Here is a 144,179-nt window from a genome sequence, read left to right as displayed (position 1 = left end):
CTGGCCTCTTGTTCAGGTAAACCACAAAGCATAATGGAGTGGTGCTTCTGATTTTTGTTGAATTTAGTCTCTCTCTTTCTGAGTGGCAGGAGAAGCAACATTTCCCCCAAAGTCTCCGTCCTCTCATCCACCTTGCTTGTCTATTCCTCCTTTTCTTTCTCATTATATTAAAAATATTGAGGTCTACAAACAAGTTGACATGCTTGGTTAAGGAGTTCAGGCTTGTTTTGGAAGAGTTTTTGTGGATTAGAGTGCCCCCTTGCTCTGTATTCGCCTAATTCCTCCCTCATAATCTGATTTCGGTCCTTTCTCAAAACTCCATGCTCAAATCTTCATGACATGGTTTCCTGTGCCATGACTTCATAATCAAAAGCCTTTCTTTTCAGGAAGAAGCAGAGGATAGAGGTGAGGAAGGGACAACAAAGGAAGTCATTTTAAAAAATGTTGCCTTCCCTCTCATCAGGTCTTTCTTAAATAACCACAACACATTATTTGTGATCACAACTCGTATTTATAGAGATCTAGAATTGACAGAATGCTTTTTATATATTACGTGTTAAAAAAAAAAAAAACCATGGACACACACAGATGCACATACTGTGAGAGAGCTAGCACCATTTTATGGAGCAGAAACTGAAGCACTAATGCAAAAGCACGTTGTGGAGCCAGAGACTTGACCTATGTCTTTTTTAATCTCATTTTTCTTCTATGGACTCAGAGTTGTCTAAAAAAAGAATGTTAATTTGGTCTTGCAGATGTATACTCACAAGGAATGTGCTATTTCATTTATTTATTTTTTTTTTAAGATTTTATTTGTCAGAAAAAGAGAGAAAGAGCTAACAAGGAGGGGGAGAGGTAGGGAGAGGGAGAAGCAGGCTCCCTGCTCAGCAAGGAGATGTGGGATCTACCCCGGGCCCCTGGGATCATGACCTGAGCTGAAGGCAGACACTTAACTGACTGAGCCACCCAGGCACCCTGGAATGTGCTATTTTAAATCAGATACCAATGTATCTGTCCTGACAGAGATTAGAAGCATAGAGGAAAGGAGGGGTCTAGGAGATGGATCCATCTCCTAGGTTGCAATTCTGCCCCTTGCATCACTAGCTGTTTAGTAAGTGCCCATTTATTCAGCAAGTGTTATTGGTCACTTATCAAGTGATGGACATGGTGACAGAAATATGAGAAAGCTAGGAAAGAGAAGCAAATGACGTACATTACAACGTGAAGGCAAGAGAAGGAAATACTCTCAAATTCAAGTTTAACTCTACACATTATATCATACTGTGCTCCAATTGCTAACAAAGATACTGATTTTGTTTAAGGAATATGACTCTTGCGAAAACTATCTCTGTAGAACAGATTATTATTTCTTTAAAAGAAGATAAAATTCAAATGGATAAAATAGTTTATGAGGTGTTTGGATCAAGCTGTTGGATGTCTTAAAATCTGTAACAAGTATTCCTAAACAACCACTAGTAGAAATTAGAGCAATAAGTCAGGAAACAAATAATTCTACTTAGCTTATCCTTTAATTTGATGGTAATTAATAAATACTGGAAACCGCTATTTTACTGACTTAAGTAATTTTAAAGTTGCACATTTTGCTTAATAAAACTCCTTCTGATTATTTAGAAATAATAGTTTTTATACAAAATGTTTTAATGCAAGGACCTCTTCATTCATCTCTCTACCTACCTACCTACCTACCTACCTATCACCTGTCTCTACTTATTTATAAATTATGCCCAGGTTCTAAGATGTTATAGGAATAGATATGCATTTCAAAATGTCATCTCCTTACCTCAAAATATTCTCTCTGTCGACCACTTTTAATGGGCTTGAATCATAGGTGTTTCCATGGATAGGAGTAATGTGGATGACTCAGAATTATGGGTTTGGGAATACACACAGCTGGAAAAATACTCTTACAAAAATTCACTTGTAGGGCACCTGGATGGCTCATTCGGTTAAGCATCTGCCTTTGGCTCAGGTCTTGATCTCAGGGGCCTGGGATTGAGTCCTGCATTGGGCTCCCTGCTCAGTGGAGAGTCTACTTCTCCCTTCCCCTCTGTTACTCCCCTGCTTGCACTCACTCTCTATCTCTGTGTGTGTCAAGTAAGTGAATAAAATCTTTAAAAATAAATAAATAATTAAAAAAAAATTCACTGTGACATTACTCTGTCCCATCTCTCTCACTTTATCACAGCTTTCTCACAATTGGTCTGCAGAATCATTTTCTTCCACATGTTCTCCATATATTGATGGTTTATAGGATTTTTGACTCAGGGCTTCTTTCTATCAATTTCTGAGTGATGTGAGGCATTCACCATCAGTGACCACTTGTGTGTGTTAATGAGTTCTGAATCCTCTTGACTAGACCATGTTTTTCTGCAGGCTCTGAATTACTTTATACTGTTGTCTCCTTAGGGAGATGGGGATATCGGACAGGGAGAAAAACCATGAGAGACTGTGGACTCTGAGAAACAAACTGAGGGTTTTGTGGGGGGTAAGGTGGGGGGATGGGTGAGCCTGATGGTGGGTATTATGGAGGGCAAGTATTGCATGGAGCACTGGGTGTGGTGCATAAACAATGAATTTTGGAACACTGAAAAGAAACAAAATAAAATGGAAATAATAATAATAATAATAATAAAAAGAGCTATGCCAAGATCTTCCAAAGGGATATTCCAAAATGCCAGAATTAAGCTCACCAATGTCTTTCTTACCCAAATGCCTTTTCCTCCCTATTTTTATCTATTGTTAGCCTCATTGTTAGCATATAACTGTAAGGAGAAGTTATTAGTATACTTTGGTTCATTTCTAATTTCCTCTCCCTTTCATATTCTTCAGTCACTGAGTCTTATAGATTTTACTTCCCAAATGCTGTTTACATGTACTTCCTCCTTCCCATTCCTTTTATTATTGATGTACTTTAAATTTTTTTATTCATTTATAATCTGGTATAATAACCCCCTATTTGGTCTTTGTTGATTTTTTCCATACTGTTCTATTTTCCACTTTAAAATCCAGTATTCTTCCCAAAAACACACTTTCTTGGTGTTGCTTACATGTTACAATCTCTGAATATTCTACACACCTGTGGAAAATTACCTCTTTCATGTGGCATATAAGATCTTATAACAATTTTTTCTACTGTCCCTCCCTACCTCCTCTTCTCTCTCCTTTCACACTATGCTATAGTTACACCAAACTTCTTTCTTTTCCCCAGAACATATCTTTTTCTCATTAAAAAATAAACAAACAACTGGTATTCATTCTCTCTGAGCTTTCTTCCTTGTTTACATAGACCAGAATAATCCTAAACCTTTAATTCATGATATAAATTACAACCCCTTCATAAAAGCACAGCCATTGGTAAGGAATTCATTCCCTCTTCTTTGTTTGATAATATTCTATTCTAACATTTTTTGCAGTTCACATGCTGAATTTTATTTTTCTTAACTTACTGGTTTTCCAACCTAAGTTTCTTTTTATTCCCTGTATTTATCTGGAATATTAGCCTATAATTTTCTTTTCTTATGGTGTTCTTTTTTTTTTAAGATTTTATTTATTTATTTGGCAGAGAGAGACATAGTGAGAGAGGGAACACAAGCAGGGGAGTGGGAGAGGGAGAAGTAGGGTTCTTGCCCAGCAGGAATCCTGATGCAGGACTCGATCCCAGGACCCTGAGATCATGACCTGAGCTGAAGGCAGCAGCTTAACCAACTGAGCCAATCAGGTGTTCCTAGCTTCATTAAATGAATTTAGAAGTGCTCCCTCCTCTTTGATATTTTTGGAAAAATTTGGAAGGAATTGGTACTATTTCTTCTTTGAGTGTGTGTTAGAACTTACCAGTGAAGCCATCTAGTACTTGTCTTTTGTTTCTTGGTAGGTATTTGATTACTAATTCAATCTTCTTACTAATAATTGGTCTGTTATTGGTCTTGGTAGGTTGCATGTTTCTAGGAATTTATCTATTTCTTCTTAGGTTGTCCGATTTGTTGGCCTATAATTGTTCATAAGATTGTATTTCTTATGATCCTTTATATTAGTGTACTATCAGTTGGAACATCTCTTCCTTCATTTCTGATTTTATTCATTTCAGTTCTCTGCTTTTTTTGTGTCTGTCTAAAGATTCCTTTGTTTTGATTATTTTTTTAATAGATCTTAGTTTCACTGATCTTTTCTATTCTCTTTATGTCTCTATTTTTACATATTTTTATTCTGATCTTTATTTCTTTCCTTCTACTAACTTTGGGGTTACTTTGTTTTTTCTTATTCCTTGAGGGGTAAGATTAGGTTGTTCATTTGAGATCTTTCTTGTTTCTTAATGTAGGCATTTATCACTATGAACTTCCCTCTTAAAACTGCTTTTTCTGCATCCCATAAATTTTGGTATATTGTATTTCCATTTTCATTTGTCTCAAGATACTGTTAAATTTATTTTTTAATTTCTTCTTTGACTCATTAGTTGTTCAGTGGTTGTTCAGGGGTATTTAATCTCCATAATTTGTAAAATTTCCAGTTTTCTTGTAATTGATTTTTAGTTTCATATTGTTGTGACTAGAAAAGATGCTTGTTATGGTTTTAATCTTCTCAAGTTTTTAAGATTTGATTGTGACCTAACATATAGTCTATCTTGGAGACAGTTCCATGTGTGTTTGAAAATGATGTGTATTTTCCTGCTTTTGGATGACTTATCTATAAATGTCTGCCAAGTCCATCTGGTCTAACATGTCATTTAAGTTATGCTTAATTACTTAATTACTTAAATGCTTCCTTATTGATTTTCTGTCTGGACAATCCATTGATTGATTGTCCAATCAATCAATAGATTGGCAATCTATTGATATGCTTAATTACTTAATTACTTAAATGCTTCTATCTATTGTCCAATCAATCAATAGATTGGCTTCTATTGATATGCTTAATTACTTAATTACTTAAATGCTTCCTTATTGATTTTCTGTCTGGACAATCTATTGATGAAAGTGGAAGGTATTAAAATTCCCTATTATTATTGTATTGCTATCTATTTCTCCTTTTTAGGTCTGTTCATATTTGCTTTATATACACCTAATTTCAAGATGAATAGCATATAGTATTAATTGTATAGACTTCATAAAAAACTTTCTGTGAAATGTTTTGGTACATGTAGACAAACAGCAAACATTTCCAAGTTATTAAATGACTGAAGAATAGAGAATAATTACAGAATTTGTTTGGAATTGACATATATTCAACATTTTTTAAAAGATTTTATTTTTTTATTTGATAGACAAAGATTACAAGTAGGCAGAGAGGCAGGCAGAGAGAGAAGAAGAAGCAGATTCCCCACTGAGCAGAGAGCCCGATGCGGGGCTCGATCCCAGGATCCTAAAACCATGACCTGAGCCGAAGGCAGAGGCTTTAACCCACTGAGCCACTCAGTGCCCCATATATTCAACATTTATCTCAGAAAGCAACAACACACAACATAAAATATCTAGTGTGAATGTCATAAAAGCTGAAAAAAGGATACTCGCATTAACATAAAGTAATAATTCATTCACATAATAGCAAAAAGTACCACATTGTTATAAAATTCTTATTACTACACTGAAAAAGACTTGCAGATATTAATTTTTGCAATACAGATCTATAACAAAACTCACATTTCAAGGTCAAAAATGCTAATTGAATCTTGGGCAAATGTAAGATGTCTTATTGGAAAGAAGTTGGAATAATTAATCTTTCAGATAAAGCATCTGACATTTGATTAATAAAATCAGAGTATCAAGTTAGGGCAAAGGTTAGTGGAAAAAAAATGAAGGCTTTTCTTTTCTCCCGAACATTAATTTACAGACAATTTTGATACCAGTATTTTTGCCCAAACTGTTTTCTGCACATATTATTTGCAAAATTTGGAATTTTGTTTATCTTCTAAATTTCAATCAGTATTTTTCTAACTTCAGCATGCATATGAATCACCTATAGATATTACTAATAATATAGACTCAGATTAAGTAGGTCTGGGGTAAGGCCCATGGTTCTGCATTTCTAACAAGCTCTCAGGTGATTTTGGTTTACTGGTCTGAGAACTATACTTTGAGTAGGCAGTATATAGGACAGTGTCTCAAAATTTTGTTGCACATTTGTATTATCAGAGGACCACAGATCATCAGGAAAATGAAAATCAAAACTACAATGAGATCACCTCATATCTGTCAGAATGGCTCAACTCAACAACACAAGAAACAACAGGTAATGGTGAGGATGTGGAGAATGGAGAACTCTTTTGCACTGTTGGTGGGAATGCAAACTGGTACAGCCACTGTGGAAAACAGTATGGAGATTCCTCAAAAAGGTAAAACTAGAACTACCCTATGATCCAGCATTGCACTACAAAGTATCTACTAAAAGAATACAAAAACACGAATTTAACAGGATACATGCACTCTGATGTTTATAGCAACATTTGCTACCATAGACAAATTAGGAAATAGTACAATCTCTATTAATTGATAAGTAGATAAAGAAGATGTGGTATACTTATATAATGGAATACTATTCAGCCATAAAAAAGAATGAAATCTTGCCATCTGCAAGAATATGGATGGAGCTAGATAGTATTATGCTAAGTAAAATACATCAGGGGAAGACAAATACCGTAAGATTTCACTCATGTGGAATTTAAAAAACAAAACAAATGAGCAAAGAAAAAAAAGAGAGACAGGGAGGCAACCTGATAAACAGACTCTTACTATAGAGAACAAAGTGATGGTTACCAGAGGGGAGGTGGGTGGGAGGATGCATTAAATAGGTGATAGGGATTCATCACGAATATTGAATGATGTTTGGAATTTTTGAATCACTATATTGTACACATGAAGCTAATATTACGCTGTTAACAAACTGAAATTTAAATAAAAACCTAAAAAATTATTGATAGCTAAAACACAAAAGCAAAAATTAATAGGACTATATGAAAACTCAAAAACTGCACAGTACGAGAAAAGATTAATAAAATAATAATGGAATCCCTGGGTGGCTCAATAAGTTAAGCCTCTGCCTTTAGCTCAGGTCGTGATGGTCCTGGGATCTAGCCTTGCTTCGGGATCCCTGCTCAGCCAGGAGCCTGTTTCTCCCTCTCCCTCTCTTGTTTCTCCTGCTTATGCCCTCTTACTTGCTCTCTCTCTCTCAAATAAATAAATAAATTCTTAAATAATTAAATGAATAATAAGACAATCTATAGATTGGAAGAAAGACTTTGAAACAATGTGTCAGGTAAGGGGTTCATATTCAAAATAAAGTAAGAAATCTTATAACTTAAAAACAACAACAAAACAATCTGATTTAAAAGTGGTCAAAAGGACTAAATTGCCACTTTTTCCAAAGGGAACATGAACATGACCAATAGGCATATGGAGGGATACTCAATATCACTAATCATCAGGGAAATGCAAACAGTAACTTTAATGAGATATCACCTCATACCCATTAGAATGGTTATCGCCAAGAGGATAAGAGATGGTGGTAAATGGTGATGACATGGTGAAAAGGAAACATCGATATGTAGTTGGTGGACATGTGAATTGGTCCAAGCAGTATGGAAAATAATATGGAGTTTCCTTAGAAAATTAAAAATAGATCCACCATACAAACCAGCAATTCACCGCCAGCCACAAGCATACATTGTTTTATTGGGCTTCACTTTATTGTGCATTACAAATAATGTGGTTTTATAAATTGAAGGTTTGTGGCAACCCTGAATCAGGCACATCTACCATCACCATTTTCCCAAAAAGCATTTGCTCACTTTGTATCTTTGTGACACATTTTGGCAATTTTTGCAATATTTCAAACTTTCTCAGCATTATCATATGTTATGGTGATCTGTGATCAGTGATCTTTGAAGTTACTATTGTAATCATTTTGGGGTGCCACAAACCATACCCATATAAGATGGTAATCTTAATCCATAAATGTTATGTGTGTTCTGACTGCTCTACCAAAGGCTGTTCCCTCATCTCTCTCCACTTCCTTAGACCTCCCTATTATCTGAGAGAGATAATTAGTCCAATTAGTAATTCTACAGTGGCTTCTAAGTGTTCAAGTGAAAGGAAAAGTTGCACGTCTCACTTTAAATGGAAACCTAGAAATGATTAAGCTTTGTGAGGAAGACATATTAAAGCTCCAGTAGACTGAAAACTAGGCCTCTTGTGCCAAATAGATAGCTGAGTTGTGAATGGATCCAAAGGAAAAGTTCTTGAAGGAAATTAAAAGTGTTTCTCCAGTGAACACATAAATGATAAGAAAGCAAATAGTCTTATTGCTGATACAAAAAAAGTTTTTGTGGTCTGGCCAGAAGCTCAGACCAGCCACAACATTCTTTAAAACTAAAGCCTAATCCAGAGCAAGGTCCTAACTCTCTTCAGTTCTGTGAAGGCTGAGTGAGGAAGCTGCAGAAGTTTGAAGCTGGCAGAGGTTGGTCTGTGAGGTGTAAAGAAAGAAGCCATCTCCATCACATAAAAGCACAAGGTGAAGCAGCAAATGTTGATGTAGAAGCTACAGCAGGTTACCCAGAAGATCTAGCTAAGAGGATTATTGAAACTCTAGACTAAATAGCAGGTTTTCAATGTAGACAAAACATCCATTATTGGAAGGAGGTGCCATCTAGGACTTTCATAGCTAGAGAGGAGAAGTCAATGCCTGGCCTCAGCACTTCTAAGAATAGGCTGACTCTCTTGTTAGGAGCTAATGCAGCTGGTAAATTTAAATTGAAGCCAATGTTCATGTACCATTTCAAAATTCCTAGCCCCTTAAGAATTACGCTAAATCAATTTTGCTTGTGCTCTATAAACAAACAACAAAGCATGGATGACAATACATCTGTTTATGAAATGGTTTACTGCATATATTAAACCCACTGTTGAGACCTACTGCTAAAAAAACAAACAAACAAAAAATACTCCTTCAAAATATTACCCTTTATTGACAGTGCATGGTCTCCCAAGAGCTCTGTTGGAGATGGACAAAGTTAATATTCTCATGTCTGCTAATACAACATCCATTCTGCAGCCTTTGGATCAAGGAGTAATTTTGACTTCTGAGTCTTATTATATAAGAAATACATTTCCTTAGGCTATGACTGCCATAAATAGTATTCCTTTGGTGGATCTGGATAAAGTAAGTTGAAAAGCTCCTGGACAGTATTCACTGTTCTGGGTACCATTCAGAATATTGATGATTCATGGGAAGGAGTCAAAATATCAGCAATAACAAAAGTTAGAGGAAGTTGAATTCAACCCCCCATGGATAATGTTGAGAGGTTCAAGACTTCATGGAGGAAAGATGTGGTGGAAAGAGTGAGAAAACAAGAATTAGAAGTGGAGTCTAAAGATATGACTGAAATGCAATCTCATCATCAAACTTAAATGAATGAGGAGTTGCTTCTTATGGATGAGCACAGAAAGTGGTTTCTTGAGATGCAGTCTATGCCTGGTGAAGATGTTGGGAAGTTGTTGAAATGACAATGAAAGATTTGGAATATCACATAACTTAGTTGGGAAATCTGTGGCAGGGTTTGAGAGCTTTGACTTTATTTTTGAAAGAAGCTCTACTGTGGCTAAAGTGCTACCAAATGGCATTACATGCTTCAAATTGTTCATGAAAGATAGAATCAGTTTGCATAGCAAACCTCAGTGTTGTCTCATTTTAAGAAATTGCCACAGCTACCTCAGCCTTCAGCAGCCACCACCTTGAACAGCCAGCCATCATCAGCATCAAGGCAAGACCCTTCACTGGAAAGAAGATGACGCCTCACTAGAAACTCAGATGATATTTAGCATTTTTAGCAAATACAGCATTTTTAATTAAGATATGTACACTGTTCTTTTTAAGACTTAACATTTGGGTTTGAGTATACTGTTACTAAACACCCGGTCTTCTAGTTACCTACCTAGTAAGTTTATATTGTGTCAAGCATTTGTTTCACTGATTAAGATTGTTAGAACCTCAAGTAGTAGCTGATGTCTATCTGTGAAAAAAAATTGTTTTACTTGATGTAGATTGTCTAAAATATGCATCTTTGTCTGTAGTATCCAGAGCCTTGTTCACTGTTATGTGCACCACAAGTTGCAATTTGGAAAACTTGCTGTACTGAAATTCTATCAGTACATAGTTCTTTGTTGTTATTTTTATTTTATTTTATTTTATTTTATTTTATTTCTTTTCAGTGTTCCAGCATTCATTGTTTATATACCACACCCAGTACTCTATACAATATGTGCCCTCCATAATACCCACCACCAGGCTCTCCCAAACCCCCACCTCCCTCCCCTTCAAAACCCTCAGTTTGTTTCTCAGTGTTCACAGTCTCATGGTTTGTCTCCCCCTCCAATTTCCCCTAGGAAATTGTTGTTATTGTCTATTTTGTGTATTTACAAATATACATTTGTAATTTTGTATATTTTGTATATTTAATAAAGGACTAAAATAAATAATCCCCCCTCCAAAATCCCCTAGGAGCATTAGCTTCTAACAGGAGAGTCAGCCTATTCTTAGAAGTGCTGAGGCCAGGCATTGACTTCTCCTTTCTAGCTATGAAAGTCCTAGATGGCATCTCCTTCCAATAATGGATGTTTTGTCTATATTGAAAATCTGCTATTTAGTCTAGAGTTTCAATAATCCTCTTAGCTAGATCTTCTGGGTAACCTGCTGTAGCTTCTACATCAGCATTTGCTGCTTCACCTTGTGCTTTTATGTGATGGAGATGGCTTCCTTCTTTAAACCTCCAACTCACTTTTCCTCTTCATCTCCCAATGTCCTCCGTGTTATTCCTTATGCTCCACAATTAAGTTCTTTGAATACTGATGTTCTCTCCCAAACGCTGGTTACTGCAGCAGCATTTTTCCTGCATAAAAGAAGAAAGACCACTAAGGCCAAAGATGTTTAAAAATCACTGTACAGATTCTTATGTTAAATTAAGCTTTGTTGTAATACTCTTTTCTCTTCAATATATGATGGTACAGGAATGTTGCTAAATGAAGGGGGTAGTATTGCAGGCCAGTATTTTAAATTGCAGAAGTAAAAAAAGTTTTAATATTTATAGTTTTGATGAGTTTATTTTTATAGGGACAGTTTTTCTTCCCTATAACTATTTCTGGAATGGCAAATTGCTCCCATTATTAAAAGGCAAATTTAGTTAAAAAAAAATGTTCTTGCACACTTAGAAGACTATAGTATGTAGTGTAAACCGAAATTACATATGTACTAGAAAACTGAGAAATGTACTTGGCTTGCTTTATTGCAGTAAGTGCTATATTGCAATGGTCTGGAGCCAAATCAACAATATCTCTGAGGTATTCCTGTACCATACTCATTTAGAAAATGAGGGAAAATAATGACATCTGCATTGTGAGGTTATGAGAATTTAAAAAGTTTATAAAAGTGGACACTGTGCACTCAATATGTACAGTGTTAGTAATATATTATTTTATCATTATAGTTATATTATTGTTATTAATGTGGTTATTGAAACACAAATAAATGAATATAACTTATTTTATAGGTGCTGTAATGAAAACCAATAGAAATAACCTGTATATAATCCTGGTTAAGGTACATATGTTTCTAATTCTACCCTTCCACTCCTTGCTGTTATTCTTAACTCCTACATCAACACTTCTTACAATTTGATATAGATACTATGATTGGCAGTTTATAAGGCACACATAGTAAGTTCTTTTAACCCTTGCAATAATTTGTGTAGAGTTATTTTTCATCCAGAGATGAGGATTCTAAAGCTTTAAGTTGTTGAATGACTTCCTCAGTTTCAAACAACTAGTAAATAACAAAAATGAAGACAAAACCAGAATCTCTCTGTGAGGCTAGAGCTACTCTGATATCATAGCCAGACAAAAATATTGCAAGAAAGAAAATTACAGACCAACATCTATTATCAATAGAGATACAAGAATCCTCAAGAAAATGTTAACAAATTGAATTCAGCAATTTATTAAGAGTATAATATACCATGGACAAGTGAGGTTTATGCCAGGAACACAACACTGGTTAAGCTTCATCAACCAGTGCAGTACACCATAGTAATAACATAAGGAAAAACAAAACAAAACAAAACAAAAACACCATACAAGATTATACAAATACATATAGAAAAAAGTTGACAAAATCTAACACATTTTCATGACAAAAAATATTCAGTGATCTAGGAATAGAAGGGAACTTCCACAATTTGACAAAGAACATCTTTGAAAACCCACAGCTAACATCATACTTAATGGTGAAAGCTAAAAGCTTTCCCCCTAAGGTCAGGAAAAATACCAGGAGGTACACTGTCACTTATTCTATTCAGCATTGTACGGGGAATTTCTAGCCAATAAGGCAAAAGAAAAGGCATCTAGATTTGAAGGGAAGAGGCAAAACTATCTTTTTCAGATGAAATCTTACATATAGAAATCTTACATATAGAAAAATGCGAAGATTCCACACATGCAAAACTACCAGAGTTAATAATGAGTTCTCCAAAGTTTTAGGATATAAGTCAATATGCAAAAATCAGTTGTATTTCTATACACTAGCAATGAAATATCTAAAAATGTAATTAAGTGAATTGGGGGAAATTGGAGGGAGAGACAAAACATGAGAGACTGTGGACTCTGGGAAACAAACAGGGTTTTGGAGGGGAAGGAGGCGGGGTGAGAGGTGAGCCTGGTGGTGGTGGTGGGTGGAGGGCATGTATTGCATGGAGCACTGGGTGTGGTGCATAAACAATGAATCTTGGAACACTGAAAAAAATAAAAAAAATAAAAATGTAATTAACAATTCCAATTATAATAATATCAGAAGGAATAAAATGCTTAGGAATTAACCAACAATTGCAAATTTTGTATGCTCAAAATAAAATATTTTTAAAAGTAACTAAATCTAATTAAATTGAAAAACATCCCATGCTTATAGATTGGAAGACAGTATTGAAATAGCAATACTCTGTCAATTGATCTACAAATTCACTGCAGTCTCTATTAAAATTCCAAAACTGCCTTTTTCTCTTTTTTCTCCCCCAAATGGACAAGTTGGTCCCAAAATTAACATGGAACTTCAAGAGCTTCCAAATAGCCAAAATAATCTTAAAAAAGAAGAACAGAATTGATGGACTTAGCCTTCTCAATTTCAAAACATACATCAAACCTACAGTAATCAAAACACTGCTATAGTGGTCTAAGTATAGATATATAGATCAATGGAAGAGAATTCAGAGTCCAAAAATGAACCCACTAATCTAGTCTAATTGATTTTCAAGAGTACCTAGACCATTCAATGGGGGAAAAAGAGAGATTTTTCAACAAACGGTGCTGGGACAATTCAATATCCACATAAAAACAAATGATTTTGGACCTCTTTCTCACATTGCATATGAAAATTAACTCAAAATAGATCAGAGCCCTAAATGTAAATGCTAAAACAATAAAAATATTAAAAGGAAACAAGGGTGTAAATCTTTGTGACCTTGGATTAGACAAAAGCTTCTTAAATGTAATACCAAGCAAGAATAATGAAACATAGATAAATTGAACATTAAAATAAAAATCTTTTTTTGCATCAAAGGATATATTAAGCATAAAGAGTTATAAATCATGTCTGATAAGTCTCATAACCACAATATATCTTTAAAAATGCTTACAAGTCAACAAAAAAATACCAAGGAGTAATAGGTAAACGACTTGAATAGCTATTTCTCTAAAGAGAATGCACAGTGGCCAAGAAGAATATGAAAGAATGTTCAGCATCATTAGTGATAGGGGGATAGAAATTAAATGTACAATCTGAAACAAGCTGAAAATAAATAAAAAAAATTTTAAAAGAAATTAAATGTACAGTGAGATACCACTGAATATCCACGAGGACACCTACAATAATAAAAAATAGAAATAAAAAATATTTGTAAGAATGTGGAGAAGTTGGAAAATTTATACATTGCTAGTGGTAATGTACAAGAGTATAGTCACTGTAGAAAGAAGTTTAGCAATCCCTTAAAAAATAGAGTTACCATAATACTACTAGGTATTTAGTTACTAGAACTGAAGCCATAAGTTCACACCAAAACTTGTACCTGGGTTTTTAGAACAGCAATATTTATACTAGCCAAAAAGTGCAAACAACCCCCAAATCCATCAACTTCTAAATGGATAAATAAGAGTGATATATCCATACCATAGAATATTATTCAGCCATAAAAAAAAAATACTGGTATGTGCTATAACATGGATAAACCTTGAAAATATTATGCTAAATAAAAAAGCCAGAAACGAAAGCTCACATATCCTGTGATTCAATTTATAGGAAATTTCTAGAAGAATTAAACCCACATTCCAGCATATGGGAGGATAGATGAATGGAGGATATGGGTTTTCTTCAGGGTGATGGAAATAATCCAGAATTAGGTAATGGTGATGGTTGCCCCTTATAAATATATTTAAAACCACTGGTTTATATAATGTAAAATTATTAAAAAGGTGACCTTTATGTTACATGAATTTTATCTCTATTAGAAAATAATAACAACAAAAGGAGATTCTCAATGCGTTTTCACAGTGGCACTATGCCATACAGTGACTGCATTTTTAGCTGAGTAAAAGCTTGAAGAGTTGCTTTTATCATTAGAATTCAATACTTGGATATCTTTCACCATAATATAGATTATGTACCATGTATATTTGCTGAAATAGAATTTTCTAAAATCTCTTTCAGAGAATAAAAGCAGAAAGAATACTTCCTAACTCATTTTATGAGGCCAGCATTACCCAAATTACAAAACCAGACAAACACATTGCTAGAAAACTAAATGACAGACTAATATTTCTCATGAAAGTTAATAATATAATTATTAATTAACAATTAATTAATAATTAATAATAAATTAATAATTAATAATATAATTAATCACTAATGTAATTCATGAAGAATTATACTCTCCAAGTAAGTAGGATTTGTCCCAGGTATGCAAGGCCAGTTCAACATTCAAAATACATTGATCACATCAAAAGACTAAGAACAAATCACATGATCATATCAATAGATGCAGAAAAAGCATTTGACAAAATCCAACACCCATTCATGATAAAAACATTCAATAAACCAGCAATAAAGAGTACTTCAACTTAAAGGTTGTCTACCAAAAATCATAACAGCTAACATCATGCTTAATGGTAAGAAACTTGAAGCTTTTTCTTTACAGTCAGTTACAAGGCAAGAATGTCCCCTCTCACCACTTCTTTTCAGCATTGCATTACAGGTCCTCACTAATGTAAGTAAACAAGAAAAGGAAAGAGAATGTATACATATTGAGAAGAAATAAAACTGGTATTATTGACTAATGTTTATAGGTGACTTTGTCTATGGAAAATGCAAGAGAATCAACAAAAACTCCTGGAATTGATAAACAATTATAGCACAGCTGCAGTGTATGAGTTTAATGTACAAAAGTAATTGCTTTTTTTTTTTCATTCCAGCAATGAACAAACAGAATTTGAAGTTAAAGATATAAGAACATTTACTTATTCTTCAAAAAATGAAATACTTAGATATAAATATAAGCCTAACAAAATATATACAAGATGTATGTGTGTGTGTGTGTGTGTGTGTGTGTGTGTGTGTGTGTGTGTATGGAAAACTACTAAACTCTGATAAATGGCATCAAAGAACTAAATAAATAGACATTCCATGTTCATGAATAGGAAAACCCAATATTACCAGGATGTCAGTTCTGCCTGACTTGATCTATAGATTCACTGAAATTCCAGTTAAAATCATAGAAAATTATTTTGTGGATATCAAAATATTATTCTAAAGTTTATATGGAGAGGCATAGGGAAAGTATAGCCAACACAATATTAAATAAAGAACAAAGTTGGAGGGCAGACACTATCTGAGTTCAAGAATTACTCTAAAGCTATCATAATCAAGACTGTGATTATTGGGGTGCCTGGGTGGCTCAGTTGGTTAGGAGACTGCCTTTGGGTCAGGTCATGATCCTGGAGTCTCAAGATTGAGTCCCACATCTGGCTCCCTGCTCAGCAAGGAGTCTGCTTCTCCTGCTGACCTCCTTCCTCTCATGCTTTCTTTCTCTCTCTCTCTCATTCTCTCTCTCTCTGTCTCTCATTCTCTCTCTCTCTCTCAAATAATTTTTTAAAAAAGACTGATTATTACCGAAGTAATAAACAGATAGAGACATGGAAAAAAATAGCCCAGAAACACCCTTGTAAATATAGTCAACTGATCTTTGACAAAGGAGCAAAGGTGAAACAAGCAAAGACAGTCTCTTCAACAAATGATGCTGGAACAATTGGACATTCACACATAAAACAAAACAGAAAGATGTATCTAGACATAGGCCTTATACCCTTCACTAAAATTAACTCAGAAATCTATCACAAACTTAAATATAAAATTTAGAACCATAAAACTTCTAGAAGATAACATAGCAGAAAATCTAGATGACCCTGGACACGTCTATGATTTTTTGGATGCAGTACCAAAGGCATGAAAGAAATAATTGATAAACTGGATTTTGTTAAAATCAATTACTTCTACTCTGTGAAAGACAGTAACAAAAGAAAGAGAAGACAAGCCATATACTGGGAAAATATTTGCAAAGGACACATCTGATAAAGGACTGTTATCTAAAATATACAAAAAATTCCTAAAACTCAACAAGATATAATAACATTGTATGATGACAGATGGTGACTACATTTATTGTAGTGAGCATTGAGTAATGTATAGAATTGTCAAATTACTATGTTGTACACCTGAAACTAATATAACATTAGTCTGCCAACTATACTTCAGTAATACAATTTTTAAAAATGAATACCTAAACCTGGGGGATTTGCAAGAAAGAAAAACAAAACAAAATTTAACAAAACAATATACAACCTGATTAAAAAATAGGCCAAACACATTAGGAAACACCACACCAAAGAAAATATACAGGTGACAAAAAATTCATATGAAAGGATGGTCCACAGCAAATGTTATCAGTGATATGCATATTGAAATAATGAAATACCACTATATATCAATTAGAATGGCCAAATTCTAGGATACTGATAACATCTAATGCTGGTGAGGGTGTGGAACAACAGGAACTCTCATTCTTGTTGGTGTGAATACAAAATGGTACAGTCATTTTGGAACACAGTTTAGTGAGTTCTTATAAGACTAAATATAGCCCTACCATATGATCCATCAATTTTCTCCTTGGTTCTTTCCCAAAGAAGTTGAAAACTTATGTTCAGGTTTTGAGTGATTATGATGTATCAATGTAGGTTTCTCAATTGTAACTAATGTACCAATCTGTTGGGGGATGTTGATGATGGGACAGGATGTGCATGTGTGAGGGCAGGGAGTGTATGGGAAAATCTGTACTTTCCTTTGAATTTTGCTGTGAAGTTAAAACTACCCTCAGAAAAATGAAGTCTTTAAAAATATATAATCAGATTAACTTTTGTGACATAGAAAAATGAATGATGTATTTTATAATAAAAATCAGGTCATGTGCCTTAATGGTTACATGCCAAATCCACTGCTTACTTAAGAGTAAATTTCCACTACCTCAGCCAAGTATTATTATATTCAAGGCAGGGAAGCCCAGTCAAATGAGCCCAAGAAAAGAGTAATATTTGCTGAAAGAACATAGTGGTATCTCAGTGAACCCAAGCCCAAGAGCATAGCAGGATCTCATGCAGTCCAGGGACTGATGTTTGGAAAGGCAGGTCTTGCACTAGTACTCTCCTTCCTAGGAGGCCATCTTTCAGAGTGGCTGAGAGTAATGAGTAGTTCTTAGTGAAGGATACCTAGAACAGGTAAGCACCCCAAAAGTTATAGCCTGTACTTTACTATAGGATGCTTTGAAACTTATATCTTTCTCTACTCCCTATTTTTCTCCCATTTTAACCATTTGCCATTGTAAAAGGGAAAAAGGACCTTTACATTATGGAAAGAGGTGAATTAATAGAGTAGGACAATGGACAAAAAGATTAAGTCCTTTCTAAGCTAAATATTTCGTAGTAATAGACAATAATATATTTACATTTTCAGGAATTTCCATGGTTTCCTATGAACCAACATGACAGGTACATATAATTTTTCATAAAAATCACTTTTTGTAAATGAATCTCTTCCTCAATTCAGTTCAGTCCTGATCAACATGTAGTTATTAATGAGTAGCTACATTCAAAGTGTTGTGCTAGGTTCTGGGTGCAAAAAGATGAAATAGACAACATTTATGCCCTTAGGTGAATAGTATGAACAAAAGCATTTATACCTAAGAGCACATAGAAGGACATTGATCTTCTCTGGAGAGACCTCACCTTGAAGGGCATAATAATTTCCCCTGAAATCCTGTTCTTCAATGTTACCTAAAATATAACCAGAAATGTTAAAATATATGAAATGTATATAATTTTACAAATGTGTTCTTTAAGAATCAAAATTTTATAGTATTATTACTACTAATAACGGAAACAGCTCACCATACTGCAAAGTTTTTGGTTCTTTACTATGGGAACAGAACAGAGTAATGGCAAAAAAAATACACATTTCTGGAATTGGATCATGACCACTCTGGTCAAGGACCCTGCCATTTTCTAGCTATGTGACCTTGTGAAAGTTACTTCTCCATGTCTCAATTTCTTCGTCTATAAAATTGGTGTGATAACTAACAAGACCAAAAAAAAAAAAATAAATAACAAGACCTACCTCGTAGAGTTGTGAAGATCAATTTAGTTAATAAATACAATGTGCTTGGCACAGTGCTTAGCTCATGTAAGCACTCATCGGAATGCTGACTATTCATGGCGCCTCACAAAAGAGTTAGTGGCTTCCATTCTGTTACCAACTGTCTCTCCAATCCCTCCCACTGGAGGTTACCACTCTCCATTCTTCAGTTATGAGATTAGGTAACATCTCCAATAGTCATCTTGGCCCCACTCTGGCAGAGTAAATGTCTCTTCCTTCACTTTCAGATCTCCTTAGATGTACACATAAGGGCATTTGTTTTACTAAATTAAATTACCTGCTTACTCCTCTATGCTTTTCATGAGACAAAACCAGAATAAGAGCAGAACAGTGTGTATCTGTGCTCAACATAGGATAGGAATAGAGCATGACTTTCATAGATTGTTGAATCAAAGAATCATGAAGGGAACATGTCAGATCTGATCATGCAAGATAGGAGGCAAGAAGGAACAGAGAGAACCTAGTCTGAAATAAGACACAAGTAAATAAGGGAGGGAGAAAAAGAAGGATGAGAAGAAAAAGAGAAATGTTTTATAGTACTTTGCAACATGTAATTTTGATTATTAATGTCTCAGTCTTTTTTTTATGTTAGTCACCATACAATATATCATTAGTTTTTGATGTAGTGTTCCAGAATTCATTGTTTGTGTGTAACACCCAGTGTTTCATGCAATACATGCCCTCCTTAATACCCATCACCAGGCTAACCTGTCCCCCCAGTCCCCTCCCCTGTAAAACCCTGTTTGTTTCTTAGAGTCCATAGTCTCTCATGGTTCATCCCCGCCCTGGTTTCTCCCCCTTCATTTTTCCCTTCCTTCTCCTAATATCCTCCATGTTATTCCTAATGTTCCACAAATAAGTGAAACCATATAATAATAAACTTTCTCTGCTTGACTTATTTCACTCAGCATAAGCTCCTCCAGTTCCATCCATGTTGAAGCAAATGTTGGGTATTCATCCTTTCTGATGGCTGAGCAATATTCCATTGTATATATGGACTACATCATCTTTATCCATTCGTCTGTTGAAGGGCATCTCGTCTCCTTCTACAGGTTGGTTATTGTGGACATTGCTGCTATGAGCCTTGTCATAGCTAATACAATTTTAAGTTGTAAAAATAAAATAATATATATGTATAAAAATAAAAAATAATATCTTGTTTTAAATAAATTCATTTTACCTGAAAAATAAAAAAGTCTCAGTCTTCTAGGGCATGAAGTTGTTTCATCCTCAGTAACACACTCAAGAGTTTCTCCTAAGAGGAATAAGTTATCAGAGGTCCCTTTCCCTTATTTTTCTTGAAAAACAGATTGCTAGGCCCTCCCATGGACCAGGGACTTTTCCAGAAAGATTTAACAAGGCCATATTATAAGAAAATGTGGTGTTTGGAGTCTAGAGATGTCAGATAACTTCCTGCAAAACTAATGCATTTATTTGGGTTTTAATATGCAAGCTCAGTACAGTCATTATGGAGAGTGCTCAGACTTGATTTTATTTTCTTTCCAACAGAAAAGAAGGAAGGAAAAACAACTTCTTTTCAATCAGGGGACACTTCTCTGTTTCTTTCTTCAATTTATTCTTCAAAATACACAGCAAAACAGAGAAATAAACTTCAAACATCCTATTACCATGTAGTCAGCCTTCTTCAAGAAAGTAAAACAAGATTGCTGTATTCTGGATGGTATCTATTCAAACCATTGTTTGTTTTTTTTTTTTTTTTTTTTTTTTTTTATAACACCCATCTCTTCTCAATCTTTAGAACCACTATCTCCCTTGTGACAGGATTATTATATTACTCTCCTACCTAGTACCCTGTCTTCAGTCTTACTGTCTGTAATCCATTTTCTACATCATTGCCAGAGATGTTGAGAAAGCCTGACCTTGTTCACTTTACCTTGCTTTTGTCTATATGCTCCATGTTTTCTCCTGCTTCTCAGTCTTCAGGAAATCCTGCCCTCCCTGCCTGAACTTCCCATCCCTAACCAATTAGCAATCTCTTTCTCTTAAAGGAATCAGCTCAAGAGTGACTTTCCCTGTGGGGGAGCCATCCATTTTGGTTTTCTCCAGGCTGAATTAGGTGTTCTTTTATGTTCTCATGACACTTTCTGCATCCTTCTACCCTAGAAACTCCCAGAGTGATTCTGTAATCATAACATTTCTAATTCTCTGGTGCACTATAAGATCATTGAGGCTAGACTATGTCTTACTGATCTTTATGCCTCCAGCTCTTACTAAACTCCTGGGCACATAGGGAATACTCAGAAATATTTCATGAAATGGGTTTATAAAGTTATAGGCTGTGAAAAGTATAGTCTGGCATCAGGAGTAAGAATATAAAATCTGGGACAACCCTAGTAATCTGAGATCTCTGAACAACCTAACCACTACCACTGAGGGGAAAAAAATCTGGCTTTGAGTTTTATTTTCTTTCTCTTTCTCACTTTTAATATTTAATATATATATTTTAATATATAATATAATATTTAGTCAAAGAGCTAAAAGCAACAGAAAAAGATATAAGATGGGTAGTTAAACTCAGGCTATTGTGAGCTACATTTCTCTCTTTTTTTCTAAATACAAACAGAGAAATTGATATGTAAAGCAAATAATATTCACACCTTTCAATCACATAGTTTTAAATTTTATCCAACAAACATTTTCAGATTCCTTCTATATACCAGATACTGTTCTAAAAATAATCAATTCATTAAATTCTGATAACAACCTTAAGAAGTCATCATTAGACAAATTTGGAATTTTTTTTTCTTAATTGTCATGCCATATCACGCTGACTCCTTTTCCATACAACCAACAGAAAGATTTTGAAGTGAAGAAAACAATACCTATAGAACTAATAATTATTTTCAAATGCCCTAAAAGATACCAAGAGATCTAAAGAAGGACATCACATCAAAATGAGTACTATAATATTTATCATCTCTAACATGTTTACAAAACATAAAATAATAATTTGAAGATTTGGGTGAATTTTTGTATGGTAATAGAGTACCATGTATTTAAAATGCCCAATAAATTATGGACAGAAAGAAATGGAATCCTTCTCAAGATCAATCCAGGCTTGTCACAACAAAAAGCAGATATCAGAACAAAATCTTGAAACTATTCTCCTTTCTCCTTATTTATACTTTTAGTAAAGAGTGATGACTAATTGCAGGTAGAGGACTTAAAAAGAACAGACTTAATTATAAACAAGTTGAAGGACCACACACACGATAACCCTAAATGCACTGAGTACAGAAAACAGCATATTGGGTCCATATTTGTGGATTGTCTATGATAAGTAATTTGAAGATGTTAATGAATATAGATTGCAACTAGAGTAGCCACAACCTTTCCCATTTTTAAAAGAATTGTACATGGAAGAGGAAAAAAAGACATTAATAAATCAGAGGGATACATTATACCACAGGATAAAGTTAGCAGATTTGTATCAGTGAACCTGAATGAAGCCACAGAAGGCCTGCTTGATAAATTTACTGATGACAGGAGGTCTGGTGAAATGGCTAATGCTTTGGATAATAGCAGCAGTATTTAAGACCTCGTTAAACCCCAAATTAACAAAATTAATATATGCATACATCATTTGGGTATCCAACTTAGCTGTCACCTCTTCACACAGGCCTTTTTGACCGTCTGTTTCTAACATGGCCTTTGGGATGCTCCACTTACCATCACTTCACCCTATTTTGTTTTCATCATAACGTTTATCCCTTTCTATTATTTTCTTATGCATTCATTAGTTGATTTGTTCCCTTTCTAACTTCCCTAGAAAGTAAAGTACATGAAAGTGGTAACCTTGTTTAACTTGTTTCACTGAGAGTAGAATAGAAACACTATGTAAATATTTGTCAAGAAATCAAATGCCTATTTATTTTCCTCTCTTAAAAAATAACTAATGCTTGGGGTACCTGGGTGGCTCAGTGGTTAAGTGTCTGCCTTTGGCTCGGGTCATGATCTCAGGGTCCTGGGATGGAGCCCCTGCTCAGTGGGGAGCCTGCCTCTCCCCTTTCCTCTGCCCCTCCCCCCATTCATGTTCTGTTTTTCTTTCTCTCAAACAAATCTTTAACAAAAATGACTAGTGCAGATGGGAAAAATATAACAATAGTATTTCTTGTGAAATATGACATCTGTAGAATAATAGAAACCCCAAGCTAGGATCAGAAGAACCGAATGGATGGTCTTGCCACAGATTAGTCACTTGACCTTTGGTAAATCATTTAATTTCTCCTGAACGGTTTCCTCATCTGTAAAACAGTCTAGTCAGGTCAGCTCCTCAGCGGTTTTAAAATAATGTGTATGAAAAAATTTTTCAACTATAAAGTACAAAATAACTGTGAGGAATTATGATTAGCGTAGGGCTAGGAGGATTGACTTAACATTCAATATAAACCAGCAGTGTCTTGTGACATTTGAAAAAGATAATTAGATACAGATATTTGTGGCATCAGGGAAAAAGTGGAGGAAAAGGAAGGGGACTGTGATACTTATTTTAAATATGTGAAGGATTGTCACGTGGAAGACTTATTCCGCGTAGCACCAAGAAGCAAACTAGGTATTGAGGGTAGAAGACTAAGAAAATTAGATGTTGGTTTAAGACATTATTTTAATGGAAGGAGAAGTTTTCTCACCTTCAGAGCAGTCCCATAATGGTGGAAGTCATATAAATTGAGGTGGTCCATCCAAACTAGTTGGGAAAACATCAGCAATGTATTAGAAGGCTTCTAATATTAGCCAGAGTTCAGGCTTGGTGATGTTAGAGGCCCTCCCCATGTCTAGAATATAATCAAATGCTATATTCCTATTGTGGATATTGAGAATGAAAGGATCCTGGACTCACACTGTGATGAATCCCAAAATATTCTTCTTAGAAACTAAATCAATTACATTAGAGAGTGGCAGGTGACATCAGCCCTGAGTCAGTAAGAAGAAAGACCAGTGGGGTGTGCTATTCACCAGAGAGCATTTTTGCTTACACTACTACAGCATCCTAAGAATCTGTTAAACATGTGGATGTCTCCTTTGCTTGACAACATTAACTATTAGCACATTTATGACCCTTGTGTCCTTCAAGTTTTGCTGCCGTGTTTCTTACGACACTTGGTGTTGCAAGTACAAATTCCAGCTAAATATATCCTTCAATTCAAAAAATGGTCTCATTCCCCAGTTTGGAGAAGGGGGAGTGGAGGTGATATCTTTAAGATTCAGCAAGTGCTAAGTTGGCAAAGCCAAACAAATGTGAAAATGTTTGCCTGAAAAGACTTTTGCATAGTCCTGCTTGAGGGACACAGTGGCTCCTCTTCATTACTTTTATGTTGACATTAAAAAGGCAAATGCATCAACAAATCCTATATTAACCATAAGTGAACATGCTTGTTATGTCCATAGACCTACACATGTCTGTGTATGGGTTATGGAAATTGCACGTGAGAAATGGAAGAGAAAAGTAGAAAAGCGGGAGATTTAACCCACGGAGAAATAGGTTAAAACAATTTTTATGACTCTCGCACCGCCCCCCCCCCCCCAACCCCCTTCGGATTCAGCTCTCCCTCAGCGCGGGTGGAGGCTGTGAGCTGCGGACTCAGTGCTGGAATGAGCAGTAATTGAGCCTGAGCCGAGCCCGAGGTAGCTTTCTCCTCCCGGTGTCATTGCTGCAGCCTCCAGTGCCAGGTCCCTAGTTCCTCTGCCACCTCTCTTCGCGGTGCAAAATCGTCTGAAAGAGAAGCCGCCTCAGAAGTTGCCCGGCACAAGACTCCGGAGGCATTGGCTCAGTAACTTTTCACGTCATTTTCTGCTCTGGAGCCCCTTCTCGCGTCTCCGCGCCGCCTTTCGCACCGCAAATCACAGTGCTCATGGGGCAGGCGAAGAGCGGCTTGCGGCACTGAGCGGAACCGGACCCGAGCCCGTGATGTCCGGTACCAAATTGGAGGACTCCCCCCCTTGTCGCAACTGGTCATCTGCTTCGGAGCTGAATGAAACTCAAGAGCCCTTTTTGAACCCCACCGACTATGACGACGAGGAATTCCTGCGGTACCTGTGGAGGGAATACCTACACCCGAAAGAATATGAGTGGGTCCTGATTGCTGGGTACATCATCGTGTTCGTGGTGGCTCTTATTGGGAACGTCCTGGGTGAGTCTGGTCCCGGGCAGCCCTCCAGAGGGCTGTCATGTCCCCTCCGCCCCAGGCTGCAAAGGCTCTGAAGACCCCTCCCTCCCCCTGGGATGCAAACAAAGCAGTAGCTGCTCTCCGGGTGGGGTTTTCTATTTAAAAAAAAAAAAAAAAAAAAAAAAAAAAAAAAGTTTTCTGATTTTCGGAACCAGGACCAAGCCCTGGAATGGTAATTTCTTTTTCTTCAGGGAGAAGAGGGGAAGCGCGTTTCTTTTGCGATCATCTCGGTTATAGGTGGCGAGAGCGGGGTAAGGACAGGGTCTCCAGGTGGATTTTGTTGAGTATAGGGAAATTCGTCATCCTTTTGTGTAACGTACGTAGTAGGGGATTTCGGGGGCTTTCTGGAGAGGTAAAGCTGGCAGAGGGCAAAGCCGTGCTCCTAAGGAGCGAGCTCTCAGTGGCCATTGAAGTCACAAAGGATTTGTGAGCTAGGTAGAGTGCCCTTTGGCGAGGAGGTTAGGCTCTGTCTGGAGGTGGTAATGAAAAGGCAGGGAGCGGAGACAGAGGCGAAGCACCGAGGTGCACTCACGCACTGAAGCTAAATTAAACAGGAACCATGCCAGGAGCCGGCAAGAAGGAGGGGCATCTGAGAAAAGTACCAAAGAGATCTCAATCATTCATCCGCCTATCCATCCATTCATCATTCATCCACTCAACCACTCCCCCCCCACCCCGCATGCTTGTTGCCAGGCTTGGGGAAATTTCGTAATTTATTTATTTATTTATTTGGTCCAAAGACAAGACCAAGCTAAACGCTAGACTCCCTGTCTCTGAGTTCGTATGCAAACATAGATTTCCCCATGGGCTTCCCAGCTTGGCACAATTTGAGTGTTGGGGAGGGGGTACAGTGCGAATTGGGGCTGTGATGATGTAGTTTTATTAGGGCAGCTGGGGAATCCACTTAAAAGGAGCTTTGGAAGGGAGGGACGAGTTAACATGAATTGTGAATGGAAGGAGAGTGTACCTTGATGAATGGAGAGTGGGAGGCGTTTCAAATGCAGAGGGCAGTGTGGAGGCAATCTGTTAAAAATGACGGGAGGAGACAGGGTTGTGGGGGGGGGGGGCTAGGATAAGATGCTCTTGATTTTCAGTTACAAAAAGGGAAGATGAGTGAGGTGAGAGAGGCTGAGTGGCTTTGAAGTCCAAAGCAAAGAATCTGTAGCTGCAATGGTGGATGATAAGGAACTTACCGGTTTTCAGCACTAATCTGATTTTTACCTTCTCTCCCCAAATGTGTCAGTCTGGTAAGAAGCATTCAAAGTACTCTCTCACCAATTCAGCAGACAGAGTAGTTGGTAGTATGTGACTGAGAAGCATTCTGGAGAGTTGGTATAATATTATCTTTTTTAAGAGAGATACAAATCCTCTGAAAACTTTTTTTTTCCCTTTAAATAATACTGTATTATTTTCAGGCTACTTTTATTTTGTTGATGTTTTAAAGATAAACATAAAGGGAATCTTTGGGTGATGCAAACAAGGTGGAAGAAGGTGAAAATACACACACTTAGGGTGCTTTGTTATAAGGATAATTCTGTTAATAATAATGGTTTTCTTATTTCCCTTCCTGGAATCCATTCTTAGAGTTACAACTATTAAAATACATAGCCGCCAGCATAGAAACATATCACTGTGTTATGTCAACACTTAATGATAAGTAAGTAATCTAAATTGAACATTCATTGAGTACCTACCATGTGCCAGACTCCTTCACATATAACTTCATTTAAACCTCAAAATAACCCACATTTGACAGAAGAAGAAACAAGACTTAGAGAAATGAAATGGCTTATTAAAGAACATAATTCATTTCAACTGCATTTCTTCTGAGCTCAGATCCAGAATTCTCCATTGGTATTCCACTCTAGAGCTAGAAAGCATAGAGAGAATGAATTCTTTGCTCCTTGTTTTCTGCAAGCCTATTAAATGTACTTCCTGTTCTCTCTTGCATCTATGTCCACTGTTAATAAATTACCATGAAGGGTTAATGGCTCTGTCATTGTCTCCAACAAAATTCTATCCAGAGAGGAATGTTATTGCATTGTGGTAAAAATTTGACCTGTTTTGCAGGAATAGCTGCAAATCACAACTATTCCCCTTCCCTAATTTTTATTACAGGCTTAATCTCTGTGGTGAAATTTGTTTCCCTTTGCTGTTACTTTATTCTGGCCTTACACGGAATATTGATACCTAGTCTTTATATTCCAACTGCATAGTTTAGGGGTACGTGTTTGCAAGCCTGAGGAGTGTTTTAGTCTCAAGAAGGGAACACCTCTATGTATTTCATAATGCCAAGGAAAAGAGCACTGTCCACAGCCCCAAGTGCTGAAATGGCCAGTTCAATTCAGCTTAAAAAGAAAAATTTACTCAAAGCACTGGGCTCTCCAGATACTGACAGCTATTTTCTTAAGGACTAAATGACACAGAAATCCTCTCTGGTTGAACCGAAACCCATTCTTTACTGACATATTCCCTGAAAGTTGATGAAGTTTAAGTTTGACATTTAAACAAATGATCAGTGTCTCATTACTCATAAACAACTTCCTGCTCTTTGATATCACTGTCAAATTTGCAAAACGGATTAGATAGAGAATTGCTTTTTTGCCCCTTTGGTAAAAGTAATTTTATGCATAGAGTGATAGGACAAGGAATCACATTATTCATGCAAGATAAAGAGGCAACTATTAGGTATGAAGGTGAAAGACCACAGTGTAGGCAGCAGATACAATCCCTGACCCTTCAGATCTACTCACCATTTGCACTTTCATGTAATTGACTACTTGGAAAATTTCAACCTTGTTGAACTTTCAGATATAATGTGATCAGTTAGAAGTCATTTCCCCTACAATGTCCTTTTGTAAAATGATGTAACAGGATATGCCCTGAGCAGAATGACAAAGCCTTGATCATCTCCACCTCTTTTTCTTCTTTCCACAGTTCTTTTCTCTCATGTCCCTTCTCCCATCTGTATCATGTGTTTCTTCCCAGTGATGAAAAGCATTTTTCTGAAAAAAAAAAAAAATTCAACACAAGTCATTCAAAATTAGACAAAAGTTACCCTACATTAAATTTCATAAGTATATGCATTCTAATAAAAGACAAATGCATGTCTACTTATAGAATTTTAGGTCACAGGAAAGAAGATAGGACAGAGTTCTTTTTGGACACAGTGTTTTTCCAGTATCTTCAAAATTATGCCACATATAACCTGTTCCTAAGTATGTCTTGTACTATAGCCAAATAGATGCATTTGATTATTTGACCAGTACATTTTGAACAATATTATGTTTTTAAAATTAATATGTGTTGGGGGGAGGGCTCTTGGGGACACTCAGAGGAATGTATTTGATGTTATTCCTACTTATTTTTCCTTGAGTTGAAACTGGACGGAGTGGTGGGTTCTAGTCAATTCAAGCATTAAACAGCTGGAGGAAATGAGCAAGTCTCTACCTATCTTACTTCTGCATTCAAAGATATCATGCTTTCTTTTTAACCTGGAATGCTTCTATCTTTTCTGTTGTTGTCTCCATATGAAAAATGAGGAGAACATTCAACAGTCCAGCTGTGCTTCTTGCTTCTTGTATGACCATTTGCATGTTATTGAACTCTCTAAGTCTGTTTTTTTCTATTTGAAAATTAAGGTTGATAATATGGGCCTTATAGAAATCTTATGTGTAATATTACATATACAGAAGTACACAGATGTGTGTGTCTGTATTTTTCTTACACATAGTAGGCACCGAATGCTAATTTCTATCACTTCATTCCCACTATTGAAATCTCTCCCTGATATAGTTTGTAGCCATCTTCTGCCTCTACGATCACTCTGCAGCTCTGTAGCTCTTTATAACCTCTGTTCTGCCTTTTTCTTAATTGAGATGTTTCCCAAAAGCTATTAGTAAAGTGGAGTTGACACATGTTGCTCTCCTTTTCCATACCAGCTCCACCCACTCATCACCTAATATGTGTTTAGTGCCTTCATACTAACTACTTAACATTGCCTTCTCAGCTCTCAGTGAAAGTCATTGCTAAGTATCAGGATAATATTCTCTTTCAGCTTAAATTTGCTTGCACTGGGTCCTATCTACTCAGAGTTATGGGTCGCTGTTGGGCTGTTGTTTGGTCTGTCACTATTAATGTTTTAAATAGCATGTGTGCACACACACATACACAGGTAATATGTTGATTTAACTCAGTTGAAGTGCACTGTCTATTAAGGAATTTACCAGATAACATTTAAGCTAGATTGGGAGGATGAGATGGGAGGAATATCTGTAATGGGCTGCCTATTACAGAGTTAATCATATGTCCCAGATATGCAACTGACAAGAGTTACAAGTTTGTACTACTTCTAAGCCTAAGAAACATTTATTTCCTACTTCTTCTAATGACCAGTTCACATCTGTGGGTGTTTCTAAACCCACCCTTTCCTACACAGGAGACAGAAGAAGGTTAGAGATAATACATTACTCATTTCTGCCAAGACCTGATAGAAGTCATGAATGATGGGGGTAAAATGTAGTAGTAGCCATGGAGCTTTAAACTTTTGTATTTTTAGTTACATAAAGTAAAATATGCTTATCTGAATAAGAATTAAACTGATGCTACCACACTTTGACTAAAAGCATAACCACCTAGTTTTACTGGGTAAAATAAATCATGTTTTTGATTTATTTTATAAAAGAGTATTATTTTATAACAGAATCTCAGTGATAACTTTTTAAATGGTTACCTCATAGATAACAGCAACATGTGTCATTTACAGACAATAATGACATAATATATGCTACTGATATGGTAAATGTAATGGATTCTTCCTATATTTGGAAAAAAATGAGGAAAACAAAATAATGAAAATAATAACAATTTTCAAAAAAGGCCAAATCCAACACTCAAATGCGAATACAGTATTCCAATGTTTAAAATTTCTTATTGTTTTCATTAAGACATACATATATGTTTTATATTATGTACATATATATCATATATATACATACATTAATTTTCATCATTTTATATTCTAGAATATATTTGCAAATCCTTATGTACTGCAGCTATGTTAGCTGCATTCTCACTCAGCTCCCCATATTCAGGAATATCCACTGCTGAAAAAGACAGAAAAAATAATTTTCTGTCTTTCTTCTTATAGCATTATGACATAACCCAAAATTATAGGGATGCATATTCTATTAAGTACTGGCTCACTAATAGGAGTCAGGAGTCAGTCAGTGACCTTTGATAGGGGAACCTGAGGATTCATCTCTAGTTCCCCTTCTCACTGCAAAGGAAAATGAAGAATATTTATTGAGCACCAAATGCTAAGTCCTGAATGCTAAGCTCCACAATGCATATATGTATTTCATTGATGCCTCATAGCAAACTAAAAGGAGATTAATAGCTTTGTTTTACAAATGAGGAAAATGATGTTCAAAAGCTATTTTAACCTGTTCCAAAGTTTAGTCAGACATTCAGAAGCAGAACTAAGTTTCAAATATGGATTGATCAGGTCCCATGGCCCAGCTGTGTTCCATTACTTCATCCTGTCTCCCTTGTTTCTCATCTTGACTCAGACAGAAACACAGAAGAAAAAAAGAGTGGAAATGATGCTTAGATGTGCCCTCTAGACTATTTACAGAGTTGTTCTGGCAAGTTGCCATGCTCTATCTCTGATAGACTACAGTTCTTCAGCTATGAGGATGAGCTCATTTGATAAGCTAATCAAGGTCAGGCTAGGGTTACTTTACAAGAGAAAATTTCAAGGTAAAATAGTTGCTGCCAAAAATGCTTTTGCCTGTTTGGGATGGGGGTGGGGTGACTCATTGGGTAAATGTTAGATAATTGTGGCCAAGGATTATTTTGCTATTGAATGTGCTGTCTTTAGACACAACTTAAGACTGAGAACCTAAACATTTAGTATATCAAATAATCCAAAGATATTTCTTTCCTTTATTGGTTTTCAAACCTATTCATGTACTTTTTAAAAAAAATAATAAAAAAAATAACAAGTTTCTATTGATTTGATTGAATAAGTCAATCTTTATATCACATAATGATATGTTCCTGGAGCATAATGGTGTTATGTATGTCCAAAGAGCATTGCCCATCACACCGGACATGAAATGACCTTTAAATGCAGACATTGGAACACTTTGCGACACTAATGGATGAAATACATAACATATATAATGAGTCTTTTGAATTTCTGACTCTTTGGGCTGAATTTATTCATTTTACTTTTGTTCCCAATGAGAGATTATCTTTTAACCAAGCAAATAGATATAGGATATATTTTAAATATATATATATTCTGTTTCCAACAGAATAATTTTCTTATAAACAAAAAACAAATTTTCAGAGTAAGTATATACTTTATTCTTAAAAATATTTTGGGATTATCATTATTGAGTCTTTTCCAGTAATTTTGTTTCAATATTAAATAGATATGAAGAATGTTTAATCATTATGTAGTATTTTACTCTTCAGAAAACATTGTTACATATATATTGTCTCACTTATTCTTCACAATATTTTGAGATAGGTCTTATTTAATGAATCAAGGACTTGAAGTGATTTAAAATTACTTAAAAAGTTTAAGTAACTGGAGATATCAAAGGGTTATATGTCAGCTTGGGGAAAGCTTGCCAGTTTCTTGTATTCCAAGAGACCAGGTTAAGGGATACTAACCACCTTTGGCCTTTAGCTATGATGTCTTTGATACATGATTTTGTCAATGTTCTGAGTACAGACACACATTAACCAAATTCACGAATCTGGCAAAAAAGAAAAGAAGGAAAGAATTCTACTGTTTTGATTTAAAATAATGATTTTATTATTTAAAATTAATTAAATTAATGATTTAAAATGATTCACTTTTATGAATCTTAGAATACTTGAAGTCCATCCAATCATCATAGTCTCTTCTGATAGTCATATCTACATGAAGAGCTTCACTGGTTTGAATAACTAGGTTATGCCATAGTAGCAAGTAAACCCTAAATTTTCATTGGTTTTATGTCACAGAAGTTTATTTCTTGTCCATTTAACATTTAATGTAGTTTGGAGAGTCTGTTTCATACAATGACACAAGGTGAGGAGTCCCTCATGTTTTATGTACCACCTTAACATGTGGCCTCCGTTATAACCAAACTAGTTCTCAATGTTCCTGCATCAAATGATAGTCACGCCCTGTGTAGCTCTTTTCACACTGTGCCAGAATTGGCTTGGATGACCAATAACGTACAGCAGAAGTGACAGTATGTCACTTTAAGATAACATTATAAAAGGTTACAGCTTTTTTAAAAAATACGATTTTGTTTTTCTTTTTTTAAAGATTTTATTTATTTGACAGAGAGAGAGGGATCACAAGTAGGCAGAGGCAGGCAGATAGAGAGAGGGCAGAAGCAGGGAGCCCCATGCGGGGCTCGATCCCAGGACCCTGAAATCATGACTTGAGCTGAAGGCAGAGGCCTAACCCACTAAGCCCCCCAGGCACCCCAAGGTTACAGCTTCTGCCTTGAGTTCCCACTCTCTCTATCTTTCTCTTGGACATCTTGCTATGGAGAATGTAAGGTTCTTTGTGAGCAACCCACATGGTAAAGACTTGAAATATCCAGGCAACCACCATATAGGAAATGTGGCTTGCTAACAACCGCATGTATGATCATGGAAACAAATCCTTCATCCAGTCTGAGATAACATAGCATCATCTTCCCCTCAGCCCCTAGCTTGACTAAAACTTAATGACACACTCTGAGACAGAACTCTTACCAAATTTCTCATAGATACTTTAGAAGTTGTGAGATAATAAATGTATCTTGTTTAAAATTTTTAAGTTCAGGGATAAGTTGTTAGGCAGCCTATAAAGTATCAAGCAGCCTCAGGGTAGAAGAGTAAACTGGGAAAAAATACTGCCTCTAAACTACCTTTGCCAAATGTCAACACATGTCAGTCATGCCCATAATCATTTGGCCAAAGCCAGTCATATTTTATCAACCTAACTGCAAACAGGACTGGAAAGTATAAGGGAACACTGTCTTTGTTACAGAAAGTGTAAGAGAACACTGTCTTTGTTTATGCAATGGGTAAAAGTATTTTGTAACATGCATGGATTCAGAACAAGGGGAGTTAGTGGAATTAAGTACCTAATGGCATAAGCCTAAGAGAAGCTGATAAGATACATCTGCTTCACATTTTGGATCTTTGCCAATGTAATAACATAAATATTGGGAGACTTTGTGCCAGTTACTATGCTAAGAATCTAGGATACAAAGATCACAGAAACCAAGGAGCCTACACTTTGGTTGAAGAGGCAGACATATTAAGAGATAATCTCAGTATAATGTGACAAGTGCTATTGATAGATGGGTTACAGGATGCAGTGGAAGCATATAAGAAGGATACTTAGTTCCATTTGGGGGATTAGAGAAAGATTCAGGAGGAGATGACACCCATGCTGAGTATTATGCACAGATTCAAGTTACACAGGTGAAAAAAATTGGGTAAGGATGTTCTAAGCAGAGGAAACAACATGAGCAAAATCAAAGAGGCGTGAAATAGCATGGGCTATGAAGAGAATGCTAAGCAATTGGGTAATTCCAGTGTAAGTAAGTGCAGATGAGGAGAGTCCAGGGAAGAAGCTGGAGTAGTAGATGAGGATTGGGTTCCGAAAGGCCTTGTGTACCATACCAGAGATCTCGGCTAGCTTTGACACTGCAGTTTATAGTGGGGCCTTTGAAGATTAAAGGAGAGTGCCATCATTAGTTTGCATTTCTCATGTAATTGTAGGGATAGCATTGTAGGGATAATGTAAAGAATAAATCTAAAGGGATAAATGTCTGTGAAGGTTTTCACACCAGGATTTGTGTTCTGTTTGGGTCTCATTTAATCAAGCCTGCTTAAATGAAAACAAAATTTGATAATAAAAGATATAATCAATATTTTCTAGATAATTAACTCTAGAAGGCTAGAAATATCACTTTCGAGATCCATTATAAAACATTACAGCTTCTGCCTTGAGTGCCCACTCTCCCTCTTACTCTTGGACTACTTGCTATTATGTTGCATTAGGAAGAAAAGAAAAAAGCAGAAAGTGAGAAATGGAGAGGAAACAAGTGAAAGGAGGGAAGAGGAAAATGACTAAAATATAGAAAAACTGTTGCTATGTCTGCTTTGTAGACTATTTCAATGTGAGAAGTAATTTCTCATTTTTAAAGCTTTAAAAAAAAAAGATTTATTTATCTTATGAGGGGAAGGGACAGAGGGAGAAGGAGGATCTCAAGCAGACTCCACACTGAGAGTGGAGCCCAATGTGGGCCTTGATCTCACAACACTGAGATCATGACCTGAACAAAAACCAAGAGTTGAACACTCAACCAGCTGCACCACCCAGATACCCCAAGAAGTAATTTCTCCTTAAAGTAATTTTTCATATGTCTGTGTGTGTATACATGTGTATACATGCAGGATTAAGAATCCTGAAAGAGATATTTAAGACTATTACATGCCATGGCTCTATTAACATTTTCTAGTATTCTGTATAATTTTTCACTAAAACGATTTTTGTAATGACTTATTTTTAAGGTTTTGATGGGTCACTATGCTCCTAGTTATCCATTTTTTGGCTTTTAAGTAATTTTTTACGTCATACTGAAATTCAAAACATAAAAATTTGAGACCTGATGAAAATTTTTCATATTTCCAACTAAATCCCCAAATTTTTACTCCAAATTATTTGTAACTTTCTAAATATGTTCATTTGAAATTTTATCTTAAATGGGAATTTCATCATTCAAATAATTAAAATGATACTATATTGACCCCAGGTTGGCCCTTAGAGAATTATAGGGAACATTTCCCCACAAGTTGACATGGTAACACTACAGAATTTCTAAAACTGTGGTTAGTTTAAAACACTTTTTTTGCTATTTTTTCCTCACAATGAAGAGGTGATTAAAAATTGCAACATAGTTTTCTAGATTTTCAGAGAGTTTTATTGCTTCTCTGCCTTTTGGCTAAGATCAAGTATAAATTTTCAGAGAGTTTTTATTCCTACTCAGTGACTATAAAATGAATGTATAAAACACGTGGTTTACAACCATGTAGGACTTTGATTTTATCACTACATTGCTAGAAATGGGGTCAGAAAGCCATTGTCTATAATAATTTATTTTATCAATTTAGAATGAATTTGATGAGTCATCCACTTTGGTAGAAACCGTATGCCTTATGAATATCATTTTGAAGCCAATTTGTCTTTCTTAAAATATGCAGGTCGTGGTGGTCTTTCAGAGACAGAAGTAGAGAGGTATGGTTAAGTCCTTATCAAACAGTTTTGTCATTGGGTAAAACTGAGTCAATTTTTGGTTATAAAAGAATGGCTAAAAACTTAATCTCTCCAATGAAAATACTTACTATAAAATTTCCCCCATCTTAGAAAGCTCAAAAAGAAATACATTAACAAATTTCACCAGCTGGTACAGGAAAAAAAAAAAACAACTTCATAATTATTGGGACATTTATGTGCTCGGATTTGATTTATATTTTAGACACAGGAAAGCCTAGAAAGACCTTGTTCTTTGAAGTCATCAGAGATGGTGATGGTGACTCATAGATTCCTGAAAGTCAATAAGATTACCTAGTTTATAAATCTATGTGTTTTTCCCCCAGGCATGGTGAATTTTGCAACTGGTCAGATGGGAAACAGACACTGTCTCAGTGTCGAAAAGGGGAAAATAAAAATTTAAGAACTTAAAAACACATACAAATAAAAACACCTGTATACACACAGGTATTTGCATTATATGACTAATATGATTTTAATGCACCCTCATTTTTTTTTTGTTTTATTTTGGGTTTTTTTGTTGTTGTTGTTTTTGTTTTTCCATCCAGGATTAAGAATCTACCTTCCACATTTGAAAAATTCTAAAAACTCTATATAATTCCTTGACTTTGACAAACTCAAGAGATATTTTCAACTATCCCCTGAGTAAATGAACTAGACTTGAAGGATACCAAAGGAATATAGACACTAGAGATGAATAAGTCCCTGAATGAAAATCCACATTGTAAGAAGGAGTATCCTCTGGGTGACCCATCCTTGCAGCATCATTTCTTTTTCTTGAACTGACTCCATGTATTCTTGCTTTAGAGTTTTCACAATGTATAACCCCCTCTGACCCTCTCACAGCTGGCTTCTGCTCAGCTCACCTGTCACACTTTCAGAAAAGGCCTCTAAGAAGGCCTACGCTGGATCCCTCTGAATCCCTTTTCATGTATGAGGATGCCATCCTTTTTTATTTTTGTCATAGAATTTATTACTACATGAAATTATATTATTGGTTTGTCAGTTTCTCTGTTGTCTCCCTCAAGTCACGTGTAAGTTCTATGAGAGCGGTTTCTTTTTTTTCTTTTTTTTTCTTTTTTTCAGGTATATCCTCAATGTCTAGGACAGTGTTGGGCGTAAAACAATTTTTATCTACCAAATGAAATACTAGACTTCTACCAGGAGGAATTCCTTAGGAATAATATTTATTTATTAAACATTGCAGGCTTTAAATTCCTTTTACATAAAAATTAAAAATAAAACCTCAGTAATTTGAGTTTTCAAACATCTTAAGGAATATGCACATTAAAATAAATATGTAATTATGAGAGTAATGATTATGAGAGACCAATTGTAAAATTTCTCCCAGTACTGAGATGCTCTTGATATTACCATGAAACTATTCTGTTCTTCCCGTGAAAAGGAATGGAATTTATAAACTATGGCAGGTTTCTTCATCTTTTCTCATGGAAGTTGAACCATAATCCTTCCAAATAGCATGACATATTTCTTCAATAACTGAGAAGAACATGTAATATACAAAATCCTTACTTAAGCTGTGTTTGTTTCAAAGCAACTTTCAGTAGTCTTTTATGTTTTATAAAAGTCTAAGGAAACATTCAACCATTGGTATCTCCAATGAAATAAAAGAAATGAGACTGAATGTTATGGTGATTCTGCACTCCCTGCAATTTAAAGGACCAAAAGTATCCCCCCGCTCCCGAGCCCAGGATATTTCAGAAATGCCCACAAAGTCTCAGGTTTAGGAATTCTTTGTCATTCTTCCTCATCCCATGACTTATGTCAGTTTTGATACACTACACTATTCAGACAATTGAAAAAAAAATCTGCTTTCAGGTAGAGGGCAAGAGCAATGTTAGTAATAACTGGATACTTCTAGACATTTCATTTAATGAGGGGTAAGGGGACAATAAACCCTTTTGACTAACTTCAGTCTTCTAATTCCTGAAATATCCACCAAATTAAAAATTTTTAAAAATTGAAGTACAGTTGTGGGACACTAAGGTGTCTCTGTCTGTTAGGCATCCAACTCTTGATTTTGGCTCAGCTTATGATCTCAGGGTCATGAGATGGAGCCCCACATGGGGCTTAATGCTCAGTGGGCAGTCTGATTGAGATTCTCTCTCTCCCATTCCCTCTGCCCCTCACCCCATTCATACACATGTTTTCCCTCTCTCTCAAAAAAATAAATAAATCTTGAGGAAGAAAAAACTGATGTGAAGTCTTGTACAGGCATGGAAGGTATTGCTAGTTCTAGCAGATCCTTGACCTACTGACCAATTTTATTAATCTTTCTTATATTATGAATCATGTGAATTACAGACATGTTAGGTTTTTTTGAATTGTTATATTGCTCTAATTACCTAAGTCTTCTACAGAAATGTTTGCCATCCATTGTCTTAGTTAATCCTACAACAACCTGTGTGATAGGGCTATTATTTGCTCCTTTTTCCCAGGTAGTGAAATTTAGTATTAGAGAGCTGCTATCATGTTAGTTGTTTGAATAACTTTACATATTGTCACCTGGCTTCCCCATTTCTGAACAGTAGGTAAATACACATCTCTGTTCTCCATTTCCATTCTTCCATGGATAGCATAGCTATGCTAGTACGCATAGCAAATTGAAAAATATGATATGCATAATATAAGGAAAATACAAATTCTCATGCACATTTTTTTGTAAATTCAACTGAAGTTCCAATGTCTAATCACCACTGCCTTGGTGATCTGTAAGTCATCATCAGTACCCAGCCACGGAAACTAGAGGGGAAGAAGAGCAGTAGCTAGTCAAGCCTAACACAGATTTTCTCTCCTGGTAAAGAGGAGTTCATTAAGCCTCTCTCAGTTCTGAGTCACCATCAACAACAATGGCAATATCTCCAGATTGTTAGTTTGAGGTCTTTATGATCTAAATGGAGGTAAAAGCAACAGAGAGAATCAGCAGTCTCAGTCCAAATGTAGCAACAAAAGGCACATACACCAAAAAATAAAGCAGCCTGCACCAATACACTGGTTTTCTAGGGCTTATCTAATTTGAAGCTATTTCCTTTTCTTATTTCATTCAGCAAATATTTATTGAACACCCACAACACGTAACCTATTCTATTACATTCTGTGGAGGAAATAGAGAAGTGAATGAGGCATGGTCCTTACCTACAAGGAATTTCTAATCTTGTAAGAAAGACTAACATGTAAACAATAAACTATAGTATGAGGGTTACTGAAATGGCATATGTTAAATGTTAGAAACATAAAAGTTGGATCTGATTTGGGGTAGGAGGTACTTCTTCACTGTGGAGGTACCATTTGAGGTGTTTGTGATATAAGAGCATGAGACTTTTGAAAAGTTCCAAAGGTTGGAAAGAAATGACACCTACATTGATGAAGTAATAAGAGTAAATTTATGATTGCTTGTACATATATAAATAGCTCTGCTGAAACATCATCCAAGGAATTCCATTAAAACACAGGGTTTCATGAACTTTTCTGGGTGGTTTCAAAAAAATAGGGACTTTAAATCATCTCCCTTTATGCTTTACTTTATTTCCACGGTCTTCTTTATTTAATGGGTATCTGCTCCAGTCTTACCAGTAGTATTATATCATGGTGGACTGGATTTTAAAAGTTTGACATCTCTGGAGTTATTTGGAAATGAGTTTTAATATATCTCAGCTTCCCAAAGAAAAATTAATCTAGGACAATGGTAAGAGTGGGTTGAAATTATGAGAAGCCAGATACTGGGAATATAGTTTTAAGTCTATTGAGACTCTTCAAGAAAGTGATTATGAGAGTAAAACCAAAGCAATAGAATTGAATACGGAAAAAAGGGAAAGAAGTATGAAAGACATTCTGGAGGGAGAAACTAGCAACTCATCAGATATAGGGATTGATAGGAATGGAAAAGAATCTTCTGAATAACAGAAGTTTTTTGTTAAAGTACAGTGATTATCTTATTTGTCTTTTTCTTAATGTAGAACATAGAGAAAGAACATCAAGTGTCATTAGTAGAGAAGTCATGATGAATTTGGCCAAGGCAGGTTTAAGTTTCAATTGCTAGAGGAGTATACATGTAGATCTGTCCAGTAGGAAGGAGGGCTTGCTCCTCCACATGCCATTCATAATTAGTTTGCTACTCAGAGTGATGTTTTTCTTTGTGGCTATGCAAGCAATGTATACAGTTCCTGTGAAAATTACTTAGTGTCTTCTGGAATAATTGAAAGCATACACAGGATATACATTTCTTGATGGGTATATCAAGTGGCAAAACATTTTTTGCAATGCCTATTGAAATCACTGGAAAAAATATATAAAATATATATTGACAATAGAATCAACAGCATATGCAATATATATATAATATACATATATATAATATATATTGACAATAAAATCAACAGCATATGCAATTGCTGAGAAATTGCATATGGGTGTGAGAGAAAGAGAGGAGTCAAAATTTTCATATCAGGATTGGTGGTGATGCTGTTTATTGAGACATGAGACCCTGCGGAAAGGAGCAGATTGGAAGCAGAGAGGGAGAATAAAAAATTTGGTGCCATACTTTTTAAACTTGAGAAAGTAAAGCTAAGGGTATAATGAGCATTTGAATGTGAAGTCAGGAGGTTAAGTAAAAAGTCAAGCCAGGGCATGATGGAGGGTACTTGATATAATGAGCCCTGGATGTTATATGCAACTGATGAATCACTAAATTCTATCCCTGAAACTAATAATACATGATATGTTAGCTAAATTGAATTTAAATAATTTTTAAATTAAATAAATAAATAAATAGGATTATAGTACATTGAATATGACAATCCTTGCCATAGGAAAAACTGAAGGTAAATCTTCTATTATTCGAGACCTCCTATTTTTGGAAGCCAACTTTCAAAGTCAGGTGGTTGTACATTTGACACAAATTCAACTGTGTTAATAAAAACATATCAGAAGAGAGAAGATTAAAAGACCTGATTTGAAATGGGATTAGGCAGAAAAACAAGAAAATGTAGGATGATGGCCAATAGGAGGAGTTAGAGGAGAAAAAGGAAGGGCTAAAATGTACCAGTGCTCCCAGTTCTTTCAGTGATAACATTGAAGTTGTAGGGGTTGAAAAAATTTCCCTTATTCCTAAGTTCTTCAACTGGTCTAATAATTAAATTCACAGAAAGCAGATTAACAAGAGGAAAAAAAATTCATAGGTATGAGAGCCCCAAAGATATGTGACCCAAGGCCAAGTTGGTCAATTGAGGTTTGTATGTGATCTTGAACTAAGGAATGTGATAGGAGCCCAGAGCTTCAAAGGGGAAAGGGCGACTCACAGGACAATAAGAAGACCAGTTGTTTGGTAATTAGATGCTTGTGCTGCATATAGATAGGACTTTCAAATAAAAATTCATCTCTGGTGATAGATCTCTTTTTGAACCAGGCCCCTTAAAAGAATCCAAATTCTTTTAAGTAGTTAAGGAAGAGATAAAAATTTTTTTCTTGGTGCATCTAGGTAGCTCAGTTGGTTAAGTGACTGCCTTTAGGATTGAGACCTGCATCAGGCTCCCTGCTCTGTGGGGAGCCTGCTTCTCCGTCTCCCTCTGCCTGCTATTCCCCCTGCTTGTGTTCTCTCTCTTTGTCAAATAAGTAAATAAAATCTTCTTTAAAAAAGTTTTTTTTTTTTTCCTTGAGTCTTCTGCATGTTGATTGTCTCCAGCTCAAAATAAGCCTCATGCTAAGTGGTATATTTTGGGGTCACGTGTTCTGCTCTCTCTCAAAGTAGTATTTAGTTATGTAACATTTTAAGCAGAGATATCCATGTACAGATTGGCTCAATTTATTATTATAGTAGTCAGTACACAATTTTTATCTATACAAATCTATACAAATATTGCTAAATATAATCAATGTAGTTAATTATGTCATGGAAAGGACTGGAGGGTTGTTATGAGAATGAAAGGTGTTTTACCACACAAAGTTATGTGAAGAACTGTCTCTGATTTAGATCTAGTGGTGCTGATTTATTAAATAATAAATATCAGGAATTGCTGGTCACAAAAGAGATAGTAGGATTATGTGAAATTCTAAAAACGTCAAAAAGTTTTTGGCAATAATATTGAAGATATGGAAATATTGGGTAGATGTGGATTAAGACAAGGAATAAAAACTCTCCTCCAAGGACTTGTCTACACTATGATTTTAGAAATGTAATTTTTCACTGAGATATCCTTAATCCTCTGTATGGAGACAAGAGGAAACAGAAGACTCTAGCAAATTCTGTGTAATCCACTGCAGACAGATGATTACCTACCTTTTTCTTCAATATATTCAAGTTTACAAATATCCTACCTCCGAAGAGTAGGTGTTACAAGAATATTGTAAAAAATTTATAAAGCTTGAGACATATTTAGCTATAGTAGGTTAAGGAAGAGACATTTTTATTTTGGACTACGTTAACTCATATTTGGATTATGTAAATCTAATTTTTTCATATATATATTGCATACATACAGAAGAACTTATGTATACTAACATGTACTTTAAGGTGTTATTAGAGTAATTAGTTACAGATAATTTGATTTTCCTTTATATTCACCTCAAGCAACTCAAATGTAAAACTTCTATTTTCATTTCTAGAAAAATATTTAGGTTGGGTTTTTTTTGTTTTTTTTTTTTTTTTTTTTTTTTTTTTTTTACTATCTTGGCCTTTATTAAGAATGGCATTTAAAAACAAATAAAGAACAACAACAACAACAAAAACCAAAAAGGAAATAAAGCCATTATCTTCAACTTCCCTGCAACTGGATTCCAAATTGTCATTTTGTGCTTACTTAGAGTATTGATAAATAAAATAAGTATAGATAAAACAGTTTAAATTCATTCTTTATAAAATTCAGATGTCTTCCTCTTTTGCAGGTAATGTCTAAGTATTATATATTAATCTATATATCCTGAATATAACTCAAGAATAGGATATATGTTGTAGTTTTTGTGCCCATTTTTCTATTCAACATTATAATTGATTAAAGTTCTATTTTTAGCATTGTGTGAGTATAAGAAAACATGATCTGTGATCATGTTTAAGAAGTGAAAAAAATTCACTGAAAGTTTCTGGATAATAATTGTAAGTTCATAGGGACTGATGCCTTTGGAAGGTCATGGGATACCATTTTCTCAAGAGAAAACATCAGTACCCTGCAGCCTAGATACTGATATTCTCCAAAGATCTAGTCTGGGTGGTATGCTACTGTTGAGTGGTTATAATTAAAGAGGAATAATGAGAAAACCGTCATTCATTCATTCATGAAGTAATTATTGAACATGTTTTTATTTTATTTTATTTATTTTATTCTCCTTGATACTAGAATGAAATAAGATAAAAGACATATCATTATTTTCTTCAAAGAGTTAATGATCTCATGGAAAGGACAGAAATGCAATATATTACACAACAACACTATGGGAGGGAAACAAAACACAAAAGATGGGGCAACAGGAAGAAAATGACAGGAGGGACAAAAGATGAAGCAAGAAGTGCTGCAGAGACACAGCACAAACAAGGTAAACTTTAAAAACTTCCAGCTTTTCATTTCCTCAAAAACGTCTTTGTCCCTGAGACTTTTTTTCTCCCTTCCACTCCAAATGGTACATGTTGGGATTTAATCACCTCTCTGGCAAACCACAGTTTATGAAGGAATTCCCACTGCTCCTATCCTATCTTCCTGTTTACCTGTGAGACTTGATTGAAATATTATTATCTTCAAATTTCTCATCAAATGTAATAGTTCAGTTGTTTCATTATTACCTTTTTTAAAAATCGTTTTTAAAGAGAAGTCATTCAGAGCTAGCATTTCTGGTTTTATCAATGTAAGACTACAATACTACAAACTTAATTCCTTTAATGGATATATTAATACCATTTGCTTTCTGACCTCTGGATGTCCTTTCCTCCTCTGTTGCTGTTTTACTGCTGGTTCTCAGCTTGTTATCACCTTAGCAATGGAATAGAAATGAATAAATCTCAAATTCATTGTCTGCCCCTGTAATGCTGGGTAAAGTTTTACTTTGTTCATAACATTTTATAATAGTGTCCTAAATAAGGTTTTTGTTCATTTTTCTAAATTCCCTTTATTTTTCATGGTCATGGAGAGTTGAGATAAAAGGACCATAACTTCTATATTTGTATTAGTAACTTAACATTATGAAAGGGAAGTAAAATCTCACATATATTAAAATGAGAGTCTCTATAACTAGCTTAAATGCTTGTTTTTCCTTATTTGCAGTAAGTTTAGGAATCATATGATAATATTGGAGACCTTGGTCATTTGCAAGTTCATTTAATTAAAGTTCTAATAGGACAAAATATTTTATGTTGATGTTTTAAGTCATTATGTGACTTTTCATTGTAAGAAAATAATGCTTTATTTTTGAACAATGTAATAAGGAAGTAGAATTTATTTTAAACATTATACTTTTATATTATAACCCATTCTGTTTAAAAAATAACAAGTATGTTATATGGAGACCTGACTCACATAGTGGAATTTTGAAAATAGTTCAGTATATAATTAATTCATTTTCATGTTTCAAATTAGAAAATATATTTAAGATGCTAACTCTAATTATGTGTTATTCTTACTTCACTATCAATACAATGAATCTTAAAATATTAATATTAGAACCTAATTTTATAATAAGCATGATGAACAAAGTCATAGAAATAAACTTGAGATTTACTTTGGGAGATTCTATTCTGTTCAATGCCCTAATATTCAGTTTCTGCAAGTTTGATATTTAATTATATGCCTTTGTCACTGAGTAGGCTGGAAATATGACTATTGGGACACCAAAACAATGAGATATTAATGACAGTTCTTTATCATTGAATCTGAGGCTTTTTTTTTTTAACAAAAGAGATGTTGGCCTCTTGAATTTCTATAAAACTAAAAATTGTATTGTTTTTAATGAAAATATAATCATTTGGGAAGACAAGATTAGATTAAAAACACGGAGTGATTAATATAAATATTTAAAAATTTAATAATGTAGACAGAGACACATTGTTTCTACCAGTTTTGTTTTCAAGTAAAATTATCACCAGAAGCACTCTGAAAATGATGATTTTGGAAGACACTAACTTTCAGAATAAAGGACAGGAAGAGAAAAGAATGAATGAAGAAGATACCAAGTAATAGTACAGAACACAAAGGGTAAATGAATAAAAAACAAAAAAATCAATAGGAGGTTGACATTTTTTTTTTTTTTTTTTTTAAGATAGAAGCATCACAGTATAAAACACCTCAGGGAGGGAAACATTACGTGCATGTGCGAGCGCACGCACACACACACACACACACACACAATAGTAAAATGAAAGGGAAAATGTACCAAAATGATTTGAAGACTAGCTTAGAACTTTTAAATGTATTTAGGTAAAGGTATCTTGAGAAAAATATTGTATCATGTTTTTCTAGGTACCCAGTGAAGATGAAACCAGAGGATGTAGCTTAAATTAAAATCAGAGAGATTGGGAGTAGTGGAGACAGGCATAGAAAGAGTATAGAAGTTAAAAAGGAAAGCAATCCTATGTATCTCAACAATGCCTAAAATGCCAACAATTTTAAAGATCACTAGAGCATAGAGATCTGATAGATGCCTGCTTTTTGTCTTTCCAATAACCACATTTGTCCTTTTTGGCATAGCATTTTTACCCTTTCCTTCAGAAACTGTCATTTCATGTAAATGTGGTGAAAGAGAGAAGAAACTGTCAAAGTACTAACCCAGGAGCGTCTGGGTGGCTCAGTGGGTTAAGCCTCTGCATTTGGCTCAGGTCATAGTCTCAGGGTCCTGGGATCAAGCCCCACACCAGGGTCTCTGCTCAGTGGGGAGCCTGCTTCCCCCTTTCCTTCCGCCTGCCTCTCTGCCTATTTGTGATCTCTCCCTCTCTCTCAAATAAATTTTAAAAAATCTTAAAAAAAAAAAGTATTATCCCACCCTAAAAATCAGAGATAGAAAGGACTAATCACTTCCCATCTCCCACTATAGTGCTTGGCAAAGAGATGATAATTTGATCTAAATGGAAATAATCAGAGTTTGTCTGTTGGATGTTACATGTGATTTATAGGAGATAAATGAACTTTTGTTTTTTTTTTTACCTAAGATTTTGCTACTTAGTATGATTAGACCTAGAGATGTTAGATCTTTCGTTTTGCCTCATAGAAGAAAATCATTTATAGTAGGAAAGTTAGGCCCACTTCCAGACATAGAGACCAAGAAATGAAGGGAACCCTAACTGATGTTCGAATTCCTAGGTCTAGTGAGACTAGTTCTTCCCAGGTGCGTGATCTTTATTTTATTTATATTCATTAGATTTGGATAATTAGTACTGTAAAGTACTGATTAAAGCAAAAACCAAGGGGTACTTGGGTGGTTCAGCCAGTTGGGCGTCTGCCTTCATCTTGGGTGGTGATCCCAGGGTCCTGGGATTGAGCCCTACATCTGGCTCCCTGCTCAGGGGGCAGTCTCCCCACCACCACCTCTCTCCCTCAGCTCATGCTCTCTAGCAAGTCAATAGACAAAATATCTAAAAATAAATAAATAAAATAAAACAGGAACCAACCTGCATTATTCAGGTAGTGAGAAGATAAAAAATAAAGGATAAAATGAAGAAGTTAAATAAGAAGCTGTGATAACCTTTATTCACTGACATAGTTATACTCCTCAGAGATTGTCCTCTAAGTTTCTGTGGAAAGACGAAGATGATACATGTACTTGCAGCCTGGGTGGTGCTCCAAGGATCCCTGACTGAATGTGTCAAGGAGTATGTTGTTTCCACAGGAAACTCAAATCTACCTTTAAGCCAACCATATTATAACACTAACAATTAACCTGATCCTTCCTATATACCTACCTATATCCTAACATTAACAATCCTGCCTTTAAGCATAACCCCAAAACTAACTCTGATTTTTGCCTATAGCCATAACCCCATCCTAACTATAACCCAAAATCCACCTGTAAAACTAAACCCAAACTTACCTCAAAACCTAAACCTAACAATTCTCTCTCTGTACCCAAGCATAAAACTTGTCCCACATATCATTCACCCAAACCCTAAAAATAACCCCTAATCCTACACCTAATTGTAACCTTAATATTAACCCCAAACCTAACACAAGCTCTAACCCTAACCACAATCCTAACCTCAAGCTTACCGTTAATTCTGATTACAACCCCAACTCCAACCTTACTTATTGGCTCAAGGAACTGTAAAATCCAGGACTGTATTTTACAGACAACTGGATTCAGAGGTCCTGATACTACCATTGGGATCTGGTCTGTCTCCAACTCCAGATTCTTCTCACTTCTCTTTTGGTTTCATTTTTAAGTTCCCAATGACAAGATGGCTGCTAACAACTCCAGACCTATAATGTACTAAGTTCAACTACTGTGGGAAAAATGTCTTCCTCTTCTTTTGGTTGCTCAAGCCTGAATTCCAAGTTTGGTTTAGATTGAATCCAGTTGACTTTGCTTGGGTCAGAGTACCATCCTTAACTAATGAGGACTGAATTGAAATGATGCTCTGATTGGCCAGCTCTAAATCACATGTCCACTCCCAGAGAGAGGAACAGAGAGGAGCAAGGCCACTGGATGCACTTATATAAAGAGTGAGAAGCTTGAGGGGTTCCCCCAAAAGAAAATCAGGTCATAGGAGAACGGGAAATGGATGCTGGATGACAGAAAGCATAAATATCCACTTCAAATTATGAAAAAAAATTTCCCTTCACTATCATCCAGCCTAACTTTCTAATTTGGGGAATGAGGATATTGTGTGTTTTATCATTTTTTAATGCAACATGTCACAAAGTTAGGGATGGGCCAGCATCCCGAAAGTATAAAGACTACTAACTAAAGATGTTTAGAAAAGGAGGCACTGAATACTTTTAGGAACGTGAACAGTGACCTTCTTTCTTGGGCAGTGTAGATACTTGCCATGAAAAACGGAGTCATAACTGTTTTCTTTCTAACTCTTTGATATTAGTTAGTTTCTTTAAGTCTGTAAAGTTATCTCCTCCTAATATATCTACCTCAGGTACACATATCCAAATTAGTGTATTAGATTTATTTTTCTAGTAATATAGACATTTTAAAAAAGCCAATAGGAAGAATGTTACAAAATACAGTTAAGCATTTAAGGATAATGGTGTTAAATGTCTCTTATGTGCACTTTAAAATAATTACATTTGTTTTATTTTGAAAAAAATTACCAAAAACATATAATTTGGGTATAATTTAAAGCTAGGGGAAAAACATTCACTATAATTGATGATGTGAGAAAAATATTATATTAAAATTCCAGGTTTCTTCCATTTGTATGAATGAAATGAAAAATTCATAAGGGAAGGATTTAATCAGTCAGTCAAAAATCTAAAACCATCAAAACATTATTTACTGCATACTCTCAATGTGCTCAGGACTTGAATGAGTACATTTAAAAAATCTACGTCCTGTGTCATGAATGTGAATGAGCACAGCATAGTGGTTAAGGTTGGTCTTTGGTGCCTGACAACCCTGGGCTCTACCACTTACTGCTCCATCTGTCTGATTCTTCCATCTGGAAGATCCACTTTGATTGCAGCAATCAAGATGAAAATGCACATAATTTAAGACACTTTTATAAAGAATTTTAACTTAATCTGGGTGTTTTTAAAAACAGCTTTTAGAGATTTATTTATTTGAGAGAGAAAGGGTGAGAGAGAAGTACAGGTGTGGATGGAGGGAGCAGCAGGAGAGGAAGAGAATCCAAGCAGACTCCCTGCTGAGCACAGACCCCCCACCCCCACCCCCACCCCTACCCACCCCCGACCCTGGGCCCATCTCACAACCCTCAGATCATGACCTGAGCCAAAACCTGAGTTAACCAACTGAGCCACCCACCCTAGCAGCACTCCTAGGTGGTTTTTACTATATAGTTTCTCTATACTTAAAAATGTCCTTTCCACCACGCCCCCAATTTTACTACATATACTTTCATCCTTATTTATTTTCTTATTTTTTTTTTATTTTAGTGATTTTGAAGTGGGTCTCACAAGCTTGATTCTACAATGGTTGTTTTTAAGTCTATTAATTGTTTCCTTAGTAAAAACATTAACTGCTTTTTTTCCCCTCTTCCCTGATTTTAGTTTTCATGAGTCCATATACTTCTTTACAATTTCCTTGATCCTGTTCTCAATATTAAAATCTACAGAGTAATTTCTTATTTTTGCCATTCATGGCAACACATTATGTAAATTTTGACTTTCTTTTTTTTTTAAGATTTTATTTATTTGACAGACAGAGATCACAAGTAGGCAGAGAGGCAGGTGGTAGGCAGGGGCTTGGTGGGAAGCAGTCTCCCCGCTGAGCAGAGAGCCTGATGCAGGGCTAGATCCTAGGACTCTGAGATCATGACCTGAGTGGAAGGCAGAAGCTTAACCCACTGAGCCACCCACCCCAATTTTGACTTTTCTTATTTGCAATATATTGACTCTTCATGTCTGCTCACTATATTTTATATAATATTAATATATATTCCATATTTCTTATTTTGTACAGTAGTTTTCAGTTTCCTTTGAATTTTGTATACATTTTTTCAAATTATTTGTTATTCTATGACATAATTGGTTTCAATATTCAGTTATAGTTATTCATACTTTGTTTTTTCAGTGTTGATGTCTTGATTTTTATACATGTATCAGTTTTGTGAATCCAAATTCTTCTTTCCCTGCAGAGTATAATTTCACTAACTTTGCAAATGAACATAGATTGACTGGACATAAAATTGTTCAGCAATAAAATTTTAAAGTCTAACTATGTATACATTATTTTCAAAAGTCTTTGCACATTAGTGTTGTGAAGAAATAATTTTGGTAAAAGCTAATCATTTTGCTTTTTGAGATGTAATGTGTTTTCTTCCCTCCCTGGTAATTGCTTATACCTGATATTGTATGAATATATTTCATCTGCTTTGAATTTTATATTTAGAAAACATTTGTATTATTTCATATATTCTATATGCTTATTCCTGAATTTTCTTCGATAATACATATAATTCTTAAACTGTGTGTCTGTTCTATTTGTTATCTGCTCTTACTAGTATTTCTTTTTCTTCTGAGTTTTGGGATGTTTCTTTGCACAGTGTTGGTTCTAGCTTCCAGAACCTCTAGCTTTTAAATTCTTCCATTGAATTTCATGTCCCATTGTACTGTTTTATTTTTAATTCATCTACTTTTTGTTCAGCCCCACTTCATTCATGGGTCCTTATTCTTCTTACAAAGAGGCCACTATACTCTTCCATTTTTGGAAAAACTCAAGCAAAATATTTCTCAAGATTTTCATCTGCTTTTTAGAATAATTTTTAACTATACCTTGTTTTGAGTCTTCAGTTCAAATTCTTTTTTTCTTTACTCATATATTTTTCATCTCCCTACCATTATCATTCATTTTCAAATTTAAGGAGTAATACCCAGGTCCCCTAGTGGTAAGCTCCAGAGGAGTGCCACCTCCCCTTCCTGCCCACTTGAGTGCTGGAGGAATAGGTAAGACAGATTTGGGGGCCTAGTATTGAAGTCTGTTCTCCACAATCTATGACATAGCATAACTCAACTAGAATTAGCTATGGTTTTTAATTTTTGACATAAAGTTGAGCCTAAAAGATAAAAGATAATAAATCACCAAGCAAACATTGATTCTACCTAACTCTTCTTTGCTCTATACCTATTTGCTTTTTTTTTTTTTTTTTTTTTTTTTTTTGTAAATAAGATTTTTTTCTTTTTTTTTTTTTTTTTTTTTGCTTGGATAAATAAGACTCTTACCTGTCTTCTGCTTGCTTCCATGTTGTGTGCTTACATGGGTATAGAAAGAGGTGAGTTGATGAGAATATCAATTAAGATAGATGTGTGGTGGAATACCTGTGTGGTTCAGTCAGTTTAGCATCTGTCTTTGGCTCAGGTCATGATTCCAGGGTCCTGGGATAAAGCCCATGTTGGGCTCTCTGATGAGCCGAGAGCCTGCTTCTCCCTCTCCCTCTGCCTGCCATTCTGTCTACTTGTGCTCTTTCTCTATCTCTCTGTCAAATAAATAAACAAAACCTTTTAAAAAAAGAGAAAGAATGATAGATGTGTGGTAAGTTTTCCCAAATTTTAGAGGATGACCACTTCTTTTTCTTCTTGGTTCTTGAAGCTCCTTGTATCTTGGAATTAGGTACAGGCAGAACAGATGTATCAGACTTCTCTGTCTTCCTTGGTGCCATTTGTCCTATTCTGCTTTAGGGAGAGAAGGACAAGCCCAAGAATTTTCATCCAAATGCATCAGTGATGCAATTAGTAAAATTCCATTCAGACTTTTGCTGTTCATTTTACTTTGTTTCTGTTTAAGTCATGCTAATTATTCTGGAAATCCTGAAGAGAAAACTTAGAGAAACTGCATTAAAATACACTTATGTTCATTTCCAAAACACATGTGTGTGAAATTCTGAAAGTAAATTTCAATGATACAATTTTAATTTACAATGGAAAAGATGACTTTTTGTGAATTTATGAATATATTATTAAATAATAGATATAATGCATAAATTATCCTTTTTCTTTTTTAACTACACCGATTTATTAGTAGCAAAAAAAAAAGCCATGCAAAACTAATTTTTCAAGAGAATAAATGAACCCATATATGACACATACAATGCTTAGGAAGAATTTACATAAACTTAAGAGCTACATTCCACCTTATACCTAACTAGAGGTTAATTGAATAGTTTACACTTCAGGAAAATTTGGGGTAGACCTAGTTTTTTTCTGGACTATTTAGATCCACATACCACATGCAAATTTTATAACAAGTATTAGAAAATTAAGTCGAAAACATCTACTAACATCTACTTCTATTTGTTCAAATTTATGATATAATTACTGTTTTTATTGGTTTCAAATGTTTCTTGACCATAGATCTAAATAATAAATGTATTCAAGAAGCAATTTTAAGAATCAGTATTAGAAAAGAACTTGAGATAAAGCAATATTAAAAAATTTTAAAAATGTCCCCACACTCACATTAGGTTATATGAAAGTCCATAGGCTCTCAAATATAGGAAGAAGAATAGAGGAAACTTTTCAAACAAATTATAACTAAATTTTAAAGAAAAGTTTTGATAATCAGGATAATTTTTTTCATTTCTATCTTTGCTTTTCAGACAAGAAATGATACCGACTAGATATAAGATCTGTTCTTTTCCTTTCTACCACTTATTCTTGTTCATTCCCTTTTGCCCATTCACTTAATACCACTGGAAATATGTATTAAATACTCATAAGCAAGATATCTCCTTTTTGTGGAGGCGATAGACCTCATTAAAGGAACAGTCAAACTGAATCCTAGACTTGATGATCCTTGTCTTATAAATACCTAAATTCAGGAGCTGATCTATTTTCATAGAATGACTTTTTTCTGGATATGGCCCTGTCAAAAGCATAGCAGGGACAAGTAGTATGGGGGGAGGGGGCAACACTTTTACACACACAGGCACACACACACGTACATACACACATACACCACTTCAGCCTTAGCAGTTCTCATTTTATCTATGTACTATTTGGTTCAACATCAAAATTGTTTAAAATATATTTGAATTGCTTTAAAAAATGAAAACAATTGGTTTAGAAGGAACCATTACTTTTTATCATTCAGAGTTCTGCAGATTTTATTGAAATGTAAAAATCAGAATTGAGAACAACAGCATAATTAAATCCCAGTCTAAAATTGCCTCTATAAAGAGATAAACTGTGTGCTCTAAGCTTTATAAAAAGAATATTTATATATGACAATATAAAAAAAAATTTTTCTTAAGGATGGATTTTTTCATTTGTTCTATATATAAAAACTTATTTGACAAATAACCTGCAAACCATGAGCTTGAGAAATATTTTGTTTTTCTTGATTTTTTACTATCTCTCTTATTAAACAGTGACATTTAGTGTCATTCAATATTGTAATCATTGTTTAGGGTTTTTTTGTTTTGTTTTTGTTTATTCCCTAGTGGGCCTATCATGTGCCCAGTTGTGTTAAAAGTATGGGGAGTAGAAAAATAGACTAGACAGAAATAGTGGAGCTCATTTCTACTGAGAATTGAGACAATCAACAAAAGTGATAAGTAAAATATGTACATAAAAATTTTTAGATGAGGTTAGGTGCTATGGAAAAAAATAAAATGGGAGAGGGGTTAAGGAATGTCTAGGGAGGTATGAACTTACCTTAATATTGGATGGCCAGAGAAGTTCCCCGTGAAAAGTAACATCTGAGCAAAATTTTGTGGAAAGAAGTGAGAACCTGTGAAGATATCCTAGGAAAGAATATTCCCAACAAAGGGAACAGGTGGTATAAAAGCATTGATGTAGAATCATATCTAGATTATATGAGGAAGAGTAAGGAATTAATGGCAGGGAAAGGAGATATAGTTGAGGAGCAAATGGAATATCTGATAAGAACTTGTAAGTCATTGTAAAGACCTATGATTTTTTTTTTTCCTCCAGGTGAAATGGGAATCAATTAGGAAGTTTTGAGCAGAAAAGTGAATGTAAATACATTTCACAGAATCACTCTGTGGCTGGGTTGAAAATATACTGTGAGGACATATTAGATGCTGTATCAACTCTACTTTTATCAGCTCAATGCTTAACTCCACAACCTGACTTTCATTTCCTATGACATTTTGCATAAAGCCTTTTTCTATGTTCTCTTCTAAGTGCTATGGGAGCCTAATCTGCCCACATATCCAGCTGATTGAAAGTACCATAGAGCACAGACCAGAAGCACTCTTAACCACTGAGTCAGGGTAGTTAGACAAATACTACTGGTCTTTCTCACTCCTTGGGTGGAATAACTCTAAGTTGTATGTTCTATAATATTATCACGAGGGACTCCCTCTTAAGTAAGCTCAGGTTACTGGGATCTTGCTCCATGAAATAATTTTTATTAGTTTTCCTCCTTCTAATCTCACTTCTCTATTTCTCAACAGTGTTTCTGGGGAACACTTCCCAAATAAACTACATTTTCTTGAATTATTTTCTTAGAATCTTCTTCTAGGGAAACCTGAGCTACGACTGGGACCAAGAGAAACAGAGAGTTACCTCATAGACTATTGCAATGATTTGGGAAAGAACATACTAGCTTAGATGAAAGTGGGGGCAATAGAGGTGGAGATAGTGAGAACTATCATACTTTGAACATATTTTGAAAGTAGAGCCAGCAATATTTATTGACAAATGAATTGTGGAAAGTGATTTAAGGAGAAAAAAGAGAGAGAGAAAGAACTTAAGGATGTTACCAAAGTTGTTGTCCTAAGGAAGTGAAAGCTTGGATTTGGAAGAGTTCAAATAAAAAATACCAAAATTTTATTTTCAGGTATATGAGTTGGAGATGTCTAATAGCTCTCCAAGTGGAGAAGCCAAGTAGGCACTTAAATACATGGGAATGGAGTTTGGTAGAGAAGCTGAAGTTGAAGATATTTTTAGGGAAATATCAGCAGGTATTTGGTGGTATTTAAAGTGGTGAACCTAGATGAGACCTCTAAGTAGGTGAATATATAGAAAAGAAAATACCTGAAGACTGAGATGTGATATGCTCCAAAAAATGTTAGAAAAACAATGAAACATGAGAAGAGACTGAGAAGAATGATTAGTGAGGAAGAAATCTAAGGGAGCCAAGATATTTAACTGTTTTAAGGAGAGAGTAATCAGCTGTGTCAAGTGCTACTGATAAATCAAGTGAGGTGGGAGAAGAGAATGGGCATGAGGGTTAAGACTGTGAGTGTCATTAATGACCTTTGTGAGAATGTTTTTGGTGCATTATGGTGTAGGGAGAGGACAAATAGAGGGGATTTAAGAGAGAATGGAAGAGAAATTCAGAGACACTGATGTAGAAAACTCCTTCAATGAGTTTTACTATTAAAATAAAATAAGAAATAGAAAGTGCTTGGAGGACAGAATATGCTCATGAGTGATTTCTTGAGGTTTTTTGTTGGTTGGTTGGCTCGTGTGTTTGATTTTTAGGTAAGAGAAATATCATAATTTATATATATTTTTTCAAATTTTATTTACTTATTTGACAGAGAGAGAGAGCAAACACAAACAGGGAAAGCTTCAGGCGGAGGGAGAAGCAGGCTCCTCCCAGTGAGCAGGAAGTCTTATGTGAGGCTCAGTCCCAGGACCCTGAGATCATGACTTGAGCCCAAGGAAAACACTTAACTGACTAAGCCACCTGGGCACCCTTATCATTTGTATTCTTATCTATGTTTTTAATCCTTACTCTGACTACCTGGTATAAGACATTGCTATGGTTAATCTATTAATTTACTTAGTCTGAATTTTCTCATATATTTATTATTATATTTGCATTTTCATTTTTAAAAAAAATATGACTTTTTATGCTTTTTAAATAACGTTTCCAAACATTTTCACTTTTTGAAAACATTTTCTTTTTTTTTTTTTAAGTCTGAGGCCTAAATAAATGTTTATTAAAGCTCTGAGAAGCATTTAATAAGACTAAGTGAAGGCTAAGTATTGGTTGAAGCAAATTTCAGATATTTGATAGTAGAAAGGAAGGACTAAATTATGGTTCAAACAGTTTTAATATAAGTGTGGGTGTATTTATACAAATTAGCAATTTTTATAAGAATTAAAAATTTTATTTGAATTCATAATATTTGAAGCAATTTGAAAATTAGAGAATCACTATGAATGATTATAAAAATGTGAAGTTGCAAGACAACTATAAAAAAGAAATGATCTTATGACTAAGATTACACGTGGGAATTTTATTAATCTTCTTTGAAAGAAAAATATTTAATTTCCTATTTATATTTATTTTATGAAACTAGTTATGTATTTAAAAGATGAGTTAAGGTAAAGTGCAAGAAAACATACAGATTTCTTTCTTTCTTCCTTTTTTTTGAAAAGATAGATTTTCAAACAGACACTAAAGATAGTGGAAACTGTGAGGTTATTAAGAATTTAATAAGCTTTTTGTTTATTTTAAAGGAAAAATGAATGCAAGGAATCTGGTGAAAAATAACATCTACCTATCAGGATTTGCAAAAGCCACAAATGCTTTTAAAAATAGCAACAAACTGAGAATTAAGTTTCATGTCCTTGGCTCATCCTAATTATATCAAAAATAATAACCGCAAAAATAAGATATGTAACATTTATTGAAAACATGAAAGGTTTTATATGCATTATTATACATCAGAAAGATTTTATCATTTAACTAATTCCAGAAACTTTTAACATGACCTTAAAAAAATCACATCAGAATAGGCAAAAATAATTGATGATTATTGTAGAATAAATTTTGTATGTGTGAGAATTATCATTGACTTAAAGTAATTCTTCAAGTTCAGAATTATCACGCAGTAAGAAAAAATATCTGTTGAAAAGACAGGAGACTTCATTATATTCCTGCCTTTACACCTCATGGATGTGTGATCATATGAAATATGCTTAACCTTCTTGGACTTGATTTGCTTTTCTATAAAATGGGAGAACTGGAAATAACTTCCAAAATATTTCACTAGTGGAAGAACTCTGGCATTTAAATACAGAAATTTGTAGTTTGTTGAGATTAAGTCCTCTTACTGTACTTCACAGCAGGATTGAAAATTAATTCTGAATTACTGCCAATTTATAGTCATCAGTAAATAAATGCATTTCACTAACAAGGTAAGAATAGCTTATTTTACAGGTGTGTGTTCTTAGCTTGTAAAATAAAAACACTCAATTATCAAAGCATTTGTTGGCATTCTAAATGAATATGTAATATATAAAACAAAACATTTTCTTTGCATTGTACTCTTTTAAATGCAGAAATTAAGTTAAAGATTTGGATAGACGACGAATTCAATGATTATTTCTCTTCAAAGTGGTTTGAAATAAACCTAATAGTCCTATTAGATAATGATATGTAGGAAACAAGGACCAAATTCATACTTTGTTGGTGTTGTATTAGGACAAAAGGGTAGAAACCACAGGGAGAAAATTGTAGCTTACAATAGAGAAGAATGCATAAGAATTAAGGGATAGAATAGGCTGGAATAATGACATCAGCTCCTTAACACTTTAAATGTTTAAACAATTCACTGTAATAGGGCTATTGTACTAAAGATTTTTGCCTTGAGTGGGAGGTCAGACCAGATGACCAGGAAGGTTTCTTCTAAAGGTAAACCAACACAACTCTCTTTTTTCTATCCTTTAAACGTATCTAGTATCAAGAGAAGGCATGCAATAAACTGTTGCTGAATGTCTATCTGTATCCATTTAAAAAATATGTTACAACTCCAGATATTAAAAGAAATGGTTTATAATCTGTGTGATCCTAGAACAAATTTGCCTTTTAAAATCATGCCAACCTTTCTTGTTTTAATGTATCCTTCCTTGGATCTAGCTGAGCTTTAATGACATCATCATGGGGTATGGCTTGAGATATATATGTGGAAAACCTGTGCACAACTATGGATTGCTCCCTTAGTGAGGTGACATTTAATCTTTTTAATAAGAGCTATTTTTTGTTTAACAAAAGAAGCAGAATTCTGAATTTTGCCTGGAAATCCCCATTTAAGAATGTATTACTCATAAATCTGCCTCATTGCTGATTAGGTCTCATCCTGCAGAGATGTGTATTCTGATGGGAACAGGAAGGTTAGTCCAGAGTGTTATCCATGTCATCTATTCATTTCTACTCTGATTCATATGGATGAAATTGCACCTCACATTTTAAGCCAGTTTCATTCTTGCCATTTTCTGCTGTGATGTGCAGTTCAGAACCTCCAGATTAAATCTCTAATGAAATTCAGCCATGATAAATATGTATAGGTATATTTAGACGGACTCAATGATGAGCTATGTTTTAATCAACATCAGACTTAGACGAACTATGTAAATGAAAGAATCATGCATTAAATTGTCATTTGTGCAAAAGCATTACTTACTAGGATTCTCAATGAGCTAAACTGAGTACTTAGAATACAAGGACTAGGTTGAATTATATTGTCATTTTAACCAAGTCTTTTGGGCCTTAACTCGAGGCCCAAATATTGGTACTGCTGCTGAAGCATCTTTCAGAAAGAAGATGTGAAGTACTCAAAAATGTTTGAAGTAATTAAAAAATTATTTTGATTTTACTTGTGGTGATTATTTTATCATAGATGTATTTTTGAAGCTAACTCTTTGCATATTAAGTTTTGTGCTAAGTTAACACTATAGTAGTGGATATTAGACTATTTTCTAAATCCATTAAAGTAGAACCCCCTAAGGGAATTCTAAACAATTATATTTTTCCATATGTTATTAGCATGCTTCGTGAGATAACAATTTAATCTCTAGGCTACCTGAATTCATATACTAATGAGTCAGATAATAAAGGGGTCTTAATCATGTTATTAAAGTGTCAGTGAAAGGGGTTGATCAATCAAGAAATTTGGCTTAGAGAAAGCTTGTAGAATACCTCATTGAATGGAACAGTTTTCCCAAAAATGTCCTTTAGTTTATCTTTCAGCATAGCACCATTCAAAATTCACTAACTCAGCAGAGCTTCTCTTTTTTTTTTTTTTTAAAGACTTTATTTATTTATTTGAGAGGGACACCATGCATGAGCAGGAGGGAGGGACAGAGAAAGAGGGAGAAGCAGACTCCCCACAGAGCAGAGAGTCCAATGAAGGGCTTGATTCCAGATCTTGATCATGACCTGAGCCAAAGGCAGCAGCTTAACCAACTGAGCCATCCAGTTGCCCCAGCATAGCTTCTCTTATTTTAACAAATAAATACATAGATACAGAGGATTATTAGAAATGTGTTATTTCTTAGGCTGGTATAGTCATAGATATAGTATGCCTATATAATTTGAATTATTAATATCATTACTAAGACAATTATTGGAATAAGAAAAGTCTTTAATTTGTTAGTGCTGTGACAGAATTTTGGGGTTTTCTCCTAGCTCAAAATGACATCTTTTAGAGGGACCTGTTCTCCAAAACTGTACAACTGGATGTCAAAAGAAACCAACTCTGTAGCCCTGTAGTTCTGATCTTTACTGAGTAGACCATGGGTGGACATCTGTCCTGGGGTCACTCAGATGCTTTCTTCTTAAAATTTATATATGAACTAAGAAGCTGTAGCTCATCTCTGACAGCACTTATATCGGAATGAGACAAGTACTCATATTCTACTGTTGCGGGGAGATCTGAGAAACCCAGTCCACAGAGAGAACAAAGAGAAGATTCAAATAGTTAAGCAAGGATAGGACAGAGAGCAAGACACAGAGATATATCCCTAATGATTTTCCATTTCCTGACCATAGTCCCTTTCAATGGCCAGCTATGAACATCTTTGGGCTCTGTAAGGCATGCTTGCATCCTTACAACACATTTCTACTTCTTTTCATATGCTAGAGTTGGTTTCTTTAGCTTGCAACAGAAAGACCTTGACTGGTACAACTTGACTTTGCCACATTCTTCTGGGTTTAGGAGCCCTTTTGGACTCAATTGACATTGTTTTTATTTCTTAAGAATATTATCAAGTCTATTATATAGAATTTGACTGCTTCTCTGCCTTTTGGCTGAGATCAAGTATATTTTATAGAATTTGATCATGAGGTCATAAAAAATAAAAATTATAAAGGTATGGTAAATTTCACACTGTGAATGTCCTGGACCTTCAATTTTACAAGTATTTTGCAAAAGATTTTAAATCATCTCTCTAGGGGTGCCTGGGAGTCTCAGTTGGTTAAGCATCTGTCTTCAGCTCTGGTCATGATCCCAGGGTCCTGGGATCGAGACCTGGGTTGGGCTCCTTGTTCTCCTTCTTCCTTTGTCTGCCATTCCTCCTGCTTATATTTTCATGCAGTCTCTCTGCCAAATAAATAATAAAATCTTTAAAAAAAATTCATCTCACTGCCAAAATGCTGGCAAGTAATACTGTGGTTGGTTCTGGAGAAGATGTATTGCCTAAATATTGGTAGAAAAAGATAGACCCTTTTTTTCCTATTCCTACAATCTCCATTTTGCTTGGTATTTCATTTAATTCAGACTCAATGTGTTGTCTGTCCCTCTCTGTTGTAGGTGGGGACAAGTTACAGATGTCTTCATATTTTCAAAAGCCCTTCCTGACCTAGTCCCATCTTTTATAAGTTTCCTTCCAAACTCTGCCATCCAGCCTTATTAAATTTCCCTGAGATCCTTGAATGCATCATTCTTCCCTGACTTTGAGCTTTTGCACATACAGTGATCTTTTTGTGGAGCTGCTTGGCCAACTCTTACTTCTCCTTTAGGTCTAAAATTGAATATCACTTCCTCTGGGAAGCTTTTAATAATTCCCAAGATACTGGGATATATAGTCTCACAGGATGCTGGACTGTTCACAACAACTACCTTATTATTATTACTTGTTCAATGATACCTCATCAACTGGTCCATGAGTACTGTGGGAGTAGAAATCATGGCTATCTTATACCCTGTTTAACACAAGCTCTCTCTGTAAGTGCTTAATAGTTACTAATGTTAAATTAATCCCCCACACAGAGAAAATACCTGTCTTTACAGATATCTGTATGCTGAATGTCCAGCACTTGTTCATACATTCCTATGCCAGTAGTGAGGTTGCAAATGAATATGACGTGTCCTAAAAAGTCCTCCATGGTTGTAGTTTTCTATCCAAAGTATGAGGTTTGTTTCTAGTGTGAGTGGGGGAATTTTGATCCCTCAAGGCTATATATCTTTGGAAATGACACTAAGGTGGGCATGAGTAGATGCATACTCATGACATTCTCATTTTTCCTTAGTATAGGCATCCCAACTTTGTTCAAGTAGCAATACGCTAAGCTTCAGTGAGGAATCATGATATTTCTAAAGCAACCGTTTCAATCCTGTTTCCCTTCCCCAATGATTGATATGGAGGCGGACATGCCAATTAACTTTTAGCAAATTGGATTTAAATTTTGGAGATTCTAATAAAAGTTTTGCTATCTAACAGAAAACAAAAGCAGCACCAGAAGAGCCATTCTTAATACCAATCTGTATTGGAATATCTTATTTTTCTTTAAAAATAAATAATACCAATCTGTATTGGAATATCTCATTTTCCAGAGCCTATTATTAGGCTCTGACTTGGATGCAGTTATGAGAAAGTATGATAGCTAGACTTGAGGTAGACATTTTATAATTATCTGATGACTGAGTTTAGGGTAAAAGCCATGTGCTGAAATGGCATAGTGGAAGAATAGAAAGAGATTGGGTCCTTTCTATTTCACAAAGTGCTGACCTAAACTTGAGACAAAATTTGTCTGGATTGTTGTTAAATAATAAGTGTCCTTATAGTTTAAGCTATTCTCTACTACATCATAACTGATGCAAATATTTCCTTGGTCTAATCAAAAACCAATTTACCTGGCAAGGGGTTGCCTAGCTTAAAAGTCCAACTGTTTAGGCATCCTAAATAATGTCAGTGCCTCAAAGAGATACTAGAAAAGAAGAGTGCTCATTTGTTTAATGGGGATAACTTGCTATGCTCTTTCATTGGCATTATAGCTGTGAATCATGGTTTTCATTCTGGTGTAGATCAGATTATGACTAGGTGACTCTCAGGGAAAAGAAGAGAATTAAAGTACATGAAAGGAAAAAGAAGTAGGAGGGGAGAGGACAGACAAAAAAAAAAAGAAAGAAAGAAAGAAAGAAAAGAAAACAAACAAACAAACAAACAGTAGAACAAGGTCAAAACTTTGGTAGGAAAAAGAAGGTACCAGTACAGAGCATAAAGGCCTGAGGTATGGAAGAACTTGGGAAGGTAGAATAAAATAAAGGAGAAAGAACATGAAATGGCAACATGCACAGCCTTGGTGGGTACAGAGGGTGCTGGCTATTTATTAAGGTCAAGTTTCAATAAGGTGACAATCTTAAGACATCTTAAGATTTTTAACATATAAAGCAAACAACAGTTATTTAAATTATTTGCCAAGGGTTTTGCCACTTATTAGAAATGTGGGGAGAATTTAAAATGATTGAGTAACTGCATGGTGACATCAGCAAGATATAAAATAGAAAGCCCCAGACCCCCTTCTTCACCCATCAGACATACCAGCTCAACAACGCATGGACCAGTTTCCTTTGTGACAAATTCAGAAATCTGTTAAGAGGTTTCTACATCCCAGACAAACATGCAATGAGCCACATCAAAACTGGTGGGAAAATTTGTGGCACTCACTAACCACAGCCTATCTTCACAGCATGCCACAAATCTGTCCCAGAGCACTGATGGAAACCCACCTATTCCAGATGCCTGGTGAGCCATGGTGAACAAAAGAGAGCTTGGCAGCTTGCTATTTCTCCAAAAGACCCACAGTACAATAGACAGGCACCAGATGGAATAAGAGATTACAATCTCCTGGGGGAAAAAAGGAGGGGATATCTCTAATTGGGAATTTACACACACATCCTGGAGACTCATCCATAGACGAGGTTTGAGAGGTTCCCAGAATCTCTAAATAGGATGACTGATAAAGGCCATTTCCTGTACAGAGCATGTCCAAAAAGACTGAATGAGATTGATTTTTGTTTTTGTATTTTGTTTTAACATGTGGATGCCAACACAAAGTTATAAGACACAAGAAGAAACAGGGAGACTTGGCTCAATCAAGGACATTAAATAATTCCTAGTAATTGACCCTAAATAAGCAGAGGTATATGATTTATCAGATAAAGGATTCAAAATAAACATTACAAAAAATGTTCAATGAGCTCAGGAAAACAAAGCATGAAAAAATGAGAATATTAAAAAGATAAAATTTTTAAAAGAACAAAACAAATTTTGGAAATGAAGAATACAATAATTTAATTAAAAAGTCATTAGAGGTGTTCAATAATGAACTTGATCAAGCTGAAGAAAAAGTCAGTAAACTTGAAGACAGGTCATTTGAAGTTATCCAATCAGAAGAGCAAAAGGAATGAATGATGAAAAAGAGTAAAGAAACTTAAGGGATTTATAGGGCACCATGAAACAGACCAATATATGAAAATGGATGTCCCAGAGGGAGGAGAGAGTGAGAAAGGGTCAGAAAGTTAATTTAAAGAAATGATGGCCCCTAATTTTCCAAATCTGGGGAAGAAAATGAACATCCATATTCGTGATGCCTTAAATATTCTAAACAGGAGAAATTAAAGAAGACAACAATGAGAAACATTAAATTGCCAAAAGCCAAGGACAAAGAATTTCAAAAGGATCAAGAGAAGAGTAACTCCTCATGTGCAGGAAAGCCCCCATAAGACTATCAGTGGATTTCTCAGGACCAGAAGAGTGAGCAAAGTATACAAAGAAGGAAACTACCAAGGAAGAATACTATACATGGCAAAACTGTCCTTCAAAGATGAAGATTATATAAAGACTTTCCTAGAAAAACAAAGACTGAAGGAGATCATCATCACTAGACCTGCTTTGCAAGAAATGTTAAAAGAAGTTCTTCAATGAATCTTGGAACTAAAAAAATAAAATAAAATTAAAAAAAAAAAGTTCTTCAAGCTGAAACAAAAGAACACTAAACAACACAAAAGCATGTGAAAATATAAAACTCACTAGTAAAGGTAAAGAAAAGACAAAAAATGAATAATACAATACTCTAATGGTAGTTTGTAAATAATTTTTAATTCTAAGTTAAAAGCAAAAGTATGAAGAATAAATATAACTACAAAATATGTTAATGGATACATAATATAAAAAGATATAAATTTTAACATCAACAACATATAGTGTCTGTTGAAGAGGAGAAGTAAAAGTGTGCAGTTTTTGCATGCAACTGAAGTTAAGTGGTGATTAGCTTCAGATGGACTTTTATAACCATAAGATATTTTATATAAGCCTCATGGTAATTACAAAGAAAATACCTAAAGAAGATAAATAAAAGAAGAACAAAAAGGAATCAAAGTATATCACTACAAAACAAAAAATCAACAAATCAAAGAAGTCAGCAAGAGAGAAAAAGAAGGACAAAACAAACCCTATAAGACAGAAAAATAATCATATTACAAAATAGCAATTATAAGCCCTTCCTTATAGCAATTACTTTAAATATAAGTGGATTAAACTTCCAATAAAAAGACTAGTTAATAGAAAAAACAAAACAAGATCCATCTGTACGATGTGTACAAAAGACTCACTTTAGATTCACAGACACACATAGACTGAAAGTGAAAGTATAGGAAAAGACATTACATACAAATATTAACCAAGAGAGTCTTACTTACATCTGATGAAAGACTTTAAGTCAAGACTATCACAAGAGACAAAGGACATTTTATAATGATATAAAAGTGAATTCATCAGGAATATATAACAATTATAAATCTATACAGACCGAATATCAGAAACAAACATAGATGAAGCAAACACTGACAGAAATAAAAGGAGAAATAGCAACGTGACAAACTGCTATTTTACTACCTCACTTTTTTTTTTTAAGATTTTATTTGTTTATTTGAAAGAGAGAGCTCACACAAGAGGGAGAGGGAGAGAGAGAATGTCAAGCACATTCCTCACTGAGTGCAGAGCCTCATGCAGGGCTCAATTCCACAACCATGAGATCACAACCTGAGCTGAAACCAAGAGTTGGGTGCTTAACCAAGTGAACCACCCAGGCACCCCAGTATGTCACTTTCAATAATGAAAAGAAAATCCATACAGAACATCAAATAATGAAACAGAAGACTTGAATGACACTGTAGACCAAATGCACCTGACAGACATATGCAAAACATTTTACTCAACATAGCAGAACACATATTCCTCTCAAGCACAACTTGGAACATTGTCTAGGAGAGAGCACATGTTAGGTCACAAACATGTCTTAATAAATTTGAGCTTAAAATCATACTAAGTATATTTTCTGACCATGGTAGAATAAAGCACAAGATCTAGAGGAGATATTTGCACTCCCATGTTTACTGCAGGATTATTCTCAATATTCTCAGCATTATTCTCAATAGCCAAGAGGTGGAAAACCACCTAAGTGTCCATCGATGGGCATATGGATAAGGAAAACGTAAATTATGCATACATTCATTTGTTCAACGATGTTCAAGTATTTCAACACAGTAATTTCAACACAGTATAATTCTATGTGCACATACTTATATTTTTCAGATGAATGAAGAAAGATCCCGTAATTAATAAACTGTAAGTGCATTTAAACATTTTATTATAATTAAATTAAAATTATAACTATTTTCTTAATCAACAGAAACTAAAACATAATTTCTATTAAATATAATAACTTCTTTTTAATTATAAATACTATCAAATGCTTTTGGTATTCTTTGCCTTACATAAGGGTCTTTGTACTTAAAATACTTGGTAAGCCCTACTTCATATGCTTATCATTGACAAAACATTTGCATTCCATGCTTATGACACTGAGAGGCAGGCCAGACTGCTTTGTCCTTACTTCACTGGGCATCAATGTGTAATGAGAGGGGTAAACAAGATGAGTTTAAGTTCAGGGACATTGGGTTAAGGAATCCATGGGATATTTAAAAGAGCAGTAGTTATCAAATGTCACCATACATATTATCTTTAGAGGGTGTGCTGATACTTATGCCTCCTCCATTGTACTCAGTTTTCTCCTTTCTTATCTTCCTCCTTTTTCTTTTTTCCTCTGTGGTTTCATAAGCTTCATTAAACCCGTATTACAATATAAGGTAAATTTATTATTTTTTAACATAATATGAATTAAAGTGCTTTAAAGTGCTTTCTACTTCTTCAGGATGGAGTCAGAAAGAAAAAAAATATCAATATGCATGAAGGAAGTTCAAGGACACTGAAATCCATTGTACTTATGTTCAATCTCTGAGCTCTATGAGCTTGTGGAGTGATGTCAAATCCCAGAAGATTGTTTACAGTATCAAAGATTTGATGAAAACAGGACATAGATATTACAGAAGCATTTTTTCATTAAAAGAGCTGTTCTCATTTCAAATATAATGCATCTACTTTATGAAAGTGATAGAATTTAAATTTTAAATATGGGTGAAGTAAAACAAAGAAAAAATTATCATAATCTAATATTAATCATGATTGATGTTTACTGAGTATTTCTTTTACATGCCAGCAGGCATTGTTCTGTTACTTCGATTTCTTCACTTAGCCCTAAGACATTCTATGAGGTCAGTACTATTTTTATCCCAGCGTTACCTTTATGGCTTAAGAGATTTAAGTGACTTAGCTAAGGTTATACACTAGTAGTGACACCCATTATAACTGACAGCCACTCAGTTGGCAAATATTTATTGGATGTTTACTGGGAGTCAGGCATAGAGATGTCAGTTTGTGTTATTTCTGTTCATTTTTACATTAATTACATGTGACTGGGATTAGTGTCCCCACTAGTTTTAGATCATTGAATTACGTTGACCAAAGTCACAGAACTATTATGTGTTGGAACCTGAATTGGCTTTCAGTTCTCTCTGATACCAGTTTCTCTCCAGTTTCTTGAATGTCTGTGTATGTTTATGTGCCCATATAAAACCCATCCTAATTTTCTGTAACATAAAAAGTATTAATGTTCTAAGATGTGTATTGGAAGGGGAATTTAGTACAGCATGAAAAGCTATTCTTGTACAATATATCTAGCCAGTCACACAGAATTGAGTATTTGAATATCAGTTGTCTTTGGATGTCCTTAAAATTGTTTTCTATTCCTATGGAAACTGGATTAGTCTGAGTACAGGCACTACATCATATGCATCTCAAGTTTCCCCGTGATGCAAAGTACCTGATTCAAAGTAGATGCTCTTAGTTATACTTGGTGACAGAAATGGAAGGAATTAAAAATGAAGAGTCTATTTCTATTGTGAACAAGGAAAGGACAAAAAGGAGAGATAAACAGAATTAAACTTAAAATGAAATTGATATTTAGGAGTATAGATATATCTATATAATGAAGATATCAATGTCATGGTATGAAGAGTTCAGAGAAAACATATAAAGGTGGACATAACAATTATTATTTATCCAAACAAGTAATAATTTGATGGTTGGAAAACAAGACATTATTTAGGCACTGGTTGGAGTCTGAAAGATGTTTCAGTAGGTTAGTTTGTTTGGGCCTGAGGCACTGTGGTACAAGCAGACAGTGAGGGAGGAGTCAGTTAAGATTCAGAACAAATGCAGAAGTCATGGTTGAAGTAGTGAGAGGATTACCCAGACAGTGATGAATAACAGAATCATAGCAGAAAGAGCATGTGGACATATAGCATAACGTGAATGTTAGAGCAGGGGAAGATCAGAGAAGCAGAGTGTGTGGGCAAAGCCAAGGGTTGGAAATTTGTGTATATGAGTTCAAGGAAGTTAAAACTTGGTGAACAAGATTTTTTTGCTTCCAATTTTGAAAATAAATAGAGAGTTTAATTATAAAAATCAAAATATGAAAGTTTGACATGATATTTTAGGGTGTGGCCACCCTTAGCTTCTGAATTCAGCTGTTTAAAGCATCACTAGCTTGACATGTAGACTGAAACGCAGGGCTTCCCACAATGTATGGTCTGTGACTATTGAGGAGTCAAGTCATAATATTGATTACATCCATTATTTTTCATTAAACCCACAAAGATTTCTCCAGTAAACTACTAGTTGTAATGTTGATAGACATTATAAGTAAACCAAACGTTTTTCTAATAACATGTCACAATATTTTGCAGCAAACAAATAGCCCCTGATATTTCATCTATATTCCACTTATCTGTTGAGGTCTCATTCAACTTGCTGTATCAAGTGAAAACTTCTTACACACAAAGTTCACTCGTATTCTTAAACCTTTTTTAAACAATTGGATTTCTTTATCTTTATTCTAAAATGACACCTTTAACAACAAAATAGCTGAGACTTTTTCATGATCTCTGCATCCCATTTTAAATTCTCTATCAATCCAGGTGTAACAATGACTCAGATTTGACCAATGACCATAGAATTCATAAAGTTCTTTTTTTTTTATAGGTGCTATTTCCACTGATATCTCTAGTAATAATAACAGCAGCAACAACTAGAAAGAGTTTGAGAAGACAGGGTCTTTAGAGTTTCATTACTCAAAGTGTAATTCGTAGACCAGCAGCAGTCATGACTTAATTCAGAAAGTTCAAGAATTTTTTCAAAATGTGTAAAATGGATTAAAGAAGAGTTTATGCATGAATTGAAAGAGAATCCATTTAAATGAACTAAAATGAATTTAACACATACATTCTGATTTACAGAGATGAGTTAGGGAAATTATTTCTCCTGAATTGATCTATCCCAGCATGTGTAGGGAGAAGTATTGAGGGAATGACATCAGAACATTTTTCACCATCACCCAGCATAATGACTGGCATATATTAGTTACTATATAAATTTCCACTTATTATGAATGATACACAAATACTTGAAAATGGATTAAGATAATTCAAGCCACAGTACATGGTTTTGTATTTCACACAAAATGATCATATGGGAAAACATGTATAAGTTATTTTTGCAAACTAAAATATTATCTTTAATAAATATGTGTTGAAATAATGAATTAATGAATAATAATCCATGCAAAAACTCAAGTGTGGCTCAGCCTTCTGAATGTTACTACCCAGAGATACAGTTCAAAGGCTTCCTTTCTAGTCCATTTCTAGCCAACAAGACCAAAGCCCATACCACATATTGGCTTCTGCATCTTTCCCTGATTCAGAGCCAGTTCACCCCTCAACCTCCCCCGCCCCACACCCCAACCAATGTCTGGAATGGCAGAGAATTTGCTGCAGTTCTATACAAATCCTGTATTGGGGGCTGTGAGTCAGTGAGAAAGATCAGATAATTTATTCTTTTCATGGTTAGTGCAGGTAATTGCTACTTCCCATAACAACCATGCCCTGGGTTCTTTCCCATGCCACTTCCAGACTACAGTGTCCTTCCGAGATGTGGTATGGGTAAGCACTGAGAAAAAGACACAATTTTGTTGAAAAATATAGTCCCATCAATGTTCTACTTACACTAGCATTATACACATTTCAGTAACTAAGCAAAAGCCTATGAAAATTGTAAATAGCACTCACTTATAATAATAGGCATAGACTTAGTTCTGTTCTAGTAAGAGTACTTTTTAATCTTTGACCATCAAAAATTTTCATTTTTTCATTTTTTAAAGTTATGGTAACAAAATTAAACATATGGAGAGAATAATACTCTTTTAGAAAGAAGCAAGAACAAAATGTCCATATGAAATTATAGTGGATCATTCTCTCTGTTTTAATGGAGAACAGAATTGAAAGGAACACCCACTTTAACAACTAAAAGTATTGAGGTTGTTGATTTATCATTCAAACCAAGGCATATTTTTTTAAGTAAAGGAAGCAGGAATTTGTACCAACAAAAGTCTGTGTCATGTCTTTTCAAATTAGAAATGTATGAAACAAATACACAGGTTCTTCAGTTATTATAAAGTATTATTTGACAAAAAAAAAAAGAAGAAGAAGAAGAAAGGAAAAGAAGAAAATGCAATAAACTCATCCATTAAAAAAGAAAGAGATTGCCAAGCCTTGCAAAATTCTGAGATAAGACACCGTGGGCTTATTTTGACAAGGCTTCCTTTTAATCAATGCTGTATCATCCTAGGTGACTCTTTCTTCAGTCATACATCTTTTTGTTTGTTGTTGCTCTAAATTTAACTACATCACAGCACATTTCTTGATGGAGATGCCTTAAGCACATCAAATTTAACATTTTCAAAATGAAGTTCATAAGCTTCTTACCTCCACTCTGCTTCTCCTACTGTGATTACTTTCTCCATCTTCGTTAATTGTCCGCCATCTTTTATAGAACAGATGTGTCCTAATCTGTTTTCCTAAACATATTTTTATGTATCAAATTATTTCCTTTTTTTAATTTCAAAGATCTATTCTGACAGAAACATTTAGTTTCAGCATATAATTAAAAACTTAACAATACTAATAGTTGTTCCAAAGAGCATTCTCTCTTTGTCAATGTGCAACTATTTACATTAATTTGCATGTAATTCACTTTCATATCCATTCACAGGGGTATGAATATTACTTAGTCAAATGGACAATTAATTAATACAATCTTTACATATTCATTCATTAAAATGCACCACACAATTCCTATTTTCTTGGGAGTTCTCACTGAATACATTGGATGTGAGTTTTGAACAGCTGCAGCCTTTTATGCCATCGCTCTTGTCTAGAGGAGCCAGGTGGACAGTCTTTTTTTTTTTTTTCTCTTGCATCGAGTTAAAATTAAAAAATCACTTTCTCTGACATGCTATCTGAAAGGATATCATCTTACCTTACCCAGTGCGAGCTCTAAAATTACGAGATGTTTATTGATCACTGATTATAGGTCAAGTGTATTTATCCTGTAAAGATTAGAATCTCCAGTGAAATTTTAATTTATTTTTTAAACATTTTATTTGAGAAAGAGAGAGCACAAGCTGGGGTGAGGGGAGGTAGAGGGAGAGGGAGAATCAGACTACCCGCTGAGTAGGGAGCCCAAAAGGGACTTGATCCCAGGACCCCAACATCATTTCCTGAGCCCAAGACAGATGCTTCACTGGCTAAGCTACCCAGGCAACACTCCAGTGAAATTTAAAATATATATATATCCAGTGCTAGAAGTCTTAGTTTTTGGATGACAGCGATAACTGGAGGAGAATTTTATTAAGCTTCACTCTGTTAAAAACCTTATAATTTTTAGTGGACATCTATTGTGCATTTATGTTGTAAGCTTTGTGCCTAGTACCTTAATGTTCATTAAAACAATCCAATGAGATAGATACAAGTATCTCAATCTTATACATGTTAAAACTGAAGCAGAGTAATGTTAAATAACTTCACAAGGGTAAAAAGACACTGAAACTGGGATTTGAATAGGGTTTTTTAAAATCCCAAAATGTGTGACCTTTACTTCCATAGCATCTATTATTTTTGAAGAGAAAAATTTCAATACAAGTAGATTGATGATTTAAAAACTAGACTACTTTCTTTCAGAAAACAATATTTTTATATTGCACCAGATTCTTAGCAGTGATTTGGAGAAGTAAATGTCTCATGATCTGAGAAAAGTAAGATAAATTTTGCATAGCCAAGTGGGAGACAAAGATATATTTCTGAATATTAATAAATCTGTTTTTAAAGGGTTATTATACAATATTATCAAACTTTACATGAATGTCAGAATCCAGGAAAAAACTAAAATTAGTAATACATGGGAAAGATGCAAATAGTCCCTCTTTCCACTTCTTTACTCAGTTATTGTGAATATATTCAGTGGTGGCAAGTGAAATATGGTTTTAAATTATTTAGTAAGTTAAGCATGTAGTAATAAGTAGCAGATCTACTTATGTCCATTAAACAAAAATCACTATAAATTACAAATCAGTATGTTTTATAGCAGAGAGTGGACTTTTTATAATTTTAATGTACTTACACCCCAACAGAAAAGTTTTCCTGCAGTCTCTGGGTCAGGTGAAAACACATTTAAAGTGGTCTGCCTTATTATCCAAAAGGCCATTCTATAGTTTTCAGTCTTCATCAAAGACACTTTCAGATACAAACTCTTCCAGGGATTTATATGAGCAAAATGATATAAATAGTGCCAAGGTCTAAGTAGGTACTATGATTTTGAATTCTTTTTCTTAGTTTTCTCTTCCATTTTCAAATAGCCACTATAACAAAAAATTTTTTAAAAGTGTTAGATTTGACCAAGTAAAATATCTAACATGAGAAATGACTGATAGTACTAGGTGTTGGCAAAAATATAAAGCAACTGAGACACACCTGCTAGTAGGAGTAAAAACAGGTACTGCAACAAACATTTTGGAGAACTCTTTGACAGTTACGTGGTAATGACACTCATATGCATACTCTGTGATAGCAATTAGATATGTAACTGACAGAAACTGATACATATGTCTGTCAAAAGGCAAACAAAGAATGTTAATAGAAGCCTTGTTTACAGAAGTCCTGAATTAGAACCAATCAAAATGTCCATGGATAGTAGAGCAAGTAAATAACAATCTAATCAATCATTGGAATGCCATGCAGTAATAAAAATTATGTAACTATAACTACCCACATAACATGAATGAACTTGCAAACATAACAATGAGTGAAAGTCAGACCAAATATAACACATGTATCTTGATTCCATCTAAATAAAGTAAAAAACAGGTAAAATTAGTTGTGGTGTTGCAAGTAAGAATACGGATTCTTTGGTTGCAGGGGCATACTGGTGTAGAGGAAATGTGAATAGAGCTGGGATTTGGGCCATATTCTTTTTCTTGGTGTGGGTTGTAGTTACGGGGGCAAGTATACATTGTCTAGTGATATATTTATGTTTTTGTTCATTTGTACATATTTCTGCATTGTGATACTTGATAAAACATATATTAAAAGCAACAACAAAAACAGAAGCAAAAGCAAAACCCATTAACATCAAAAGATAATTATACTAATTGACCTGTACAAATAAATGCATTGGAAACATCTGCTCTCACTTTGTGGCATGCATTTTTATGCACTTTTTTTAAAGATTGTATTTATTTATTTGACAGAGATAGAGGGAACACAAGCAGGGGAAGGGGGACAGGAGAAGCAGACTTCCCCTGGAGCAGGGAGCCTGATGTGGGTCTCCATCCCAGGACCCTGGGATCATGACCTGAGCCGAAGGCAGCCACTTAATGACTGAGCCACCCAGGCACCCATTTTTATGCACTTTTGATGCAGCTTGAATTTGAGGCTGGTTAGTTGATCAAAGTTTGCCTTTGTTTAATATTTCTAAGGAAATCATTTCAAGAAATGCTTAAGGGAAATCTTCTCAAGAAATCTTATCTATCCCAAGGCCACAATGATGGGAGATTTGTCACTCTTCACTGAAAAAAGTGCTGAGATTTTGATTAGGATTACATTGAATCTCTTTAAGTTTAGAGAAAATTGATATTCTTACAATATTTCTTCTATGAATATGGCTTTATTCCTCCATTTATTTAAGTTGTTTTTTAGTTCTCATGATATTTTTTCTTTTTTTTCAAGATTTTTATTAATTTATTTGTCAGAGAGAAAGAGAGAGAGAGAGAGAGAGAGAAGCAGGCAGAGGGAGGAGCAAGCTCCCTGCTGAGTAACGAACCTGATGTGTGATTCAGTCCCAGGACCCTGATATCATGACCTGGTATCATGACCAACTGAGCCACTAAGGCATCCCTATTTTATAATTTTCTGTGTAGAAGTTGGATGCATCTCTCACTAAATCTTTCCTAGATATTCAATATTTTTATGACATTATGAATGTCATCTTTTTTAATTGCATTTTCTAGTTATGGGTAGTTTATAGAAACAAAATTTTCTCTATATTATACTTTTTATATATTGATTTAGTGTATTTTATATATTACTTCATATCCAAGTGTGATAAATTCATTTAGTAAAATTAATAGTTTATCTGCTGATTCTTCTATACTTTTACTTGCAAAATTATTCCCTCTGTGGATAATAGGTTTTATTGCATCCTTTCTAAACGTTATGTCTTTTATTTCTTTTTATTACTTTATTGTACAAGCTCCAGCACAATGCTGAATTGATATGGCCATTGGGAAGAATCATTTACTTATTCCTGATCTTTGGGGGAAAGCTAATGAGAATTAGCAAATTTTGTCATTGTTGTTGACAGTGTTTTTCAGATTGAGGAAAAGCCCTTCTATTCCTACAGTGCTAAGAATTTATTAGTGGATGCTGAGTTACAACAAATTGTTTTCCTACATTTATTGAAAGATCTTATACATCTTATACATTTTTTCTATTGATATTGTGAATTACATTGAGTGACTTTCTTACATTAAGCAAATTTACATTCCTAAAGAAATCTCCTAATTGGTAGTAATGGAATATTCTTATTACACATATCACTAGATTTGTTTTGCTATTTCATCACAATTTTAAATTTATTTTCAGAAGAGTTCATGAGTTCATGACTTCTTGTCCTTGAAATATCTTTTCCAAGTCTTTAATACCAAGATTTTTATTGGCCTCATAAAAGATTGGGAAATGTTCTCTTTGCTTCAATTTTGAAAAATGTAATTTATACCTTTAATGTTTAGAAAACTTCATCAGTAAAGTTATAGGGATTTGGAGTTTTCTTTTTGGAAAGTTTCTTTTTTCCAATTATAGATTCAATTTTTCAAATTGATATGTTACCTCAGATTTCCCATTTCTTCTTCTGTCAATTGTGATAAACTATATTTTTAGGGAAATTATCTAATTCATCTAAATTTTGAAATTTAATAACATATTTTCTTATATTTTTCTAAGCTTTAATGTACATAATATTTATAATAATGTCACATTTTTAAAATTCTGATTTTAATATTTCTGACTTCTTCCTTTGTTTTTTATTCACCTTGTTATGAAGTTAATCATCTTGACAGTTTTTAACTTTTGGCTTTTGATTCTAGTTCTTGTATATTTATTCCATAATTGATTATTTCAATTCTTTTTTTTTCTACTGTCTTTGGTTTTAGTTTTCTGTTATCCTTTTACCATTTTGAAATGAATATCTACATCATTGAATTTCAGCTATTATTTTCTAATAGATTCACTTACAGCTATTAATATACTTTTGAGCATAACTTTAGCTTATTCATGTCAAGGATTTTAATAGTTTGTTCTTTATTATCAGTTCAAAATATTTTAATTTTTATTTTGTTTTAGCTTATGTCTCATGAGTTATATAGAACTGCATTATCTAAAATTCAAACATCTATAGGTTTTTTCAATTTTTTTATTGTTGAATGTTAGCTTACTTTTACTAAGTTCAAATAAGATATCTATTATAATTTTCATTCTTTGAATTGTGCTGAGACTTACTTTATAGTCCCAAATATGGCAAATTTTGGTTCAAATACAATGCATACTCTAAAATGATGTACGTTCTTCAGTTTTGGGATACAGTGTTCCCGATAGATTGAGGTTGAGATTGAAATTTATAGAAATAATAAGTCAAGTTTGCTATTTAAATGAATCTGAAATGTATTTTGTTGTGTTTATTCTACCAGTTACTTAGAAAGATATTTTATAATGTCCCTCCATGAGTCCCACTTTGGCTGTATTATCATTAGCTTTGTAGATATCTTTGGGGCTATGATATTGCACTTGTTCTATATTCCTGGGGAATTGATACTTTCATTATTAAAAAACTTCCCTACTTATCTCAAGTAATTCTTCTTCCCTTAAAATCTAGTTTGTTCAAAATTAATTTAGCTACATCATTATTCTTTAAACTAGTATTTGAAAGGCAAATCTCCCTACTATTGCATTTTTAGTTTCATTGTTTCTCTTTATTAAAAGTATGCTCCTTATAAGCAGCATATGGTTCAGTTTTTTTTTTTTTATTCCATCTAATAATCCTTGGCTTTTAATTAGAGTTTCAGATACCTTTATACTTAGCGTAATTACTGGTATCTTTGGGTTTAAATCTACTGTCCTACTCTCTCTTTTCTCTTTGTCCCTTCTGTTTAATTTGTTTTCTTGACTTCAACCCTTGAAAAAATATTTTTCTCCTCTTCAGCTTGTTAGTTATATATTCACTTGTTATATATTTATTTATTTATTTATGGAGGGAGAGAGAGGTGGGAGAGGGGCAAAGGGAGAGGGAGAGAGAGACTCTTAAGCAGGCTCCGTGCCAACACAGGGCTCAGTCTCACAATCCTGAGATCATGATCTGAGCCAAAATAAAGAGTCAGAAGCTTAACCACCTTAACCACTCAGGCACCCCTTATTATTCTTTTAGATATTTCCCTGAAGATGACAACTCTGTCATGAGAATACATTTCAATATAAATTTGTATGTTTAATACTTATTAAACACTGTAATATATTTGGAACATTCACCTAACTTCACTTAACCTTGTTTCTTTTTTTCCTGTTGTTATTAAAACATCACAAAACATGATGATAATGAGATGATGATGATATGATGTTTATCATTATTTTATATAGTCAATGATAATTTATTTTTATCCACATACTTATCATTTCCATTATTTTTAATTACTTTTTATGCTTTGTACTACACCTGAGATGATTTTCTTTCTGTCTAACTACCTTTAGTTTTTCCTTTGGTTCAGGAATGTAGTTGATGAATTCTTTCAGCTTTTGTTTGTCTGAAAACAACTCTCTTTCACCTTCATTTATCAAGTATATTTTCACTGAATGTACAATTTTAGATTTTTGCTATTTTCAACATGCTGATGAGAACATTTTATTGTCCTTTAGCTTCTTATTTATTTTCTTTTCAGAATTTATCTGTCAGTGTCATTATAATGCACTGATAATGATGCATTTTTCCCTTGAATTGGGATTTTTCCCTTTGTAACTGGTTTTCAGCGGTTTTGCTATCATATAACTGTGTAGTTTTATATTTCCCCTGGGCTTAGCTTTAGTAGCACTTCTGATATCTGTTGATAGATGTCTTTGGTCTTTTTATTTTTTCTTTTATGGTAAAATATAGTGTACCTAAAGTGGATTTTTTAACTTAAGTGCAGGACTACATTTATTTCCATAATAGCTCATATTAAGTTTCCCCCATTGCTCCACCCTAACAAGAACTTTTGAATCATGGGGAATCCAAAATATTGTCTCTCCCAGCTTTGCACCATCTTTAAGTTTAACAAATATGCCCTTTTATTATATCTTTTAATAATTGCTAAAAATTTTGAAGAATAAGATAATATATTGATTAATTACTAATTTAATCTGAAATGAGATTTCCAAAGATGTGTCCCAGAACTCTACCTTTGGCTTCTAGTTTTTCTTTCTTTTTCTTTAAAGATTTATTTATTTATTTTAGAGAGTAAAAGAAAGAAGAGGCAAAGGGAGAGGAAGAGAGAGAATCCCAAGCAGACTCCCCGCAGAATGGGGAGCCCAATGTGGAGCTCTCATGACCCTGAGATGATGACTTGAGATAAAATCAAGAGTTGGAAACTTAACTGACTGAGCCACCTAGGCACCCCAGCTATTAATTAGTTTTTGAAGTTTAAAAAAGAATTATTAAATAATACATTTTCTTGGCTACTACCTTTTGAAATACTTCACTCTGTTGCTTCTCACATATTGAGAACCCAATTACATGTATTTTAGAATTTGCACCATGAATTACTCATATTCTTTCCTGCATTTTCATTTTTCTCTATTTTTTAGTTCAGATATTTTAATATAAGATTTAGTTTGGGTAGTCCTATTAGATAGCTCTATATAATCTACTGAAATCATTATCATGTTTCCACTTAACACATTTTTAAGTTCTGCAGTTTCCCTTTGAATATTTTCCCAATTTTTTATTAACATTCCACATAATACATAATTGCTTGAACTTATTATTTAAATTCTCTTAAAGTTTCTGAAAACTTTATTCTTTTTTATTATTTTGCTATGGACGTGGGTCACATGGTACTGACTTTTTGTATCCCTGATGATTTTTTTGTTGACTGGGTAACATTTCATATGAAAAGTATAAAAATTATTTGATGTTATATATGATGTTATCTTCTTCTATAGAGAATTTGCTGTTGTTTTGGCAAGCTGTTAGTGTTGGAACAAAAAACTTCTATCCAATCAGTAAATGGAGATATTAGGAGCTAGGTGTCATTCTTTAGGAGAGCTTGTTTCCTTCAGCTTCATCCTTACTAGAGTTTGCTCTTTGGTGTTGTGGCTGAAAGCCAGAGTTGTGTACCTAGTTGGCAGACTCTGAGCTCCAATGTTGCCCTCTGTTCAGTAAGACTACTCAATTTCCTGCTCAGATTCTCATATTATTGGCTACTGCTTTTTCCTCTGTGCTTAACTGGTGCTTGCAAATTGCCAAAAGCTTTGAGAAGAAGAGAAGTGTTAAATTTCAGGTGAACATCTTCCCTCTTTCCTTTCCCTCTTTCCTTTCTTCAGAATACTGTCCCTTCAACTCATTGCAAAGGTAGTGTTCCAAGGTTTTAAACAGATGCCGGTTTATATGTGAGGTTTGGTCTGCAGCATGGTTATCTGCCACTACTAGAAACGGAAACTGTTTTGTAATAGTAAAACTAACGTTTCCTTCAGTATTATAGTTAGTACTTCAGGGGAAAATTGACACTACTTGGATATTTGCCATCCAAGAATATGTGGCTAAAACTGCACAGTTCTCTAGGTATGATGTGGGTCCTTCCCTTTTTACTCTAGTTCTATCCTTGGTTGATCTTATTTACTCAGTTGGCTTTAATTGCTATCTCTATCCTGATTAATCTCAAATATTTACCTATAACTGAAGTAGATCTCATGAAATATAGACCCATATATCCAAATGCAAAATGGATATTGACAGTGAAATGGTTCACAGATGTTTCCAGCTCACATATGAGAAAGGGAATTCTTCATCTTTTACCTCTACTTCCAAATGAATCCACCTTATTTTCCTTTATTTCATAGTCCAGTGAGCAACATGATTTTGTCCCTACATCCAAGCAAAATACTGTTTATCTTCCTGTTTTTCTAACTCCCTTATCCTATCTAATCCCTCACCAAGGCCTTATATTTCAAACTCGTTATTATTTTTTGACTTTATTAATTTTCCTCCATTCTTTCATTGCCAACTTGTTTCCATAGAATTCTAAAACAGTCTCAAATTTGGTCCCCTGTTTCTAGTTTAAGGGCATGTATAATTTCTACATTCTCTCTAAGTCTTTTAAGAAAGGTGGGATCTGGTTACCACCTTCCTTAAAATCCTTCAGTGATTCTCCATAATCTGCAGGATAATGCCCAAATGCTTTAACATGATTTATATACATTTTCATAATCCATGAGTTGAATGTGAAGTAAAGATGAAAAACTAGAAGATAAAAACATTATAGTTAGAAATTCTAATACGAAAAGCAAAAGAGAGCCAAGAACTAGAGTTTTAACTTTGGGAACTGGTCTCCTAGAAATGAGAATGAGACTTGTGAAAGTAAGTAATAACAAAGTCTAAAGAATATGGGAGAAAAAGACAAGAGTATTTAAGATATATATATATATATATGATGTACAAGGAAAATATTTCTACAAACAAGACCCAAAAGATAAGTTCACTGTAGGCATTAAGATAAACAGAAGTCAAACATCCAGGAAAGGAAAAGTCACTTGTGTGTTAAGTAGTATGAAGGGACTGAAGACAAGGTCTGACTCTATGTCTCTGAACTGCTCTGATGATGAGGTAGAGATCCAGATGCCTGCACTGGGGAGAGGAACTTTTAGTGATTTATCTGTAAAAAATAATGAGACCTGGATAACTATAAAGTTGATATATCCCCCCAAAGAAATTCCACTGAAGTCAAGTTACAGCTACCCAATATAGTCATTAATAAAACTACAGATGCTAAGATCATGTTGTCTTCCACCCTCCTAACCTTCGTATAGGTCAGCCATAAAGGCTTAGCAATACCTATTAGTAGCAGCATGGTTTTGGTCTCTGGAAGCTCCCATACAAAGTATTGGTGTCAGTTTGTGGTTCAGCCTCTCCCTGAAAGCAAACATACCATTCTCAGACAGCCAAAAAGTCAAATCTAGTTTCCCACTTTTCTCACTGTATTTTTACCTCTTTGAAGAATTTCCTTTGGATTTAATTCCTATAAATTATTATCTCCTTTGTCTTTCTATTTTATAACATTCTTCTGTGTACAGTTCCTCCCTGCACATTTGTGTTTGTGATGATACTGTCTAAATCTCTTCCCAATTTATAAACTGTGGTTTCTTAATTATGCCCCCACACTACCTCCCTGGTATCAACACCACAGTGACATCATTAGTCTCCATGAGAATTCCCCTGCCTGCATTAGCATAAAAAACAGGTACCAGTGAGAACATATTTGTCAAATTATAGACTTCTATATTTTCTTGAGGAAACAAAAACAGAGATGTATTTTAAATATATTGTTATATTTTCATTTATAGTCATGGTTTTTTGTTTGTTTGTTTTGTTTGCTTTCTGTTAATATTAAATATCCTTTTGGGTGGCACATTTCACACATACTGCCTCTTGGCGGTGTCCCCTCTGTCAGACTTGCAGAAAAAGAAGTGGCACATTTGCTTACTGTTCTTTTGAGCACAGACAGAGAGATTTGTAGACAATGTTGCCAAGGTGTGGAGGTGGAGAATGGGAGGATGAGCCAGGTATATTGGCCTACTGGGCCAGGAAGAGAAAAAGGCAAAACTAACAGTAGGAAGATGGACCAATACCAGAGTTGTGAAATGCACTAAAGGTGAAAAAAAGGAAAATGCCTCAGGATTTCATGCAATTTGTTTTACCCTTTTAGGGCTAGACTAGAAATCAACTTTCTTGCTTCTTAAATTTATACTCTTTAATGATTCTAGATGCCCCATTCCATGACCTACTTTCACGATAGATTTCTTGCAGAAGTTAAATATAGACTATCTTCCATGTGTATTCAATTCCTTTTATTGTTGTTGTTTCCATTTAGAAAAATGGTTTTATTTCAGCTAACTCGTTTATTTATATGTAGTTTAAAAGATGTGGGCCATTGTATCCTGTCTTAGAAATTGTTTTTGGTCTAGAAAATCCTAATTGAAACAAATATATTTATATCTACATTATAATGAATTTTGCAGATCAGGAGCAAAGCATTTGACTGCGTGAAGAATTTTGTAGATAATTTAATGTTTAAAATAACCTTAAAGAACAGGGTAAGCAGTTTCTAAGGCTTTCACTGACACTTTGTGGCAAAGGGTGGAACTACACTATTTTTTTTTAAAGTTTTCTGACATGTTTAACCATCTTATACATATGTAATATAATCAAAGAATTACCATCTTATATACCCATATACATATGTGTAAATAAACAACCAATAAATTAACAATATTTCATTAAGATATATCTAAATTATAATATTACAACATATTAATAATACTTTGGTTTTACAAATAATAAAAAATGTATATAGAATCATGTGATTGTCATCTTAAAACTGCCATTAATACATTAGAAGTATAATATTTGTGAATAATTGCATTTCACTATTTTGCTATTCATTTAAAAAACCTATGAAATGTATAATTAAGATTGTCCCCTGGCATTTTCAATCTGTGTTTAAGATTTTTGAGGCACATAGGTGGCTCAGTTGGTTAAGCATCTGACTTTTGGTCAGCTCTGGTCTTGATCGCAGGATCTCAGAGTCGTGAGTTCAAGACCCACATTAAAAAAAAAGAGATTTTTGAGGTACATCATTATGATTCAAAAATTTATTTTCCATTTTATGATCCTTTTATCATGAAATTTTTAAAATTATGGTAAAATATACATGACTTAAAATTTACCATTTTAACCATTTTATCGTTCAGTGGCGTTGAGTATATTCACATTGTGCAACCATCACCATCATCTCCAGAACTTTTCTGTCCTACAAAACTGAAACTCTCTTCCCCTTAAAAATAACACCTTATTTTCCCCTCTTCCCAGCTTCTGGCAACTACCGTTCTACTCTGTCTCAATGAATTTGATTACTTTAAGTACTTCACATTAAGTGGAATCATGCAATTACTAGCCTTTGTGTATGACTTAATTCGGTTAGCATAATGTTTATACCTTATTTTAACATTACAAAAATTAAATAGATTTGAAAATGCTTAAAATGAAATTGCTATATGTCACACAGATCTTTTCAAGGTGCTCAGTGACACGCTAATTAATATCACACCTGGTCACCTCTTAATACCAATACTTTTAGTATCCAGAGTTAGGAAACAGCCAATTTATGTTGGATTAAGACCCCCAATTTGTAGTACTTTGTTACAGGAGCCCTAGAAACAAATACAGGTAAAATGTAAGAAAAAATGGATAAGGTTTATTCCTTGAGTTCCAGAAAAGAATTAAGAAGCCATGAAAATTACACAAAAGCAGATATCAACTTAACATGAACAAGAACTTCCTATAGCTAAAACCACCACAAAAAAAAACTCAAGGGCTCTAGCAAGTTGTGATCTCCTCACTATTAACAAAATATATATATTCAAATGGAATGGATCAGGAATGTTGCAGAGATGATTTATACATCAGATGTCAATTTAGACTGAATGATCTCCAACTCCCAAATTCTATGGACCTATGGTGAAGGGCTGTCAAACAGTGACATGACAACTTCCTTTTCAACTTCTATTTCAGAGATATGTTAAGATGGTTGATTCCATAGTTTGGCTATGGTGAATAATGCTATAATAAACACAGGGTTGTGTATATCTTTTTGAGTTAGTATTTTCATTTTATGTGGGTAAACACCCAATAGTGGAATTTCATTAGATCATATGATATTTCTATTTTTAGTTTTTTGAGGAACCTCCGTAATTTTTAAAATTGTGGCTTTTAATATTGTACCAAATTATATTTCACCAACAGTGCATGAGAGTTCCTTTTTCTCTGCATCCTTGCCAATACTGGTTTAATATTTGTTTCTTGTTTTCTTGGGTTTTTTTTTTCTGGCTTTTTTATTTTTTCTTTAATTCCACTTAGTTAATTTACAGTGTTATATTAGTTTCAAGTGTGCAATATAGTGATTTAACATTTCCATACATCACCTGGTGCTCATCACAAGTTCATTCCTAGTCTCCATCATCTATTTCACCTATGCCTCCACCCACTCCCCTCCGTTCTCTATAATTAAGAGTCTGCTTCTTGATTTGTCTCTGTCCTTTTTTATCCCCTTTGCTCATTTGTTTTGTTTCTTGAATTCCACAGGTAAGTGAAATCACATGGTATCTGTCTTACTCTGGCTGACTTATTTCACTTAGCATTACATACTCTAGTTCCAGCCACGTCATTGCAAATGGCACGATTTCATTCTTTTCATGGCTGAATAATATTTCACTGTATATATGTACCACATCTCCTTTATTCATTTGTCAATTAGTGTACACTTGGGCTGCTGCTGTAGTTTGGCTGTTGTAAAAAATGATGATCCTATAAACATAGGGTGCGTGTATTCCTTTGAATTAGTGTTTTTGTATTCTTGGGTAAATACCCAGTAGTGTGATTGCTGGATAATAGGGTATTTTTATTTTTAACTTTTTATGGAGCACTAGGGTGGCTTAGTCAGTTGAGTGTCTGCCTTTGGCTCAGGTCATGATTTCAGGGTCTTGGGATCGAACCCCACATCACGCTGTCTGCTTCACAGAGCATCTGCTTCTTCCTCTGTCAGCCACTCCCCCTGCTTATGTGCTCTCTCCTCCTCTCTCTCTCACTCTCTCTCTGTCAAATAAATAAAATATCAAACAAAAATTTTTTGAGGAAAATCTATATGATTTTCCACAGTGGCTACACCAGTTTTCATTCACAGCAACAGTGGGAATGTGTGAGTAATCCTTTTCTCCACATTCTCTCCAATACCTGTTTCTTTTGTTGATTTTAGCCATTCTGACAGATGTGAGGTAACATCTCATTGTGATTTTGATTTGTATTCCCTGAAGGTAAATGATGAACATCTTTTCATGTGTCTGTTCGCCATCTGTATGTCTTCTTTGGAGAAATGCCTGTTCATGTCCATTTATTAATTGGATTATTTGGTTTTGAGTTTTATAAGTTCTTTACAAATTTGGGATACTAACCCTTTGTTAGACATTCATTTGCATATATCTTCTCCTATTCTGTAAGTTGCCTTTTAGTTTTCTTGATTGTTTCCTTCACTTTGTATAAACTTTTGATTTTGATATAGTCCCAATAGTTTATTTTTGCTTTTGTTTCCCTTGCTTCAGGAGACATACCTAGAAAAAAGTTGCTATAGTCGATGTCAAAAGAAGTTACTGCGTATGTTCCCTTTGAGGACTTTTATGTCAGAATTTTGATAAGGATTGCATTAAATGTGTAGATTGCTTTGGGTAGACATTTTAACAATATTTGCTCTTCCAGTCCGTGAAAGGTCTTTCCATTTCTTTGTGTTGTCTTACAGTTTTTTCATCAGTGTTTTATAGTTTTCAGAGTACAGATCTTTTACCTCTTTGGTTAGGTTTATTCCTCAGTATCTTATTATTTTGTGTGCAATTTTAAATGAAATTATCTTCTTAATTTTTCTTTCAGCTGTTTCATTATGAGTGTATAGAAATGCAACAGATTTCTGTACATTGATTTTGTATCCTGCAACTTACTGAGTTTGTTTATTAGTTCTTACAATTTTTTAGTGGTGTCTTTGTTTTCTATATATAGCATCATGTCATCTGCAAGTAGTGAAAGTTTTACTTATTCCTTGCTGATCTGGATACCTTATATTTATTTTTGTTGTGTTATTAGTGAGGCTAGGACTTTCAGTACAATGTTGAATAAGATTTATGAGAGTGAACATCCTTGTCTTGTTGTGGCCGTACAGGAAAGGCTCTCAGGTTTTCCCCATTGAGGATGATGTTAACTGTGGGTTTTTCATATATGGCCTTTATTATGTTGAGGTATGTTACCTCTAAACCTATTTTGTGGAGGGTTTTTATCATGGGTGGATGTTGTACTCTGTCAAAAGGTCTTTCCAAATCTACTGAAATGATAATATGGTTCTTATCCTTTCTCTTATTGATGTGGTATGTCATGTTGATTGATTTGCGAATATTGAACCACCCTTGCATCCCAGGAACAAATCCCACTTGATCATGGGGAATGATTTTTTTTTTAATGTATTGCTGATTCAGTTTGCTAGTGTTTTATTAATGATATTTGCATCTATGTTTATCAGGGATACTGGCTGGTAGTTCTGTTTATTAGTGGTCTTTCTCTGGTTTTGGTATCAGAATAATGCTGACCTCATAGAATGAATTTGGAAGTTTTCCTTTCTTTTCTATTTTTTGGGATAACTTGAGAAGAATAGTTATTGACTCTTCTATAAATGCTTGATAGAATTTGCCTGTAAAACCATCTGGTCCTGTACTTTAGTTTGTTGGAAATTTTTTGATTACTGATTTAATTTCTTTGCTAGTAATTGATCTGTTCAAATTTTCTACTTCTTCCTGTTTTGCTTTTGGTAGTTTATATGTTTCTAGGAATTTATCCATTTCTTTTCCTTGTCCAATTTGTCAGTATATAGTTTTTCATAATATTCTCTTATAATTATGTTTCTGTGGTGTTGTTTGCTATTTCTCTTCTCTCATTTGTGATTTTATTTATTTGAGTTCTCTCCCTTTTTTTCCTCAATAGGTTTGGGTAGAGGTTTATCAGTTTTATTGTTTTTTTCAAAGAACCAGCTCCTGATTTCATTAATCTGTCCTATTTTTTTCAAAGTTTATATATCATTTATTTCTGCTCTAATCTTTATTATTTTTTTTTCCTTCTGAAGGTTTTATGTTTTTTGTTATTCTTTTTCTAGCTCCTTTAGATGTAAGGTTATGTTGTTTAGTTGAGATTTTTCTTGCTTCTTGAGGTAGGGCTGTATTGCTATAAACTTCATATTTAGAAACAATTTTGCTGCATCCCAAAGGTTTTGGACCATTGTGTTTTCATTTTCATTTGTTTCCATGTACTTTTTTATTTCTTTTATTTCCTGGTTGACTCATTCATTGTTTAATAGCATGTTATTTAACGTCCATCTATTTGTGGTCTTTTCAGATTTTTTTCTTGTGATTGATTTTTAGTTTTATAGCATTGTGGTCAGAAAAGATAAATGGTATTACTTCAGTCTTTTTTAATTTATTGAGGCTTGTTTTGTGGACTACTATGTGATCTATTTTGGAGAATGTTACATGTGCTCTTGAAGAGAATGTGTATTCTGCTGTTTTAGGATGGAATGTTCTGAATATATCTGTTGTATCCATTTAGTCTAGTTACTCAAAGCCATTGTTTTCTTGTTGATCCTCTGTTTAGATGACTTGTCTTTTGATGTAAGTGGGGTGTTAAAGTCCCTTACTATTACTGTATTATTACCGGTTAGATCCTTTGTGTTTATTATTAACTGTGTAATGTATTTGGGTGCTCTTATGTTGGGTACATGAATATTCCCAATTGTTATATCTTCTTATTGTATTATCCCCTTTATTATTACATAGTGTCCTTTGTCTCTTATTACAATGTTTATTTTAAAGTCTATTTTGTCTGATAAAAGTATTGCTACTCTGACTTTTTTTATAACCATTTGCATGATAGATATTTCTCCATCCTCTCACTTTCTTTTTTTAAGATTTTATTGACTTATTTGAGAGAGATGATAGCAATAGAGAGAGCACAAGTGGGGAGGAGAGGGACAAGCAGGTCCCCCACTGAAGAGGAAGCCCAACAAGGGGCTCAGTACCAGGATCCTGGGATCATGACCTAAGCCAAAGGCAGAAGCTTAACCATCTGAGCCACCCAGGCATCCCCATCCATCCTTTTACTTTCAAACTGCAGGTGTCTTTAGGTCTGAAATGAGTCTCTTATAGGCAGCATATAGATGAGTCTTGTTTTTTTATCCATTTTGTCACCTCAATGCTTTTTGATTGAAGCTTTAGTCCATTTATAGTTAAAGTAATTATTGATAGATATGTACTGTCTTTTTATTACTTGTTTTGTAGTTATTTCTGAAGATTTTCTCTGATTCTTTTTTATCTTTCTCTCTTTCATGGTTTGTTGATTTTCTTCAGTGATACAATTGGATTTCTTTCTCTCTATTCTCTGTATGTTTATTAGTGGTTTTTGATATGGATTACCATTAAGTTTGTAAAAAACCTCTTCAGCATATAGCAGTCTATACTAAGTTGATAGTCTTTTAAGTTTGAACACATTCTTACTCCTGTCCTCTTCACATTTTAGGTATATACTGTTATGTTTTACATTCTTTTATTTTGTGAGTTCTTTGATTTTTTTATAGAAATATTCATTTTTACTGATTTTGTGTTCATGTTTCCTACCTTTATACTATCACTCTTGTTCTCTTCCTTACCCTAAAAGAGTACCCTTTAATATTTATTACAGGGCTGGTTTGTTGTCATGAACTCCTTTAATTTTTGTTTGTCTGGAAAACTCTTTATTTTTCCTTCCATTCTGGCTGATAACCTTGGTGGATAGACTATTCTTGGCTGCATATCTTTTCCCATTCAGTACTTATAATAGATCATGCTATTCCCCTCTGGCTTAGATAGTTTCTGCTGAAAATTTTTTGCTAGCTTTATGAGATTTTTATTATAAGTTACCTCTTTTAAGTTTTTTTCTTTATTACTCTATTTTGCCAATTTAGTTACAGTATATCTTGGATGGATCAGTTTTTATTGACTTTGATGGAAGTTCTCTGTGCCTTCTGAATCTGGATATCTGTTCCTTTCCCAGATTTGGGAAATTTTCAGCAATTATTTCTTCAAATAAATTATCTGCCCCTTTTCTCTCTCCTTCTTCTTCTGGGACTCCTGTAATCTGAATGTTATTATATTTGATGGAGTCATCAAGTTCTCAGAGTCTATTCTCATTTTGCAAAAATCTTTTTTTTTCTCTCCCTTTTGTTCATCTTGAGTACTTTCCATTACTCTATCTTCTAGGTCATTGATTCATTCTTCTACCTCTTCCAGCCAATGTTCATTCCATCAAGCATGTTTCTCATTTTGTTTATTGAGCCTTTTCTCTCTGCTATGTTATTTCTTTTCTGTGTTAAAGATCTCACTCATGTCTTCTACTCTTTCTCAAGTCCAGGGAGTATCCTTGTGATCATTACTTTAAATTCTCTATCAGATATGTTACTTATATCTGTTTTTGCTTAGATCTCCTGTGGTGGCCTTATCCTATTCTTTCTTTTGGAATAACTTCCTCTGTCTTCTTCATTTTGTCTAAATCACTATGCTTTTTTCTATGTGTTAAGAAAGTCAGCTACATCTCCTATTCTTGAAGGTAATGGCCTTATGAAAAAGAGGTTGTGTAGTGCCTTGGTGTATAGTGTCCCATGTTCTCCAGGGCCTGGTGCTTCCAGGAGTGTCTCCACATGTGCTGTGTGTGCTCTGTTATTTCGTCCTTGTTGCTTTGTCCTTCAGGTCAGCCATCACCAGAGGCTTTCATTGCCCATTGTGGGCAGTGTTTGGTCCCTGGCTGGAATGTAACATATTTTAACTAGGTGTGGTCTTGTCTGTTTATGAAATAAGTTCTGTCACTGTGGCTTCAAGAAGTGAGACTCTCCAAAACTCCTACATTGGGAAACACAGTGTGAGCAAGGGATTGGGTCACTTTTTCTGGGGGTGGGTGAGGCACTGTGCTGAGACTGAGAAGAGCATGATTGGGAGGGGCAGCTCCACTGATGTGGGTCTTGATGTAAGCAAGTTAGGTAGCCAGTGTGGACACTGTGCTATTTCCCATAGGTAGCCATGTGCTTATGCTAAAGGATGGGGGAGGGAAATGGCATTGTCCAATTCCTTTGTTCCTGGAAGAGTCTCTTCTTGAATGCTGCCTTTTTGGAACATGCTCTGAGGTGAATGAATAATCTCCCCACTGTGTGCCCCAAGTACACTTCAGATATCTGTTTCCATGCTTTATGGCTTCAGGCTATTTGCCCTTCCTTTTCTCTAAGAGCAGCCCCAGTGTCCTTCAGGCTCTGTTCCAGTAAAGCCCACTGAATATAAAATTCCAGGCTTTAAGCCCTGCTGTTTGGAAGAACTCACAAAATCCAGCCCCTCTTGCTTTCCAACATAATTGCTATGGAGATTTGTTTTCCCTGTGTACTCCCTTGCGTGCTAGTCTATCTCTAGCTCTTCTTTCTTACGTGATAGGTTTGCAACTGTGGCTACCTCCCCACCACATTGACCATGATCTCTTTCTCTCACAAATTTCATCTCTGCATTTCCTACTCTCTTTTTGTGGCCTCTTCTCTACCTTTAATTGTGGAGTCAGTTCTCCAGTCTTCAAGTCAATTTCTGGGGTATCTAGGATGATTTGATAGTTATCTAATTGTATTTGTGGGATGAGGTGAGCCTAGGGTCCTCCTATTCCACTGCCATCTTCCAATCTCTTTCTCTCTCTCTCTCTCTCTCTTTTTTTTTATTTTAGCCATTCTAACAGGTATGAGATGATATCTCATTGTGTTTTTTATTTGTATTTCCCTTTTTCTTAATTTTATTTGTGTGTGTGTGTGTGTGTGTGTGTTCCAAAATTCATTGTTTGTGTACCACACCCAGTACTCCATGCAATACATGTCCTCCTTAACACCCAACACCAGGCTTACCTCTCCACCTACTCCCCTACCCCCCAAAACCCTCAGTTTGTTTCTCAGAGTCCACAGTCTCTCATGGTTTGTCTCCCCTTCTGATTTTCCCCAACTCACTTCTCCTCCCCATCTCCCAATGTCCTCCATGTTATTCCTTATGCTCCATAAGTAAGTGAAACCATATGATGATTGACTCTCTCTGCTTGACTTATTTCATTCAGCATAATCTCTTCCAATCCCATCTGTGATGATAACAAAAGTTGGGTATTCATCCTTTCTCATGGAGGCATAATACTCCATTCTATATATGGACCATATCTTCTTTATCCATTCATCAGTTGAAGGGTGTCTTGGCTCTTTCCACAGTTTGGCGACTGTAGCCATTGCTGCTATGAACATTGGGGTACAGATGACCCTTCTTTTCACTACATCTGTATCTTTGGGGTAAATACCCAGTAGTGCAATTGCAATAGGATAGCTCTGTTTTTAATTTCTTAAGGAATCTCCACACTGTTTTCCAAAGTGGCTGCACCAACTTCCATTCCTACCAACAGTGTAAGAGGGTTCCCCTTTCTTCACATCCTCTCCAACACTTGCTGTTTACTGTCTTGTTGATTTTGGCCATTCTAACTGGTGTAAGGTGGTATCTCAATATGGTTTTGATTTGAATCTCCCTGATGGCTAATGATGATGAACATTTTTTCATGTGTCTATTAGCCATTTGTATGTCTTCTTTGGAGAAGTGTCTGTTCATGTCTCCTGCCCATTTTTTAACATGATTATCTGTTTTGTGTGTGTTGAATTTGAGGAATTCTTCACAGATCTTGGATATCAGCCTGTATTTCCTTGACAATTAGTGATGTTGAGCATATTTTCACATGTCTGTTGGTCATCTGTATACCTTCTTTGGAAAAATGACTATTGAGGGCCTCTGCCTATTTTTAAATCAGAATGTTTGTTGTTTTGGGGTTGAGTTGTATAAGTTCTTTATATATTTTGGATATTAACCCCTTATCAGATGTAACAGATGGAAGGAGTAAATCATTGAAATAAAAGGCAGAGCCTAACAAGTTCACTCAATGATACTGTAATAGTAATATAACAAGACAGATGGTATAGCCACATTTGTGGTGAACATAGCGTGATGTATAAACTTGACAAATCACTAAATGGTATACCTGAAAATAATGTAACATTGTGTGTCAACTATACTAAAAAAAAAAAAAAGATATATTAGGATGGCATAGCACAATGGATAAGATTTAAATCTAAGCTCTAGCACTTACAAACTATTTGTCCTTAGGTAGTTTCCTTAATCTCTCTAGCCTCAGTTTCACAACTGTTAAACAAGAATAGTAATAGCAATCACTTAAAATGTAATGAGAATTTAACTATTTAATAATTCACACTGTTTAGAACAGGGCATGATACATAGTAAATAATAAATAGTATAATAGTATAATAAATAGTAAATAGTATAGAAATGTTTCCTAAAAATATACTTCTCATATTGGCTAGTCATAATGCATTAACACTGTCTTTCCATCATTGTCTCTCTTCCAAAATATGGGGAATTGAGAGTCAATCTAGAACTGCTTGTATTTTTTAAGTCATATTTTCTTTCCTAAATCCAAAATTGTATCATTTGGACCATTTGTTGACTAAATATCAGTGGTGCAATGCTTATATTAATTTTCTCATAACAAGCCGTGGTAATGTGTTAGTCAACTGCTAGTATACCTGTGTGTGTGTGTGTGTGTGTGTGTGTGTGTGTGTGTGTCTTCAAGTGCTTCTGGGAAGTAAATCATTCATCAGTATCACTTTCAAATAATAAAGACTATGGTTTACCCTAACAAAGTTCATCTGAGTTTTTGGGTACTAATGTACTGGAATTAGAGAAAGATGTGAAGTTTTCAAAATTAAATCCTCAGGAATTCAGAGATTTTATTAAGTTAGCATCTGTTGGTGACAAAGATAATTTCAGTTTCTTCAGCTTATGAAACTTTTATAAAGTGGACATAATTGTCAAAAAGAAATCTACTTAATGACATAAATTTAACAAAATGTGCTTTTATTTCTCCACTCTGTAAGGTTGCTAATCACTGCATCATTTGGGTGCATAGGTGACAGCTCTGACAGGTTGATGGTACCCAAGGCAAATTCACAGTTATTGCCAGTGAAGCAACCCATCAATAGATGTGGGTAGCAGTGTTTACACCTATATAATTCTTGAGGCAGTGATTATGTAACCTTTGGATACACCACACAGAGGAAGACAGAGAATTGAGGAACTGGTTGTTCTTTCCATAAAGAGCAATTGAATAAGATAGAACAGCTTTTAAAAATGAGGATAAACTGAGAGGCAATGAAGAAGACTTGACTCTGAAAGTATTTAAAAATGTGTCTGTTTGAGGTGATGTTTAGAGGTCATCAAGAGTAATAGAGAGGATAGGGATTGCATTAAATGTGTAGATTGCTTTAGGTAGCATAGACATTTTCACAATATTTGTTCTTCCAATTCGGGAGCATGGAACATTTTTCCATTTCTTTGTGTCTTCCTCAATTTCTTTCATGAGTACTTTATAGTTTTCTGAGTATAGATTCTTAGCCTCTTTGGTTAGGTTTATTCCTAGGTATCTTATAGTTTTGGGTGCAATTGTAAATGGGATAAACTCCTTAATTTCTCTTTCTTCTGTCTTGGTGTAGAGAAATGCAACTGATTTCTGGGCATTGATTTTATATCCTGACACTTTACTGAATTCTTGTACAAGTTCTAGCAGTTTTGGAGTGGAGTCTTTTGGGTTTTCCACATATAGTATCATATCATCTGCGAAGAGCGATAGTTTGACTTCTTTGCCAATTTAGATGCCTTTAATTTCCTTTTGTTGTCTGATTGCTGAGGCTAGGACTTCTAGTAATATGTTGAACAGTGGTGATAATGGACATCCCTGCCGTGTTCCTGACTTTAGCGGAAAAGCTTTCAGTTTTTCTCCATTGAGAATGATATTTGTGGTGGATTTTTCATAGATGGCTTTGATAATATTGAGGTATGTGGCCTCTATCCCTACACTTTGAAGAGTTTTGATCAGGAAGGGATGCTGTACTTTGTCAAATGCTTTTTCAGCATCTATGGAGAGTATCATATGGTTCTTGTTCTTTCTTTTATTAATGTATTGTATCTAATTGATTGATTTGCAGATGTTGAACCAACCTTGCAGCCCTGGAATAAATCCCACTTGGTCGTGGTGAATAATCCTTTTAATGTACTGTTGAATCCTATTGGCTAGTATTCTGGTGAGAATTTTCGCATCTGTGTTCATAAAGGTTTTGGTCTGTAATTCTCTTTTTTGATGGGATCCTTGTCTGGTTTGGGGATCAAGGTGATGCTGGGTTGGTGGGAATGCAAGCTGGTGCAACCACTCTGGAAAACAGCTTGGAGGTTCCTCAAAATGTTGAAAATAGAACTACTCTACGACCCAGCAATTGCACTACTGGGTATTTACCCTAAAGATACAAACGTAGTGATCCGAAGGGGCACGTGCACCCGAATTTTTATAGCAGCAATGTCTACAATAGCCAAACTATGGAAAGAACCTAGATGTCCATCAACAGATGAATGGATAAAGAAGATGTGGTATATATACACAATGGAATACTATGCAGCCATCAAAAGAAATGAAATCTTTCCATTTGCGACTACGTGGATGGAACTAGAGGGTATCATGCTTAGCGAAATAAGTCAATCGGAGAAAGACAACTATCATATGATCTTCCTGATATGAGGAAGTGGAGATGCAACACGGGGGGTAAGGGGGTAGGAGAAGAATGAATGAAACAAGATGGGATTGGGAGGGAGACAAACCATAAGTGACTCTTAATCTCACAAAACAAACTGAGGGTTGCTGGAGGGAGGGGGTTTGGGAGGGGGGGTGGGGTTATGGACATTGGGGAGGGTATGTGCTATGGTGAGTGCTGTGAAGTGTGTAAACCTGGCGACTCACAGACCTGTGCCCTTGGGGATAAAAATACATTATATGTTTATAAAAAATTTAAAAAAAATTTAAAAAAAAGAGTAATAGGAAAGAGGATTGAGTCTCTAGAGTTTATGTGTGCTTTGTTCTAACTAGTTCACCCCCCCCAACAAAAATATAACCCTTACTTGGTGTTTAATCCCAGTTATAGCTGTAGTTCTGTGTTTTATGAGCCATTTGTCCCTAGCCAAGCTCCACAAATTCCCTGTGTCTCAATTACTGCATGTATAAAATGATGGTAACAATGTCTTCCCTTGGAATTATCAAGATTAAATGACTTAAGGATATGAACCATATAGACCAGTGTTTGCCAATAATAGGAGCTGAAAAAATGTTGGATTTTATCTTTTAAACCTCTTCATCAGTTAAAAGATCCAAATGCAGAGTTTGGGACAGATGGGGTAAACATCGTGGTTGAGGCAAATATTGCAGTTCATTGAAAATAGCTGGCTCCTAATTCATCTCACTTCAGTAAATATTTCTTATGTCTCTACTACAAGCTGAGCACTGAGGGAATAGAAAAAAGAATCAAAGATCGTTCTTAAACTTCTGGGAATCACAATTCAAAATCAAGTAGAAATGAATGCAGTATTATGATCCATTGAGAAATGTCTTGTAAGGTAAATGAACTGATGTTAAGCATGGATTCGACATTCACACAGACTGATTCAATGAAAACAGTATAGTCTTACATCATCTTCCTTTTTCAACAGTTATTTGTGCTCTTTACAGGATCAGTACCTATTTTCTTTGTATAGTTACTGTCTTGGTCTATTTGGGCTGCTATAACAGAATACCATACACTAGGTGGCTTTTAAGCCACATAAATTTAATTCTTACAACTCTGGAATCTGAGAAGTCAAAGATTGAGAATGTGGCAGATTCAGTGTCTGGTGAGGGTCAATTTCCTGGTTCATAGCCAACAGTTTTTTCACTTTGTCCTCAAGAGGTGGGAGAATCAGAGGATGTCTCTGAAGTCCCTTTTATAAGGACACTAATCCATTTTTTTTAAGATTTTATTTTTTATTTTATTTTATTTATTTGACAGAGAGAGAGAGATCACAAGTATGCAGAGAGGCAGGCAGAGAGAGAGGGGGAAGCAGGCTCCCTGCTGAGCAGAGAACCTGATATGGGGCTTGATCCCATGCCCCTGAGATAATGACCTGAGCTGAAGGCAGAGGCTTAACCCACTGAGCCACTCAGGTACCCCACTAATCCCATTCTTGAGGGCTCTACCATGATGAACTATTCACCTCCAAAAACCCACCTCTTAATACCATCATCCAGGGTGTTAGGATTTCAACATATGAATTTTGTGAGTATATGAATATTTAGTCCTTAATAGTAACTATTCTTTTTCCCCCCCAAATTAGTTTGTGTGGCAGTGTGGAAGAACCACCACATGAGGACGGTAACCAACTACTTCATAGTCAACCTTTCTCTGGCTGATGTGCTCGTGACAATTACCTGCCTCCCAGCCACATTGGTGGTAGACATCACTGAGACCTGGTTCTTTGGACAGTCCCTCTGTAAAGTTATTCCATATTTACAGGTAATTGTTTTTCACACTTCTTTTTATCCAAACACAGAAGTTACTGAAAAAGTATTTTCTATTAAATATTGAAAAGTATTTTCACTTGTAATCATCTTTTAGGTTAACTAGTGAGCTAAGAGACAAATACACTTGCTTACAGAATTAGCAAAGTTGAGAAAAGTAATACTTGATATTTTGGGGTAAATAAGTTAAGTTCTGGGTAAAAAAAGATAAAGCAACAGAATCCTCAAGTCATTACATGCTGAACAACCCTTTTATTTCTTTGATGTCTAATTTTTCCATTGTAAAATGAGGAAATTGAACAAATTAATGATTAGGGCTCTTCTCATTCAAATAAGCAAGTTCTGTCTATTTTTATAAGTGGTTTTGTTTCACACTGAGAAATTAAAGCCATGTGATCAAAGCAAATACAGTAAACAGATTTTAGTGTTGGTTCTGAATTATACTACCAGGTTTGGAATCTCTGTTCTGCTTTATTGAATGTATGCCATCAAGATAAATACATAAGTTCTTTGTGATTCAATTATTAGAGAAGGATAATAATGAATTGTACCATAAAAAAATTGAGAACAAATACTTTCAGAGAATAATTTTGTGATGGATATTCTGATAGCTCTAAAAATTTTTGAAAGTGAAATGTTTTCAAACTAGTGAACATAATCACATCCCTCAAAGAGATGGATTCTCTTTAGCAACTGGACAGTGAATGAGATTGTGCCATTCTCCACTTGTCTTCTTGTAACCATCCTCCACCCCTCATTCCCTACTCCATCCAGTTCCCAGATGGTGATCACAGTATTTGGAAAGGATGAAAAAATGCTGCCAATAATGAAAAATTGGTGCAGGTAGAACAATTGGACATGCCAACAACAACAACAACAACAACAAATCAGATACAGACCTTACATTCTTCACAAAAATTAACTCAGAATGGATTGTAGACCTGAGTATAAATTGTAAAACTATAGGGGCACCTGGGTGGCTCAGTGGGTTAAAGCCTCTGCCTTCAGCTCAGGTCATGATCCCAGGGTTCTGGGATTGAGCCCCACATTGGGCTCTCTGCTCAGCAGGGAGCCTGCTTCCTCCTCTCTCTCTCTGCCTGCCTCTCTGCCTACTTGTGATCTCTGTCTGTCAAATAAATAAATAAAATCTTTAAAAAAATTGTAAAACTATAAAACTCCTATAAGATAACAAAGAAGAAAACCTAGATGATTTGGGTTATATTAATGACTTTTTAGATACGATACCAAAGGCATGTACCTTGAAAGAAATAATTGATAAGCCAACTTCACTAAAATTAAAAACTTCTACTCTGTGAAAGACAAGAGAATGGGAAGACAGAGACCCAGAAAAAAATATTTTCAAAAGATACATATAATAAAGGACTGAAATACAAAATATACAAAGAACACTTAAAACTCAACAATAAGGAAACAACCCAATTTTTTAAAAAATGGCCCTTAAGACCTTAACAGAACTTCATCAAATAAGATATAGAGATGGCAAAGAAGCATGTGAAAAGATGTTCCTCTTCATACCTCATCAGCAAAATGCAAATTAAAACAACAAAGAAATACCACTATATACCAATTAGAATGGCCAGATTCTAGAACTCTGATAACACCAAATGCTGGTGAGAATATGGAGCACTAGGAGCTCTCATTTACTGCTGATGGTACAGCCACTTTGATACACACTCTGGGAGTTTCCTATAAAACTATACACACTCTTTATATGATCCAACGGTTGCATTCCTTGGTATTAACCCAAAGGAGTTGAAAACTTACATCTACACAAAAACTTGCATACAAATGTTTATAGCAGTTTTTTCACAACCACCAAAACTGGGATGCAACCAAGATGTCCTTCAGTAGGTGAATGGATAAATTAAGTATCGTACATCCAGACATCCAGGTAGAATATTATTCAGCACTAAAATGAACTGTCCAGCCATGAAAAAACATGTGGGAACTCAAATGTGTATTACTAAGTAAAAGAAGCTGAATCTGAGAAGGCTATATGTTACATGATTTCTATAATATGATATTCTGGAAAAGACAAAACTAGAGAGAGTAAAAAGATAAATGGTTGCCAGAGATGAGCACAGAAGATTGTGATATGATAGTGTAATTGTGGATACATGTCATTATACACTTTTCTAAATGCACAGAATGTACACCACTAAGAGTGCACCAAAATATAAACTATGAGCTTTTTGTGATGATGGTGTGTCAGTGTTGGTTCATCGGTTATAACAGATGTACCACTCTGGTGGAGGGATGTTGATAATGGGACAGATAGGGAATGTATAGGAAATCTCTGTACCTTCTCCTCAATTTTGCTGTGATCTTAAATGTAGCTCCAAAAATAAAGTTTTAATTAAAAACAAAAGTTGGGGGAGACATAAATAGCCCATTGCTAGAAATTATGTTGATTAAGCTTTTGGATCTGAAATGTTGGGTTTTTTTTTTCAAGTTTTTTTTTATTTTTAAAGTTTTTAATTTTTTATAATTTTTTTATTTTTTATTAACATATAATGTATTATTAGCCCCAGGGGTACAGGTCTGTGAATTGCCAGGTTTACACACTTCACAGCTCTCACCATAGCACATACCTTCCCCTATGTCCATAACCCAACCACCTTCTCCCTACCCCCCTCTCCCTAGCAATCCTCAGTTTGTTTTGTGAGATTAAGAGTCTCTTATGGTTTCTCTCCCTCCGGATCCCATCTTGTTTCATTTATGCCTTTGGATCTGAAGTGTTTTGAAGAGATCTTTAGCTCAATAGTTTTTCAATAACCTCATAAGGAAAAGTGATAATCTTTTAGATAAGTTTAGACATCATTGACAGAATAGCAAGTGTAAAATGCCATGGACATTGTAAGCTTTATTGCAAACATTAGCTAGAAGGTTAGTTTGTGTCAATCAGATGAAAACCATGAATATGTTACAAAAATAAATTTCAGTAACTTTTTCTGTTTTGAGATAAGTAGTACATTGAGCAACAGAGAAAAGTATCCTTGTTTTTAAAAAATCAGTAACAAATTAGTCTTACAGTTTTGCGTGGAGACATAGGAGACATTACAAATAACCCAGAATTCTAATATTTTACTATCTCTTGGTTTTAATAACCACCCAGGGGAAATTTTGAGGGATCCTCTTAAGTTTCAAGATACCTGCTGTTGTCCGGACTCTTCTACTGGCCGAGCGAGAATACTTTATGCTCTCTCTACAAACTAGAAGATTCCCCAATGAACAGTGGGGTGATGAGGGAGGAGTGGATCTTCCTGTAGTAGGTACAGTCCTGCTCTAATGTACATGATAACTTCTTTTAGACCAGGTATTCCAGACTCTTCTGTGAACACTCAAGGACCATCTGGATGTAGTGTGTATCCAGTAAGTGATGCAGGACATGGGTCCCTCTTAAAATTATTGATAGTACTATTTCATTTAGCACAACTTATTAACAAGTCCTACAGTGATGAAACATCTTTTCCTGAGAGATTTTGTTAGCTTCTCTATATATAGTGTCCTGTCTAGTCAAGACCTCAACTGATTCTCTCCTCCATAGGCCAAGGAAAACTACAGAGTAACCACAAGATGTAAGTCAAGTGAAAAAGACCAGATCCAGTCATTACCTCATTCAGCATTACTTCTTGATGAAAAATTATATATGCACAAAAAACTTGGTGCCCTGGTAAAACTAGTATCTTCAAATTCTCTCAACATTTATTGGCCATTTTCCATAGAATTTCCCCAAATGGAATGAACAGTATCAATGGACAATAAGCTGTTCATTCGAATTTGAATAGTTGTTTTCCCTTAGTTGTGATATTCTGAAACTGATGTTTCAGTCTCTGATATGAAACTTATGTCCCACTGAATGTTTAAAAACATATCACAAAAGTGTTTATCCAGCCAGATTTTAAGGTTATTCTGTTATGTTTGATATTCTTAGGACATGTATTAATTTTCTATGACTTATATGTCCTTTTTCTTCTAAATACAATATAAAGAAACCTTTAGGTTTATGACTGATATATAATAACACTTCTCAAAATGCTCAAAAATCTTAAAAATCTCACAAATGTAATAAAGCTTTGCTGAATAATTCAAATGACACTTTTGTATCTTTAGTAACTCTGTAAATCTAAGACTATTAACATTAACTGGGCTATGTATCAAATAATTAACATAAATTTCTTAGAAAATTAAGACATGTTTCATTTTCCTTCTCACACTTATAGGAGCAGTTGGCTACTTTTTTAGAGTGACTTCTTTTTTTTTTTTCAATTACAGAAGAAGCTCTGCATAGGCAATGTCAGGAAAAGAAGAACAAAAAGCCACCTCAGATGGAGATGGTGGGTGGTAGGTGATGGAATAGGGTTCCTTCACTCTCAGTAACACTTTTTCACCTTCCAGCCTATCAGTCCCTCTATCCAGATCTGTGATATAACAAAATTTATTTCTTTTATTTTTTTCTTTCTCTCTCTCTCTTTTTCTTTAGTTTAAAATTTTTATGCTTTTTAAAAATTTTTTATTTTTTATAAACATATAATATATTTTTATCCCCAGGGGAGTTTAAAATTTTTTAATGTAATCTCTATACCCAATGTGGGGCTCAAACTCACAACCCAGAGATCAAGAGTCTCATGCTATACCGACTGAGTCAGCCAGGTGCCCCTGAATTTCCATTTCTACTTGCCATAGATCTTTGAGGTCTTTTGTCATAGCTATATGCTAGCATAGAACAGACTCATCATTTACTGGAACAAGTCTCCAGCATTCCCCTGACCACAGAGTGCCCATAGTATGGGTAAAAGGTCGAGCGCCTATAGCAGACGTTCACATCATCTTATCCCACCTAATTTATAACATTCATACTCTCCACTGGATTCATTCTCAAATGATTTGGTACCCAGTTGATTTAAGCTAATATCAAATTCCAAGTGAAAAAGGCACGCAGAAGTACATTCCCAGAAGTGAAAGCAGTAAGAAACTCATTTGTAATCACTCGGGATAAGATGCAACTTTATATACTCTCCCAAGAAAATGTCATTAATTGGATGCTAGTATGTATTATGCACCAGCAAATACAGTAGTCAAACAGTGAATATTAAATCATCAATTGCCAAGGGTCCATTCAATGGATCCTACTGTTAGATTAACAGCATATTCTTTCATGTAACAGATGACTGTTCCTTGGTTGACTGGATGGCAGTATTTCAAGTGAACTATTTTTTAATTAATTATTACTATTTAATAGTAAAGGAAAATACTAGAAATGATTTTTTAACTTGAATCATGCTATTTCTATCCCATTTACTTATGTTGATTAGAATTCATGAATGATAAATCACTAAGTCTTATTGAGCATTTTACCCTTCTGATAGCTAAATTGGATAAGTATAGCCCTAGCCCAGAAACTAGGAAAGGTCAGCTGTGCAGATCTAAAGTACCACGGGTTCTATTCCCAAGTTACCAATAGTATTGGGGTCCCTGGGTGCTTGGCATATTTGCAAGGAAAAAAATGGGAGTTGGGAGGCAAAGTGGTTGGTTTAAGAAGGACACTTGAATTAGCTCTAATGTGGACCAAATAATTCTCAGGAGTCATCAACCAATCTAAACTTTCTCTGATAGAGTTCAGCCTTTAGGGTTACATTTAAAATGCAATTAAACCTTCAATAATGTAGTCTAGTTTAGGCTTTTACTTATAATTTCTGTGATTTTTTTTTCCTCACTAAAAAGCAGCCTGTTCCAATTAAAAGCTAGACTGCTAAGCTTGAGAATGGAAGAGAAAACTAATAGTATAATCACCATAATCATTGCCATAATCATAATAAGTAATAACTACCACTTACACAGCAATTATGGGACAGACCAGGGCTAGGCATTTCACATCTCAACTGACTCTCCCTGTAATTCCATGGTTGTGCACTATTATCATCCAGTTTTACAGATGAGAAAACTATAGTATAGAGAGGTTAAGGAACTTGGCCAAGATCATACATTTATCAAGTGAGATTGGATTCATACTCAGGAAACCTGGTTGCAGAATTGATTTCAAACTATACCGCCTTTTCCAGAAAGAATCAAAAGAATCAGAGTAACAAGAATTGTATCCTGTAAGTTTCACTTACTTACCAGAAAAAAATAACAACACATGTGCTTTTGGCTTACAACTGTAAAATGGGTGGGGTGCCTCGGTCGCTCAGTCGGTTAAGTGCCCAACTCGTGATTTCTGTTCAGGTCATGATCTCATGGGTTATGAGACTGAGCCCCATGTCAGGCTCTGGGCTCAGCGGGGAGTCTGCTTGAGCTTCTCTCCCTCTGCCTCCTGCCTGTTACACACACATGTGTGCTCTTTCTCTCTCTCTCAAATAAATAAATAAATCTTAAAAAAAAAACACGATAAAATGGGTAATCCAACACTGTACAACTAGATGGTGGGAGAGGGAAAACAGATTGGCCATCCTGACTATTAGCCAAGAGACTTTTCTCCTGTACTGCCCAGGCTCTTAGATCCTTTTCAGTCATATGCACTGGAAGTCAATGCATCCACAAAGAAGGTCCTGAGGTAAGAAATAGAGATGGCTCACCTTCCACACAGGGTGGGATCAATACAACCAGGACAGAAATATGAGAAAAAGGACCAGAGCACATTTATTACTTTAGATTGAGGCTTATAACTATTCCTTAAGTAAAAAAAAAAAAAAAAAATTAAGCACATCAAACATTGTGCAGGTAGGTATGGAGACAAGGTTGTGAAAATAAACAAAAACAGGAGCAGTCCTTCCTGCCACAGAGCTTTGTTCCAATAGAGAAGACAGATAATAAATTAATTAAATGAAAATAACTGTACTATATCACGTAATACTTATTGTAAGTACTGAGAAGAAAAGAAAAGGGAATGAGGTTTCTTTTTAGAGATGGGATTTTGAGAGTGATACTGGAATCAGTGGTTCATCCATTTAGGAGTACATATTGCATATAATTACATAAACTGATCATGTGGGTATATGCATGCTTAACATGTTGTCTTTACTATTTCCTTAAAGCTCCAAGTTAAAGTATCACTTATGATGGCGTTAATTATGGAAATCTGGACTAGATGAACCTATTTGAGTTTTAGAGGAGAGTTGTTTACACCAACAATAAGCAAACTCTGGTGAGGAGATCCGTACAGAGTTTGCTTCTAACATAATACTTGCCTATGGGTACAACATGCTTGAAATGAACCAATGTACGAATAACTTTTGTTATTTGAAAATATAGACTGAGGTATCCATAATTTTTAAAAAATGCTCATTAAATGCACTGCAATCAAATTTCTATATGATATTTTAAAAGCAAGACATGTCATATAACACTTTTAGCATAAAATGATTGCAATGTCTTCATAGCTCCTTTATCACGTTTAATAAGAAAGCTGTTTTACCTAATATATTTTTAATATTATTATTTATTAAAAATCCTTACATGAAATATTTTCTCACAACTTTGAACCTGATTATCTGTGCAACCCTTTCTCTACTACGATAAGTATATTAAGAATGATCCGTTTAACACCAAGGGCTTCTCTTGTTCTATGTTCTTTTCCTCGCTAGACTGTGTCAGTGTCCGTGTCTGTCCTCACACTGAGCTGCATTGCCTTGGATCGATGGTATGCAATCTGTCATCCTTTGATGTTTAAGAGCACAGCCAAGAGGGCCAGGAACAGCATTGTCATCATCTGGATCGTCTCCGGCATTATAATGATTCCTCAGGCCATCGTCATGGAGTGCAGCACCATGCTTCCCGGCTTAGCCAATAAAACCACTCTCTTTACAGTGTGTGATGAGCGCTGGGGTGGTGAGTACATTATGGTCCATAAACTGACAAAAGTGCAACTAAAAGTATTATTTGCATGGCCGTTATAAAGCTGGCCTTGTGCATTTTATTGACACCTGTTAATATTGTTTTGCAAAAGCATGAAAACCAACAGTTTCACAGATTAGGTCTGCCTAATAGGTCCTTTGGAAATACTATGTAGTTAGCTGGTTTTCATATTTTTCAAATAGGGAATGAAAGGAAGGGCTTTTCCTATAACTCAGATTTGATTATGTCAGCTTTTCTTAAATTCTCTAAAACAAAACAAAAGCTCCTTTATATGATCCAAATATGTATTCTGGAATAATTAACATTTACAAGACAGGGATAGTGTCAAGTTCCTTAATGGGCTTCAGATACAACTGGGAATTTTCATTTTAAACCCATGTCCTGCCTGGGAACCTGACTGGAGTTGAGTATGTGGACCTGTGCTCTTCTCTGAGTCAGATTATCTCCATATATGTTTATTTGTAACATATTAAGATGATAAATTATATCACTGACATAATTGTTTTCTGATTTAAGAATTATATTGCTTATGAATCTTCTTTGTTTCCCAGTCTGTTATATATGGTAATTAAATTTAAACAAGCAAAAGTTTGGAGGTCTTATGTTCCTTTGGTTCAAAACTCTCAGTGACAGCCTTTGAGGTTTTTGTAACAGTGGAAACACTTCTTTCAATGCCTAATGATGGCACAAACCTGGACACAGCAAAGAATGACAGGAAATCAACTAATCCTGCATTTGAGTATGTCATGTACTAGTTACAAAATTATTACATTAAATTTGAGGAAAATGCTATGTCTTCATCTGGATAAGTATATATCAATGGCTCATAGTCAGAGAATTTAGACATTAGGAAAGAATTTTTTATTTGCCAGATGCACATTTATGCTTATTAAAAAATGTATTAACAAAAGCAGTATGCCCCAGGGATTGATTATACATCTGGTATTTTTGAGTATTTGACTCTTTGAATTTATATGAACTCCTACATTGATACTTTGATTTGAAACAATGAAAAACAAAAAGGCACGAACTGAAAAATAAGGCATATGCTTTGACGACAAGATAAAATTTAAACGACCCTGGGATTATTTTTCATATATTATCCCAAGTCTTACATTAACTAAAATGTCACAATTTACTGTGTCTCTTATCCCAAAAACTAATTAGCAATTCACTTGCTGTATTTTCTCTGGATCTTCTTCATCTTTTCCCCATTAGCGGTGTAGAAAAAAAAAAAAAACAAATGGAAAATTCCAAAATGGTAAGAGTATTTCTTAAGAGTCTTAAGTCCCATTTATTTAATGTTCAAATAACATCTTGAGCACTTAGAATATGCCAGGAATTATGCCAACCTGGAAAGAAATAGATTCTGCCTAGGGGAACACATTCCATGTAGTGAGACTGAAAGGCAAATAAACACATTTATGGTGTGATTAGTATTTTAATATACTGGTGTACAAAGTGCTAGGAACACAAATGTGAGAACAAACTCAGTCCTGGCCATGTGAACAAAAGTTTACAAAGAAGCTGCTAACATTTCAGCAAAGAATTAAAGATGAGGAGAAATTCTCCAGATGGGGAAGAAAGGAAAAGGTGTCCAGGAAGCAAGAAAACCCATAAAATGAGCACTATCCCTTGAAGAAGAAAAGAGGATCCAAACCTCTAATTTCTGTCATGTAGGGATATGCAGCCTAATGAACTGTGTTTGGAAAAAAGGTTGTTTGGGGACCAATTGTGACATGTCTTATGCAATTCTTATCCAATGAGTTCTGTCTGGAAAGCAGCCTAAAGATCTCTCGATCAAAATGTGTTAGTTAATTAATGATGAAATTGAGCCATAAATTATTTACAGATTATGAAGCAAAGAAGTATATTTAAAATTAAGCTTCCAACTGAAAAGTTGCATCCTTTAAGTTTATGAAAATGATAGATTAAAACATCCACCTATGATTTAACCTGTATCAGTAGTATTTTCTCTGAAATATTTTGATAATTAGTTGATAAGTTTGTGGACTCTTTCTATAACCTTTTCTTTTTTGTTTGCTTTTTTGCTTTTTTCCTTCCTTGTTTCCTTCCTCCCTTCCTTCTTCTTCCTTTTTCTTCCTTCCTTCCTTCCTCCCTCCCTTTCTCTTCTTTCTTTCTTTCTTTCTTTCCTTCTTTCCTTCTTTCCTTCTATGTTGCCCTGAATAATCAAGTAGCATTCACCTTCATTACCAAAAATGATTGCAGAGCTAGGGAATCCTGTCAGTCATTCTGATTAAATCAATAACCATATCATTTTCTAATTACTTTGAGCAAAAATATAAATATCTAAAACATTTCAATGTTTAGCATTTTATTTTCTAGCTGTAACAATGACATTTTCTTTAAAAAAGCCAGCAACTACTGTTGAGTATTTATTTGTTTGTTTTTTTGTTAAAAATTTTATGTATTCTATTTATTTAGTGACAGAGAGACAGAGGGAGAGAGAGCACAAGCAGGGGCAGGGGCAGAGGGAAGAGAGAGAATCTCAAACAGCTCCATGCTGAGCACAGAGCTGGATAGGGGACTCGAACAGGTGTTTGTCACTTAACTTAGTGAGCCACCCAGGAGCACCTACTGTTGAATATTTAAAAATCTAAACTCAGCCTTCAGAAGTTATTGAGGAAAACTATTTGAAAATGATTTTATATTAGCCCACAATTACTTAACATGATTATAAAGGCTTAAATTAAGCAATACGAAATTGAGTTTATCATCCACAAAATCAAACAATGAAATTTATGAAATTAACTTTTTGAATATTAAATGAAGTTGTTAGTCACTTAATGTTTTCAAGAAGAATATGAAAGAATTAAAGCAGGTTCTTCCGATTTTGATCATTAGACTGTTCATTATAATGATTTTTACATAGTATAAACTTTGTTTATATAGACTATTTAGAAGTTCACGTTCAGTTTAAAACGTTTAAATTTGGACATGTGTGTGATAGTCACAAACTAAAAAGTCCATAGGAAATTACCTTTTACAGTGTTGGCTCTCGGAGTTCAAACATCTTTCCAGTCAAAAACATTTAGCCCAATTTTAAAAAATTTATTGTGAATATGTTCTATTTGAGATTAATTCGTGAATTATATTTCTTATTTTTATCCCAAGTTAAATCAGTAACACAGTTATAGAAGCAGATGATGATATCGTAATTGTCCTAGAGCCAATATATTCCAGCATGGATGTAGTCAATGAATAATGTGGTCATTTGATCCATATCCATCAAAATACTTTTAGGAAAGCCTTGCAAATGCTATCTCGCTCATGGTACAAAATAACTAAGAACTCTTTCTTAGTTTTACTGAAAATATTACCAGAAATATTTGATATTTTGTCAATAAATTATTTCTGCAACTCATCTTTATTATTCCCTATGGCTTATTAAAAAAAAAAAACACACACAAACCCCAAGTTCCAGCAGACACACTTGATAACTCAAATACAAATAAATGTGTTAATATTTATTTTAATGATCTTTAAAGTATGTCTTGGTATGTGTTACATTAATTCTCACTTCCAAAACATTAAAATTATTCCAGAATTATGACCATAGTTCTTTGATTACTTGATTTTCAAATGCATAGTTTTACAGAATAGTTCCTATTGGGAGGAAAGTAACTTTGTTTTTGCACTAAATATATAATTGTCTTACCAGTCACCCAATGTTTAATGAGCATATGCTGTTAGCCAAACATTTTTCTAGACACCAGAGTTCATAATCTCTCTTCTTGGAGCTTACTGCTGAATTGTTCTTTGGTGGTCTGAAAGAAATAGTAATGGAGCCCTTCTTTATAGTCAAACTAATTATAGCATCTGGCCTATAATAAGATTTTGAAATATATACACATTTATGGAAAATATTTATTAGAGAGAAGATAGTAAAATACATTAAAGATTCAGGTAAACTTTAATGGATCTATAAACTTTGAAAAGACAGTTTATATTGAATATTTGGGAAATTAATTTACTCAGCCATTGAGTCCCTAATGTATGTAACATGAAAGAGAAAATGTTTGTCGTTTTTTGGATAATGAGATTAACAAGTTTTTTCAATAATGGACCTAACTTATCTGAGATTAATTCTTGTCTTATTAATATACGATATTATTCTTTACTCTCTGACTTTGGTGACTAAATAAAGATCCACATTTTCTCCTTATTTATTTGTTTGATATATATGCAAGAATTTATTATATTGTGTCTATTTATCAGTTGAGTAGAGACACCAACTTTGAATGATTGTCAGTCTTTAAAATGTGGCTTTATAGTATGAATGCTTAAGTGGAACAAATTTCCTGTCACTACATTCTAGGTTATATATAAGTGTCTTAAAAATACTCAAGACATTGTTCATCAAGTGCAGAGAGACTGCAAAGATCGCTTCAAACGTATAACTTAAAATTCCAATGACATTTCTGGTTTTTCAATTAGCTTAGACTGTAAGCATGAAATGAAGAATGTTAAGACTATCGTGTTTCCCCAGTTATCTCTTTATTAAAACATTCAATCCCAGTCTGCAAGTGTAATTTCACTTGATCAATTTTTCTGTGTGGGTGCTCATTATCATAATACACATTTGCCAGCCAATTACATATTTTACTGACTGTTTATAAATATACTGACAGCAGAATGAGCTTTCTCTCCCAGCTGTTTAAAACCCAAACTGTTACCACAGTGAAGGTATCCATAGCTACAATTAAAAAAGAAGAGTATGGCCTCTCAAACCTACCAAATCTATCCCCCTCTACTCTCTCAGTTTAGTCTGAGGTAGCGACATCAGGGCTTCACAGGTATGTCGGCTTCAAAGCTGTATTTTTATGTGGGGATGTCATGGGACACCTACTTCAAAAGGAAGCCCACTCAAGTGTCTGGGAAGTGCTGAAGTCATCCCCCAGCTCCTTGGAAATGGGGTTATGGAAGGCTGCTCAGGCTGCAGCCCTTGAAGGGAAGGCTGTCATCCCTCCTGTCAGGCTGCTTAGATTCTATCGCTTTTTTTTGTCACTGGCCTGTTTTACAGGATAAACTTGAAAGGAAGTTAGAAACTGAAGAGCTAGGTGTGGGCCACTTGGGCAACAGAGGAGCTAAAACTGATGCTCCAAATCCATCTCTTAGACCTCCCAGCTAGCACAGGCACCCTGCTGGCCTCTCTGGATATAACAGTGAAGAAAAATATTGACCAGATAAAGAAGACAGGGTTTTAGAAGGAACACTAAGGAGAATGTTAAAATCAACCAACTCAACTAAACTTAACTAAGCAGGATAAGGTTATGAACTCAAGACTGTGGAGGATATTCAACTCATAGATATACTTAAAATACACCAATAAACTTATTGATTACTGTGGTCATCTTCATAGTTATTATTGGTTAATCCTGACTATAAATTGCCCTTACCACATTTGATCACATAACTGAGTCTTCATGGTTCTATATGCCCTTTCTGAAGCAGTGAAAAAAATAAAATGCATGGAACTGATAGCATGGTATCTCAGTAATCGTATGGAACTAACCTAATTGCCAACATCAAAGTCAAATTCGGTTGCTTAATTCTTAGAAGTAGGAAAAAAAAAAGACTTTGTTTTGTTAGCAATTGGAATGATATCAAATTATGGCCTTTAATATCCATGAAATCCATGGATTTATTCTGTTTCCTGTTTTGCATTTAAGTAAAAGTAGCTGGATCACTGTGATATATTCAAATACTAGTATAGGAAAAATATCCTTGAAAGCATTTAAAATGTCAGTAGGGGGACCTGGCTGGCTCAGTCAGTGGAGCATGTGACTCTTGATCTCAGGGTTGTGAATTTGAGCCCCATATTGGGTGTAGAGGTTACTTAAAAATAAAATCTTTAAAATAATGAATAAAAATAATTAAAAGTCAGTAACAAATAAATTTTAAAAAGCCAAAAAATTTATATTAAGTCACAATGTTATTACTTAATTGAATGACTGACTCTTGAATAAATAACTAATCTATGATATGTATCACCTGTGTACATAGACTTAATGATAAGAAATCACTACAATACTGAGGTGATTATGACTAAGTAAATGAGGTGAATATTAAAAAAAAAAAAACACCATAGGGGCGCCTGGGTGGCTCAGTGGGTTAAGCCGCTGCCTTCGGCTCAGGTCATGATCTCAGGGTCCTGGGATCGAGCCCCGCATCGGGCTCTCTGCTCAGCAGGGAGCCTGCTTCCTCCTCTCTCTCTACCTGCCTCTCTGCCTGCTTGTGATCTCTGTCTGTCAAATAAATAAATAAAATCTTTAAAACAAAAACAAAAACACCATAATTGTTGAAAAATTAACTTTAAAAAACCCTAAAAATAACATTTCTTATTAAAAGTACATGCATACATACATATGTATACACACAACATAGTGAAAGAGAAATTTTATATTGTTATAGTAATCAACAAAAAGAACCATTAAATGTTCACTGTGTTTATTTTTCCAAAATTTTTCCACATTTGTATATGGAGGTACAACTGGGAATAGCTTCCCATTTCTCAGGAAACTTATATTCTAATAAGGAAATCAACTCAGTTTACATTCTTTTCCCAAAAGCATTAACAATTAGGTTAGATTATCTTGTTTCTTATTGCAATTTCAAGTGTAGCACAATCCAAGTTAATTTTTAGTAATTAGCCAGAGATAATCAGACAGAAAAATTCTTTTTGATAAATGAAATCTTGACTTTGGAGAGCCTATGTTAGCACAAATTAAGAAATGGCTAATTGTTATTCTTCTGAGTACATTAAATAAAATTAAGACTTCACATTTAGTGTGTATGTGTATACTAAGTGTAAGCAGTTAATATGATATTACAGTATTTGCGTGTGTGTGTGTATAATATGCCAGTGAAATCATACATATCATATATCATATCATAGAATCATAAGTTAAATGTGTACTTTAAGGCAAAACATGGAAAGACATACCTTTAAAAAAAATCTGTGAATTATAAAACAAGATTTTATTATTTTGGCTTTCATTCCAGGTGAAATTTACCCCAAGATGTATCATATTTGTTTCTTTCTGGTGACATACATGGCACCACTGTGTCTTATGGTGTTGGCCTACTTGCAAATATTTCGTAAACTCTGGTGTCGCCAGGTATGTATTTTCAAATAATTTCCTTGTGTTTTCTATCGGATGCACTTAAAAATAAAACTTAAGAGGGGTACCTGGGTGGCTCAGTCGGTTGGGTGGCTGGCTCTTGATTTTGGCTCAGGTCATGATCTCAGGGTCCTGATGTCATCTGCTCCGTGCTCAGTGGAGAGTCTGCTTGAAGATTCTCTCCCTCCGCTCCTCCAACACATTCTCTCTCTAAAATAAACAAATACATCTTTAAAAAAATAAATAAAATTTGGGGCGCCTGGGTGGCTCAGTGGGTTAAAGCCTCTGCCTTCGGCTCAGGTCATGATCCTGGGGTCCTGGGATCGAGCCCCGCATCGGGCTCTCTGCTCCGCGGGGAGCCTGCTTCCTCCTCTCTCTCTCTGCATGCCTCTCTGCCTACTTGTGATCTATGTCTGTCAAATAAATAAATAAAATCTTTAAAAAAATAAATAAATAAAAAAAATAAAATAAAATAAAAAAATAAATAAAATTTAAGAATAGACAGAACAACATAACAGGCTTACCAAAGAATTGTGTATTCTTCTAAAATAATGAGGCCCAAGTTAATGGAAATATGTCTTGGCATTTTTTTAGGGTGATATTTAGGGAGTGTATTTATGAACTGCCTAAATGAGTTTAAACTGTAATGTTCTGTGATTAATTGACTTGATTTTTGTCTAGGACTAATATTATAAATTTTACTTTGTATGAGAAATAACAAAAATTTCTTTAACGTTTCCTGAGACTGTATGTAAAGAATGTTGTCTTTTATATCAGATTTATGTAGTACACCTTTATTATGTGTTAAGTCTCCAACTCCAAAGATCTGATTTTTTTTTTTTTAGCACAGTAGAGAATCAGGCAGAATTTCGACTTTTAGAAACAGTTTATCATGCTGATTTGGGAGTATTGTAGTTTGTTAGATAACCTTGCTACATCGACAAGTATATTCATTCTCTGTTATTCATTTATCAAATATTTATCGTATTTCTTTTGCATGTATATCTGATAAAAAGCTAAAAGCTCCTGTCAAATTCATTGTTGAATTCATAGACTTGAGGAGGGAAAGAGTCAGACGCAGAGTGAAAATCATCTTAATAAATATAAGCTGGTGATCAGAGGGAGGTGTGGTAGAGGAGTACCTAATTGCAAGCAGGAAACATTTAAGCTGAACATTGATGATTCCAAGTAAATCACCAAGTTTAGACAAAGAATATAACTCATCCTCTTGGACTTTCAAATTGTATCTTAAAATGCCACATATCTTGGAGATGTATCTCTCTCTTTCTGCAAACTTACTGCTAGTACTTAGAGCGTATCAGGCTCATGGAAAGCCATGCCCTTAATCTGTTTGTTCTGATATATTTTATCCAACTGATGGAATTTACTGGTACACCTCAATTCATTAAAAAGAATTCACTAACCTTTTATCTGGTATTTGTTTGAGGAAGAGTCTTAATTAGGATCTCCTTCAATGTTTCTTAGTCAAAGCAATTTTCAAGGTATTTTTTATTGGTTGAATACGGGCAATAGTTGCATTTTTCAACCTTGTATATCTTATAATTCCAAATTGTTTCTATTCCTTTATTTTTACAAAGCAACAATTACTTTTATAACCTTTAAAATGCAGTCAGTACCAATACTTACTATCATTCTAACTCCCAGTCTTTTCAACTAAGGTAACAAATGTGTGCCACTGTAGAACACGAGTTGTATTTTCCCAATCCCAGTGATAGTTTCTTCAATGCTGTTCCCCTGACCACGATAGCACATATTTTAGGGTGTTTGTTACTATCGCACTTACTTCTTGGTACGTTTTATTATACTAGTCAGTTTTTGCTAGGTTATTCTGCTCTTAAAAAACAACAAAAACAATGCATGTGGCTTGCAGCAACAGTGTGTCTCACTCATGTTCCACGTCAGTAGTGAGAACGGGCTGTGGCTGTGCTCTACTTACTGTCTTATTTCAGAACTCAGACTAAGGGAACAGTATTCTCTGGGATGTGCCATGCTGTGACTGAGGGAAAGGGCAAGGAAGTGGGAAGAAATATACAACATCTCTTGGATCTTTGCTTTGAACTGCTATAATGTTAAGTCTTTTCATACTTCTTTGACCAAAACAAGCCATGTGGTTAAGCCTGACCATGGCGAAGGAAAGAATCCTTCCCTTACAGAAAGATGCTACAAGTCATAGAGCAATAGGAATCTTCTTGCAAGCTGAGGAGTGAATAATCACAAATGATATAGTTCAAAGAAGTCAGAAACACAGACTCAAGGTCCAGATTGCATGAGTTTATATCCTCACTCTACAACTTAATAGATGCATGAATTTTGTCAATTTCTTAAATTTCTCTGCCTTTCTTTTATTATTTTAAAGTAGGGTAGAGGTAGATATCTCATAGAATTATTACACTTATTTGATGAATTAATTCAAGTGCCTAGAGCAGAGGAAGTGCTCATTGATTAAAATACCTTAACAATATATGCTGTTATCGGTTCTTTCAACTAATTCTGCCGATAGATCTAAAATAACAAGTATGTGTTGAATCCAGGTATGTGACTACTTTCTTAAATAGATCTCTATCATAGTACTTTTTAAAAAGATTTTATTTATTTATTGAAAGAAAGGGAGAGAGTACAAAAGGAGGAAGGAACAGAGGGAAAGGGAAAGAGAGAATCTCAAGCAGACTCCTTGCCAAACATGGAGCTTGACATGGGGCTCAGTCTCATAACCCTGAGATCATGACCTGAGCTTAAATCAAGAGTTAGACACTTAACTGACTGAGCCACTCAGGTGCCCCATTTTCGTAGTACTTTTCAGTAACATTATAATAACCTTTTGTATTTGTCTTTCTGCTCTACTCTAAAGCTGAAGACAGTACACTCTAGCCTTCATCTTGTATCCCTCCAATTTGTATATGCTTAGAACATACCAGTTGCTCAATAAATACTTTATAAGAAAAAAGTGAGTAGAAGAATAAGAGAAAGTTCTGGGAACACTTTGATAGAAGAGAACATCGGGAAATCCATTTCCCACTTACCCAGTTACTATTCATAGAAAAATTGGAATTTGAAAAATTTCTTGAAAGAGAAAAAGCATTAACTGAGCATAGAGGAATGAAGATGTTTTAGATTGAGTTTGCGATTTTGACCAGGAATGTTCAGTGTTAAGATCATTCCCTACTTCCATAGTTTTTAGTAAGTGTATACTACATATAATAGAAGTTTTTATTTGTTTATTCATTTATGTACAGACTGACATAACTTTAAAACTCTTTGGAGGTACCTAAATCTGTCTTGTTCATCATTGAATCCCCAGCACTTAACATGGTGTCTTGCACTAAGAAAGTATTCCAAAAAAATGTTGAATAGATAACTGCTAAACTCCACCCTGTTTATTTCTCCATTATTTAAGCTTATAGTTCTTCATGTCTCAAACTCTAAAGAAAGTTCAAAATTGTATTGCAGGTTTAGAAATAACCCATATTCTTTTGATGAATTGTTCTGGTTAGCATAAACCACATGATCCAAAAGATTTGCAGTAAAATGCTTGGGCTGTAAAACTAAAAACATTTACAAAACAGATTGGAATGGAAAATGACAAGTTCAGCTGAGCTTGCTTTAGCAGCCACTATAAAGTAAATTAACCCCAAATGGGTGATTATGTAGAATTCTGCTTGAGCAACTCTCAATTTCCAACTGTTAATGTCTATAAACAGAGTTCCAAAGTCTTATGTGTGCCATTGGCTAAATCAAGCGAGCCATCAAATGGAGGGCCTATCCTATTTGCTTAAAATTACAGATGCATGGAATCTGTTATATACTTTGGAATTGTAAGTGTAAGATTATTAGTGAGCAAAGTGTATGACCTTGTCTGACTTTCTCAAGAACTTTCAGCTTTATTAAAAGACTTAACCTGGGGCACCTGGGTGGCTCAGTGGGTTAAAGCCTCTGCCTTCGGCTCAGGTCATGATCTCAGGGTCCTGGGATTGAGCCCCGCATCGGGCTCTCTGCTGAGCGGGGAGCCTGCTTCCTCCTCTCTCTCTCTGCCTGCCTCTCTGCCTACTTGTGATCTCTGTCAGATAAATAAATAAAATCTTAAAAAAAGTAAATAAATAAAAAATAAAAATAAAAAAATAAAAGACTTAACCAGTGCTTTGCTACAATTAATTACTTAAATTCTTTTTTGACAATGTGACTCAGGGAATTTAGTCAGTCTGGAAATTCTACAGACTCTTCTCTAAAAGTCTTCTTTTTTAGACCCACTTAATTTTAGTTTATGTGACTATAACAATGTTCTTCCCAGTTCTGGACCTCAGATAATTCAGCATTTAAATTTTAATCATCATGTGAACTCATGTTAACTCATTCCAAAAACATTTGGTAAGCACCTATATTGTCTGTACTGTTGGAGGAACTGGGGATGAACCATAAACCATAACTGATATTTGAGTCTGAACTAAATTTCAACTTACTAGGGAGTATAAATTTGAAAATTTTTCCTGTCCCAATTTTTCTCACAGTCTTTTCTACTGTTCTTTATTCTTCAACATTCTTCTGAGAAAACTTAAAATAATTAATGGTAGGTGATGACAAGTCAGTCTAGTGTGAGGGAATAGACAGCAAACTGGAATTGCAGAGGCAGAAACAAAAGCTGGTAACTCAAGTTCACACAGAGAAATAAAGAACACTAGTAAAAGTAACTACATAGGGGCTCCTGGGTGGCTCAGTGGGTTAAAGCCTCTGCCTTCGGCTCAGGTCATGATCCCAGGGGCCTGGGATTGAGCCTCGCATCTGGCTCTCTGCGCAGCAGGGGGCCTGCTTCCTCCTCTCTCTCTGCCTGCCTCTCTGCCTACTTGTGATCTCTGTCTGTCAAATAGATAAATAAAATCTTAAAAAAAAAAAGTAACTAATAGGTAAATATGAAAGAGAGTATAAATGTATTTTTCTTTGTAATACTTTTATTCTCCCATTTGACTTAAGAGATAAAAGCATAAAGCAAGAATTATAAAACTGTAAAGATTCAGCTTATAATGTAAAGATGTGATACAAAGGAAGGAGATGGGAATGAAACTAACTTGGAGCAAAATTTTTATATGCTATTAAAATTAAATTACCATTAATCCAAATATTATTTAGGCTGCTAATTGTAACTCTCAGGGCAACCACCAGGAAAATATTCAAGAATTCAAGAAACTATAGTGAAAGAGAGGAAAAAAAAAGAATATGAAAATGGTATACTAGAAAATACTTATTTGGGGCACCAGGGTGGCTCAGTTCGTTAAGCCTCTGCTTTCAGCTTAGGTCGTGATCCCAGGGTCCTGGGATCCAGCTGCATTAGGCTCTCTGCTCAGTGGGGAACCTGCTTCCCTCTCTCTCTGCCTGCCTCTCTGCCTACTTGTGATCTCTCTCTCTGTCAAATAAATAAATAAAATCTCTTTAAAAAATACTTATTTAACACAAAATAAAGCAGCAATGGGGGAATAGAGGAACAAAATAGACATAATATATATAAAAACAAAGTAAAGTGATAAATGTAAATTATTCCTTTTTAATAATCAAATTAACGATTAAATAATCCAATTCAATAATTAAATGTAAATGAATTAAGCACTCCAGAGATTGGCAGAATAGATCAAACAAACATAAAATGTCTAATTCTATGCTATCTACAAAAGATGTATCTCATATTCAAAGACACAAATAGATTACATGTAAAATAGTAAGGAAAAATGTTTACTATGCAAACACTAATGAAAGAAAGCTGAGGTGGCTGTAGTAATATTAAAAGAAACTTACCAAAACTGTGAGAGTCAGGGTGTCTGGCTGGCTTAGTCTGTGGAGCACACAACTCTTTGATCTCTGGGTTGTGAGTTTGAGCCCTATGTTGGGTGTAGAGATTACTTAAAAATAAAATTTTGGCAGGGTGTCTGGCTGGCTCAGGCGATTAAGAGACTAATTCTTGGTTTGTTTGTTTGTTTGTTTGTTTTTAAAGATTTTATTTATTTATTTATTTGACAGACAGAGGTCACAAGTAGGCAGAGAGGCAGGCAGAGAGAGAAGAGGAAGCAGGCTCCCCGCCCAGCGGGGAGCCTGATTCGGGGGTCGATCCCAGGACCCTGGCATCATGACTTGAGCTGAAGGCAGTGGCTTTAACCCACTGAGCCACCCAGGCATCCCTAACTCTTGGTTTTGGCATGGTTTGTGATCTCAGGCTTGTGAGATTGAGCCCCATATCAGGCTCTAAGCTCAGTGGGGAGTCTGCCTCTCTCTCTCTCTCTCTCTCTCTCTCTCTCACTGCTCCTACATTCTTGCACACACTCCCTCTAAAATTAATAAATAATTTTAAAAAATCAGTAGATAAAAGTCAGTGAAACTGAAAATTGGTTCTTTGAAAAGATAAGAGATAATTACAAGAAAAAAGAGAAAAGATTCAGATCACTAAAATTAGAAGTAAAAGAGGGACATCACCATAGATGTTACAGAAATAGAAAGAGTAAGGGAATACTATGAATAACTGTACACCAACAAAGTAGATAGCATAGAGCAACTGGACAAATGCGTAGAAAGTCACAAACTACTGAAACTGTCTAAAGGAGATTAGAAAATTTGAATAGACCTATTATAAGTGAAGAGGTTAAATTAGTAATAAAGAAATTTCCCAAAGAAAAAGCACAAGTGTCTTCACTGTTGAATTTTACCAAATATTTAAAGGATAATTGACACCAAACCTTCACAAACTCTTTGAAAAAACAGAATAGGAGAGAATACTCTTTACCTCATTCCATAAGTAATAGTAGTATGCTACTATTAGACCTAGACAAAGATATCATGAGAAAACTATAAACTAATATACTTATGAATATAGGGTAGTATACTCAACAAAATGCTAGCAAACAAAACCCAATATGTAAAAAAAGTTATACATGATGGCCAAGTGTGATTTAGCTCACCAATGCAATGTGGGTTTAACATATGAAAATCAAGAAGAGTCATACAATATTAAAAGAGAAAAGACAAAACCCACGTGACATGATCATCTCAATAAATGCAGCTAAAGCATTTGACAAAATACAACACCCTTTCAAGATAAAAGCACTTAACCAAATAGGCATAAAAGAGACCTCTTCAATTTGATAATAAAATCTATAAAACCCCACAGCTAACGTCATATTTAATAGTGAAAGACTGAATATTCCCCTGCTAGGATCAGGAACAAGATAGGGATGTTTGATCTTATCAGTTCTGTTTAAAATTGAATAGAACTAGATACTATCCAGGTCAGTTATTCAAGAAATAATATTAAGAATAATAATAAAATGCATCAAGATTGACAAGTAAAAAGTAAACTAACTCTATTTGTAGATTACATGATACTTACTGTATATAGAAAATTGTAAGGAATCCACATGCAAAAAAATTAAAAACAAGTTCAGCCAGTTTTGAAAATAATAGATCAATAGATAAAAATTAATTTCATTTCTATAAACTATCAAAGAACAATGCATAGATGGAATTAACAAAACAGTTCCATTTCAAACATCTCTAAAAAGAGTAAAACATTTAGCAATAAGTCTAATAGAAGAAATACAATCACATAACATCATTTAAAAATTAAAGTAGGGCTACATAAATGAAATGACATTTCATGTTCATGGATTGGAAGACCTAATATTGTCAAGTTAGAAAAATTCCTCAAATTGACATATGGATTCATCATAATCTCTATCAAACACCCAGCTGTCTTGTTTGTTTGTCTGTTTTTGAACAAATTGGCAAATAGTACTAAAATCAATATGGATATGCAAAGAATCAGGAATGGCCAAAATGATCTTCAGAAAGATGAACAAAGTTGGAAAACTCACTTCTCAATGTCAAAATTTATTATAAAGCTAGAGTAATCAAGATAGTATAGTATTTGCAAATAGATAGTCATATAGATCAATGAAATAGAATTCAAAGTCTTGAAATAAACCCTTATATTTATGGTTAATTGATTTTTGACAAAACTGTCATCCCAGTTCAATGGGGAAAATCATAGTCTTGTCATGAAATGGGGCTGGGACATCTCTGTATACTCAAAAGAATGGAATTGGACATCATACACCATATATAAAGTTTATTGTAGACTTAGATGTAAGAACTAATACTGATCTTCAACTTACAGTGACATTATATCCCAATTGACCCATCATAAATTGAAAATAATGTAAGTCAAAAATGCATTTAATATACCTAACCTGTATAGAACATCATAGCTTAGCCTAAACTACTTTAATGTGTTCAGAAAATTTAAATTAGTCTACATTTGGGCAAAATCGTCTAACACAAAACCTATCTTATAATAAAATGTTGAACATCTTACATAATTTATTAAGTACTGTACTGAAAGTGAAAAACAGAATGGTTGTAAATGTATCAATTGTTTACCTTCATGAGTTCCTGTCTGATGGGCAGCCACAACTCACTGCCAGTGCCCAGAATCATCAGAGAGTATCATACCACAATAGCCTAGGAAGAGATCAAAATTAAAAATTCAAAGTGCAATTTCTGAATGTATATTACTTTTGTACCATCATAAATTTAAAAAATCATAGGTCAGACCATAGTAAGTCAGAGGCCATCTGTGGTATGAAACTCTTAGAAGAAAATACATTCATTATATGCCTGTGGTCAGACATCATTATGATTTGGTTTAGGATAATGGTTCAATGACACCAAAAACACAGGCAAAAAAAAATTGAAAGTAGATAAATTGGATGTTATTGAAACAAAAACATTTGTACTTCAAAGGTTACCATGAGGAAAGTGAAAGGCAACTCACAGAATGAAAGAAAATATTTGCAAATCACATATATGATAAAAGACATATCTTAAATATATAAAGAACTCTTCTGATTCAACAACAAAAAGAAATAACCCATTAAAAGTAAGCATAGATTGGAATAAACATTTCTCCAAAGAAAATGAACAAGTGGTCAATATACACATGACAAAATATAATTATTAGGAAAATGGAAATTAAACATACAGTGAGATATCTTTTTACACACAACAGGATGGCTGAAATAATTTTTTTAAAAAGATAATTACTTATCTTTGTGAGAATGTGGAGAAATTAGTACTCTCTTGAGTTTGGGGATTGGTGAGAATGTGGAGAAATGTGGAGAAAGAATGTGGAGAAATTAGTACTCTAATGTGTTGAGAATGTGAAGAAATTAGTACTCTCATTATATGGCTGGAAAATGGAAAAAATGTGAAAGTAGAAAATGATGCTGCTACTTTGGAAAATGGTTTGGCCATTCCTCAAAATCTTTAAGGATTACCATGTGACCTACCAGTTTAATCATTAGGTACATACCCAAGAGAACTGAAAATGTGTCCACGTAAAAACTTACACATTATTGTTCACAGCAACATTATACATAGTAGCCAAAAAGTGGGAATAAACTAAATGTCCACTAATGGATGAATGGATGTAGTATATGCACCCAATGGAATATTATTTAGCTATGAAAAGTAATGAACTATTGATACATACTACAACATGGATGAATCTTGAAATTATTCTTAAGTGAAAATAGACACAAAATACCAGGTATTTTATGATTCTGTTCACATGAAATGTAGAGAATAGGCTAGAACCAGAAAGATTTGTAGTTACAGAGGGTAGTAGGATGGAGTGATGGGAAGTGATTTGGAGTTTAATTTCCAGGTGATGAAAATATTCTGGAATTAGGCAGTGATAGTGTGATAACTGTGATTAACTTTGTTAATACACTAAAACTACTTAACTGTATCCCTTAAAAGGTGAATTAATGACATATAAATATATCTCAATAAATCTGTTTTTTTTTTAAAAAGAGAACAAAAAAATGATGGGCATTTTAAAATAAGAAAAACATTAAAGATGGAGGTGATTCTTTTATAAAATTCTCCTACTCAAACTCGGGGGAAGGAAAAAAGGGTAAACACAATCCAACTTGTTGATGCAATGAGAATTTATAAGAGGAACTGTCCAAAGGTTGGTTGTAATTAAAGATTTTAAGGTCCATAGAAATACAGAAGCATGAGAGGATCTAATGAGTAAAAACCATTTGTTGGATTCCAGGAAGGAAAGGGGAAACCGGTTTCTACAAAGAAGAGCTGATTGTGTGATGGAGTAATGTTGAGAGACAACACATTCTGGGGATGGACAAAGGACAAGAGCCTTGAGTTTGGGGATTGGGTGAGCAGATCATGGATGGCAGTAGTAGTCAGTTGTAGTCCATAAGGGGTGTCTATAGAACCTGAAAGTAGAGCTTTCTATTTTGAGAATGAAGTCAAAAGATGGGACAGATAAAACAGTTACGACCCTCATCTTGTGGACTGAGCAGGCTCATCTAAATTCTAAAAGGGCTTGCCAGGGCTTAAAAAAAAAAAAAAAAAGTCAAGAGGTCATAGAGTTAAACAGAAAAAAAAAAGTCACTGGGTCTTGGAGCTCCATCATTCTCAAATGGTAGTATAAGGAATTAGAAAAAAGTCCCATTTTTCCTGCCAGACAGAGAAAGGTAGAGATTATCGCTTCATATGAGATAGCACCTTCCAAGTATCAGTTGTACTCTATTATGGTAAAATAGGTAATGAGCTGAAGAATAGAAGAAAGATAATGAAGATCTGTCCTCCTGGAGTAGGAACTTTTAAGTACTAAGAAAAAACATCTTCCTAACTCTCATACTCTTCCAGTTACTAACTTAACTCTTGGCTCTTCCTCCTCCTCCTAGCTAAAATTCATGGCATTTCCCTTTGTTGGCTCCTTTTCTCACCACTTGCCACCCTCACTGATTTCTCAACCCACTTCATTCTTACTCAAATCCTATCACTACACTGAAACAGTTCCTACTTAAACTCATCAATGATTTCCAAAAAAGTTTCCCTAGGGATTTCTTGCTTAGTCATTTGCTAGCATTGAATAATGTCATTCACGGTTTCACTGTTTACATACTATTTTCCCATAGCCCTTGTATCTGTCTTTCTTCTTCTCTTTGCCTTGAATATTCATACTCCCTTCCTTGGCTGTTAAGTGACTTTTTACTGGTTCCTTCATAACTGCACAGAATTTTTTTAGGTGATGTATTTTCCAAGCATTTTTTTTTAATGAGTTGTTTTCCAAAATTGTATTTATCAGACTGATCTTCTTCTTTTTTCCAAGATACACACAATCCCATATATGTACATAAATATTATGTATATGACTTTACTGTAAATCTCAAAATTTGATGATATGAGTTTATTAAAGGATTTGTTAAAGGTTATGAATCAACAGCCAGATAGAGATACACAGGTCAAGGAGATTCCATGTCTTCTCCAGGTATGCCATTCATTACTCATCTCCATATGTTCACCAACATAGAGACTCTCTGAAACCCATGTCCTTGTGGATTTTTATAGAGGCTTCATTGTATAATGACTTAGTCTTAACTAAGTCTTTGGCTGTTAGCTGATTCAACTCCAGCTCCTTCCTTCTTCCAAGAGGTCAGGGGGTGGGACTGAAAGTTACCATCCTTTAATGGTTGGTCCTCCTGGCAACTAGTTCCTGATCTTAAGTTACTTTCATTAATAAGACATCCATTTCACCTTTTATGTTTTCGAAGCATGTTCAGGAACTATAGTTGAAGACCAGATATATCTGGGAGATATATTTTGGTCATCTGAACCATGAAACATATGTCATAAATCATTTTATCACAGAAATACAAGGGATTGTCTCTTGATTTGGGGTCCTGCATATTTCTAAATTCAGGGATTAGTTCTAGTAGAGTTTTGGAAATTCCTTAGGATTTACTTTGTAAGCAATAATGTCTCCCCAATAAAATCAATCTATGTACCCTTTATCTATTTTTCTGTTCTTGTACTGGCTAATGTTGAGTAGAAACTCAAATTTTAATGTTGAGAAAAGACTTTGTTGTTTTGTTCTCAGTCTTCAAAGAAAGTGTTCATCTTTTCCCATTAGGTAGGATGATAGTTGAAGGCTTTTTTATAGATGCCCTTTACCAGGTGGGTGACGTTTCCTCATGTTACTAGTTTACTAGTTTACTGAAATTTTTATCATGGAAAGGTGATGAATTTTTAAAATGCTTCTCCTTTATTTATTGAGATGGTCATATTTTTGTCTCTTATTCTGTTAATATGATACATTGATTAATTTTTGAATGTTAAATCAACACCACATTGCTGGAATAAGTCAAATTGATTTATTGAGTGAATTTTGTTATCCTTTTTGCATATCGCTAATTGATTTGATAATATATTTTAAGGAATTTTTCATCTCTGTGTTTTCTTTTGTTGTTATGTCTTTGATTATTAGGATATCTGTAGTATTATAAAATTATTCAGAAAGTATTATTGTTTCTTTGAATTTCAGAAAGAGTCTGCATAAGATTGATATTATTTATTTTGTACTATTTGACCGAATTCATTAATGAACCTATCTGGACCTGGAATTTTTGTTTAACAAGGTTTGGAATCACAGTGCCAATTTTGGTAATCTTTAGTGTCAGTTTTGGTAATCTTTGTTTTTCAAGGCATTTATCCATCTCATTTAAGTTTGAAAATTTATTCATTATTCACAATATCCTCTATTCTTCTTTTAATGTATGCAGCATGTTTCCCTTTTCTTATAAATTAATCCTAGTCACAAACACAGCTTAAGAAAGGCCAGGTTTCAAGGTCCATTGTTTACAAGATATCTCCAATTCATGATTGTGGCAAGACCTCTTCCAAGATGTATTTTCGTATCAAAGATTATTTTAAAGTTTATTTACAATAGTGGAATAAAAGTGAAGTGTGTGTGTGTGTGTGCGCGCTCATGTGCGCACACACACGCTTTACACAGTTGGATTGTTGAGCCCTTCCTGAGATGGCAGGGGAAGACCTTTCTACATGGACAGCCTCCCAGGCTGGATTTCTCAATGCCCTTTAATATGATTATTATTTCATGTAACTAGGCACATATTTAAAAATTTACTGTCTTCCATAACACATTGTGTTGAAGTTTATAAATGGAAACCTTACATCAGAATGGGAAAAGATGAGCTCTGCAGTCATACAGATCCAATTCTGACTTGTTAGATGTAGACATGGATATTTTAACTTTCTTAATGTCTGCTTGATCATCTATAAATAGGGTTTATAATAATCTACTTTTAGGAATGCATTAATAATTACTCAAGATTATGCAGAGTTCCTGGTGCTCCGTTACTATCAGCGATTTCTGTTATCATTAGGTTGACCTTCTCTAGACATATACACCTTATCAATGGGGACATTTGTGGGTTTCCTCAAGATGAATTCAGATTAAACATCTTCCATCCTCATTTTAGATCATCATCTAAAAGAGGACGTTATCACTAGTTTTATTTGTTTGTGTTTAATTCTGATTGCATGCTCCCTGTGGCAGTTTCTCTTTATGGGAACTTTGTTTCTGAGGGTTGAGGAAGTAATTAGATGCAGGATATTGTTTCGTTCCTTCAGGGGAGCACTGAATAAGAGAATTTCTAAAGTTTAAATGATCTCCCAGAGATCATTTAGAAAACAGTTCAAGATCATTTAGCAGACATTTATAGGGTTATTCATGCTACAGTTTTTCTGGAACTTTCTAGCATCCATTGCAGTTTCTCCTCAATTATTTTAAAAATGACTATTTAAAAAGAAACTCACAGAGAAGAAAGCATTCTCAGTGCCTCCCCAGCCCCCAACCAGTAACACAGAGAAGAAAAACGTAGAGGACCACCACTAGGTGAAAAAGTCAGTCTACATAAAAGAACACAAAGAGCCAGAAGAGAGATAATTTGTCACATGTTTTTCTACGTAAGGGCAGGTTTTCATTAACTTCATTTGTTTCTTTTTGAGAGAGAATAGTTATGGTTAAAAAAGGCTCCATATTAATATGTGTAGAAATCAAAGTAAAATTCTGCTTGCAAAGATTATCTAACACACCTGGATCTTGTGATGTATAAAGCAGCAGAGTCCATCCAACGTGTGTTCTGAGAGAGCAAAGGAACACATGGATCTGTCCTGGCCAGCAGCATGGAGATAAAAGCAACAGCTGAATAGTCTCAACAAAGAGGACCACGGAGTCTTAGTTAGAACCAATACAGGGCTATGGTGTGCTTGTTGGCACATTTTCCTCTTAAAAAATTATGCATGCTGAATTTTATTGTTTTGCTCACTAAACTCTATCAATCTTCATGAGCTTATAATTAAGAAAATATTACACTTGGAAGGACTCCCTGCTATTATCAAATAACTTTGAAAAGAAATGGAGAAGTACAAGTTGTTTAACTGTTGTTACAAATTCCAGCCATATGAAATGTTAATGTAAGACCACAAGGGATTCTCACTGTGTTTGTATGCATTTTATTTTTTTAGATTTATTTTAAAGATTTTATTTATTTGAGAGAAAGAGAGTGAGTGTGAGCTCCAGTGGGGGGAGGAGTAAGGGGAGAAGGAGAAGCAGACTCCCCACTGAGGAAGCCTAAGGGGCTGGGGGTTGGGGGGGGGGTGCTGGATCCCAGGACTCAGATCAGGACCTGAGCTGAAGGCAGAGGCTTAACTGATGGAGCCATACCCGGCACCCCTGTTTGTATGCATTTTAAAAGGCCAGACTGGAACACAAAATGGGTTTCAAGCAATTTCATAAGAATAAATAGCAAGGATCAGAGAATATTTTATTTATTTTTTTATTTGCTTCACTCAAGGTTTCCACTGACCAAACCTGAGAAACAAAATCTACTAAAAAGCGCTAGGTAGCTAAGTCCTATCTGTCCCTGTGGCAGCAGATGGCAGTATTGATGCATGAAAAAAAATCTTTTCAGGTTACTTTCGCAATTACCTGTTAACGTCTCCCCTCTCTAAAGTGAGGTATCTGAGCTGAACCAGAATTCCTAATCAGATCATATGGTGGTTGTCTTGTTACAGCTCTTCTTTGCCAGCTTTATTTCTCTCTCCTTTTAAGTAAGAGCTGGCTTTTGTTGTTAGTTTGCTTGTTTTGTTTTGTTGTTAGGAGCAGTTTTAAGTTCACAGCAAAATGGAGCAGAAGATACAGAGGTTTCCCAAATGTCTCCTACCTCCACTTAAGAAGTACCGCCCCATTATCCATATCCCTCACCAAAGTGATACATTTGTTACAAGTGATGAACCTACATGGACATAGAATCATCCAAAGTCTATAGTTTACCTAAGGGTTCACTCTTAATGTACATTCTATGGATTTAGACAATGTTTCCAAATGCATCATATAATGTATGATGACATGTATCCATCATTATGGCATCATACAGAGTATTTTCACTGCCCCAAGAATCCTCTGTACTTTGCCCATTAGCCTCCCAACACAGACCCCCACTACCTCCAGGCAATCGTTGACCTTTTTACTATCTCTCTGATTTTACCTTTTCTAGGATGTCATATTGTTATAGCTTTTATGGTATGTAGTCTTCTCGTTTGGCTTCTTTTACTTAATAATATGCATTTAAGTTAACTATTTTTCATGGCTTCATATCTCATTTCTCTCTTTGACACTGAATAATATTCCATTGTCTGGATGTACAACTTCTCTTTCATAAAGAGATATCTTTTCCATTTGTAGCTCTCTTTAGACCTTGACAAAAATGGGATTTCAACTTCTTTCCCCGCCAAACTCCTTTTCAGTACTCAACTGTATTACTCTAGAACATACTTCAATTCAGCAGACATTCTTGGGGAAACAGGCTCTCAAGCCTCCCCAGGCCACAGGCGTTCAGAATACTCTCCTTCCTGTATCTTCTAGTTGCTTCTCCAAAGTGGAACTTCCCTGAGTCAGGTGGCAATAAAGAGTCTCTGCTCCCTTTAGATCCCTGGAACATCATCTGTAGTTCAGAGAAAGTGGAAGCCGCTGCAGCCTGCTTCACAGCCTCGAGGGCCAGGACAGCAGACCAAGTCCAGGATTAGCGCTGTGGCCGCTGAAATAAAGCAGATCCGAGCCAGACGGAAAACAGCCCGGATGCTAATGGTTGTGCTTTTGGTGTTTGCAATTTGCTATCTACCAATTAGCATCCTCAACGTGCTCAAGAGGTAAAGTTCACCTATTATTTGAAAATAAAGTGGCTGTCATTTCTTGGTTCTTAGTGAAGAAGTTTTTTGTTTTTTGTTTTTATTTTTTTATTCTTTTTTTTTTTTTTCTTTTTCCTCCTTAAGCCAGAGAAAAATCTAAGCCCTTTGCCTAGATAGTGTCAGGCCAGATAACTCATTGTGGTGTTGTTCCTAACAGGTAACTGGGACAGCCTTTTAGAGTGTGCAGACCCTACATGCTTTTGTCCGTGGAAGTTCTCTGTTGAATGGCAGACACAAAAAAGATGTTCCCCTGACCTCTTTAAGCTAATTGCTGAGCCTTAGATGGAAAAAAAGTTCTAATGCAAAAATAATAAGTAAACAAACAAAAAACAAACAAAAAACCCAGAAGCCAAAAGCAAAACAAAACAAACGAAAAAAACCTCATTTACAGCTTGGAGTTCTGTTTTGATCAGAACAAATGGGGTTTTCCAAAACTTTGTTCTCATACATAGGGAATTATGACACAATTCTATCTAAAAGATAAAAAAAAAAAAAAGATAGAGGTCTTTTTTTAGCATTCGTTATACTAATTAGTATATTAATTATACTAATTTTATTTAAAAGGGTATTTTTTCAGAAGTAAAATAAATGTATAGGGGAAGGGGGAAAAAGGGGCATTTGTGAGTGCACACACACACAAATGGAATCAGGGCTCATACTGTGTTTTGAATCTTTAAATAGAGAGAACAAAGCCATTTCCTCAAGTCACTGAATCAAGAGCTCAGGATGACTATTAATAAAAATTAGCATGTAACTTTTCAGTGAGAGAAAATGTGTTATTTGTTAGGCTGCAGATACACTGTTAAGTTAAAACAATGGACCGACAGGAACAGCCAATGCAGGGGCTGTGGTACACATGAACTTCACAGCCAGCCAACTTTATTGGGAATTATCATAACTGTTGCAAACAGACTGGCCCCAAGGTAATAGTAATTTTGTTTATAATAGGCTTCGAACTTAAACTAGGATTGCTCTTCTCACTTTTCCCTGATTCAGAGTCAATATCATATTCCTCACAGCTGGAGACTCTGGAGAGCAGCAGCTTTGGCTGGAGTCACACACTAAAGGTGGTATAACCAGCTACAACGATTTCTCATTCTTCTTGGCCCTTGTTTCAGATTGCTTAATAAGTCTTCCAATGGAAAATGAACTTTTGTTTAGTAGTATTATTTAGAACAGATGCAGTCTTAAAGGCATGAGATTTTCAGCAGCTTGGGGCCGTGAGATAGGTACTGGCTCACAAGAAACTGTAAGCTACTTTGCCCTCCATAGCTTTTCATAATTTCAGTCTTATTTTTCTTGATTACAGAAATCCCATACGAATTTATTCTGGTCTTGGGCTAGATGCTGTTTTCTATTCTTAAGAACCTTTTAAACATGCTATGATACTGAAGGATTTTCTCCTTTTTTTTTTTTTTTTTTTAACTCTTTGTACTTTTATGGTACTCAGTCTAAATTCAACAAAAGTCAGATTTACTACTCTCTGGACTGCTCATTGGGATTCCCTGAATCTCGCCACTTAGACGGGTCCTTTAGCTAGTTCCAAATATCTACTTGTCCGTAATAGTTCTCTTCTTTTTAAGTTAAAGACCTCCCTTTCCAATGAAAATAAATAGCTAGGAAGAAAGTCTACGTTAAAATATTTTCAATTTTTTGAGCATTCTGCTCTTTTCCACAAGACTTGAGAAAAATTTGAGAAAAACACTCCTTTTCTTCAGATGCTTACCTCTGTGTCTGCCCTTGTAGGTTATGCTTGTATTTCCTTTCTCTTACTAAGACATTCCTAAACTCTTCCTTAAAACAATTTTTTGCCTGACTAGTTAAAACCAACTTCTTTAAAGCAATTCTGGTTTGTCTAGGATTTCAAAGATATATTATGCTAGAGGGTCAGAACATACCATTAATTCCATTTGTCCAGGTTATTCCACTCCATATCATATTTTTGTAAAACTCCAGTACTCCACAGAGGATCACTTGATTCCAGAAATGCATTTCTATCATGGCCACCGTCATGTAATCAAATTACACAATCAGTGGTGCAGGATCGTGCAGGAAATGCATTATCATCTTCAGCCTGTAAAATTTATTGAGTAGTTAGTTACCAGCTACCTGATATTGGCTAGTGGATTAAATTTGAAAGATGAGATATTTCTGAGCATGGAACAAATCTTAAAAATGATGTTTAAGGGTAAAATAATGAAATATTTTTCAGAGTTTAAAATAATAAATAAAAATACTAAAAACTCATGTATTTTAAGAAGTTACCAGAACTTTGCCTACAGAAAACTAGTTTCCCTCTGACTGTAATGAAGTCCCAGAATTCAAATTTCAAGAAGGCTGGGAAGATGGTAGTTGAAAAAAATGTGATACTTTGGTCAGTGCACAAAGGCAGGTAGGAAGAAAGACTCAAAGACTGCAGTTTAGGAGGCTTTTTAAATGACACACAAAATGGAGTAGTAACAAACATTGTTCAATTTTATTTAGAAACGAAACAAAAGAAGGGACATAGAAATATATTTGACTTCTATTCTCTTACTCATCAGAAATAGTATTGCATTTGTTGTTTAAAGGAAAGAGAGATCATTCCTGCTTGATTTTGCCTTTGACTTGCTAATTGTGCCATGGAGACTTTGTTCAGGTACCGACATTTTTCTAAACCCAATATGGCGCCATAAACCAGTGCCTGCTGCAGAGGAGGACAGGAGTTAATTAGGCAGCTTCCATCAAGGGCTGCATTCACCCAGGAATTTCATTATTTGAAATGTACTTTTCAAAATCACACTGGATTTCCAGTGATTGTTTTTTGTTTTGTTTTGTTTTTCCTACAGAGTATTTGGGATGTTTACCCACACAGAAGACAGAGAGACTGTGTATGCCTGGTTTACATTTTCACATTGGCTTGTATATGCCAATAGTGCTGCGAACCCAATTATTTATAATTTTCTCAGTGGTGAGTTGTCAACTGCTCCTTCCATGTAAGCCACAATCCTTACCAAGGATGAGGGATCAATGACCAGAAGGTTTTGAACACTCTTGAAATGTGTGAAGAGCTTAATTGCTCTACAATGAGATTTTTTCCCCCCAGATCTAATTTGACTTGAGGTTTTGCCCTTATGAGAGGGAGCACATGTTACCTAACTCATCAGAGAAAATCATCCAAGGCATTTTCCCACAAAATTTAAAAGAAATGTTGAGTAGGAGGAAAGTGAAAATTGTGAAAATTGAAGAACACAGAATCCTGTTTGCCATACATTAAATTTATGATTTACCAACATGTAAAATAATTTTGTCTGAAAGTAGTACAGACTTGCTATATTATTTCCTTTGCCAACACTGAGATTGCCTCACTGAGATTGAACTGGAACCCTTCCACTTTTGGGTATTTTTCTACATTTACATTTCTCTTGTGAGTAACATCTCTTGGGGTTATCTCAAGATTTCTCACTGACCACAAAAAAATGACTTTACTTCTAAATAACATACAAGCTAAATGACACACACAGACATACATCTGTAACTGATTTAATCTTTCTCGGTGTATGAAACCAATGTAATTGTAAAAATCATTTAACTAGTTGTTTTATTTACAAACATTTTGCCTGACTGACCTTTAGAATTGTGTTTTAATTAGCTACATCTGTACACTGTCTTCTTCTCTAACCAGTTGGCTATTTCTGTTTCATTGCTATCTCCAAATATATGATAATTTTAGCAATTCATTTTACTGTGTACTTAATAAAGTATGTGTATTTTCCAACTTCATCTTTGGCCTTGTAGGTTATATGGGTTATTTAAAAAAAAAAAAGGAAGAAGAAGAAGAAGGAGAAGAAGAAGACAAATGACCAGTAAATTAGATTTTTTTAAACAATTTTCTTTGTTTTTTCTTCAATCATGGCGTATATACCCTATATATAAATATGTATAAACCTGCTTTATTTCACCTTTCAGAGACTCAGGTGATATATATGTGGGGTTTGTTTTGTATTGAATTGCCCCTTTTCTTGCCTTCCCCTGCCATACCCAGCCCCTGTCTCCAGAATAAAGACGGCATTAGATCGGAGATAACCAGAGACAATTCACTGTTCATGTGCTAGGTTTGAGGGGTCGAGGGGCCATGTGGAACTGTGGCTTTGGAAGCAATGAAGAAGCTGTTGCCTTGGGATTAGAGATGACTAAAGCCCTGAGCCTTGCACTAAGCAGATCAAACTTCCTAGAAAGTTACAGGGAGAAGTGTTTGAAGTCAAGGCCACAAGTCAAAGTGCGCTTGTGGGGTGGATTAAGGCAGGGAAGGTGGCTGGAACCCGTGGAGACCTGGGATGTGCCTGCAATTGTCCAAGTCCCTTGAACATTCACTTCTCATGTAATCAATCACCTGCTCTGGTGATGGAAGCTCAGAGAAGAGAAATGATGATTCCCCATCCTGTTCATTTATCCTTAAAAAGGTGACTGTTTCATTTTCATACTTCTCCAATTTCATGTCAGTGATTTAAAGGCAAGAAATAACTTCTAAAGTAGGTAATTTTTTTCTTCTGTTTTTTTGTTCTGCTTCATGCAAATTATGAAACTTTAAGAAATTTTCTATATATGTTAAGATTTTTTTTCTAGATTCTTTGTTGAACTGAGTGTGTCAGTAGACCAGTTTCTTCAGAGTCCAGTGCAGGGGTAATTTCTGTACTGTCGTGGCTATATACAACACAGGTTTCATCATTTTTGAAATTATTAAATATCTCTGGACATCCTACTAATGATCACTTTCTTTACAGCTATCTGTAAAAACCCACAATCACAAATGTAGAAGGTTTGACTCTAAAGAAAAGAAACCAACTCCAAACATCACACATGAAAAGCAGTTACATTATTTTATGGAAATACCTTATTGTTTCAAGAGTCTACCAAACTTCCAGTAACCCAATTTCCTCTTCCTATTTCCCCCTTTTTGCAAAATGTTGTACCTCATTGTTGGTTTGGCTCAAGGGAGCTACTGGGTTATATCCTATTCATGATTTCTTGAACGCTATTTATGTGTAATTCTTTTTCCTTTCATTCTCCCTGGTTTGCCAGGAAAGTTTCGAGAGGAATTTAAAGCTGCATTTTCTTGCTGTTGCCTTGGAGTTCATCATCGCCAGGAGGACCGGCTCACCCGGGGCCGAACGAGCACAGAAAGCCGGAAGTCTCTGACCACCCAGATCAGCAACTTTGACAACATATCAAAACTCTCAGAGCAAGTTGTGCTCACCAGCATAAGCACACTCCCAGCAGCCAATGGAGTAGGGCCCCTTCAAAGCTGGTAGAATTTTCATTCATAGGACAGGGATATCTGGGTAAAACTATTCTTTTTTAAAAAATCTCTGTACACACAAACTTTACTATCCTAATGATTTGAAGCTAAAATTACTTTGTTGAAAAATTTTTAAAAATTTTCCTTCTTTCTCTCTCTCTTTCCTTCTTTCTCTTTTTAAGCTATTACTCTTTGGAAATAAAAAGAAAAGTCAGTTTAAAATAATTTCTCAACTTTTGATTTAAACATGTTAGAAGTTTGACTTTCAACTGAATTTTAGGCTATTCACTTTTAGCTTTATGTCTTATAATTTGTGTCAATTAAATGTTTGAATATTTTTAATTTTAATTGTTATTTTACTCTCTCACTTTCAGCTTTGTTGCAAAAAATTACCAAGAGTAATCCAATGATTTTCTTTTAAAAGAAGTAGCAATTACTAACTCTGAATTCACAACAGACATGTTAGCTGATTTCATAGTTTAAAAAAAATTACAAAAGACTGTCATTATGATGTGACATCTGAGAGAATATTTATATACAAAATAGCATATTATATTAGGTAATCAAAAGCTATCTTTCAAAACTATTCAAAAATATATACTATTAAACTTTAATTTCCATTCATTTGATCACCCATTTACACAATTGTCTCAGGTTCGTAACCTTACCATTGCTCACATTTCTCATCTCAACATATGGCCAGTAAGACTATTAACATAACAATTTTGGAGTAACTACAAATACTAACAATCTCCATCTCTAAGAAAAGACTTCCATATTTGAGAATATGGTAGAATTCTTTTATGGGTAGAACCCATAAACATGTCACAGTTGGCCTCGCTGGATTAAAATAAGAATGCAATTTACAAAGGAGTAGTGGACTACTACGTCACATATGGGGACAGTTACTACTGTCGTGGAGATGTGATGATAAATATTTGCATTTATTTGAACTTCATAAACATTAATCAAATACAAGCACCCACTGTGCTAGGTGCTGGAGAATGAGGTAGAGACGGATGTACACGTGCCTTCACAAGAGCTCTCGATTACTGAGGCACACATGTTGATAGAGTTTACAGGACAGCAAAGCATTCTGGGAGGCAGATTCAAACGTGGGTGGAGCAGTGAAGCAACCAGCATGGGATGTGGGCAGTAAAGTTGTCCTGTTTTGTTTCTGATTCATTACAGTGACATGGCTGATGTCAGCAAATTCCGTGCAGGCCTGCAGGTGGTTAGGAGGGAGGTGCTGGCTCCTGACTCACACACAAAGAACTAGCCACTTGGCGTACTTTGTACAAGTGGGAGAGCTGTGATCCAAAGCACTGAGTATTTCCACCTTGTCCCTCCGCAAAATGCTTCTAATTCAAATATTCACTTGAAAATTGAATTGAAAGTAAGAGATATTCATGAAAGTTGCTCTTCTTCTCGCATGACAGCAACAGGTATCCTTATTTTTATTGAAACAAAAGATGTGGAGCATAATATTTAAGAAAGATTTTTATAGACACTGAAAATTATCTCATTCATTGCCTGCTATTTTCTAACCCATCACTTTCCAAAAGAAAACACAAGCAAATTGTCCACAAGTCATTTTCCTGTTTTAAAATTGGGGGCTACCTTGTGCTTTCTTCCTACTCAAAGCAAAAAACAACCCTCACAGACAAGGTTTATTGAAATTATATTCCTAATTATCAGAAAGATCATGACAAAAGCAAAGTGTTATAACTCTCTCCTCCTTTCCCTTTGTACATTTGAGAACTTTCTTGTTTATGCTGCATGAGAGGAGTGTTGTAATATTCAGATTGTGGGGGGAGCTAACATCTTAAACAGTTTGAGGATCCCTTAACTAATATTGATAATATGCCTCAATGCCTAAGTAGTATCAGAGAATAAGAGCTGAATTATAGACTGTAATATATTCTAGTTCTTTATCATTTAAGGAGAGAGATTGAAGGACAGAGAGAAAGAGAAAGAGGCTCAGAGAGGCAGTCATTGTATGACTGCCTGTTAAGAACAGACTCAGAAGTCAAGATGCCTTTGCTCTAAATCATTGATTCTCAAAATGCAGTTTCTGAACCATCATCATCAGCCTCACTTAAGAGATTACTAGACATGCAATCTCAGATCTGCTGAATCAGAACCTTTGGGGGTGGCACCCAGGACTCTGTGTCTTAACAAACCCTACAGGTTTTCCCAAAACACCTGGAAATTTGAGAACCCCTGCTCCAAATAACCACCTGGCACCTGCTAATTAGCCCACGCAAAATTAAGTATTTTACTGCACAGGTATCTGCCACAGGGACCATTATCATCACTCCTGTCAACCTGGTTGGAGGTCTGAAAGAAGAGCCTGAGTATGAATGTGGAACATCACTCAGTGTCATCTTATTCAAAGAGATAGTGGTTTATGAACCAATTGTTCTGCATGACCAGCACAGTGTGAGAGAAGACTGGTTTTAAAGCACTTGTGTACTTTTACGGATACCTGGATGACTTGAGTTTCTAACTAAAACTTTTAAAACTCCAATTTTATGTACACTGACTAAAGGCTAAGTCTTGTGGGAGCAGATAGTTTCTAAGAATGATCATTGCCTGGAAGGAAAACAAACACACACCAGTACTTGCAAGAAACCGTGTTGATGGAATAGCAGACTGTATGCATTGCTTTCAACATGTTAATTCTCGAGCCCTTCTGAGAGGTCTGGATGGAGTATGGTTACCTTCCTAGGACAAGTGGTAAAGAAAGATTTGTTTCCAAAGCCTGCCAATCTTATGGAGCAAAGCGTCAACTTCTCACCTCATTATGTGTTAATAACACAAATGAGAGACTTCTTATGAAATGAATGTGTTGCAACTGTTTTATTCTCTACATAGAATATGCATCTGTCTGTTTTGCTATATTTTAAAGATTTAATGTAAAATGTCACTAGTGTTACTGAAATTTTGTTATCAATAAGGATGAGATCATTTTTTTGAATAGAGAATCCATTTGAACTTCATTATTTCTGAATTTCTGCAAACCCATGAACACTTTGATATTCTAATTCATTCATTCTTGGCAAAAGATGACTCCTAGTTTTTGAGGAAAATGACTTAAATGTTCCAAGGCTTCGATCATTTCCTTGATATCAAATAACTGTTACAAATCATTGATGAATTAATTGCAAAAGTGTTAGGCATAGTGATACTGAATTTCACTCCCAGTGTGAATTGTTTTATTAAGGACAGAGGTAAATATGCTTGTAAAATGTGGTCCGAATATACGTAAACCTGAAATATCAGAATGACAAATACCCAAACATGCTTATGGACACAAATTTTGAGGAGGGCTATTACTGTTTTAATACCAGTATAATAATAATAGAATCTCTCATGCTTGATATAAATCCTAATAGTAATCAACTGCAAAAAAAAAAAAAAAACCTGGTTAGTCATTACAACTTAGAAAGTTTTTCAATCCCAATTAATTTTACAACAGACAACTTTTCTACTCTCTACAAGTTACAAATCAAAAAAAAAAAAAGTAAATTCCATTAGGTTATGTACAATTAGTTTTCAAATGGCATGAAGCAAAATATTGATTTTTTTAGAGATAATATATAAACAAAAATATTGTCAATTTAAGTCTATTCTACTACTTTATGTACCTCAGAAAATGAAGAGCAAAGGCATGGAAAACATTGTTATCTCCCCAAATTCAAAGAGGATTGTTTTCTAGAATACTACTGTAATTAAAGAGGGAGCAACAAACTCCCTCTCATTTGCCACGTATTTCTATTCTCTTAAATTTGCTTTATACTGTCTGGGGTTAGAATATCTTTTAAGTTTTTTCTGAAATGTATTTCTATAATTGTTGTATCCCACGTGTGTAATATCATGTCACTTGTTTAACAGTTATCTTATACATTTCAGTTCTTTACGCCTGATTTCCTGTGTGTTCATGAAGAAATTTCTTATTAAATCCAATGGGACTACACATCAACTACTAGGAAGGATGCTCATTATGTACTTTTTCAGTAAAAACCATATCGAGAATTCTATAATCTCATTCACACTGCCCTCTCTATTGTATGAAAAATCTTGCTGTTGTTGATTTGAGACATTAGATATTCAGTCATAACTAGTGTCAGATCTTTGCAGTTAAGGATTAAATTAAGCCTTCTAGTGCGGTACTTAATGATCAAAATATTTTTCCCAATAAGTTTATATGACCAAGGATAATAATGATGTAAAAGGTTTTTAATGTTGTTTTTAAGAGTAGGTACTAAACTAAGGATGGTTAAGATTAACACAGAAATATTTCAAAAAAAATATGGTAAGCCACTGACATGTATCATTAAATTTTGCAATTTTTATCAGAGTCAAGAGATTGTATTTTATTTGGATTTAAAGAAAATGATGACCTTGTGATTTTCCATTTATTATTAGACTAATAAGTCTGGCATTTCCATAATTATGCAAATTTTTCTTGGTCATTGTATGTAAAACTTTTAGGCTCTTTTTAGTTAGTGATGAATTTTAAAACGTATATTTTCTGCTTTTCAAATGATTCTGATAAATGACAGAATCAAATGTCAAGGATTTTTCTTTAAAAGTCTGCTTTTATTCACCACTGTTTATTCTAACTTGTATCAAAAAGAGAGCCAAATAACTGGACAAGGTAAATACTTGATTCCATCTAGAGAAATGTGATTTGATTATGGGATGGTTTCTAAAGATGGATCAGAAACTCTCAGAGTAAAATCCCAAGACTGGCTATTTCATGGCTGAAGGTGTTTTGCTTTGAGAAATCTATCATCATAGACTAGGGACTTGGCTGCTTCTGCTCCCGGAATTAGCCCCAAAGAGAGGTAACTCATCCATGCTTTCATCTAGGCCAGTGGCCATGAATGGGAAATGGTAATGAGGAAAGTTTCTGGAAGCACTTCTTTGGCCTTGTGCTGCTTTCACTACTTCCTTGCTCTTGCTCTCCAGCTGTAGTCCCAAGCTAAGCATGAGCAGACCTCCCCCTAACAGCCCTCCTTGCCCTACAGAGTTCCCTGACCTTCTTTCAGACTAGCCCCAGACAATAGGGGTGATTCAGTGCCTCGGGTTCTTGTTATCTCTAGAGGTGGACCATGGCAATTGGTTAACTTGAGAACAAATGAAACAAAGCCCAAGGAAAAAGGAAAAAAAAATTGCATTTTTATATCCAAAAATTATAATTTTATGCCCTCCCCAACACAAGCTATTTATTTTCTTTCCAGAATATCTATGTTTATCCGTGGCATTTTGGATCTGTGTCAGCTCCCAATCCAAGGCCTAGCTAAGCTTGCTGCCTCAACTTGGAAGGGATCCCAACTTTGAGACTCTTAGGCCAAGGGCATGGCAGGTCACTAGGGATTTAAGGTCTGAGGAGGTGGTTACTTGGGTCATCTTTGGAAACAGAACATCTATTCCATCCATCACTTTTCGTAAGTCCAGCCCCTATGTGATGGCAGAAATATAATACTCAATTAAAAAAATCTATTGTTGATTATGTAATCAATTTCTAATTAATTTCACACTGTTTGAGTTAGGCTGATAATTTCCAAAGAGAGAAGGGTACAAACAAAATGTTTGTGGTACTGGGAAATCCTTACTAGTATATGACAACATGAAGTTTAATTTGTTGCAAGTGTGATAAAAGATCATGTCCAGAAACTGCCTCTCTCCTCCAAAATTCTGTATAAATAATCAATAAGAATCTAAGATTCTTGATGCCACTGACCTTATCTGTGTTGTTTACTGCTATATTCCGGGTCCTAGAATGATGCCTGGCATACAGAAGTCACTTGATAAATAACCTCTTGATTTACTGGATTACTAAAAATCACATGGCAATTCTTTCCCCACCTCATCTTTTTGCTTTATTTTTTCCCAATTCTTTTCATGTGCTCTGTGAAACAACTTTTTCACTAGAACAAATTGCCCTATATTCCCAGAGTCTACACTGCTTAGACTGTCTTTTTTTTTTTTAAACAAAATTAAACCATACGTTGAGAACACTAATTCCCATTCTCCAGTCACCATGGAATTGGGATTCTCCCTGTCACCCACCCACCCAATGACCAATCACCTGTCATTGACCTCTCTCTTTTGCCAGCAGTGTCAGCCTCTTGCTCTCTCCTCCCCTCATTCACATACATTAGCTCCTGGATTGAAGTCACACTCTCCAGCCAGGGATCCATGTAGATGATGAACCTCGTACCCAGTCCTACACTCCTTTGTTGTCCTTAATGTGTAAAACTTTGACTTCACTATTCTTCACCAAACCACTCATAGTTATGCTCAGTGCAGTTCAGAGGCTGCACTTTGTGTCTTATTATCTCCTATGGCAACACACCCTCCTCTGAAGTACAAAATCCCATTCATTTATTCTAAGTCAACAATTTATTATCCTTTAATCTCACACTTGTGTTCTCACTATAATGTCCTTCAAACCCAAAGGGACTACTGGATTCCTTACCCTTTCATTTTAGTCCCAGTTTTCCAGTCACATCTTGGATTGACCTTCTTCCCCATCCAGGGAAAAATAAGATCATCAGGTAGTACAACACTCATTACCTGGCATTATTTACTTTGAAAAAAAATTCTTACTTTTTGCTTTAATGAAAATCATGACAATTCCTGTACAACAGAGTGCCTGCTTTCAGATACTGTCAAAAATAAATTCAAGCCAGGCATAAAACCGTACTGAGTTTGATTGTCCAGCCATGAGAGCCAGCCACTCTTCTCTTTTTTTTGGAATTGCATGCCAGAGACTCACTTCTCCAGATGGAGTTGGCCTTGGCATGAACCACATTACTTACTTTGCCCTCTTTTTGCTATCAGGGGCCCTTCTAGTTTTTGATCCTGTAGAAGTTGTTTTGAAAAAATTTTCATTATTTATAAATTATTCTTAAGACCATATGAATTTGCTTAATTTGATCTTGTAAATCCTCTACACCTCTTCCTATTACTTTTAACCTTGTATGTTTGAGGGCAGGAGTAGGTCATCCTACCTTTTCTCTTAGTGAGCTATTTATAATTTCCTTATTGATTCATCTTTTAAAAATAGCAAATTATCCATTTTGAATACCTCTGCAGATGAGACTTTTTTTTTAAAATAAATATGGCTTTATTCCCTCTGTTAAGAGCTATTATAGTAGTAGAACTTACCCCATTCTGATACCATGAAAAAGCAGCAGAGTTCCCTTCCTTGGATTCTAAAACTAATCATACTGCATTTTTCCGACTCTGAGAGAAGGATTCCTTTTCTATCAAACATTTTGGCTCTGCAGGATTGATTTAACAAATTTAAATATTATTAGAAAACTGTACCTTTTTCTTTACAAAGTATGTATCCTCCCTTATATCTATATTTTATCATTTTTTTTAAATGTCAAATCTGTTTAAATCCTTTCCCAGGTGGTGGGTTTCATATCCCAATGAACGTCTCAATTATGATTTTCTTAAGAATGAGAAGGTAAACATTTTCAAAGAAGTATAAACAACTGTCCTCTCAGAAATTGTTAATTCAGTAATATACCAGAAATCCTTTCAGAGTCCAATTACTTTCTCTCCTTTTAGTACCAGTTATTTTTATTGAGATATTAATATTTCCTCAATAAATTAGATTTGAATCTTCTGATTTGGGCATTTTCTCCCCCAGTAGCACATAAATTATTTGAGAGCAGGAACTAGGCTCTATTTATAAGATTTGTATATCAGCCTCTGGGCCTCACACAGTGCCTGTTAAGATGTAAACACTCAATACCTCTTTTTTTTTTAGGTTTTTTTTTTTTTTTTTTTTTTTTTTTTTGACAGACAGAGATCACGAGTAGGCAGAGAGGCAGGCAGAGAGAGAGAAGGAAGCAGGCTCCCTGCTAAGCAGAGAGCCCGATGCGGGGCTCGATCTCAGGACCCCGGGATCATGACCTGAGCTTAAGGCAGAGGCTTTAACCCACTGAGCCACCCAGGCGCCCCTACACTCAATACCTCTTTGTTGACTCTATCAGTCAGTGAGGAACCCCTACCCAATGCTGTACTTTTATTTTACTGAATTCTGAAAAGCGTGAGGAACAGTATGAAGCATTGCTCATCAAGAACAAAAGCTGTGTGTTTACAACTCACCTGAACACTATACTAAGAAGGGTTATACAGCTGAAAAAGACTCAATCCCTGCCCGCATGAAGCTGACCCTTTTGTAAGGAGGAATGTAAACAAAGAGAAAAAAATCAGTCGTTAGGTGTTAGATATCCGACAGGATGACATTTTTGGCTCTGCCTAAAGAAAGGTAGCTGTGGAAGCAAAGGCTTTGCTGGAATTTGAAGGCAGAGATGAGGAAGGCGTTCTGAGCAGAAGGGACAGAGCCACAATGCAATAGGCGTGAGCCATAGCATGACCCCTTCAGGATTTGCACACAATTTGAACGGACAACAGGGGTCAGTGATAAAAAAGGGGAAAAAAAAAAAAAAAGACGTTGGTGGGGGGGTAGATGGTAAGAAGGATTTTTTTTTTACAATATTTAAGGAAATTTAAAACTTGTGTTACGTAATGGAGAACAACTTAGGAATTCTACCCAGAGGAGTGATGTGATTAGATTTGGGTTCTGGAGAGTATATTAATGGTCCTGTAGTTGGTGAATTTGAGAGTTGGACATTGTAAGTTTAGATCTCAGATAAGTTTTTATGGAACTATTCATCCTCGAGAATAACGACTGGGTCTCAGCCAAGGCAGTGGCAATGGGGCTGGAAAATAAACATTAGATTTAATATCTAGATGAAGATTTGGGGACTAAGTGAAGTCACATTACTCTTTAATTCTATTTACAGTGGATCTCAGCCACCATCCACTTTAACAGAGGGAGTGCTGTTCTGTCGCTGACGTGCTTTAAATACGTCTGTGAACTTGTCTTCCTCTTGTTAACATGCTTTTTTTCCTGACTCTGTGTGTTTATGGGAGAGGGAAATTTGGGTAGATATTCACCCTGTGAGCTGTCCTCTTTCTTTTTCACTCTAAACCAATGATGCCTGCCCCCTCCTTCTGGCATACGTTGCCCCAGGCACCCAAATACTGTTGCCAATTTGCTAGTCTTAGAGCCAAAAATCTACCACCACCTTGAACACCACAACTTCCTCTGTTAGCTGCTCCCTGCTTGTGGAGGCCTTCGCGTCCAGGTGTGGATATTGAGGATTCTCTCTTCTCTCCTTCTGTCTTTGAGTGTGGGCTTGTGAGTTGTGTTTGTGAGTGTAGGTGTGTCTACTCTAAATAGAAGAGAGCAAACTACATTTTCTCCTCTTTTGTTATAAATATCTAAGGGAGCTTCACATCAAAATCTGCTCCAGGTCCACGTCTTAGACATTCTTTAGTGAGGTAGCATACGCTTGGGCTGCTATTCCTCGAGGGGCCACCTGCTGTCAAATGAAATTGAAAATCCCATTTCAGGGTCCCCAGCCTATAGTCCTCAGACTTTCTTGAATTATTCGCCTAGGCAGGAGCAGAAGTCAGCCAATGTCATAGCCAATGACAAAAGGTTGAAAATTTTTCCTCTAAGATCAAGAACAAGACAAGAGTGTCTACTCTCACCACTCTTATTCAACAATTACTGGAAGTCCTAGGTAGAGCCATCAGTCAAGACAACGAAATAAAAGGATTCCAAATTAAAATGTAGAAGTACCATTATTGTTTTTTGCAGATGATACAATCTTCTGTATAGAAAATCTTAAAGCTCAACAAAAAAATATTGAAACTAATCAATGAATTCAGTAAAGTTGCAGAAAATAAAATCAATATACAGAAATCAGTTGCATTTCTATTAGTAACAATGAAACATCTGAAAAAGAAATAAAGAAAACTATCCCATTCAGAATAGCATCAAAAATTAAAATATTAAGACTAGATTTAACCAAAAATGAGAGATCTATACCATGAAAACTATGAAACTTTAATTAAAGACATTGAAGAAGACACAAATAAATGAGAAGATATATCATGTTCATGGATCAGAATTACTGTTAAAATGTCTATACTTACTCAAATGGCATTACATTACATTTAATGTAATCCCTATCAATGTTCCATTGGCAATGTTCAACTGGAACACTGAAACCAATGTTCCAATTTTCACATTCTGTGAAGATGTGAAAAATGTGTCATTTTTCACAGAAATAGAAAAAAAAAGTCCTAAAGTTTGTATGGAACTACAAAAGACCCTGCATAGCCAAGGAAGTCCTGAGCAAGAAGAAAAAAGCTGGAGGCCTCACATTTCCTGATTTCACACTATATTAACATGGGGCACCTTGGTGGCTCAGTCAGTTAAGTGGCAGCCTTCAGCTCATGTCATGATCTCAAGGTCCTGGGATCCCGCATCAGGCTCCCTGCTCAGCAGGGAGTCTGCTTCTCCCTCTCCCTCTGCCTGCTGCTCCCCCTGCTTGTACTCTCTCTATGTGTCAGGTAAATAAATAATTAAAAAAAACCCACTATATTAAAATGCTGTAGTTATCAAAGTAGTATGATACTGGCACAAAACCAGGCACATAGATCATCATCAGAACAAAATAGTGAGTCCAGAAATAAACCCACACATATATGGCCAACTAATATTTGACCAGGAAGCCAAGAATATTTAATGGAAAATGGATAGTTTCTTCAACAAGTAGTGTTGGGAAAACTGGATAACCACATGCAGAAAAATGAAATACTTTTTTCTTACACCACTCACAAAAATTAACTTGAAGTGAATTAAAAACTTAAATATAAGACCTAATACTATAAAACCCCTAGAAGAAAATTGGAAAAGAATCTCCTTGTCATTGTTCTTGGCAATGATTTTTTTGGATGTAACACCAAAGCATAAGCAACAAGAGCAAAAAATAAACAAGTGGGACTACATCACACTAAAAAGCTTCTGCACAACAAAAGAAACAATGAAAAAATATGAAAAGGAAACCTATGGAATAGGAGAAAATATTTACACACCATATATTGGATAAGGGATTAATATCCAAACTACATGAGGAAATCTTACAATGCAATAACAAAAAAAACAAGCACCTGGATTTAAAAAGTGGGGGGGGGCAGAAGAACTGAATGGCATTTTTTAAAACAAGATACCCAAATAGCCACTAATCATCAGGGAAATGTAAATCAAACCTCACATCTGTTAAAATGGCTATCATCAAGAAGACAAAAGACAAGTCCTGGTGAGGCTGTGGAAAAAAGGAATATTTGTGAGCTACTGGTAGGAATGTAAATTGGTGCATTCACTATGGAAAACAATATGGAAGTCCTTCAAAAAATTAAAAATAGAACTACCATATGATCCAGAAATTCCACTGCTTGGTATATATCCAAAGAAAATGAAAACAGGATATTAAACAGATATCTGCACTCCCATGTTTATTGACACATTACTCATATAAGCAACATATGAAAACAACCTAAATGTCCACCAAAAAATGAATAGAAAAGAAGATGTGGTATATACACATATACAATGTAATATTATTCATCCATGAGAAAGAAAGAAAACCTGCTATTTACAACAACCTGGTTGGGTCTTGAAGGCATTATGCTAAGTGAAATGAATCAGACAGAAAAAGACAAATAACTGTATGATGTCACTTATTTGTGGAATCTAAATAAGCCAAACTCTTAGAGTAGAATGGTGGTTACCAGGGACTGGGAGGTGGGGCAATTGGGAAAATATTGGTCAAAGTATACAAACTTGCAAATAGAAAGTGAGTGACTTCTGAAGATCTAATGTATAGCACAATGACTATAGTTGACAATACTGTATTATATACTTCAAAGTTTGTAAAAGGCTAGAAATTTAAAGTTCTCACCATAAACAAAATGACGATTATGTGAGATAATAGAGGTGTTAGCTAATGTTATAGTGGTAATCACATTACTATATATAAATGTGTCAAATCAACACATTGTACACCATAAATTTATACATTTTATGACAGTAAATTTTAAAATATAATTGAGCAAAATACAGACAGTATAAAAATTTGATAAAATTAAGATTATCAGGCAATATTAATATTTTTATTGCAGAAAGTAATACATCAAACAAAAATAAAAATATATCTGAGTATATATATTTAAAAGTTACATCTGAATACTACTCTATATCCTGAAAAGTACCAATATAAATTATCTTAAGAGATTGGAACACTTGAAATAATTGAAAACGTGTGTGACCACTCAGAAAATCTTAACAAAGACAAGCTGATTTAATAATAATGTGATAATATTAGGCATTAATAGAAGGAGTGTAATATAGTGGTTATGAACATAAACTGGACAGTTATCCTACTCTTACAGTAGAAAACTTGGAAATTTATGTATCTTCTCTTTACCTCAGTGTAATGATCACAATGTCAGGATCATAAGAGTTTCTGCAACTTCGGGTTCTTTTGAGGATCAGATGATTCACCATATATAAAACACTTAGAACCATTATTGGCATGTGACATGTGCTAAATATATATTAGCTTAAAAAGTTAAGAAACATGCTCTGAAATAATAGTTGATTTAAAATAAAATTAAAGTTTAAAATATATTATTCAACAAATAGAGAATACTTCAAAAACAATAGATGTGAAGCAGATATAGCTATAAAAATGAAAAATAAAACAGTTATTTTATTAAAGACAATGAAAATAAATGAACAAATTTTCTATTTTTAGAAATTAAATGTTGAGATATTAAAACAGAAGATAAGAGAAATTTTTATTAGAAAAAGACTAAAATTGCTGGCAAGAGTTGTGAAAAGGTACATTTTATAAATGTGATAAATGTTTGCAATACCCATCTTTGAGAATGGAGAATATTTTTAACTAGTTGACCAAATGCTGTTTGCCATTGTCAAATACTTTAGTTGAGGACAGAAAGTAATAGTAATAATGACAATGATGATGTTGCCACCAAAAACACAGTCTTCCCCAGTATGAGTCAATAGTGCAGACACAGAGCTCATTCAATTTAGGGATGGACAGCCGTGGTGTATTTAAGGCTCTTAAGTAGAAGAATCTGAGAGTACTAGAGTGAAGAAATTTCTTAACAAGCTTCAGAGTGGGAGGCAAGGAAGTGAAACCAGGAGAATAAAGAGAATAAAAAAATAAAGTGGCAAAACCGATGATTATGTCAAAGTATAAGAACATAATCTTGTTGGGAAAGAAATAAGATTTGAAAAGAAAGATCTGTGTGCTTGAAACAAGTGCAGATTGTAATCTTTCAAAGATGGCCGCCACACCAATGTATATCCAATCCCACATGCTATCTTTACAACTCCAGCTTAGTATTCCTTCATTAGGAGGTGAAGGTTCTATTTCTCCTTGAAACTTAGGAGAACTTTGCAATTGTCTGGACCAATAGTGTGCAGTGGAAGTGATGCTGCATAAACTGAGAAGCTAACTCACAAAAGGCAATAATGGTTTCCATCTGGCTTTCTCTGGAGACAAACCCTGTGGGAGCCCTGAACTGACATGTAAGGAGCTCAGCTATCCTGAAGTTCCCATCTAGAGTGACCACATGGAGAAACCCCATAAAGATAAGGATATGCCCAAGGAGTTCCAGGTGTTCAAGGCTTCCTAGTGCAGGAGCCAGTCAAGTTCT

General features: G+C 34.9%; 1 protein-coding gene across 1 annotated transcript; it reads left to right on the top strand.

Moving 5' to 3' along the window:
- Window positions 1–24,727: 24,727 nt before the first annotated feature.
- Window positions 24,728–132,891, top strand: LOC111152380 (hypocretin receptor 2). The gene is made up of 8 exons (XM_022510908.1): window positions 24,728–24,950; window positions 93,935–94,113; window positions 101,723–101,966; window positions 109,020–109,135; window positions 125,010–125,230; window positions 128,098–128,219; window positions 130,331–130,556; window positions 132,837–132,891. Exons 1-8 carry the CDS (start codon window positions 24,728–24,730, stop codon window positions 132,889–132,891), a joined length of 1,386 nt encoding a protein of 461 aa, XP_022366616.1.
- The last annotated feature ends 11,288 nt before the right edge of the window (window positions 132,892–144,179 follow it).

The sequence above is a fragment of the Enhydra lutris genome, unplaced genomic scaffold (assembly GCF_002288905.1).
Source record: "Enhydra lutris kenyoni isolate GAN:26980312 unplaced genomic scaffold, ASM228890v2 scaffoldscaffold28, whole genome shotgun sequence".
Lineage (NCBI taxonomy): Eukaryota > Metazoa > Chordata > Mammalia > Carnivora > Mustelidae > Enhydra > Enhydra lutris.
Note: the sequence above shows the minus strand (reverse complement) of the source record. Positions and strands in the feature narration are given on the sequence as shown.

What these genes read in the sequence shown, in the direction of transcription:
- LOC111152380 (XM_022510908.1), top strand. Translation starts at nt 24,728, where the DNA reads ATGTCCGGTACCAAATTGGAGGACTCCCCCCCTTGTCGCAACTGGTCA. An exon ending in GTGTGATGAGCGCTGGGGTG is followed by an intron (nt 101,967 to 109,019) that starts GTGAGTACATTA and finishes CTTTCATTCCAG; the next exon opens with GTGAAATTTACCCCAAGATG. An exon ending in ATCCTCAACGTGCTCAAGAG is followed by an intron (nt 125,231 to 128,097) that starts GTAAAGTTCACC and finishes TTTTTCCTACAG; the next exon opens with AGTATTTGGGATGTTTACCC.